At 47.1% G+C, this 121,896-nt stretch overlaps 6 protein-coding genes across 14 annotated transcripts in view; 2 read left to right on the top strand and 4 right to left on the bottom strand.

Moving 5' to 3' along the window:
* Positions 1-293: 293 nt before the first annotated feature.
* AOC3 (amine oxidase copper containing 3) lies at positions 294-20,648 on the bottom strand. The gene is made up of 6 exons (XM_083709334.1): positions 18,550-20,648; positions 12,614-12,899; positions 9,611-9,740; positions 4,608-6,087; positions 774-1,575; positions 294-640 (listed from the first exon to the last, which is right to left on the bottom strand). Exons 1-4 carry the CDS (start codon positions 20,123-20,125, stop codon positions 5,803-5,805), a joined length of 2,277 nt encoding a protein of 758 aa, XP_083565460.1. The 5' UTR covers positions 20,126-20,648; the 3' UTR covers positions 294-640; positions 774-1,575; positions 4,608-5,802.
* Positions 20,649-21,436: 788 nt separating this feature from the next.
* Positions 21,437-49,002, bottom strand: LOC310829984 (amine oxidase [copper-containing] 2-like). 4 transcript variants are annotated; one of them, XM_083709285.1, is made up of 6 exons: positions 46,825-49,002; positions 32,680-32,965; positions 31,135-31,264; positions 22,753-23,459; positions 21,839-22,307; positions 21,437-21,683 (listed from the first exon to the last, which is right to left on the bottom strand). In XM_083709285.1, exons 1-4 carry the CDS (start codon positions 48,596-48,598, stop codon positions 23,175-23,177), a joined length of 2,475 nt encoding a protein of 824 aa, XP_083565411.1. In that variant the 5' UTR covers positions 48,599-49,002; the 3' UTR covers positions 21,437-21,683; positions 21,839-22,307; positions 22,753-23,174. The 4 variants fall into 4 exon arrangements, with proteins under 4 accessions (XP_083565411.1, XP_083565414.1, XP_083565412.1 ...); XM_083709288.1 differs by lacking the exon at positions 46,825-49,002 and adding an exon at positions 34,506-36,700 and having other exon boundaries at positions 21,437-21,695; positions 21,849-22,307; XM_083709286.1 differs by lacking the exon at positions 46,825-49,002 and adding an exon at positions 34,506-36,700 and having other exon boundaries at positions 21,839-23,459.
* A 17,094-nt stretch (positions 49,003-66,096) lies between these two features.
* Positions 66,097-81,844, bottom strand: PSME3 (proteasome activator subunit 3). Its single transcript, XM_083709901.1, has 11 exons — positions 81,555-81,844; positions 76,096-76,128; positions 75,752-75,814; positions 75,396-75,500; positions 74,713-74,761; positions 73,706-73,818; positions 70,806-70,874; positions 69,364-69,431; positions 69,170-69,224; positions 68,701-68,787; positions 66,097-67,602 (listed from the first exon to the last, which is right to left on the bottom strand). The coding sequence occupies exons 1-11, from the start codon at positions 81,594-81,596 to the stop codon at positions 67,522-67,524; spliced, it is 765 nt and encodes a 254-aa protein (XP_083566027.1). The 5' UTR covers positions 81,597-81,844; the 3' UTR covers positions 66,097-67,521.
* A 2,929-nt stretch (positions 81,845-84,773) lies between these two features.
* On the top strand, positions 84,774-109,255 carry BECN1 (beclin 1). Of its 4 annotated transcripts, none has more exons than XM_083709623.1 (12): positions 84,776-85,036; positions 87,225-87,353; positions 88,952-89,019; positions 90,011-90,066; positions 93,805-93,895; positions 96,687-96,823; positions 98,638-98,832; positions 100,012-100,158; positions 104,964-105,113; positions 105,624-105,684; positions 107,262-107,404; positions 108,663-109,255. In XM_083709623.1, exons 2-12 carry the CDS (start codon positions 87,227-87,229, stop codon positions 108,829-108,831), a joined length of 1,344 nt encoding a protein of 447 aa, XP_083565749.1. In that variant the 5' UTR covers positions 84,776-85,036; positions 87,225-87,226; the 3' UTR covers positions 108,832-109,255. The 4 variants fall into 4 exon arrangements, 2 of the variants coding, with proteins under 2 accessions (XP_083565749.1, XP_083565750.1); XR_014557473.1 differs by having other exon boundaries at positions 84,777-85,036; positions 107,246-107,404; positions 108,663-108,800; XM_083709624.1 differs by having other exon boundaries at positions 84,778-85,036; positions 107,284-107,404.
* Positions 108,491-120,140, bottom strand: CNTD1 (cyclin N-terminal domain containing 1). 3 transcript variants are annotated; one of them, XM_083709797.1, is made up of 8 exons: positions 120,076-120,140; positions 117,917-118,098; positions 117,735-117,810; positions 116,819-116,975; positions 115,737-115,899; positions 113,367-113,511; positions 110,376-110,472; positions 108,491-109,748 (listed from the first exon to the last, which is right to left on the bottom strand). In XM_083709797.1, exons 2-8 carry the CDS (start codon positions 118,086-118,088, stop codon positions 109,653-109,655), a joined length of 906 nt encoding a protein of 301 aa, XP_083565923.1. In that variant the 5' UTR covers positions 118,089-118,098; positions 120,076-120,140; the 3' UTR covers positions 108,491-109,652. The 3 variants fall into 3 exon arrangements, with proteins under 3 accessions (XP_083565923.1, XP_083565922.1, XP_083565924.1); XM_083709796.1 differs by having other exon boundaries at positions 119,984-120,136; XM_083709798.1 differs by lacking the exon at positions 120,076-120,140 and adding an exon at positions 119,968-120,050.
* A 50-nt stretch (positions 120,141-120,190) lies between these two features.
* The window catches only part of COA3 (cytochrome c oxidase assembly factor 3), a 2,887-nt gene continuing 1,181 nt past the window's right edge, over positions 120,191-121,896 (top strand). The window contains exon 1 of the mRNA XM_083710003.1: positions 120,191-120,528. Coding sequence (XP_083566129.1) covers positions 120,306-120,528 — 223 coding nt within the window. The 5' untranslated portion in view covers positions 120,191-120,305. The remainder of the gene's footprint in view (positions 120,529-121,896) is intronic.

The following is a 121,896-nucleotide window of genomic DNA, read 5'->3' as shown; positions in this document are numbered from 1 at the left end:
CCCACCAAGCCCAGGCCCTTTCTGCCCTCTTCCAGGTCCAAAATGACCCACCAAGGTTTAGGATCCGAGTTTTCCTTCTCCTAGATGGGCTACTTTCCCAAGTGGACAAGCCTCACCTGCCACTCACTTCCCTCTACAGCACTTGCAGAAACGCTTTCTTAACTTTCTTATCTGCTACTGGTCTCGCCCGCTCAATCTGCCGGACTTGGCACGCAGGGGACAAATTATTAGGCGCAACTCAGGCACGCATCTCGAGCAATTGCACAATAAACGTACACACCCAATGGCCCTACTGAAAACACACAAACCCATTTATTTCACTTAACGCTGAAACAAGCCGCGAACCATCTGCTCACGGCAAAGGGAAATTTACAAGCTTGTACCAGGGCAGCGGATGCTGCAGAAATTCCTGTTGCAAGTGGAGGAGTCGTACAGCAAGGCATTCTGTGGCCAGATTATTATCTCAGTTTCCATTCTGAGCTCCTGTATGATGGTGTCTGCGTCCTCTGTCTCTAGGGTAGGTGACACGACTGCTCTACATCCTAAGGAAACCAGCACATAGTTGCTTTCCTAAATAAGCCATCACAGGGAAAATGGTTGTGTGAAGCACCTCATTGACTATCTGGTAAACCCATAAATTCTCCACTCAGCAGTGGCGTAGCGTGGGGGGTGCAGGGGGGGCCAGCCGCACCGCACTGCACATCTGGGGGTTAGGGTTAGGGGGCGCAAATTACTTGCCTTGCCCCGGGTGCTGACAACCCACGCTATGCCACTGCCACTCAGTCAGCCTAAGAGAGGGTTGGAGAAACCTGTGTTCCTCCAGATGGCATTTATTTATTTGAAGCAGGGGTAAATCACCCCTGCGCCCCCCCCCCATTCAGCGGGTGATATAGTCCACAAACCAATGTTTCTGCTCCCCCTGGACGTCATCAATTTTGGCAGCAGTGGCAAAAAGCGAAGGAAAATGAAAGTAGACATAGTATGCATATTATTGGGTTGGGTGGGGCCCAGTGTAGTCTGATGGAAGGATTATTCAATTCTGTGATTCCTTCCATTTCTAATTTTTCTAACTTTAGCTTCAGCTTTCTCTTTAACTGACTTTCTCTTTCAGCCTCTGCCTTCTGGAATAAGGTACAGGGTTATAAAGACTAGGACTAGCCGCCTGAGAAACAGTTTCTATCCAAATGCAATTTTGGTTTTAAACGCAGTGTAAGGAGTCTCTATGGGAGTATATTGTATTTGAAAATGGGGTATCAGAGTTTTTAGGGGGCTAACCAGGTTGGGATAGCAGGCTTGTTGGTCTTTGAATGTCTTATGTTGATTTTTTCAATTTCGTTGTTCTGCATGGGACAATGACAATAAAGATTATTGTTTTGCTATCGTATCGTAGCTCTCCACCTTTTGAAGCAGTTTGCAAAACATTGCCAGAGTTTTAGTGCAAATTTCTTCTAATAAGCTCAGTTTCGAGTAATGCACACATTTTTGCGAGCCGTTTCCCCTAATAGGATGCATTTCAGTATGTTACTGTCACAAACTTCATTTTTACGCACCCTTTCCTCTAATACATGCATGTGTGTGTGTGTGTGTGTGTATATATATATATATATATATTTGCTTTCGTAGATTTTCACGGGTACAGGAATGCAGGTTTTGGTGTCCTCGGGTGTCTTCCCGTGTAAAAGTTGGGGTGTCTAGGCGACGTTTCGACGAGGTCTCACTCGTCATCTTCAGGCTGGTGCTTTCGGCTTCTTGTTACTGGAACAGAGCGGGATCTCAATGTTTGAGTTCCTATAAATACTGTAGAGGGGGTGTGGTGTCTAGCCTCCAATGTTCTGGGCAGAGAGGAAGTTCCCAGGCTAGTGTGCCTTTTCTTCTTTTGTTCCTTAATTACTTGAGAGATACCTTGAGTGATTTCTTGAGTGATATCCTGAGTACCACTTAGGTGGGTCATTAGGTGTGGATTAGTTGCTAAAGTCTTTGTGTCTTGACCTCTTGAACTTTGTGAAGAGTTTTCCTGAGAAGATGGCTGTATTGCACTTAGTTGTGCTTTGGCTTGGCTTCGTGTATAGGGGCGAGCTGTGGTTTTGTGGCTTGTGTCAGCCAGATCTGTGTAGGGATTGCAGGGGGGTGCAGCATCCGGAGGTGCCACCATGGATTGGCTACTGGATGGTGTCAGTAATTCATCTGTGGAGAGGGTCTGGGTTTGGGTCTGGTGTGGTTGATTGGTGTTGGCGTTCTGTGTGCCTCTGGATCTGGTGTCAGTTTTTGTGGGGAGGGCTAATTTCCAGATGTCTGGCAAGCGGGATGTGTCGTCACGCTTGTTCATGTTGTGAGGGTGTTTCTCTATCTCGATGGCTTCCATGATTATTCTCTTGTGGTGATGTTCCATGTTAAAGAGCAATTTGGAATCTGCAAAATTAATTTCGTGTCCTGTTTCTTTCATGTGTTGGAAAAGAGAGGAAACCTACATCCTAATGACCTACTTGTGAGCTTCGATGTTGTATCTCTCTTCACACAAGTGCCCATTAATGAAGCCTTGACAGCTATTCAAAACAAATACAATCCCCCCGAATACATCTTGGACCTGACCAACCACTGCCTAACCAACACGTACTTCATCCACAATGGACAAAGATACAAACAGATAGAAGGAGCACCTATGGGATCACCCCTCTCACCGGTCATCGCAAACCTGTACATGGAACACTTTGAAACCAATGCTTTAGACAAGTCAGAACACAAACCCAAACTTTGGCTCAGATATGTTGACGACACCTTTGTAATTTGGCCACACGGGAAGGAAAAACTGGATAGCTTCCTCACACATCTCAACAACTTACACCCCAAAATACAATTCACTATGGAAATAGAAGCCAACAACCAACTTCCCTTCCTTGACGTCCTAATCTACAAAAAACCTGATGGCTCCCTAGGACACACTATCTACCAGAAAAAAACACACACCAACCGCTACTTACATGCACAATCACACCACCACCCTGCACAAATAAACTCCGTAGCCAAAACTCTCATCTCCAGAACCAAACGCCTGGCTGACAAAGACCACTTGACAACTGAGTTACAGAATCTCTCAAATGTGTTAATTGCCAATGGATACCAGCAAAACAGGATTACGAAGCTAATCCAAAAGGAAACACCCCCCAAAAACCAAGACACAGAAGAAAACAATGGCATGGCCCTCCTTCCTTATATCAAGGGCACTACAGATAAAATTAGCAAAATCCTCCATAAACACAATATCAAAACAGCCTTTTGCACCAACCAAAAAATAGCCAATATCCTCAGAAACCCCAAGGATAAAATCCAGTTGGAAAACCAAGGGATCTATGAAATACCCTGCAAAGTCTGCCCAGCCACGTACATTGGACAAACAAACAGACGAATAAATGCACGTATCGCAGAACACAAGAATGCCGTCAAAAAAGAAGAAAAAACTTCCTCTCTTTTCCAACACATGAAAGAAACAGGACACGAAATTAATTTTGCAGATTCCAAATTGCTCTTTAACACGGAACATCACCACAAGAGAATAATCATGGAAGCCATCGAGATAGAGAAACACCCTCACAACATGAACAAGCGTGACGACACATCCCGCTTGCCAGACATCTGGAAATTAGCCCTCCCCACAAAAACTGACACCAGATCCAGAGGCACACAGAACGCCAACACCAATCAACCACACCAGACCCAAACCCAGACCCTCTCCACAGATGAATTACTGACACCATCCAGTAGCCAATCCATGGTGGCACCTCCGGATGCTGCACCCCCCTGCAATCCCTACACAGATCTGGCTGACACAAGCCACAAAACCACAGCTCGCCCCTATACACGAAGCCAAGCCAAAGCACAACTAAGTGCAATACAGCCATCTTCTCAGGAAAACTCTTCACAAAGTTCAAGAGGTCAAGACACAAAGACTTTAGCAACTAATCCACACCTAATGACCCACCTAAGTGGTACTCAGGATATCACTCAAGAAATCACTCAAGGTATCTCTCAAGTAATTAAGGAACAAAAGAAGAAAAGGCACACTAGCCTGGGAACTTCCTCTCTGCCCAGAACATTGGAGGCTAGACACCACACCCCCTCTACAGTATTTATAGGAACTCAAACATTGAGATCCCGCTCTGTTCCAGTAACAAGAAGCCGAAAGCACCAGCCTGAAGATGACGAGTGAGACCTCGTCGAAACGTCGCCTAGACACCCCAACTTTTACACGGGAAGACACCCGAGGACACCAAAACCTGCATATATATATATATATATATATATATATATGCTTTCGTAGATTTTCACGGGTACAGGAATGCAGGTTTTGGTGTCCTCGGGTGTCTTCCCGTGTAAAAGTTGGGGTGTCTAGGCGACGTTTCGACGAGGTCTCACTCGTCATCTTCAGGCTGGTGCTTTCGGCTTCTTGTTACTGGAAACTCTGTTCCAGTAACAAGAAGCCGAAAGCACCAGCCTGAAGATGACGAGTGAGACCTCGTCGAAACGTCGCCTAGACACCCCAACTTTTACACGGGAAGACACCCGAGGACACCAAAACCTGCATATATATATATATATATATATATATATATATATATATATATATAAACCACATTGTTTCCTTGGCAGATGGTTTCACAAAATTCAGGAAAGTTGAATTTTGAAAGATAACTGTGTTTCAGTTGGAATATTATTTTGGAAAGTGCACCTTTGCTCGATTTAGTTTTCAGCGCCGACTCTTATCAAATTTTTTCTCCATCCCTGCCTTTTGAGGATGCAGATCACCTTCACCTCAATCATTAGGTCAATCACTGGATGAATGGAAAAGGGCAATAACTCCCATTCACCAAAGTGAGTCAGGTGAGAAGCATGAGGCCAATAGTAGCTGTATGTTTGTGTCCTCTGTGTTTACATGTAAGCATGAGAGACTATGGGGGAGCCACCCCAATTTTGACCACACCTGCCACTGGCATGCACCCAGTGTAAAGGACTGGTCAAGGGTGAATGTACCCCTTGGGTCAAAAAAAATGTTAGCCATCTCGAATTTAAAGATTTATCCCATTCTTAAACCAAATATGCCTCCCAAAGCATATTGCAAATCACTACAAAAAAGAGGGAGTCAATTCATGCCCAAAGGTCCATCTGCAGCAGCAGATCCCAATGTCAATCTTTCTCCTTTCCCCTTATCCCTGATGTAGCTCTTTCCTGACCCTCTTATTCCCTGGCAGGGAGAGGGGCCTTTTTGGGGTCCGCCTCAGGTGCCAAAATGTCGTGGGCCGGCCCTCAGGCTTACAACCTAAAATGGCACAACACAAGAGGAAAACTGATTGGGAGGGAGGAGGAAATAAGCAAACTCAAGTGACACGTTTGCCTAACAACCAGCAGGGGTGGAAAAAAAAGATCGAAAAAGAGGAAATAGCACACCTGCGCCAGCAAAGTGATCCTGCAGGCTGTCTAGTCTCTCAGCTGATCTAGGGGCTGCTGCCAGGTTGCTGGACTCCGACTCCCATCAGCCCCTGTAAGCATGGATGATGGGAGTTGTAGTCTAGCAGCATCTGGAGGAAACCAGGTTCTCCACCCGTGGCCTAAGAGGAAAAATCCTCCCCAACACCAAACTGATAACACGGACAAGGCAGCAACAAGCGAAGGAGTAGACGGAAGGAATATGGAGAGCAGTATTCAGGTCAGACGTTGCCGGGGCTCCACAGTGTCGTTATTCAGCTGAAACAGGCATGTTTGGGCAAATTGAGATGGGGCAGGGTGGGGAATGCAAAGTCTTTCTTCTTGTCAAGGACTTGTAAAGTTCTGGAAGCCACTGAAGGTGAACGGAGGTAGGTTGGGGGAACATGAAGCTCTCTCGGGCAAGCAAGCGACTGGGTTGACGTCGCATTGGCTAGCATCTTGGTCCAATGTGAAGTAGACGCCGTCCGGGGACCTGCTGGAGGGATCGTCGTTGAAGAAGTTGTAAGGCCGGAGGATGAAGCCCACCCCGTTGCCGACCGTCACGGTGTTGGGGATGTCCTCAGCGTGCGGCACATGAAAGAAGCCGGTGGAGATCCAAGCCACAAGGTCCTGGGGGGGGGGGGAGAGCGGCAGGAAACACAACAGGCCTGTTTGTCATGAGTGGAAGATGTTTTCCTCACTAATATGGTCATGGAAGAGAACTTCAATTCTTTTCATGTAACATCTAATTCCTTAAAAATCAGAACTGTCACACCACAGGGATGTGTGCTACGTCCCTACCTGTACTCATTGTATACATACGATTGTGTATCATCTGACCCATCCACGGCAATTATTAAGTTTGCAGATGACACCACCATAATGGGTTTAATAACAAGTGGAGAGGAATCAGCGTATAGAGGGGAGGTCCAAAAAATATCTACATGGTGCCTAGGGAACAACTTGCACCTTAATATCGGCAAGACAAAGGAGATGGTGTTGGACTTTCGGAGGAAGAGAGGAGAACTAGCCCCGCTGTTCATCGGGGAGGGCTGTGTGGAGAGAGTCTCTTCCTTTAAATTCCTAGGAGTTTATCTCAGTGAAGACTTTACTTGGAAAATAAATACAACCCAGGTGGTTAGGAAAGCCCAAAAGAGACTCAGAATATCTCCTCAGAATATTGCGAAAGAATCAATCAATATTTGATGATCTCCTTCTACCGGTCAACAATAGAAAGTGTCCTTTCATACTGCATCAATGTGTGGTACACTGGTTTGACATCAACTGATAGGAAGTGCCTACAGAGGGTAGTTGTCAGAGCCACCCGAGGTCCCAGCTCACAAGAGACCAAAATCCAGTCCAAGTTATATACAAAACGTTTTATTGAAGAACATTGTTGTCGTTACATCCAAGCTCCGTGGCTCAGCATCTGTTACCCTTAGATGTTTGAAGTCCCCTCTGAGTCAGTCCCGCCCCTGCACCAGCTTAAGAGGCTTGTACTGCTCCACCTTTTCCTCTCCTTCCTTTTCCGCAGGGTCTTCCTGCCCCCCTGTGCTCCCTCCCTCCGGGACTCCCCCGAGGCTGAGTCTTCTGACGCCTGCTCCCCCCTCCTTCGTGCTTTGGGACCAGGCTCCTCCTCAGGGCTCTCCTCATTTCCGCGCGCCTCCACATTTGAACTTGGCGCGCGTACGTTGCTTCTGACCTTCCTTTCGACCGTTACGCTACTCTCGGTACTACACTCCTCCCCTTCCGGCAGGACGTTCTGCTCCGAACTCCTTCCCCTCTCTGCTTCCTGTTCTGCTCTTTCTGACACACTGGCCACTCCACCCCCTTCACTCCGTTCCGACGGAGAGGCCGGTCCCGATCTCCAACCCCCACTGGGGATTCCCTCTTCGTTCCCCTGCTTCTGACTGCTTCCCTCTCTACTGCCCCTTGGCCTGACCAGGGGGGCTCCCTTTTGGGAATCCTCGGATTCACTTGACGGACTCACTGACAACCTCGGGTCGTCGTCGTCCTCTTCCTCGTCACCCTGGGACCCCTCCCCCTCACTCTCTGTCCCTGAAACCCTGACAGTAGTGAATACAGCACAAGATATTATGGGCTGTCTCGTGAATCCGCTGGATGAAATAGTGAAGAACGTTGCCTCAGGAGAGTGAGGAAAATTCTCAGGGATGATTCACACCCTGGCCAGCACTTTCTTGATCTCCTGCCCTCGGGCAGAAGATATAGAAGCATGATTAGTTGCGCCAACAGGGTAAAGAACAGCTTCTATCCATGGGCTGTTAGGCTGCTGAATGAAAAGATAACAACCGGGCAACTGACTTTCAGGTTTGGTGGGTGTGCATCAGTAAACGAGGGGAATTAAGACTAAGAGAGCTGAGTGGGGGGTGCTCGTGTAATCTCACTGTATACAAGTTGTACAAGTGACAATAAAGTATTTCAATTTTTTTCAATTTCAATTTTCCCAGTTCTCAGCGTGTTGAAACAGGATTTGTATCCCCTGTAGTTGGTGGGCCAGTCGAGAACAGGCTGCATGTAGATCAGAGATAGAGACTTGGTGGCCCTGCAGAGGTTGCTGGGTTCCTATCAGCCCCAGGTAGTATGGCCAGAGGTCAGGAATGATAGGAGCTGGAATTATGCAATATCTGGGTTCGCCATCCCTGATGTAGATGATGCTCAACCATCCTAGATGGTCTGTGGCCAAATTGTGGGCCCTTTATCTATCAGATGCACAACTGAACTCAGGGGTCAGGAGCAAGCCAGCAATAAATCACACAGGGTAGGTGAAGTTAACTCTTAGAGGAAACAGAATCAGCTCAGAAGTACCAGGCCTAATGAGCACAGCTACTCTTCTTCAACAAGGTCTTGCAGAGTCTGAAGGTCCCTGCCTTCCCACAGCTGCCTAAGTCTCCTCCTCGCCAGAGTTTTCCCCAACCAATCTGAGACTATGCCAGTGTGGCTGCTTTTTGCTCTGCTCTCTTCACGCCTCTCCTGTCCTGTCTGGAAGCCCCCTTAGGCAAGAAGTTCCACAGGAATGAAGTCCCTACCAAAGAGGCTTAGCTTCTTGTAAATAACCCTGCAACATAATAGTACCCTAGGCAGAAAATCACCTAGATCTAAGGCCATATGTCCTTTGGGTATGCCAGACTCACAACATTTAGACCATTATCATTATTACTGGTACATCTCCTTTACCCTTTGTGATGGCCTGGGAATCTGATTCAGAGGCTGAACCTGAGGAATCCCAGCCTGCACAAGAGTTCCTGCCTCCAGAACCAGCTGAGCCAGGGCTGGGGCCTGAGCCTAAAGGATCCTCACCTGTGCTGGATCCTCAGGTGCAGGCATCAGCTGAGTCTGCTCTGGCTCCTGAGGGGATGGAGGACCCATTGCCTGCAGGTGCTCCACTCCCAGCCCCGTCAGGGGAAGCTGAGGTTGCCTCTGGGTCCGGTAACCCTCCAGCCTCTCCAGAGCTGCAGAGGCTCAGGGCAGAGAGGCGAACTAAGTTCCCGCAGGAGGAGTGCTTGCCTCCAGGCCAGGAGAGGTGAGTCACCTGAGGATTGGGGCCGCCCTATGCCTCGGGGCAGATAAAAGACATACAGCCCCAGTCCCAGGTTGTAGGAGCAACATTGTTGGTAACCTGTTCCTGCCTGCACCCTGTCCTGCTCTTCTGCCAGACTTCTTGACCTCACCCGATTCCTTGCCTTGGACCCCGCTTCAGCCTTGACGGACAGCCCCCATATCACACCCTTGACCTCAGGCTGGACTCGCACCACGCCGCACGGTAACCCCCCGGGACCAGCACACCCTTTCTCCTTAAAGGCTTTCTCCATCTCTAACGGACCTCTGCCTCTCTTCCACAGGAAGCAATAATTCAGGATAGCTTAGTCGGTAGACCACGAGACTCTTGATCTTAGGGTCACGTTGGGTGAAAAATTCCTGCACTGCAGGGAGTTGGGCCAGATCAGTGTTTCCTCAAACTTGGGCCCCCAGCTGTTGTTGGACTACAATTCCCATCATCCCTGACCACCGCTCTTGCAAGTTAGGGATGATGGGAGCTGTAGTACAACAACAGTTGGGGGGCCCAAGTTTGAGGAAACACTGGACTAGATGATTCTCACAGTCCCTTGTGCAATTCTAGGATCTCAGCACTCACCTCGTTGACGATGGTCTCGTTGTCTATGAAATCAGCAAAGACCACCAGTGGATCCCAAGGATCATTCTGATTATAAATGCACGTGCTGATCAGCTCCTCCTCTTTCCTCTTGGTAACAGCCACCTTGTACCTGAAGGATGCGGATAACGGGGGAAATGGTTGAGAGGATGAAAGCAGAGGCAAGAGGCAAGTTCTTTGTCTTTATTCCTTGCGTGGTCAGTTCACAGCAAGTCCAAAGAAATGAGAAATTTCATGCAGTATATATATCCTCCAGGCACCCTCTCTTCCCTTCCCCACGAATCTAACCACATCAGCTTATACACAGAAGTTGACATCCATGACCATAAACAGATATTCCTGTTCCGGTACTCTTGACCATAAAAGGTTGTTCCTGTTCCTATACTCTTTTCTTGGGGCAGGAGGTCACCAATTCTAAGAACACTCCTGGCGCCGTTCCGGGTCTCTTGTCAGACCTGAGAAGGTCTGTGCATCTTTGTGGTCAGGATGTAAGATAAGACCCAGACGTGCCATCCCTGCTCCACTTTGGAATGGACAAGGCCATTCATTAGGCGTCATGGACCGATAAAGGAGAGAGCTTTGTTTATACAGCTGTGTTCTTGCTATGCATTTGCTCAAGAGCTCAAGTTAATGGTTTTTAGCTAATGCACCCTTGGAGAAGGAAAAATGGATTTTGGGGCCCATTTCAGACTGATTTTAGATTTGGGAAACCCATTCCTTCACACCAGTGAGCTACAGTCCTCCAGGGGTGCACTTCCAGGGTTGAAGTCAAATTGCTAGAGAATCACAGCACCTGCTGTGGCTGCAGAGACTGGTGACTCATAACTGCTGCCTCCCGAACGGCTTTTGCTGTGTTAGCAGCACTGAAGTGACCCAGGAACGACCCTCAAAAGGAAAACAGGGTGGATAATGAACTCAAAAAGATGTTTAAATTAGTGACTCCCCCCAAAAAAACCCGAAGCCTTTTTTGCTAGGGATAATTGGGACGGAGGTTCCAAAGAAGTTGATTAATCTTTTTATGCATGCAACGATGACAGCCAGAGCTTTTATATGCACAGAAATTGAAGAGGGAGAGATTCCAACCATAGAAGAATGGCTTATAAAAATCAACGGACTATGCTGAAATGACAGAATTGACCGTAAAACCAAGAGATCAGAATGATGAACTGCTTATGGAAAAGTAGAGGCCTTTTTTCTTCTTTTCTTTGGACTGTCAAAGTATTTTAGCGATATGAAGTCGCAAGCAGGACTCTGAGTTATGAATAAGGGGGAGCAAAAAATGAATGATAAGCTGGAATTAGGGGGGATTTAGAAACAAGTATTATGCAGGGACGCGAGTGGCGCTGTGGGTTAAACCACAGAGCCTAGGGCTTGCCGTTCAGAAGGTCGGCGGTTCGAATCCCCGCGACGGGGTGAGCTCCCGCTGCTCGGTCCCTGCTCCTGCCGACCTAGCAGTTCGAAAGCACGTCAAAGTGCAAGTAGATAAATAGGTACCACTCCGGCGGGAAGGTAAACGGCGTTTCCGTGTGCTGCTCTGGTTCGCCAGAAGCGGCTTAGTCATGCTGGCCACATGACCCGGAAGCTGTACGTCGGCTCCCTCGGCCAGTAAAGCGAGATGAGCGCCGCAACCCCAGAGTCGTCTGCAACTGGACCTAATGGTCAGGGGTCCCTTTACCTTTACATTTATTATGCAGCAACCAAGGATAAGAAAAAAAAATCAGTGCAGGAAGGGTGGGAAGTCAACAAGAAAAATATCAGTGAATGATAAATTTGTTTAAAGCTTTGAAAATTTAATAAAAATCAGTATTTTAAAAAATGAAACAGGGTGGCATTTATCTGAAAGACAAACAGGCCATGGTTTGCTGTTTGGGGCAATAGATATTGGTCATAATATAGACATGGAAGCATGGGAACCATTGTGGAATAGGGATATAAAATTTCCAGCATGTTACGGTTTAAGAGAAAATTATATTAAAATGATTTATCGATGCTATCTAACACTGAGTAAACTGGCAAAAATGTATAAAACTAAATCAAATAAGTGTTGGAAAAGTAAAGAGGAAGAAGGTTATTTTTATCATATGTGGTGGTCTTGTTAAGGTTAAGGCTTACTGGGAAATGATATACAATGAAATGAAAAGGATGTTTAAAGTAACGTTTGTAAAAAAAAACACACCAGAAGCCTTTCTCTTGGGAATTATAGGGATAGAACTGCCTAAATTGTATAGAAACTTATTCATGTATGCAACTATAGCGGCAAGGATGTTACTTGCCCCAAAATGGAAAGAAGTAGTCCCAGCAAAGGAAGAACGGATACAAAAACTTACGGAATATGCAGAAATAGCGTAAATTACCAGAAGAATAAGAAATCAAGATAACAAACTTTTTATAAAAGAATGGAAACGGTTTATTGAATATTTACAGATAAATTGTAAACATATAAAAACACTAGCAGGATTACTGTAATAACCTGCAGCTACATAAGAGTATATACTATACTATATTATACTATACTATACTATACAATACTACATAAGCGTATATATTATAAAGAAGATAAATAAATGAGTAAGTTAAGTTGGATAGGCAAAAAATATTAAAAATAAACTTAAGGAACTGCAGAAAGAGGGGGAAGGAAGTCAACTTTAAAAACGTCAAAATGATTGTAAAATTGGTGAAATGTATATACAGCCGTACCTCCGCTTACATATCCCTCCAGTTACGTAAACTTTGGAATACGCAAGCGGCAAACCTGGAAGTATATTTCCAGTTTTTTGCTGTGCGCACATGCGTTGAAGCGGTAGACCCCTTCTGTGCATGCGCAGAAGCGCTCTACCGCCCCGCACGCGTGCAGAAGCGGTCTCTCCGGTTGGGAAAACCTCGGGATCCAGCTGGGTCTCCGGAACAACCGGAAGTACCACTGTACCTGAAAAGTATAAATATTATTAAGAAAAAAAGAGAAAGATCATGGTTCTTGTTGCCTACCTGCCCCAGCTAATGGACCTCTCCATGGTGCTAGCTTCAGGTAAGTGTTCTCCAGCAAAGCTGGTGATCTGGATGCGGTAGCTTCGCTGATGGTTCCACTGGTTCTCCCGGCTGGTGGCAAAGTGCAGGTACCGGGGGACTTTGCCGTCCAGCGGAAAGGCAGCATCTTCTTCCTTGTCCAGGGTTCGGGTTGTGAGAATGGGCCGTTGGATCTGGTGCTCTGGGCTCCAGGGGGCCTTCACAGACTCAAACGCCATATCGAGAGCCACCAGGGAGTTCTTGATCCCTGACAAAAGCAAAGACTAAGAAAGAAGAATTTCCCATTTCGGCCCCTAGAGACAAACCCTCACCAAAACAAGACTGTTAGTAGAGCACCAGACTGTTCACCTCATTTGGGAATTATAGGGACAGAACTACCCGAACTGTACAGAAACTTATTCGTGTATGCGACTGCAGCGGCAAGAATGTTACTTGCCCCAAAATGGAAAGACGAAGAAGTCTCAGCAAAGGAGGAATGGATACAAAAAATTATGGAATATGCAGAAATGGCAAAACTTACCTGGAGAATAAGAAATCAAGATTTTTTATAAAAGAATGGAAATGGTTTATTGATTATTTGCAGACAAATTGTAAACAGATAAGAACATTGGAAGGATTCTTGTAATAACCTGCAGTTTCATAAGAGTTTATATTGAAAGAAGATGAACAAATGAGGAAATTAAGTTAATTTGGATAGGCGGAAGATATTAAAGATAAATTTAAGGAACTGCAGAAAGAGGGGGAAGGAAGTCAAAATGGTTGTAAAATTAGTGAAATGTTTAAACTTGAAAAGCAGAGAGAAAGAGAGAGAGTGTTAACTTCAGCGTCATAACGTCAAGCACCAGTTTGGGCAAAAGATCGCTGCATTGCAGGGGGTTGGACTAGATTACTCTCACGATCCCTTCTGAATCTACAATTCTGTGATTCTTGCAGCCACTGGGATAACAGGCGCACCAACTCCTAGGGGCGGAGGGGTCTTTGGCCCTCTCAATATTTGCTGGCAGGGGGCTGGGCCCCTTCGATGCTGAGGGGGTGGAGAAGGGCGAATGTAGTGCAGTTCAATGGCTGGCTCTTCCTGAGCATGAGAGAGGTAGCCATGCTGGGCTGGGCACTTGGCCTCCTCCTGACAATGCAATCTCACACACGTGAAACGCATGCCAGCCCCTCACAATCTTGGACACAAGATGGCACCTCTGAACACCAGCTTGGGCCTGTGGAGGAAACTTCCACCTTGTATTTGAGAGGTGTTGCCTCAAATTATCTCCCATCGTGTAGGATTACACAGGTCCCCATCTCTCTCAGCACCAGTTATTCACCTGTCCGATGGGGATAATGGTGGTCTACTAACAGGGTGGTCGCAGAGGCAATCTGTCTTATGTTTCATTGCAAACTTTTAAGACCAGCCAAGAACAGCTTGGCACCTTGAGAGCCAGTGTGGTGTAGTGGTTAAGAGCGGTAGACTCGTAATCTGGTGAACCGGGTTCGCGTCTCCGCTCCTCCACATGCAGCTGCTGGGTGACCTTGGGCCAGTCACACTTCTCAGAAGTCTCTCAGCCCCACTCACCTCACAGCGTGTTTGTTGTGGGGGAGGAAGGGAAAGGAGAATGTGAGCCGCTTTGAGACTCCTTTGGGTAGTGATAAAGCGGGATATCAAATCCAAACTCTTCTTCTTCTTCTTGGCAAATTCTAACGGGCAGGGAGCTTCCCTTCGCTGATCAACAGCTATGAAACTCCCTCCTCCCTAACTTCCATTGTGGGAACTGTCCTTATCGTTTGGTTGCATTTCTCTGTGGACTTCCTAATTTGGTTTCCTTACAGCCACCGCATGAAATGATGAATCAGTGCATATTTTATCAGCAGAGTAGGTCTTATTCCTTGTGCACAGATGGAGAACGAAGGGTTTGGGAGAGACAGAGGGACAGAAAAAGAGGAGATGGGGGACTTATCCACACTTTCCTCCGCACTTTCCAGGCACGGCCAGAGCCTTACAGTATCATATCTGAATGCCCCCCCTTTTTTTTTTGCTCCAGAACTTTCCCTATGAAAACCCTCTCTTTAAAGCTTAATCAGAACAGGAAAGAGCAGGTCAAAGGGTGAGTGTGGATAAGCCCTGAGTTGGCCTAATTTGCACAATGAGCCAACAGGAGGCTTGAAAACAAGAGGCCATATTTTCCAGATCTGAGCATTTTTCAGTGGTTCACCATAGCTCTCTCTCTCTTCCAGGAGAAAGTGAGCAATGTACTGTATCACTCTGCCCTTTATATACAGAAACACCCTACAGCGACTATATTTCAATGGCATCACTGCCTTTTTAGGTGGCGTTACAAGACTGGCTCCTTGCCTTTTATCTAAAGGTGGAGTAACAGAGGACTCTGCCTGGTCCATCTGTGGGAATGTTGAGGGTGGCAGGAGAGGATGTATCATTTAATAATATCCCTCCTAACTTGTGCCAGCAAGTTTCTTCTCTTAGCAGAGCGCATTCCCCTTCTTACACAGCAGGAAAACAAGTCCCTGACTTGTCTGAGCCTTTTACAATTATACAATTCAATCTAGCTCAGATTGAATTGTGTGTTCCTGGTAAAGTCTCCTTTGCATCCCCCCTAAAAGGATAAAGACACCACAGGTTTATTCATAAGAAACAAAAAGTAGTTTTACTTATGACCAGGCAGAGCACAGTCTGATCTCTGAAGGCAGGCTTTAGGCTTAAAGTTACAAGCACGTGCAGACAGGTTTACTCCATATGGGAGACGACATGGCAGGCAGCAGTCCAGTCTAGGTGATGCAGGAAGGTCGAAAAGAGAGAGGACTGGACCTTTTGTTAGGTCAGGTAAGGTCAAGCCCACATTTTAGTCACATGCAAAGAAGGATGCTCCAGGCCAGGAGAAACAGAAGAAGAAGAGGAGTTTGGATTTGATATCCCACTTTATCGCTGCCCGAAGGAGTCTCAAAGCGGCTAACATTCTCCTTTCCCTTCTTCCCCCACAACAAACACTCTGTGAGGTGAGTGGGGCTGAGAGATTTCAGAGAAGTGCGACTAGCCCAAGGTCACCCAGCAGCTGCATGTGGAGGAGCGGAGACTCAAACCCGGTTCACCAGATTACGAGTCCACCGCTCTTAACCACTACACCACACTGGCTGGACCAAACATTCCCTTGCATGTTCACTCTAGCAAAACAAGGAATGTTGTATTTGACTGCTCCCAGCGGATTACATCCCACAGTGTCTTGTTCAGGATTGTTGTCTGGCAGGCAGCTCTCTGGGGAACTCCAACAAAAGTCTTTCCCAGCCTGACTTGGAGGAGCCCAAAACGGAGCTCTGTGTACACAAAGCCCGTGATCTTCTGCTGTCCCCACATTCCTTATTGGACCAGAGTTTGAGCAAATGAAGACTCCGAACAACGGCATCTCCCCATTTCCACATGCAAAGAGGAATAGGGTAAGATTACAAGCAAGCGGTAAGCCGTTCCCAACCTTGCCAATAGTTTCCTGCTGCTGTGGAAGTTAATCCCGATCATACAACCCAGGGGGGCAGGGCTTCTCTATTCGACCCTCAATATTCTTCCCAGGCCACACCCACCATCAAGGCCACCCCCCCTCTCTCTAGGCCACTCCTCTCACTGGCTCTACTCTCACACTATCCCCCAAGCCCTTTTCTGTGGCAGGAATGTGCCTCTTGCTTATCCTGATGGAGAAGAGAGGAGGAGATGGGGGTGAGTGGGATGTGGAAACCTCAGACTCCTTTGGGGCTGGACTTCAGTCTTACCGTATGCATTCCTGGTCCCACCCCCTTTTGCTTGTTTCCCCATTCCAACACAACCATTTAAAGAACTCTGCTTCATCGACATCTCTTTCTCTGCAATGCATCTGTAAAGCCCTAAACACTGTTTTATGAAACAGGAGCATCTCCTGCTCATATAATTTACAAGCTGCTACTTCCCCTTGGCCCAGGTTTCTGGTTCGCTTCTGCTCTTTGCTAGTGGAGCCAAGTGAGGATTCCCAGGTAAGATCCTCCCTCTATTGTGTGGGCAGGTAATCCCTCCCCCACCTGGCCTGGTCTCCTTGGCAACGCTTCCCCCAGGTGGGATTGGACAACTGACTGGGGTAGGAGGAGACCACCAGGTATCCAGGTAAAGGGACCCCTGACCATTAGGTCCAGTCGCAGACGACTCTGGGGTTGCGGCGCTCATCTCGCTTTATTGGCTGAGGGAGCCGGCGTACAGCTTTTGGGTCATGTGGCCAGCATGACTAAACCGCTTCTGGCGAACCAGAGCAGTGCATGGAAACACCGTTTACCTTCCCACAGGAGTGGTACCTATTTATCTACTTGCACTTTGACGTGCTCCAGAACTTTCTATTTATCTACTTGCACTTTGACGTGCTCCAGAACTTTCCCTATGAAAACCCTCTCTTTAAAGCTTAATCAGAACAGGAAAGAGCAGGTCAAAGGGTGAGTGTGGATAAGCCCTGAGTTGGCCTAATTTGCACAATGAGCCAACAGGAGGCTTGAAAACAAGAGGCCATATTTTCCAGATCTGAGCATTTTTCAGTGGTTCACCATAGCTTTCCCTCTCTTCCAGGAGAAAGTGAGCAATGTGCTGATCAGCAAGCCCTAGGCTCTGTGGTTTAACCCACAGGGCCACCTGCGTCCCAGATTGCACACTTCTGTTAATAACAGAATTATCTCCTTATGTCAGACATCACAGTTCCCAAGTATCCAATAAGGGGACCCTAAACAGCACATTCGAGTTTGGGAACAGCATTATGCCAGAAATTGTGGCTGACCTTCCCAAGGGTGCTGATCCTTTATTCTCTCTCCCTCACCTTGTGATAGATCCAAGTTTCACAATCCTTGGCTTAGCATTGCAAAGCTTGGAGATTTGCACTGCTTACTGTACAAGGTGGGCATTGCAGCCCCAAAAGTTATTCTCTGGCTCAGATTTTAACCTTTGCCAGTCTTTCCCTTGGTCCCACCCAGCGGTGGAGCATATGCCCACACTGCCCAGGGCGGGTGCGCTCCCAAGGGGGGAGCGTGGTGCGGAGGATGCCCTCCCCGGCACGGAATAGCTGCTCAGGTGCCCAGAGCGGTGCATGCACCCTGCAGTCAGGGTGGACATTCGGCGTGCCGCCCACCCACAACTCCCAAGCCTACCCCAAGCTGTCAAAACCAAAGGGGAAGGGGGGAATGTTGCTGGCAAAGCGGCACAGCTCCCCTCTTACCCCGACGGCTTGGGGTAAGCTTGGGAGTCGCAGGCAGACGGTGCACAGAATGTCACCCCTTCAGTGAGGGCACCCAGGGCGGTCCGCCCCACTGCCCCCCTTCCTACGCCCCTGATCCCACCCACTCTCTTTCTTCCAATCCCTGCCCCAATCAGACCTCATCATACTTCTAGTGACATCACCAAGGGTCCTAAAGGAGCCTCCCTGACTCATAATTTAAGCCAGAATAAACAAAATACAAATACATCACAAATGTCTCACAAGACTCTTACCCATCTGTTGTGGCAAAAAAAGAAAGAAGCAAACATGCCTAATTGTTAGGAAATTGTTAGAAAAAACAACATGCCATTTTCCAAGTTCTAGCAAAAAAATAAAATGTTTAGTTTTCTGAGTGCTAAATAAGGGAAGGTTCACACAGTGTCCCTTTTGTAACCCACTAGTCTAGCTCTGGTACGTCAAACCCTATAAATAGACTGAATAGGAAAAGGAATTTTTAAACAGTCACACAAATCCTTACATTACTTGAAATGCAGAATGTGAGATTCCTGTGAGGGAAGCTAGATTCGTTGTGGGGCACCCGGTGGCAGGGGACCCCCAACTGCAACCCCTCTCAGTATTCAGCTATGGTTTCCACAGTTAGGATGGCAGAACATAACGTTTTGGGAAGTATGGGGCACCTACCTCCAACATCCAAGTCGACTTTGTAGTTCATAAGATGGTTGTGCATGGTCCCAAGTGTGTGCTCCCCGACCCTGTTTCCATACGCAGTGCCACCTTCCATGAGGAACGATGTGCTGATGTATCCCGTGGCATGGACCTTGACTTCTATAGCACCATTTTGGTAGAACACAAAATCCCAGACATAGTCGTAGTTGATGAGAGTGGAGATGGCCCTCAAGACCAAAGCGTAGTTGTTCAACCCCCCGTAATAGAAAGAGCCCATGTCAGAAAAATGTCGCCGGAGAGGCACGCCCGTGTCATGCTCGAAGATGCAGAAAGAGTTCTTGTTCAGTCTTGGGGTGTCAGAGTCTATCAAGTAGTGGCGGTCCACGTAGGTGGCCGTATAGGGGCAGTCCACTCCCCGAACCAATTCGTAAGAAAATTTCCCAATGCCAAGGGTCCCATCCATGTACCTAGTCACCATTCCCCCGGGGCAGTTGGAGCCATAAGTAGCAAGAGCTTCTTGCAGACTCAACTCGTAGACAATCCTTTCCTCGCCAAATCTGATGTTGAAGAGGCGTGGCCCTGTGTTCACGTTCATCCCAAAGGCAAAGCTCCAAGACTGGTAGACAACATGGCTGCCGGCTACGGTGTAGCGCATCCCGAGGGGCCCAAACTGCAAAGGGCCTGGATGAGGAGAAGATTCTGAAGGCTTCCTGGAAGTAAAATCGTTCTTCAGGTGGGCTGCCTTCACTCGGACCTCCTTCACACGCCCATCCATAAATTCCTTCTCCAGGTGGGCCATATTCTCATAATACTGGCCGTTGTAGAACACTTTCTTCACCTTCCACTCGGAGATGTTCAGGCTCCGGTGGTCCACCAACACCTCCAAGCCAATGGGGTGGATGTAGTACCCGCTGCCATTGACATTGTGGAACAGGACAAACCAGGTGGCTCGGTCGCCAGATTCAAACCCTCGGGGAGCTGTGGTCAGAGTAGCCAGGTTATTCCTATTATACTCACAACATTCTCTGAGGAAGTTGTTGGCCGTCTCGAGCTCCTGGAAAATGAAGATGTCAATATCTTTGTACTCCTTCACCGTCACCGGCCTGCTGTGATACGGCACCTTCCTGCCAAATTTCTTCAGCGTGATGTCACGGTGGCCCGTTGGGTTCGGAAGAGGGCCTACCACGAATTCGGTGACATTTGGATCTGGCTGGTTCCCAAAGTACACCACAGCCAAGGCCTCCCGGTGGGGCTGAGCCCTTCCATGGTCCAGGAAGCCCAGAGCCCCTTCTTTAGAGGGGAAGTGCGTATCCAGGTAGTAAATGCAGTTATCGGAGGGCTTTGCCCGAGATGCATCTTCCAGGTGGACGCCAAGATTCTCCTTGAGGTATTTCACCACTTGGGCCATCTCAGCAGCTGACAGGTCAGCAAAGATCTCGCTCGGATCTCTGTTGGTGCCTTCGGGAGAATTCTGGAGCCCCGAGACGCCACACCTAACGACTTTTTCCTTTCTGGTCATCAAGACACAAACTAAAGCAAAAATGGTAGCCAGAGCCAATACCAGGAGAACAACCACGGCTTTCATGTTCATGCCGGTGTCTGCGAAAGGCAGCAGTGGTCGCGACACGCTCAGCTACCCCAGCTGCTATTTCCTTGCAGGAAACGGTTTGGGAGGGAAGGAGGGAGGGAGGGAAGAAAGCTGCTGCTCTGTTCAGAACTAGAGGAGGGTTCAGAGTTAGGAATGCATGGAGGCTCATCAGCGACTATAAAAGGCAGCCTTGCGCTCTCTCTGCCCAGCTATGTATCCACCATAAGCCCAAGCTGCTCTTGGCCCAGGATGATGGGCCAAGAGGTCTTGGATTAGCCCAAGAGGTCTTTGGAGAGAACGCCAGGCGCTAGGCACGGCCCCAGAGAGGCAAAACACCCAGATTAAGCAGAGACCCTCAGAGAGAATGAGGTTGGAGGAGGTTTCTGTCCAAATTGCTGTAACCCGATCCCTCCCAAGCCGAGAAAGTAATGATGCCTGCTCACGGCAGAAACCCTTTTCTGCCCTTTTCTCAGACCGCTCAAAAGCTCATTTCCACCATGTTCACATTGCCCGTCCCCCACCGCCCTGGTCCAGCCCCAGAAGCACAGATTTAGCTTGGCCCTCACCCCATAAGAATACCGGTATGTGTTCAGTTTACTGTTGAGCCAGCTGTGCCATCGTGGTGGGTTGTCTATGTAACTCTCAGTTCCTTGATTTAAAAAAAAACCCACTGGGTTTCTGAGCAAGAGCAACACACTTCAAAACGGGGCTGCAATGAAGGAAACAGGGTAATATAATGTACCTGAAAGCACTTTCCTGTTACTCAGTGGGAAATGAAACGGCTTCTTAGGAAGTGTTCCAAATGTGTGCTGGTGATTTGGGACATTGCAAACCTGGAATTTGTAACACACCCAGTGTAGTTTTCCAGCTGCCACCATAGGTCTAATTCACACAGCCTTGGAAACTTGTCTGCCTAAAACATGATACATCTCTGGCCACTTGCAGAAAGCAAACAGCACCAAAAATAAGGCACACGGTTCTGAAATTTGGAAAAGCCAAACCTGAAGGAACAAGACTTTCTTAGGCTTATCCCCCTCTACAGACCCTCTTGAGGACCAGCTAAACTTTAGCTACTGAAATTCAGTTGTGGGCTTGTTTTAAATTCTGGACTTGAAATGTATTTGTTGTCTTCTGACCTATCTGTGTTTTGCTTTTATAACTTCTGCAAACCACTTGGGGATTTCATTTTATTGCCAAAAATGTTAAGTGGTGTGCAAACGATTAAATAAATAGCAACCTTGAGCTCCCCAAGACTTGGAGCCATGTTCACCCCCTGCCCCCAACACAGTACTTTGGACAAAGGAGGCTTAAGAGTGCGGCTCTTTGTTTGTTTATTTGTTAATTTGCTCAGAGAGATGTACAGTTTAGTTTTTTTCTAGTTCACAGTGTCTGCCAAGAATCTTCACCTTACCCCGCTGAGGTGTCAAAACATACCAGTGGCTGGGTTTCATCAAATCAAGCAAAAACATGAACACAGAAACACCCCTCACCCTCAGGAAGCCATTTTACCGTGAGGGCAGAGCTATGGTTCCACTTAAGGAATTCACAACTGCAAGCAGGGCTTTTTTTCAAGCTGGGACTCAGTGGCGTAGCATGGGGGGTGCAGGGGGGGCCGGCCACACCGGGTGCAACACCTGGGGGTTAGGGTTAGGGGGCACAAATCCACGGGTTAGGGGGCGCAAATTACTTGCCTTGCCCCGGGTGCTGACAACCCACGCTACGCCACTGCTGGGACTCTATGGTGGGTGCCATTGTTGTTCTAAGAGAAAGAGGGGGAGCCATTCGTGGTGAGTTCTGCTACCTCTTTTTCTAGAAAAATAGACTGACTGCAAGTGATCAAAAAAGGAGGTAGAACCTCAAAACGGTGAATAGGAAACTATAACGCAAGGTTTAAAATGCTTGTTGTGTTTCAGGTTACACCTTCAGGGGAAAATGAGGCATTTTTGGGGGGGAGCATCGCAGCAGCAGCAGCAGCAGCAGCAGCATGACTCTGGCTGAAACACACTGGATATTTTACACCTTGCATTAAAGTTTCCTGCGCAAGGCAACATTATTTTGAGGTTATGTCTTCTCCCTCCCCTTCCCCCACTTGTGTCCTGGTGATTTGTAGGGCAGTGGTTCCAGTTTCGAAGTGCTCTCATCTCTTGCAGGTAAATACATGGTTTTCTCTCCCTCTAGGGTTGAGCTAAAAAGAGAGAAGTTTTTGCAAGTTATAGCAAAAGCTGGCTGTCGATAGTGCTGATTACCCAACCCACTGAAGCAATAGTTTCTTAAAAAACAAAACGCTTCCACACACCCCTTCTCTCAATTTCATTTTTTTTTTTAAAAAAGGAAAATATTACTGAAATTACAGAAGACTTGTGCTCTTAATTCTTTTATTTTATCTTAAAGATGGGCATCTCACCCAAATCCACTGGGCTGGATGGGAGAGAATAGCAATTGTGCAAGAATACTGTAAAGCAATTTGTAAAGTCATGACATGAAGTCAGGCTCATATCATGGTTAAAGGAGACACGCCAATTTCTCCCGGAATACTGGGTCTTGGACTACCTTTCGATTCACGGGAATCCCAGATTGCTAGTAAGAAAGCGAATAAGCAGATCTTCACTGCAAACCCACCCCTGATTTACATCAGCGTAACTACAGGAATTTCAGTTTGGTGAAGGTGCTAAGACGCCTTTGTTAAAAATCGCCAATCCAATTTCCAGAATTGCAGCCTACAGAGTTCCTTTTGGAGGGAGAATTGCTGTTAAAAGTCAGCCACTCCAGGAGCTAATTAGGCTTATTGAGATCTCCAGAAGGAAAAAGATATACGAGCGTTTAGGTGACTGGTGAAAAGGGTAAATTTCAGTTGAGCAATGTGCCTGGGAGTGCAAATTTAATTTGTCCAAACTTGTCCAATACACGCAAGCAAGGATTAAGATTTGGATTGAAAGATAATAGACAGGGAGATAATTGCTTAGGAGTAACAGCCCCTGGTTACATACTAATTTCACGCTGAGCTGTCCACACGGACCCCTCTGCCAACCACCCACCCAAAGTCAAGAGCTTCTCAGAGCCTGGTCAGGTTTTGGAAGCCCTCGTAAGTGAAAGGCGGAAGGTTGGGTAAGCATGCCGCTGTTTTCGGCAGGCATGCAAGGTGGTTGACGGCACAGGAAGTCGGGTCCTGTTCGCTGGTGAAGAAAACGCCGTCCGGAGAGTAGATGGAGGGATCGTCATCGAAATAGTTGTAGGGCCTCAGGAGGAAGCCAACTGCATTCCCAAGCGTCACCGTGTTGGGGACGTCCTCCGCGTGTGGTATGTGCAAGAAGCCCGTGGTAATCCAGGCAACCAGGTCCTGGGGAGGGAAAAAACATTGGCTCATGACATCTGCTAAGAGGGTGCAGCAGTGATGCAGGGCAGTCACACATACATGATAATAATACAGTGGTACCTCGGGCGGTGCTGTGGGTTAAAGCACAGAGCCTAGGGCTTGCCGCTCAGAAGGTCGGCGGTTCGAATCTCGGGGTGAGCTCCCGTTGCTGGGTCCTTGCTCTTGCCAACCTAGCAGTTCAAAAGCACGTCAAAGTGCAAGTAGATAAATAGGTACCACTCCTGCGGGAAGGTAAACGGTGTTTCCGTGCGCTGCTCTGGTTCACCAGAAGCGGCGTAGTCGTGCTGGCCACATGACCCGGAAGCTGTACGCCAGCTCCCTCGGCCAATAAAGCGAGATGAGCGTCACAACCCCAGAGTCGGTCACGACTGGACCTAATGGCCAGGGGTCCCTTTACCTTTACCTTTACCTCGGGTTACATACGCTTCAGGTTACAGACTCCGCTAACCCAGAAATAGTACCTCGAGTTAAGAACTTTGCTTCAGGATGAGAACAGAAATCGTGCTCCGGTGGCACGGCGGTAGCGGGAGGATCCATTAGCTAAAGTGGTGCTTCAGGCTAAGAACCGTTTCAGGTTAAGAACGGACCTTGGGAATGAATTAAGTACTTAACCCAAGGTACCACTGTAATAAATCATAATAAATTTTATTTATACCCAACCCTCCCTGGCCAGAGCCGGGCTCAGGGCGGCTAATACCAGTAAAATTACAGTAAAAACATAATGGGGGAAAAAACCAATTTAAAATACAGGTTTAAAATGCAATTTAAAATGCAGCCTCATTTTAAAAGTAGCCCATAGAGCAAAACCATAAGGGGAGGGAAACATAAGGGTCAGACTGAGTCCAAACCAAAGGCCAGGAGGAACAGCTCTGTCTTGCAGGCCCTGCGGAAAGATGTCAAGTCCCGCAGGGCCCTGTGATAGAGCATTCCACCAAGTCGGGGCCAGTACTGAAAAGGCCCTGGCCCTAGTTGAGACCAATCTAACCACCTTGCGACCTGGGACCTCCAAAATGTTGATACAGCTGAGGGCACATTTATGCCACTCCCACTGCAATGGCTTCCCCCAAAGAATGCTGGGAACTGTAGCTTACCCCTCACAGGACTACAGTTCCCAGAATCCTTAGCAAACTACAGTTCCTAGGATTCTTTGGTGGGAGAGCTCTGGCTGTTAAAGTGCTATAAAGAGTGTTTTAAACATGTGAACTCAGTCTACGCTGAAACTCAAAAGAGTTTTTCAACATGCGTTCATGGGTTCAAAGACAGCTATCTGAAGTTTGGGGGCAGACTGGTGGTGGATGGAAAATAGCTGATGTGGATCAATGAGCAATTATTAGCAAAAGCCGGAAAATTCTTTGCTCCAACTGTCTGTCGTGCACCCGTAACCTGGGAGTGGGGTAGACTCTATGTCTGGAGCCAATTTGTGAAAGCAGCTTTTGACAAATGGCTTCTATTTCGTGAGGGAGGAACTGGGATTTTGTGGTGGCTGCTTGCCTGCTTGTACTCCCACAATAATCTGCTCAACGTGTAGATTTGTAAATAAACACAAAAGGGAGGAATTCGATGCAGAGCCTAAGATGAACGTTTCCCCGGCACAATGATTTTTCCATGGGCAACAGAACATTATCTCCCCTCTGCTTGCCCCAAAATCTGTTCTTCCAACAGTCTGGAGGAGATTAGGGGATGGTTCGGGGCATGTGTGGTATGAACGTCCCGTTGTAGAAGCTGGCGTTGGTCTGCTCACGCCATAATTTAATTGAAGGCTCAAGGCACAACCCAAAGTGACCAAGTTAAGCTTGCGGGATCAAATACTTTCAACTCAGGAAGCCGAAGATGGGAAGAGATTGCTGAGAGAGGGACAAAATCTGGAAGGAAATGTCACAAGATTCCTATTGGGAAGATCTCAAAACACAGAAACCGCCGTGGGAAATCCACTCCACTTCCCAGTGGGGAGGGGTTGTGGTGGACCACGTGGCCACCCACTCCCCTACGGGGGCAGGGGACGAAGTCCTGCGTCCCCTGGAGGTTCCCAGCTGTGTCATTCGTCTGCCAGCCAATCCGCTGGCTGGGGGGCGTGGCCGGGCCCCATTTAAACTGAGGCGCGAGTCAGAGAGCTTCCTCTTGGCTCACTTCCTTGATTTCTTGCATACAAATTCCCAGAGCCCTAAAGGTCTCTGACCTGAAGACGCACAGTTGCCCTTTATCCCATAGCCTCCCTCCTGGTGTGCTCTCTGCCCCGATGGGCAGTCAGAGGCTTCAGGAGACTGTACCCATGAGGGTCCAGATTCTGCCTCTGTTGTTGTTGTTGAAATTTGTTGTGGATGGTAAGGTAAAAGGTAAAGGGACCCGTGACCATTAGGTCCAGTTGTGGCCGACTCTGGGATTGCTTTATTGGCCGAGGGAGCTGGTGTACAGCTTCCGGGTCATGTGGCCAGCATGACTAAGCCACTTCTGGTGAACCAGAGCAGCACATAGAAACACCGTTTATCTTCCCACCGGAGTGGTACCTATTTATGTACTTGCACTTTGACGTGCTTTCGAACTGCTAGGTTGGCAGGAGCAGGGTCCGAGCAACAGAAGCTCACCCCGTCGCGGGGATTCGAACCGCCAACCTTCTGATCGGCAAGTCCTAGGCTCAGTGGTTTAACCCACAGCGCCACCCGTGTCCCCTGTAGTGGATGGTAGGAGAGGATATATTGATTACCGTATTTTTCACTTCATAAGACGCACTTTTTTCTTCCTAAAAAGTAACGGGAAATTTCTGTGTGTCTTATGGAGCGAATGCGAGGTCCCTGGCGCCGAATTGCCCAGGGGCAAAAAGCAGGTCATGCTTTTTTTTTTTTTTTTTTTGAAAGAGGGAAGTGGGTGTTGAAACAAAGCTGCTGATCGTTTGCGGAGAGAGAGAAAAGGAATGCTAGAGATAAAGAAGGCTGCCTGGGAGGGGGGAGGTAAAGACAGCAAACTTGCAAAGGGGGAAAACAGGAAGACTAAAGCAATAAGGAGAGAAATTAGAAGAGAAAGAGGAGCAAAAAAACTGCTCCAGCTAAAGAAAAGACACTAAGGCAAACAAGAGGGAAGGGAGTGTTGAAAGGATACAGCTGATCGGTGGGATCAGAAGAGAGAGAAGGGAGGCTAGCGGAGGCTGCCTGGGATGGAGGAGGTAAAAGCCCATGGATCCTCACGATTTTTACATTGGGTCACCCCAAATTCTCCATCAGATCGCATAGCATGTCCATGGCTACACCCTGAACTAAAAAAATCACGCACCCACTGTTTCCTGGGGCTGAAACGGTACAAAAATGTGGTTACAAAGCACGGATCCACATGGATCCTCAGGACTTTTGCATTGGGTCACCCCGAATTCACCATCAGATCACATGTCTGTGGCCACAGCATGAACCACAAAAATCATACATCCACTGTTTCATTCAGAATATTTTCCCCCCTTGTTTTCCTCCTCTAAAAACTAGGTGCGTCTTATGGCACAAAAAATACGGTAAATATTATCCTTCCTCACTCACGCTAGTGAGCTGGTAGCAGAGCACATTCCCTGTATATTTCAGGAAACTAGTTGGTAGAATCTCTTGAGTTAAGCAATCCAGTCTGGCTTGTCCAGATTGGATTTGTTCCTGGTAACCCCCCCCCCTTGTTCCCTCTTAAAAAGAATCAAGGCACAACAGTCTTCTTTTAAAAGTACCGTATTGGCCGGAATATAAGCCGCACCTGCAAATAAGCCACACCTTTAAAATTCAAGGGGGAAAAGGCAATACCCGAATATAAGACGTTCCCTTAAAATTCCGCAGGCACTCACACCCGTAAATGGCAAATGTAGAAGAAGCGATATTGTAAATGCCAATTTTTGAAAGGTTGTGAATTTAAGCCACACTTTACTTTTTATGGTCGGAATTGGGGGGGGGGGGAGTGTGGAGTATTTGGGCCAAACCAGTAATAAGAAGTTTACAGTGGTACCTCGGATTACATACGTTTCAGGTTACATACGCTTCAGGTTACAGACTCCGCTAACCCAGAAATAGTACCTCGGGTTAAAAACTTTGCTTCAGGATGAGAACAGAAATTGTGCTCTGGTGGTGCGGCGGCAGTGGGAGGCCCCATTAGCTAAAGCGGTGCTTCAGGTTAAGAACAGTTTCAGGTTAAGAACGGACCTCCGGAACGAATTACAGTCATACCTCGGGTTAAATATGCTTCGAGTTGAGTGTGTTCAAGTTTCGCTCCTCGGCAACCTGGAAGTAACAGAGTGTGTTACTTCCGGGTTTTGCCGCTTGTGCATGCGCAGACGCTCAAAATGACGTCGCGCGCATGCGCAGAAGCGGTGAAAAGCGACGCGTGCATGCGCAGACATGCCGTCACTAGTTGCGTTTACCTCTCGTTCCTATCTAGAGGTACCACTGTAAGTACTTAACTGGAGGTACCACTGTACTTACATTCAGTTCACAGTATGATCCTGAAGGCAGGCTTTAGCTTGTAGTTACAGAAGATGTGCTGCTGGCTGAGAGCCAGCAGACAGCAAAAGAATATCAAGAGAGCAGCATCAAGAGAAGGGTCCAGAGAAAGATGGCTGCATGACCAGCCATTTTATGGGGTCTGCCAGGGTCATGCCGATTGACCTGGTCATACGCTGGAGGGAGGACGCTCCAGGCCAGGTGTCACAGGAAGTCCTCCTGGCTGGAGCAACATCCCCCTGTGCGTCCACTCTGGGCAAACAGGAAATGTTGTATTGGACTGCTTTCTGTGATGTTACAACCCACAAAACTGGTATACCGCCCTGTACACATAGATCTCCGGTTGGTTCACAATATAGAAAACGCAGAATCTAGAGGTACTGGCGGCTCCCAACAGGCTTCTCTGTCTAGGAGGTTCCCCTATGGAGATTCCTGTCCATCACCCTCAGATGCAGTGGTCTCCCTATCTAGAGCCCCTGCAGCCTCTGACTCTGCCCCACATCACCGCTGGGTTGAAGGGCCACGGACACATGTCAGACCCTCCAAGTGTCTCTATTTTCCAGGGACATTCCCGGATTTACAGAAGCCATCTCAGTTTCTGCTTTGATCCCAGAATGTCCTGCTTTCCCCTGTTTTCATAGGAAAAATGTTGGAGTTGTGTGACCCCTGAGCCCAGGAGATAAGTAACTAAGCAACCTTTAGAAGACATCTGGAGTCAGCCCTGTACATAGAGGGAAGTTTTTAAATGGTTAACGTTTTATTATGTTTTTATGAATGTTGGAAGCCGCACAGAGTGGCTGGGGCAACCCAGTCAGGTGGGCGGGGTAGAAATAATAAATTTGTTGTTGCTGATGTTGAATAAAAAGGTAAAGGGACTCCTGACCATTAGGTCCCGTCGTGGCCAACTCTGGGGTTGCGGTGTTCATCTCGCTTTATTGGCCGAGGGAGCTGGTGTACAGCTTCCGGGTCATGTGGCCAGCATGACTAAGCCGCTTCTGGCGAACCAGAGCAGCGCACGGAAGCGCCGTTTACCTTCCCGCCAGAGCGGTACCTATTTATCTACTTGCACTTTGACGTGCTTTCGAACTGCTAGGTGGGCAGGAGCAGGGACCGAGCTCACCCCGTTGCGGGGATTCGAACCGCCGACCGTCTGATTGGCAAGTCCTAGGCTCTGTGGTTTAACCCACAGCGCCACCCGTGTCCCTTGTTCTTGAATAGGATGTCTCTATTTTCATCGGATAAATGTTGGCACTTACCAGCGCCAAGAAATTTGGTGAGTTAAATGGATTTGGGCCACACAGCCAGCAAATCCGTTCTCCTGCCTTTCCGGGCAGCTTTCAAAATGCAAGAACAACCACAGGAGGGAAAGCGCTTGATGTTTACAGTCATTTCCTTTGACAGAAATGCAACCGAGAATTCCAGGCCAAGAATTCTAGAACATTCAGCTGTTGGGTTGATTTGGTTGGGCTCACGCCTCAAATCCCACAGAAAATGGTCAAGCGGCCTGTTCTTCCATTTATGTGAGAGTTCAATGAACATTAACATCAAGACAACACCCCAAAAACATTATTATTAGCCACACATTAATCATTTCTTTCCTAAGAGATGGCAACTGTGCTTAGGAGGATGTGCGCGACACATGGAAAACATTGCTCCAACTCACAATTTTTTGCATTCCACACAAGACAAAAAGCCTTATGGCGGTTTCTAATCCTGAATTTGCTGGTGCAGTTTTAATGAGGAAGCAATGAGGTATTCATTAGCAGGCAGCATGGGGAGTCGTTAACTCTTCTGAGAACACCAGTTCTCCACCAGTCAATTATTTTACCCAGCCTTGGAATCAGAAAAGGGAAAAAATCCTGCTAATATATTGGGAGGTACTGGCAGTAAGGTAAAGGTAAAAAGGTAAAGGACCCCTGGACAGTTAAGTGAAGTCAAAGGCGACTCTGGGGATCAGAAGGTCGGCAGCTCGAATCCCCACGATGGGGTGAGCTCCCGTTGCTCAGTCCCTGCTCCTGCCAACCTAGCAGTTTGAAAGCACGAAGTACAAGTAGATAAATAGGTACCACTCTGGTGGGAAGGTAAATGGCGTTTCCGTGCGCTGCTCTGGTTCATCAGAAGTGGCTTAGTCATGCTGGCCACATGACCCAGAAGCTGTATGCCGGCTCCCTCAGCCAATAAAGCGAGATGAGCGCTGCAACCCCAAAGTCAGCCACGACTGGACCTAATGGTCAGGGGTCCCTTTACCTTTACATTAACTTTACCCATTCCGTTGTCCATGTTCCTGCCATTCACATTTCCCCCTCTTTATAAGCTACTTATGCTGTGATGCCATGCCAACATATTTTCATTTGTGTACTTTTGTTAACACTCATGCTCATTTGCAGACATCCCGCTTCAGGAATAGCAGTATACAACACCAACAGGAAATGTGGGGTCTGTAAAAAGGGACAAGCTTCTCCCCCTTCTTTTCCCCTAAGTGTAAGTTAGTTGTAAAGGTAAAAAGGTAAAGGACCCCTGGACAGTTAAGTCCAGTCAAAAGCAACTCTGGGGTTGCGGCGCTCATCTTGCTTTCAGGCCAAGGGAGCCAGCGTTTGTCCACAGACAGCTTTCTGGGTCATGTGGCCAGCACGGCTAAACTGCTTGTGGCACAACGGGAAGCCAAAGCGCACGGAAATGCCATTTACCTTCCCGCTACAGTGGTACCTATTTATCTACTTGCACTGGCATGCTTTCAACCTGCTAGGTTTGCAGGAGCTGGGACAGAGCAACGGGAGCTCACCCTCTCGTGGAATTCGAACCGCCGACCTTCCAATCGGCAAGCCCAAGAGGCTCAGTGGTTTGCAGTAGGGTAGGTTCAAGCATACCAGCTGCTGATTCTCTCCTGCAAATGCTGCCTCCAATCCCTCCGTCTATGTGAACTAGCAAACACAGGTTCAGAAACCCCCAGATTTGCTTCAAATGTGTGTTTCCACTTCGAAGACGTGTGAAAGATGCATTGAAACCTATTCCCCTTTATATCCTGCTTGAGAAGCCAATAGAAATCAAGGGTCATATGATAAGGGAAACAGGTGTGTAATAGATTTGTCGAGCATCTAGTTTCTGGTTTGAGTCTGCATCCTGCCCTATTCCATGGAGGTTGTACAGATTACCAGAAGCTGCGGCAGAGAGTGTTAACTCACCTCGTTGACAATCGTCTCATTGTCTATGAAGTCAGCAAAGGCAACTGAAGGAGTCCAGGGGTCATTCTGGTTATAGATGCTGGTGCTATACGGTTCCTCTTCCTTGCGCTTGGTGACAGCCAGTTTATACCTGGAAAGTAGAGTAGCAAAGAAAAAAGCAGCAGCAGCAATAACAACAGAAAACAAAATGAAGCATCGCTGAAGCTGAACAGTATCCCCACTTTCCTACAGATGAGGCCCAGCATCATGCTATGGCGCTCTGTCTTTGCTTGTGGCTGACCGCAGCTGACAAGATAGTGGATGCTCTCCTGAAATTGGGACATGGGACGCTTGCCGACAGGTGAGGTGGCTCCTTACTGCTCTTCCAAAGCAGAAATGCAATTGATTTCCCACACTATCAGGGGTTTTGTGTGCTGTGAGTGGGCCATTTGAAACTTGCAACCACTATAGCCTTAGTGTGACTGGGTGCCCATTTATGACCCTAATTTTTTAAAAAATAATAATCAGAATTTTAATTAGTGCTAAACACTTACCCAGCAAATACGTTTTCAAATGAAATATATACAGTGGTACCTCAGTTTTCGAACATCTCTGGTGACAAACATTTTGGTTTTCGAATGCCGTAAAACTGGAAGTAAATGCTTTGGTTTTTGAATGTGCCTTGGAAGTCAAATATGAAACTCCGCATTGAGTTTTCTGTTTTGAGGCTTCTGTACTGAGTTTTCTGTTTTTGAAAGTTTCGGAACTCGAACGGTCTTCTGGAACGGATTACGTTCGAAAACTGAGGTGCCACTGTAGATACTTCTACAATGCCTTAATGATGTTATAAAGCCTGCCTGTCTGCCTATCTAAAATATATTTCTGGTCGGCACCCTTTTAGCAACATGGTTGACAACAGTGACCAGAAAAAAGTGAGTCATAAAATGGCACAAGTTGCAAAGGGAATAAACAATGTGTGCTGAGCTACGATAGGTTTCTTTTCCCAGTTATGTCACTGCCCATGTCAAAGCCCTAAAACAACAAAAGTAAAGGTAAACGGACCCCTGACCATTAGGTCCAGTCGTGGACGACTCTGGGGTTGAGGTGCTCATCTCGCTTTATTGGCCGAGGGAGCCGGCGTACAGCATGTGGCCAGCATGACTAAGCCGCTTCTGGCGAACCAGAGCAGCACACGGAAACACCGTTTACCTTCCCGCCGGAGTGGTACCTATTTATCTACTTGCACTTTGACGTGCTTTCGAACTGCTAGGTTGGCAGGAGCAGGGACCGAGCAATGGGAGCTCATCCCATTGCGGGGATTCGAACCGCCGACCTTCTGATCGGCAAGTCCTAGGCTCTGTGGTTTAACCCACAGCGCCACCCGCGTCCCTAAAACAACAAAAGAATAGTGCTAAAGGGATCTACATATGTGGAGATTGTGATGCTCTTCCAGAAAAAGTTGGACTTTCTGTGGTCTGAGGAAGAAATGGAGGAACCATGGGGAAAAGACAGGAAGAGAATAACTAGATGATGGGCCTGTGATGTCACATAAGACGCAATCACTACCTGCCCCAACTGATAGCTCTCTCCATTGGATCCGTCTCTGGAAGGTGTTCCCCCAAAAAGCTGATGGGCTGGATCCGATAGCCACGATTATGGCCCCATTTGTTCTTGCTTTCTGATGCAAAATAGATGTATCTTGGCATGTCGTCGTGTAAGCGAAAGGCAGCCTTGTCTTCCGTGTCTAGGACTTTCTTCACCAGTTTCATCCGGTTGATCTCGTGTTCCGGGCTCCAAGGGACCTTCACTTTTTCAAAAGTCATGTCGTTGGCTACCAAGGAATTCTGAACACCTAGAAAGAGGGATGGCGAGGGTAGAACGGTAGTGAAAAATCATATTCTCAAGATCCTTTGTATATGTCCATACTGGTGGAGCCATTCGGCAGAGACCCTACCTGCCCGCAGACTGTCTGGCCAGAGTGGTGCATGCTCTGGTTATCTCCCACTTGGACTACTGCAATGCGCTCTACATGGGGCTACCTTTGAAGGTGACCCGGAAACTACAACTAATCCAGAATACAGCAGCTAGACTGGCGACTGAGAGCAACTTCCAGGACCATATAACACCGATCCTAAAGGATCACTGGCTCCCAGTACATTTCAAAGGACAATTCAAAGTGTTGGTGCTCACCTTTAAAGCTCTAAACAGGCTTCGCCCTGTATATCTGAAGGAGCATTTCCACGCTTATAGTTGAGATCCAGCTCTGAGGGCCTTCTGGAGGTTCCCTCACTGTGAGACATGAAGCTACGGGGAACTAGGCAGAGAGGGCCTTCTTGGTAGTGGCACCCTCCCTGTGGAATGCCCTCTCATCAGATGTCAAGGAGGTAAAGAACCACACAACTTTTAGAAGACATCTGAAGGCAGCCCTGTCTCAGGAAGATTTTAATGTTTGACATCTTTTTTTAAAAAAATATGTGCTGGAAGCTGCCCAGCCAGATGGGAAGGGTTTAAATAATAAAATCATTGTTTATTATTATGATAGGCTTGCAGAAACAGTGGAGAGACAAGCCTAATGTGTTGGATTTATCATCATGTATGGATTACAAGCTCAGCAAGAGCAAAAAAATAAAATAACTAGAATAACTGTAGACTTAAAATCTAAGCTTTACAGTGAGGGAGGGTGAGTGACTGGAACAAGAGGGCATGAGTGGGAGCTTGTAAAATGCCATCGAACCCCTGCAAGGTGCTAATCAAACCCAAGAGTCCCATGGAAACACAGTCAAAAACAATATTTTAGATGGATTCTGCAAATCCAGACACAGGTTGTTCCTATCACAAAGGGCAATGAAGCAGTATATAGATGTGGTTGCTCCAATGGTGCCCTCTCCTGGCAGAAACTTTGCCACTCAGTTCACGGAGATCTAGTAGGAATGTCAGCAAATTCCATCAGAAAGGGGAACAGAAATTCACCCAATTTGCATGTTTGTCCGAGGTCAGTAATGGAAACTGTGCAAGCAAATACAAGTGGCATTTACTATCTTTTTTCCCCCCCCAGCCTGAAAATTTAACACAAGTGGTTATTTCCTGCATGGTTTTGACATTTCCCTCAATGCATCAAGATTAACTGTGCAATTAATTACTTAATTAACTGCATGTGTTTTGGCCATAGCAGATAGCAAGATGAATAGCTAAGGTTTCAGCGGAAGCTGAACTGCAGCAGAATGGAAACAGTGCTTTGTTGCAACAAACCTGACCCAGGGTGGAAATTGCGGCCCCCTGGCACCCCTGGGTTGTGGGGTGGGAAGAGTGAGAAAGCACCCAGTGGCAAGAAGCAGAGCTCTCAACAAGGGCAGAAGACAGAGCAAAAGTGCCGTGATCAAAGTAGACCTTACCTCCCACATCCAAGTCCACTTTGTAGTTGATGAAATGAGTGTGGATCGTTCCAAGTGTGTGCTCTGCCACTCTGTTGCCATAGTCCAGCCCATCACCATAGAGGAAAGATGATGTTATATATCCACTGGCTCTCACTTTGCTTTCAATAGCACCGTTTGGATGGAAAATGAAGTCCCAGACGTAGTCATAGTTCCCCATAGTAGATACAGAACGAAAGACCAGCGCAGAGGCAGGCAACCCCCCATAATAGAGAGACTGGAGGTTGGAGTAATGTCGCCGGAAGGGGGCCTCCACATTCTGCTCAAAAACGCAGATGGAGTTCTTCTGCACCTCTGGAGTCACGGTCTCAATTAAATAAGCGGTGTCAAGGTAAGTGGCAGAGTAAGGGCAATCAACTCCGCGGACGAGGGAATAAGAATACCTCCCCATGGCAAAATTGACATCCATATATCGGGTGGACATCCCACCAGGGCAGTTGGAACCGTAGACAGACATGGCGTCCTGCACACTGAGTTGGTAGACAATCCTTTGGCCCTTAAATCGGACGTCGTAGACACTGGGTCCTCTGTTCACGTCCATCCTGAAGGCAAAACTCCAGGATGGGGAAATGACCTGGTTGTTCCTTATGCTATAGCGCGGTCCGCACGGCTCGTAGTGCAAAGGACCAGATCCCAGAGAGGAGACCCTTCGGTCGATCGAAGCAAACCCCCCGTCGGAGGAGATTCTCTCGACTTTGGCCACTTTCACGCGATTCGCTTTGAATTCCTTTTCCAGCTCCTGCAAACCATCATAATACTGACCGTTATAAAACACTTTTGGCACGCTCCAGTGAGAGATGTTGAGGCTGCTGTGGTTTAGCAACAGCTCAAATCCCACCGGGTGCAGGAAGAAGCCCTTGATGTTCTGGAACAGGGTAAACCAGGTGGCACGATCTCCAGACTGGAACCCCCGAGGGGCTGAGGTGAGGGCCGCAAAGTCGCTCCCGTTGTGACCAAACACCTGTTTGAAGAAAGTGGCAGCCTCCAGCAGCTTCCCTCCCAGTAGGAATTTCCCAATTTGTTCGTATTCATTCCCCATCACAGTTCGGCTGTGGTAAGATAACTTTCCTCTATATTTCTCCGCCGTCACATCCCGATGATATGTTGGCGCCGGGAGTGGGCCCACCACATACTCTGTGATGTTTGGTTCTGCCTGGTTTCCAAAGTACACCACAGCCAGTGCCTGTCGAACAGGCTTTGGCCCTGCATGATCAAGGAATTTCAGCACCTGTTCCTTGCGGGGCACCTCCACTTCCAAGTAGTAAAGACAATTATCAGAAGAGTTGGCGTGATAAGCATCCACCAAGGGTAGCCCCAGGTGAGACTGCAGGTACTTCAGCACCACGGCCATCTCTTCTGTGGACAGGTCAGCAAATACCAGGCTCTGGTCATTGTGCTTTCCGTTCAGGGAATCCTGAGACCCCGCAGGACAGTGAACAAAGGTCTCCCTCCTGGTCAGCAACACGCACACCAAGGCAAAAATAGCAACCAGAGCGAGCAGCAGGAGAACGAGCAGGGCTTTCGGGCTCATCGCGGCAAAGGAATGCTTCAAAGCCCTGTCCAGTTGCTCTCACCAAGTCCGTCCCAGTGACCGCTCATTTGGCTGCTGGGTCAACGCAGCTGGAAAAATGACTCAATCCAGGAAATGCTAGATGATTAGGTAGAGGCCAAAAGGAAGAGGCCTGAAGTACGTGAGTAACAAAAAAACAAGGACCACCCTATCAGAACAGCTGGTTCATCACAGAGTAGATCTATTACGCAGTCGGAGATCTGAACACCAGAGAGCGAGACATCTGGGGACTCTCTGTGGCAGTCAGTCTGCCACTGTTCCACTGGCCTGAGGGCGCCTTCATAGAGAGCATGGCAGATCACCTCGTCGCTCCCATTATGGGAAGTTCCCAGAGCTGACTGTTACGTTGGTTATTCTAGTTCAGAGGTCCTTATTTCTTCCCGCCCAGACATATTAATGGGCTTGATTTTCATACTCTTGGAAACCAGCCTTCGCTTCAGCAGCAGGGAGGGTGTGGTGTATGTGCGTTTGTGTGTCTCATTCAGTTATTAAAAAGGAGACGAGAGCAGCGAAGAATGAAATTCCACCTGGAATTTGAACCCAAGGCTCCTTCCAGATGTCATGAATTGCGGGCACGATGCTATTGGGGGCAGTTAAACATGATTGCACTTTTAATATGATTTGTGCCCGCTAAAAAATTGGGGTGGTTAGTGCAAGAGCACCTTGGCAATGTGCTGAAATGTGTCCTCTACATTCTTCCTCTTGGTGTCAAGACCCTGGCATTCCTGTGGGGTTTTGTGTGGACATAAGGGATAGATTAGCCCAGCAATCTCAGCCTGAACATCAAAACTTACATATGTGTAAAAATGAAAATATAGCGGTATTGTGTCACAACACAACTAGGATGCGGGTGGCGTTGTGGTCTAAACCACTGAGCCTCTTGGGCTTGCCGATTGGAAGGTCGACAGTTCGAATCCCACAACAGGATGAGCTCCCGTTGCTCTGTCCCAGATCCTGCCAACCTAGCAGGTCGAAAGCACGCCAGTGCAAGTGGATAAATAGGTACCACTGCAGCGGGAAGGTAAACGGCATTTCTGTGCGCTCTGGCTTCCATCATGGTGTCCCGTTGTGCCAGAAGCAGTTTAGTCATGCTGGCCAAATGACCCAGAAAGCTGTCTGTGGACAAACGCCAGCTCCCTTGGCCTGAAAGCGAGATGAGCGCCGCAACCCCATAGTCACCTTTGACTGGACTTAACTGTTCAGGAGTCCTTTTTACCTTTACAACTAACGTACACTTAGGGAAAAAGAAGGGGGAGAAGCTTGTCCCTTTTTACAAAGCCCACACTTCCTGTTGGTGCTGTGTACTACTATTCCTGAGGGGGGATGTCTGCAAATGAGCATGAATGTTAACAAAAGTACACAAATGAAAATATGTTGGCATGGCATCATGGCATAAGTAGCTCATAAAGAGGGGGGAAAGAGAATGGCAGGAACATGGACAACGGAATGGGTAAAGTTAATGTAAAGGTAAAGGTAAAGGGACCCCTGACCATTAGCTCCAGTCGTGGCTGACTCTGGGGTTGCGGCGCTCATCTCGCTTTATTGGCCAAGGGAGCCGGCGTACAGCTTCTGGGTCATATGGCCAGCATGACTAAGCCGCTTCTGGCGAACCAGAGCAGCGCCCGGAAACGACGTTTACCTTCCCACTGCAGTGGTACCTATTTATCTACTTGCACTTTGACATGCTTTCCAACTGCTAGGTTGGCAAGAACTGGGACCGAGCAACGGGAGCTCACCCCGTCACGGGGATTCGAACTGCCAACCTTCTGGTCGGCAAGGCCAAGGCCCTGTGGTTTAGACCACAGCGCCACCCGCGTCCCTAAAGTTAATGTAGGGATGCAATAATGTGTGAACATTGGAGAAGCATATCAGAACCAATACAAGTGGATTATGTGTAGACAGCAGACCTTCCAAATGTCCCTATTTTCCAGGGACGTCCCTGATTTAGAGAAGTCGTCCCGGTTTCTGATTTGATCCCGGAATGTCCCACTTCTCCTTAGGATGTCCCTATTTTCATTGGAGAAATGTTGGAGGGTATGGAATTATCTGACCCACCGAGCCGTCAGAAGGCAATCCTATACTGTATAGAGAATTTTTTAAAATAAATGTTTAATGTTTTATTATGTTTTAATATATGTTGGAAGCTGTCCAGAGTGGCTGGGGCCACTCAGTCAGATGTGTAGAGTATAAATAGTAAATCATTATGGAATGGGACGTCCCTATTTTCATTGGAGAAATGTTGGAGGGTATGGGACAGCCCAGTATAAATCAACGCCAAATGCACCCAAAATAACGGCATATTTCTGCATGCATAACACAGCAGTCTGGGTAGGCTGTAGGTCCTGGGCTTTACTTCCATGGAGGAGATGGGTGAGAGCCAGTGTGGTGTAGTGGTTAAGAGCAGTGGACTCATAATCTGGTGAATTGGGTTCGATTCCCCGCTCCTCCACCTGCAGCTGCTGGGTGACCTTGGGCCAGTCACACTTCTCTGAAGTCTCTCAGCCCCACTCACCTCACAGAGTGTTTGTTGTGGGGGAGGAAGGGAAAGGAGAATGTTAGCCGCTTTGAGACTCCTTCAGGTAGTGATAAAGTAGGATATCAAATCCAAATTCTTATTCTTCTTCCTTTGAACCACTTGCCAGTTTTGTTCCCATTTGGATGAAATGGGTGTGCTGATGTGATTGAACAGAGTCCCAGAAAATAGCAGTAGCTCTCCTAACAAAATCAGAACAACACATTGCCAGGTGACAGGAAGCCATGCCGCACAGCACACCAAGAAAGTTCAACCGAACTACAGCTGCCCTTTGCGGAAAACCTTGAGATAAGCCTGGGGGGATGTAGATGACAGATGTGCTGATCAGCAACTGCTATGGGCTGAAGAAGTAAACACAGAAGTCAAGTTGCAGAGCGCCTGGGGAGGTCAACAAGATGGAAGGACAGCTTTTAGGCTGGGACTGGAAGATTTTTGGTGTTGGAGTCAGGCAATTTTAGATTCTGGATGCAATGGTCTTCCAGGAACCCTTCTCTTGAGATGGTAATACATACGGCTTCAGAATGTGGTAAGCCAAACTCATTCTGTTGAGTTGGAATCTGGCCCTGCCCTGAATGGAGCACTAGGAATTTTGCAGTTACTTGCAGAGTCGTGATGCTTTATGTGTCTAGGTGTGTGGGGCAGCAGTATGAAATGGGAAAGGTTAAGGGGCAGGGGCAGTGATGTAGCGTGGTGGTGGTGGGGCATAGGGGTAGTTGCCCCGGGTGCAAAATTGTTAGGGGTGCAAAATTGGCACAACACCTGGTGCTGCCTCTGTTGAAAATGCTTTCTCCATGCGAGCCAGGAAGTGATCTCCCCAAGGGGTCAAGTTCACTGCATGTACAGTGTTAAAAGAAAATATTATGAAGATGATGTATAGATGGTATTTGACTCCTGTAAAATTAGCAAAGATTTACCATAACAGTGATAATTTATGTTGGAAATGTAAAGAAAAGGAGGGTACTTTCTATCATATGTGGTGGACATGCCCCAAGATGAAAGACTTATGGGAGAAGATTTATAATGAATTGAAAAAAATGTTGAAATATCCATTTATTAAGAAACCAGAGGCCTTTCTTCTTGGAATAATAGGTTTGGAATTGCCCAAGAAAGATGTTCAATTGTTTTCGTATGCCACAACTGCAGCAAGAATTTTGTTAGCTAAGAATTGGAAATCACAAGAAGTCCCAACAAAAAAAGAAGGAAGTGATCTCTCCAGACAATGGAATGACTCTTATTTTCTTATCTTTGCAGCTACAATCTCTCCTGGCTGAACATGGATGCTGTTAGGCAGTTGAATGAGCATGTGTACTCTGTTTCCCTCCCGCGGCCCTGGCAACCCAGCTACACCACTGGGCAAGAGGGGAATTCACAGCAGTAGTTGGGGTTTGGGAAAGCACAGTCTATTTTGGAAGTCCAGACTCGGAGATAGAGGAGCCTGTTTTCAGCTTGTTCACACTCTGGGGACCAGTGGAAGAAAAACTGCAGGAGTTAAAGCTGGACCTGTGCACAGACCAGGAGATAACCTGAATTACTGGCAGCTGGTTTAAGTGAGTCAGCCATGCTGGTCTTCAGTGTTGAAACATATCATTAGTTAAAAACATGTTCGGGAGCCTAGATTTGCAGCTTGGATCAAGGCATAAATTAAGGTCGATGCAGGAAACAGTTTGAATGGAAAAAGCAGGAGCCCTTCCTTAAATGTTGGAGGGTATGTAAGTGCTGAATAAAGAGGTCCTGAGAACCACATTTGGCTGTCAGCCCTGAGACAGAAGACAGGCCTCATTCAGTTCAAGACTGAGCAAAATACATCAAAGTCTAACAATAGGTCCAAGAAAGGAACCTTTGGGGGGAAATTAGTTAATATTTTTTTTATTAAAAAAAACCATACACACACACAAAAAAGACAGAAACTGGGAATTTGAGGATAGGGGGGTACAACCACCCACAGTTTCTGAATACTTCAGCTGAGCAATAGCTATTGTGTTCAGATTTGAGGCACCGCAATGTAAGGAGCCGGCGAACAAAACTGGAAACGATTCAGAGATCTGTGATCATAGTTAAAGCCAGCTCTAGATGAAAAAGCGGAATGAACTGCAAAACATGGAAATGCAATTAAGGCAAGGATCCAACAGACTGAAGGACTAGTTTTTTCTTTGTTGTTTTTTTTTTTTTTTGAAGAGGTTCTTGGCTTTCCTTTTCTCAAAGCGCAGCAGGCCCACTCACACCGGGAAAGGAAGATTTCAAAGGAGTTTGTGCTGTGGTGGGTTGAGTGGAGGTCAACTATTTAAAGGATGAAAAGTTTGAAAAACACCAGGCCAGCACAAGGATAAAGGGTGCCGTCACGGGAGCCGATTTTTGGGAGATCTCGCCCTAAATCAGCACCAATTCCAGCGCATGCAAGGAAGCCGCCTCAGGGACTTCTGCCACCTGAGGCGGTTTCCTCACACCGCCTAATGACTGGGCCGGCCCTGGTTTCCCGGATGCATCAGGTGTGCGTTTGGTGTGGGTGTACTCAGCCAATGAAAGCTCAAAGGCTTCTCCTTAAAACTGACGTAGCCTGTTATTTCCTGAGCAAGGGGCCCTCAGCATCTCTCGGGGCCTTTTGTCCTCAGGGCAGCTTTCCAGGAAACAACCAGCAGGAAGGCTGCAATTTGGGAACCTTACCTCATTCCTAGAGCAATGGTACAAGGTTCCCCCCCTCCCAATCGCCCCTGCCCTGGACAAGAACAAAACAATATATCCTCCAGAGTCTAGCCCCCCCAACTTGGTGGGGCCTAGATGTCAACATGTCGCCTTTGAGGAGGGGCGGCTGGCTGGGAGACTGCAGTCAAAGAGCCTCATGATGCTCCCAGCTGCAATGCGAGGCCTTTTTTGAACTCAAACATTGTAAAAACAGTCTCCTGTGCCAAGCTGGTTGAGGTCTATGAGTGGACCGACCCATTGATCTACAATTTCCGGCAATTGCGGGTTGGAAAATATTGGTGGTGCAAGATATTAGCGGCTGAACGATGTTCATCCATGAACCACATCTATGGGGTCACCAATACAGACTCTCCAAGTGCCCCGATTTTCCAGCCCCCGAATTACAGAAGCCGCCCTGGTTTTTTATTTGATCCCGGAATGTCCTAGTTTTCCTTTTTTCCTTCAGAGAGCAATTTAAAGTGGTGCAAAACGCAAGTCCTGTTCGCACTGAAAATAAAATCCCTGCCCCAAATGAAGGAAACGGTGACATACGAAGTCGTTCCTATAACTCCGAAGGAAAAGGTCAACAAGCCACTTTGAATTCTTCAACTGGAATGCTTCAGCAGCCAGCCATTACTTAGGAAACACAGGGAGTGTTATTCATTTATTGTAGAAGGAGCCTTACACTGTCTGCTCAAGAGTAAGCCTCAATGTATTCTGTGGAGCTTACTCCCAGGTAAGGTGTAAACTACAGCCTTACACTGCAATCCTAATTATTTTTACTCAGAACTAAGTCCCACTAATGGGATGCGGGTGGTGCTGTGGTCTAAACCACAGAGCCTAGGGTTTGGCGATCAGAAGGTCGGTGGTTTGAATCCCCACGACGGAGTGAGCTCCCGTTGCTCTGTCCCAGCTCCTGCTAACCTAGCAGTTCGAAAGCACACCAGTGCAAGTAGATAAATAGGTACCACTGCGACGGGAAGGTAAACGGCATTTCCGTGTGCTGCTCTGGTTCGCCAGAAGCTGCTTAGTCATGCTGGCCACATGACCCAGAAGCTGTCTGCGGACAAACGCCGGCTCCCTTGGCCTATAGACTGAGATGAACGCGCAACCCCAGAGTTGTCCGCGGCTGGACTTAATGCTCAGGGGTACCTTTACCTTTTAAGTCCCACTAAGTTCAATAGGATTTACTCTCTATGTTCCTGATCATTCCCAGTTGTTTTTTTTAATTATTATTATTATTCCTGCCTTTTTCCCTGACAGGAACTCAAGGCATCGTACAGTTAACTTTCCCCCCATTCCAATCATGTGTGGAAGGTGCTGCACACATTCCCTTCCCTCACACATTTTTTTCCTTTACAACAACCCTGTGAGGTAGGCTCGGTGGAGAAGTTGTAACAGGCTCAAAGCGACCAATGTAGGTGTGCATATGACGCACATGTGTGCACCAGGATCAAAGGCGGGAGATGCTTCCTGACATAGAACAGAATGCCCTGTTTTCATCAGAGAAATGTTGGAGGGTATGATCTCAGCTTGAGGGGGATGGCAACCACATCTAGAACAGGCTGAAAACTATTATCTCTGAGCCTGTATCTAACTACAGCACCTACCAGGATTGCGTTTGTTTCTTGACCAGCAGCCCATTACTGATTCCAGATACTGGTTCTGCGCTTCCAGAGCCTCACCTAACTGGGATGGAAATGATAAATGGAGCTGGGCGACATCTGACTGGTACTACTAAATTCCAAATCCTTAGATACCTTTGCAGAGAGGCTTCAAGTACAGTGGTACCTCGGGTTACATACGCTTCAGGTTACAGACTCCGCTAACCCAGAAACAGTACCTCGGGTTAAGAACTTTGCTTCAGGATGAGAACAGAAATCGGGCTCTGGCGGCGCGGCGGCAGCGGGAGGCCGCATTAGCTAACGTGGTGCTTCAGGTTAAGAACAGTTTCAGGTTAAGTATGGACCTCCAGAACGAATTAAGTACTTAACCTGAGGTATCACTGTAGTGCAAATCCTGGCTGCTTCACACACATTCTGCAAAAGTATCATAGGAAAAATGGGGGGTGAGGAGGGGGAACAGATCCACTGAACTGCCTTCTACTATATGGACAAGTTAAAATATAATGTTACGAAGTACTGGAAATTAGGCTTAAGTTGAACACTTGGGGGGGGGGGGACACCTTCATTCTTACGAACGCTTCTGCACTGAAAACAAGTTGATTGTGGAGATGGTTGAATGTCCATTGCTGGAAACTTCCCAGGAAAAGCTGGAAAGGAATCTGTTTATCCTTTAAGTACAGGATGTTCTGCTCACAGCATCATTGGACTCCATACTGATCTCTCTTTATCTCAAGTCTATACAGTGGTACCTGGCAAGATGAAATTATTTCGTTCTGCGAGTTTTTTCGTCTTGCGAATTTTTCGTCTTGCGAAGCACAGATTCCCATAGGAATGCATTGAAAATCAAACTTGCAAGACGTTTTCGTCTTGCGAAGCAAGCCCATAGGGAAATACGTCTTGCGAAGCAACTCAAAAAACGAAAAACTCTTTCGTCTTGCAAGTTTTTTGTCTTACGAGGCATTCGTTTTGCGAGGTACTACTGTAGCTCATTCTGAATTCATTTGGAACGATCACTGCATCTTCCCCACAATCCTTTACCCTTCAGCTGAGCTCTGCTTGACTTTTCACGAAGTCCCCATGCTTTTTGCTTTGCAGACATGCTGCCAGGGAAACCTAGGACCTATCCTCACCGCCTCAAAAATCAGCTTTTGGCCTGCCTTTTCCTGCCTTTTCCAGGTACGAACCACATTGACATCTCTGCTGCAATGTTCATATAAGATAGGTAAAGGGACCCCTGACCATTATGTTCAGTCGTGGCCGACTCTGGGGTTGCGGCGCTCATCTCGCTTTATTGGCCGAGGGAGCCGGCGTACAGCTTCTGGGTCATGTGGCCAGCATGACAAAGCCGCTTCTGGCAAACCAGAGCAGCACACGGAAACGCCGTTTACCTTCCCCCCGGAGCGGTACCTATTTATCTACTTGCACTTTGACGTGCTTTCGAACTGCTAGGTTGGCAGGAGCAGGGACCGAGCAACGGGCGGTCACCTTGTCGCAGGGATTCGAACCGCCAACCTTCTGATCAGCAAGTCCTAGGCTCTGTGGTTTAACCCACAGCGCCACCCGCGTCCCATCACATAAGATATCCTGGAGCAAAAATCGCTTTTCTCCTAACCGGGAGTAACGCGAAAAGGTTTTCTGATACAATACCACGAAGCTTTCCCCTGTAAGGTGTGTTTGACATAAAACGTTTATTCATTTGTCTTGGATCCTCTCTGCTTTTCATGCCCCAGCTCCTCAGTGGTACCCGTAACACAAACCCCATTCCTCTCCATCTCAACCTCTTTCTGCTGTTGCCCACTTCCAGCCCCAGCTCACTCATTCGTGGCGCTTATGGCCCAGAGCCCATAGAATCATAGAATCATAGAGTTGGAAGAGACCACAAGGGCCATCGAGTCCAACCCCCTGCCAAGCAGGAAACACCATCAGAGCACTCCTGACATATGGTTGTCAAGCCTCTGCTTAAAGACCTCCAAAGAAGGAGACTCCACCACACTCCTTGGCAGCAAATTCCACTGTCAAACAGCTCTTACTGTCAGGAGGTTCTTCCTAATGTTTAGGTGGAATATTCTTTCTTGTAGTTTGGATCCATTGCTCCGTGTCCGCTTCTCTGGAGCAGAAGAAAACAACCTTTCTCCCTCCTCTATGTGACATCCTTTTATATATTTGAACATGGCTATCATATCACCCCTTAACCTCCTCTTCTCCAGGCTAAACATGCCCAGCTCCCTTAGCCGTTCCTCAGTGCCCAGTGCTCAATGAAGAGCCCAGTGCTCTTCATTCCCAGAGGTGCTGAGGACAGTGGCCCAGCAGGGCAAGGAACTGGGCAGCTGAAAAGAGGGCGCTCCAGGCAGCAGCAAGTGGCCACCCAGGAAGAACACCACTGCCACCCTATTCCTGCCTTCTGGCTTTCAGCTGAGGCCTTTCCCTGCCCCATCCCTACCAGGGATTTCTAAGCACTTACTCTCCCCAGGCATGGGCCAGGCCTCGGGGCAAGTGGACGTGAGCAAGGGGCACAGGCAGGTGAGGAGCACATTTGTATGGGACCCAATCCCTTTGCGCTCACTAGGGCTTACTTCTGAGGAGGCCGAAGCAAGTCATCAAGGCCACTCGGAAGTGTATCTCCTGCCTCAAAAGGAATCCATTCATTTGTAAATCTGCAACAGGAAGCCTTGCACTAGCCACTAGGTGGCACTGCCTACAAAGCAACAAAAGCTGCAGTGTTCCCGTCCTTCATCCATAAGGGAGAGATGATAAGGAAACCTGCTTCAGAAGATGGGAGGGCTGTGCCCCTGGGCAACTGATCTGCAGCACAGCTGATAGTTCAATAGCACAGGCCACCGGGTCTATTATCTTAGCCTCGCAAAATAAACACCAAGAGGCCACCTCTGGAAGTTGAGAGTTGGGGTGGGGCGAGGACAGTGGCGTAGTGTGGGGGGTGCAGGGGGGGCGGCCGCACTGGGCGCAACATCTGGGGGTTAGGGGGCGCAAATCCACGGGTTAGGGGGTGCAAATTACTTGCCTTGCCCCGGGTGCTGACAACCCACGCTATGCCACTGGGCGAGGACTTTGGAAATCTTTCTAGTATATCCACAAGCCAGTATCTTGGCAGAACAGGAAAATATACGAATGACTCTCCCCTCCGCCCTGCATCCCCACTCCTGGCAGATTCACTGCAAGGCACAGAGACATTATTGAGTTCTCCATGGTTCAGAGGACCCACTGATGCATTTGTCAGAAAGGACAGAGAGTCCGCTGACAGGCAAGCACAAGGAAAACTAATACAGTGGTACCTCTGGTTATGTACTTAATTCGTTCCAGAGGTCCGTTCTTAACCTGAAACTGTTCTTTACCTGAAGCACCACTTTAGCTAATGGGGCCTCCTGCTGCTGCCGTGCCGCCGGAGCACGATTTCTGTTCTCATCCTGAAGCAAAGTTTTTAACCCGAGGTACTATTTCTAGGTTAGCGGAGTCTGTAACCTGAAGCGTATGTTACCTGAAGTGTATGTAACCCGAGGTACCACTGTATTAAGACTAAAATTAAGAAAGGGAGGCTGAATTGCTTGGTCCGTGCTCTCCTTTTGAGTAGCAGTCTTGGTCTTCTCCTACTAGGTGCAAACGGCAGTAGGAGTTGGAAGGGACCCCAAGGGACATCTAGTCCAACCCCCTCAATGCAGGGATCTTTTGCCCAATGTGGGCTTTGAACCCACGACTCTGAGATTAAGAGTCTGATGCTCTACCGGCTGAGCTATCCCAGGGTGATCCATTCGAGCCTCCATCATAGACCAAGAACTATCCCACAGCAAGAACGGGACATTGCAGCAAGACACAGAGACTGCTCCAGGAGTGTGAAGGTGAAAAAATGCACACACTTACCACCAACGTCCAGGTCCACCTTGTAGCCGACGAAGTGGGTGTGGATGTTCCCCAGAGTGTGGTCCCCAACCCGGTTCCCGTAATCTAACCCATCGCCGTAGAGGAAAGATGAACTGATATAACCGGAGGCTCGTACTTTGCTTTCAATGGCCCCGTTGGTGTGGAAGACGAAATCCCAGATGTAGTCGTAGTTTCCTATGCTCGAAACCGAGCGGAAGACCAGTGCGGTGGCAGGTAGCCCCCCATAGAAGATGGAACGGAGGTGGGAGTAATGGCGCCGGAGCGGAGCGCCCAGGTCCTGCTCAAACACACACAGGGCGTCGCGGGTGACCAGGGGCCTTTCCGCTTGAGCTAGGGAGCGGACGTCAAGGTAGGTCGCGGAATAAGGACAGTCGACACCTCGAACCAAGGGGAAGGTGAGCCTCCCAATGCCAAAGCTTCCGTCCATGTAGCGGATAGACATCCCCCCAGGGCTGTTGGACCCGTAGACCGACATGGTGTCCTGCACACTGAGCTCGTAGGCGACCCTTTGACCTTTGAACCGGATGTCAAAGAGACGTGGTCCCCTGCTCACATCCATCCTGAAGGCGAAACTCCAGAAGGAGGAAAGGACTTGGTGGCCCTTCACGCTGTAACGTGGCCCCTGAGGCTCGTAATTCACAGGGCCCGGCCCGGCGGGGGAAACCTTAGGCTTCAATGAAGCAAAACCTCCTTCAGCCGGGACCTTCTGCACCTTCTCCACTTGCAGACGTCCTTCGGCAAATTCTCTCTCCAGCTCTGCCAAGTCCCGGAAATAGCGGCCGCCATAAAACACTTTCTTCACGGCCCAGAGGGAGAGGTCCAGGCTGCTGTGATCCAGAAGCACCTCCAGCCCAACTGGGTGTAGGAAGTAGCCGGTGACGTTCTGAAACAGGACGAGCCAAGTTGAGCGATCTCCGGACTTCAGTCCCCGCGGAGAGGTGGTCATGGCGGCGAGGTTGGTCCCGTCGTAGTCCAAGACCTGCTGCATGAAACTCGGAGCTGTGGGGAACGCCACCCCATGCAGAAAGTGGGCCATCTGCTTGTATTCGGCATCCAGCGGGGGCCTGCGATAATAAGGCAGCGGCCCTCCATATTTCTGCACCGTCACATCCCGGTGATAGGTCGGCTCTGGGAGAGGTCCCACCACATACTCGGTAATGTTTGGAGCAGGTTGGTTTCCAAAATACACCACAGCCAGCGCCTGTCTAGGAGGGCGGATTCCTCCGTGATCCAGGAACGCGAGGGACTCGGCTTTGGCTGGCAACTGCAAGTCAATGGAATAAATGCAGTTGTCAGAGGGTCTTGCCTGCGAAGCATCTTCCAAGCTCGCCCCAAGGTTGGACTTCAGGTACAGCGCCACACGGGCCATTTCCTCCTGCGACAGATCTGCAAACACCTGGCTGCAGTCGCTGTGAAGATGCTCCGGGAAGCTCCGCGACTGGTAACTGCACCAGGTGGCATTTTCGCCTCTGGTCAACAAGACGCAAACCAAGGCAAAAATCACAACCAAGGCCAGGAGGAGCATGAAGAGAAGAGCTTTGCCGTTCATCTCTGCAGCAACCGTGGAAGCTGCAAAGCATTGATGGAGCCCGGCAGTGGTGGTCGCAGCTCCAAGCAGCTCCTTTGAACTCTGACCAGCTGGATTAACAGAGCGTGGAGACAGAGGTGAGGCAGAGACAGAGGGAGGGGCTTGCAGAGGGTCAGCAAGAGGCAGATGGCCCCGGGTTTCAACTTGTCTTGCAGAGATGTTCATCCAGAGGCAGAGGTATCCCAGGGATTTACAGCAGACGGTGACTCACTAGACAAATCGCACGCCACTCACTCCTGGCTGCTCGTCGAGTCCAGCCAGCTTCCTGGGAAGTCTGCAAAGCCAGGGTCATCAGATACTTGCAGGTCTGGCAGGTTCGCCATGTTTTGTACACTAAGCAGCTGCCCCCCTCTTCCTCCCCAGTGTAGCCTCTTAATGCTCAGAGTGCAAGTGTGTTTGCTCATCAAAACCCTGATACCCTGCTTCTCACTTATTTACGAGATCCAAGGCAGGTAATGGCATGACCCAAGCGCAAGCTTACGAAAGAGTCCCAGAACGTTTAATAGGCCTTATTCCCCCAAGGGAGTGGGTTTAGGACAGCAGCCTAAAAACCCCGCCAATGCAAATATAAAACTGAGGTTTTAAAAAAAGAAACACCGTCACAAACACTAACACAATAATAAAGCATGCCCTTGATCGGGCCTTTCCTTGCAAGATGCTATAATATGCACCAGGCTTGAATAAAAAACCCGATGCATCTTGAGCCATTAAAGAAAAAGGGTATATTTCTGCCAAGCAAACACGCATGCGAGGAATGCAAGGTCCCTCTCCCTCTCTGCATTCCACAAGGAATATCAGATCATGAGGAGAAAGGATGTCCTGCTTTACAAAAGGAGAAAAGGAGTGAGAAGCAAGCATCACCATGGCGAGGGACCTCTCTCAACCTTCTTGAGGCCTAAGTGTGCACACATAGCCACACACCTGCATTCCCATAGTGTTATGTACTGAGTTGAATAGGATCCAAAAGGCAGCAGTCTGATTGGTCCTAGAACAATAGGGTCCATAATGAAGCAGTCTGATTGGTCCACAGGAGCCACCCAATCCAGCTCCAGGTGGAAGTGAATCCGCAACCTGATTGGCCTACAGGTGAATCCCGGAATTAGCCAATCACGTGGGGCCCATTGTGTAAATAATGTATATAAAGCAGACATTCTGGGGGAACTTCCATTCCTCCTCACCACTAGGAGCTGAATAAAGAGCATGAAATCCACTCTTGACTGTGTATATTTCACAAGGCTTCATCCTTTTCCTCAGGTTGAAAGCCACAGGAATCGGAGTGGCTTTTGTTTGATAGAATTTCCCCCATGTGTGGAGCATCCCACTTCTTTTACCGGCATTTCTGGGAAAAAAAGAGGGAACCCTAAGTGCCCCTAAACTGGAATTTGAAGCTGCAACAGCGAAGAGGCTTCAAACAGTTTGCGCCTCTCTCTGTGCCTGGCCTGGCTGAGGAAAGAAAAACATAAACACACCCAGCCAGGAGAAGCTCTGTGTGGGAATTTCCATGCCCGCTTCCAGCCTGTTCCCAATGTTGGTTTCCTGAAGCCTTGCTCCTGCCGTGAATGTGCCCTTTCTGTCTCCTTCCAGAGGCCGGCCGTCATCCGCACCAGATGGCCCCAGGTGCCCCTGTTCCATCCTTGACCACTGCCACTCCTCTTCCCAGTAAATTGTGTTAAGCGGTGCAGTCAGGCAATTGTAACAACCAGGAGTCGCGTGGCACCTGAAAGACTAGCCCATTTAGGATGGCGTAAGAGTTTGTGGACCACTGCCCACTTCATCACAGAGGCATGAAGCGTTATTCTGAGTGACGCATGGCGGTGGCTGTAAACAGTGAGGTCAGAAAGGAGACTGTGATAATTACATAATTAACAGTGGCGGATCATAAAACAGTTTTGGATTAACTCCTTTGGCGATCACTCGTAGCCGAGTAAGATTGTCTTCCATGAACACTGTCTTAACAGTGAGCCCATAAGTGACTGTGGAGGCCAGTTCTGTATCCACATGTCCTTCCACAGTGGGGACATAGATCTCTGGATGGGTTGATCATGGTGAGGGTTTGCCAAGTGTGCCTTCCTCTTAGCACATTTCTCCCTTTCATCCTGAGTTCGAGCGTCTTCAAAGCCCATGACATCTTTGGCAAAGGCTGTTCTCCAATTGGGGCACTTGCAGGCCAGTGTTTCCCAGTTGTTGGTGTTTATACTACATTTTTTTAGATTTGCCTTCAGAGAGTCTTTAAACCTCTTTTGTTGACCACCGGCATTACACTTTCCATTTTTAAGTTCGGATCCTGGTATCCTGGCCAGGATCCTCGTCTTAATTCAATCCAAAGGTGCTAACATTGAACCTTTTGATGCATTGTTCATTCACCAGTTTCGTATTTCACTCTCCCTATGCACTTACAAAGTGTCCTTGAAAGTTTAAATGTTCGCCCACTGCCTGCCCAATACAGTGGCTGCTCGGGTTGTGAATGTGATCCATGCGGGATGCACATTCGCAACCCACAGTGTCCATAACCTGCAGCAGCGAATCTGCGTATGCGCGGATTGCAATTTGGTGCGTCTGCGCATGTGAAAAGAACGATTTAGTGCATGTGCAACTGCCGAAACCCAGAAGTAACCCGTTCCAGTACTTCCGGGTTTCAGCGGTCCGCAACCCGAAAAAAAGCAACCTGAAGCGTCTAACCCAAGGTATAACTGTATTACAATTTCTGTCCAATTTGTGCCAATTTACTCTCTTGTAAAGGGACATGGGTGGCACTGTGGATTAAACCACAGAGCCTAGGACTTGCCGATCAGAAGGTTGGCGGTTCGAATCCCCACAATGGGGTGAGCTCCCGTTGCTCGGTCCCAGCTCCTGCCAACCTAGCAGTTCGAAAGCACCTCAAAGTGCAAGAAGATAAATAGGTACCGCTCCGGTGGGAAGGTAAACGGCGTTTCTGTGTGCTGCTCTGGTTCACCAGAAGCGGCTTAGTCATGCTGGCCACATGACATGGAAGCTGTACGCCGGCTCCCTCAGCCAATAAAGCGAGATGAGCGGCGCAACTCCAGAGTTGGTCACAACTGGACCTAATGGTCAGGGGTCCCTTTACCTTTACTTACTCTCTTGTAAAGAGACTGGCCTGTTTACCTTACGTAGACTGCAGGAGAGGGCACTGCTGGCAGAAGGCATTGATCATGTTGGAAGTTGTGAGCAGCTGAATAAACCGCTGATGCTGTGGATCGTATTAGGGCTTTTAATAGTGCTGCTAGGGTAGGCATGAGGACAGAGTTGGCACCTGGGTCTCCAAGGCCCAGTCCCAGTGCCCATTACCTCTGGTTATGTAGCCTGTTGATGCTGGTGAGTAACTTATTTTAGTTGGGGGACTGTTTGCATTCAAATACAGGCCTACTACCTAAGATCTCTGAGAGAGAAGTGCCATTGTCTAAGAGGGATTGTAAAATCCATTTATGAAACATCTGAACTGTTTCCTCTAGGGTAAAGGTAAAGGACCCCTGGATGGTTAGGTCCAGTCAAAGGCAACTGTGGGGTTGCGGAGCTCATCTCGCTTTCAGGCCGAGGGAGCTGGCGTTTGTTCACAGATAGGTTTCCAGGTCATGTGGCCAGCAGGACTAAACCACTTCTAGTGCAATGGGACACCATGACAGAAACCAGAGCGCACAGAAACGCCGTTTATCTTCCCGCCGCAGCAGTACCTATTTATCTACTTGCACTGGTGTGCTTTCAAACTGCTAGGTTGGCAGGAGCTGGGACAGGGTAATGGGAGCTCACACCATTGTGTGGATTGGAACCGCCGAACTTCCAATTGACAAGCCCAAGAGGCTTAGTGGTTTAGACCACAGTGCCATTCGCGTCCCTGTTTCTCCTAGGAACAGTAAGCAATAATAGGTTCTTTCATATCTTTGTGTCTTCTGGCTTAGACCTCAATACCACCAATATTCTCTGCCCACATCACTGGGTGGGTATTACAGTTTAAAGACTTCCTGGAAACTGCTGTGCAACTCCATAATGGTCATATAAGCACCACCTTATACAGAAAACCAGCTGTTACACAGATTTTACACGCTTCCAGCCTCTACTCAGAACACACCGTGAACATTCGTTCTCTGCAGCCAAATCCTACGATATTATCACATCTGTTCAGACTCATCTGGCAGACTCATGACTTAAGAATTTACATTACTGCAGTGGAGGTGCTCTTTAGATGGTCCTTTGGGAACCCTGGATTTCTGCCCCAGAAGTCCTGTTCCAATAGCACCGCTGAACATGAGTACTTGGAACCAGGAGAGCTTTGTGTGAACGCTCCCTAGCCTGCTTTGGCATCTGTCGCCTGATGGAGGGCCGTCACTGCTCCCTCCACTACAACATGCTAAATTATTTATTTTAATAATAATAATAATAATAATAATAATAATAATAATAATAATAATTTATTTATACCCTGCCCACCTGGCTAGGTTTCCCCAGCCACTCTGGGCAGCTCCCAAAAGAATATAAAAACAAGATAAAACATCAAACATTAAAAACTTCCCTAAACAGGGCTGCCTTCAGATGTCTTCTAAAAGTCAGAGAGTTGTTTATTTCCTTGACATCTGGTGGGAGGGCATTCCACAGGGCAGGTGCCACCACCGAGAAGGCCCTCTGCCAGGTTCCCTGTAACCTCACTTCTCGCAGTGAAGGAACTGCCAGAAGGCCCTCGGAACTGGACCTCCGTGTCCAGGCTGAACGATGGGGGTGGAGACACTTCTTCAGATATACTGGGCCAAGGCCGATTAGGGCTTCAAAGGTCAGCACCAACACTTTGAATTATGCTCAGAAATGAGCTTCTTCTGACTTCTTTCACACACAGAAAATGTGACCTACTAGGGCAAAAGGTTATAAAACATATATAAAGGAACTTAACATTTACTGTAGGATGCTGTTTTTTCGTTAATAGTATAATGCAAAAATGAGCGCACGTCTGTTCCGCCTCTTAGGGTGCTGGCTCCAGAAAAGTCTTTGACTTTGTTAGCCAGTTCTTCACGTAATTCATGAAAGGCTCAATCTTTTATGCTTGGGGTGTTCATATGGCTTATCGCATTTATCCACACTCATAATCTCTTCCCCTCACCTAGCGTTTTTGGTTTTGAGGCATTTGGTTTTGAGCAAAGGTAGCTGAGTGTTGACGTTCTCCCATAGTTACCACAAAAAGCACCGAGCTGTGCTAAGCCCTATACATCAGAAATAAGGCGCAAAAATGTCAAAGTTTTGCATGTATTTCCATGGATTGAATTTCTTTAAAGTGTAAGTGCCTTAAGGGCTTAGGTTCTTCAAATTAAAATTATACAGGCACGGGAACGCCTCTATAGTTAAGATGGAGTATGTAAAAAAAGCCCTATTATAAATCTTGAACATTATGTTCTTTTGAAAATCAGAAATGATTCGTCCCAACTGTCCGAAATCTGGCACATGGAATGTCTCTGGTGAGCTTTATTCCCTGGCTCAGATATGCCGGGAAAATTGGTTAAGAAATAGCTAAAATGATGTAAAGAAAAGGAAGGAACTTTTTTTCACATGTGGTGGACCTGCCCCAAGGTGAAAGACTTCTGGGAAAAGATTTATAATGAACTGAAAAAAATGTTGAAATATACATTTATAAAGAAACCAGAGGCCTTTCTTCTTGGAATAACAGGTTTGGAATTGCCCAAGAAAGATGTTAAATTATTTTTGTATGCCACAACTGCTGCTCAAATTTTATTAGCTAAAAAGTGGAAAACCCAAAAATTACCAACGGTGAAAGAATGGCAGATGAAGATGATGGATTTTTTGGAGTTGGCCGATCTAACTGGAAGAGTCCACGACCAGAAGGAGGAGGAGTATCAGGAAGCATGGACAAAATTCAATAATTATTTAGCTAAATTTGTTAAGTTAAACTAATTGGAAACAGCTTGCAGGTAACAGATGGGCTTAGGAATTTATGTAAGTTAAGTGATGTTTAACATGTACAATTTTGAATTGAAAAGATATAAGGATGTTAATGGACTAAGGTAAGTATATAAGAATTAGGATTTGGAAAGCCGTTATAAGGATGTGCATGGAAATTCAACCAAGGGGAAGCGAGGAAGTCACTTAACAATGTTAATAAGTGTAATTTTAATAAGGTTATGATTTATGTTTGTTTGATTGTGTGTTTTGTTTGTTTATAATTTTGTGAAAATTAATAAAAAAAATTGAAGAAAAAAAGAAAAAGAAATAGCTAAAATGTTGGAGTTTACAGATTTCCTTCTGAAGCACCATTTCCCCTGCCAAATAATATATATATTATATATATATTCCTTTGATAGTGTCTGTATGGTTTGGTCATGGCCTTTAGCTAGTACAATTAAGCCTCTCTCTCTTTCTCTCTCCTTGTACATCATTTTCTTGTACACCTGTAATATGCACCTGCCTTTTCTTTCGTGGTTCTTGGTTCAGATACTATGGAACAGTTTGCAGGGGTTTCTTTTCCGCAGCAGCAGATGGTGCATTGAGGTTGTGCCACTCACCTGCATTGCTGCATTGCGGGACATGGGGAACAGGTTCGATATTGTGATAGGAATTTTATGGTCTTAGGTATATGGTAATGTTCATAAGTGTACCAACCAAGCACATATATAGATCAGCACAGGAAGACCGACCTTGGAACCATTTTGATTCCCAAACTGAGCAAATGATTTCTCTGCAAGGTCAAAGTGGGAAACCTCCCCATTGTCTCTTTCCTCACAAATCCTGTCTTAAGGGCACATTTAAGATATGAATAGGGTGTGAGCCTGTGACATGGCCCAGGAACTAAGTATTTATCATTACAAAAGACTGGCCAGGCTACCCAGGCAATCCAATCAAGTAACCTGCCAGACAGGAGAAAAACAACGACAGAAGAAAAACAACATTAAAATTTCTGGTTTTGTGCCTTTTTTGTGATGTAGGTATGATGTATATCGGGGGTGGTCTTAGGTTGCACCGCTTCTGTGATATATGTATGATGTTTCTGGGGGTGGTCTTGATCTACAGGGTGGGAATTTCAAAAGTCTTTATAAGGCCTTGCGCGCCATTGTTCTGGGTTCCTCCTCCTCTCCTGTGTGTGAGGGGAGCACCCTGTTGCAACAGATCAATAAAGATCAAGCTTACTAGCTGCTTTGCTTCTCAATATTCTCTGGTTGGCCTCTGTTATTCTCTCCTACCAATAGGGAACCTATGTAAGGACTCTATATGGGCTCTTGGATACCCCATAAGGTGAAAGGGCAATTTTTGTTTACAACAAAAACCCTCCTACCTTGCCTCCATCCCTTCTCCTGTTGCCATGTGCAGCAGTGGCTCAGCTGAAGGCGGCTCAGCTCCACCATGGCATCAGCCTACTGCTTTTCCCGATGGATCAGACCAAAGGGCCCAACTGGTCCAGTTCTCCCAGAAGCCAGCCAGATGCCTCCAAGTAGAACCCAAGTGCACTCAAGCTCCCCTGCAACCACTACCCCAAGGCAGCCTTGCCTCCAGTAGTGAAGGCAGAACACAGCCATTGTGTCTCCAAGTCACTGATAGCCTGATCTTCCACAAACTCATCTAATCTTCTTTCCAAAGCCAACAAAGGTCTGTCAAAAGGGCAACGTAATTTAAATCCTACAGATCAAAGTCCTCCGATCCCAAGCAGTCAACAATCAATTCTGTGTCCAGGGCGGCTGTCTACCAGCTCCATCTGGTACGCAGGCTGAGACCCTACCTGCTCGCGGACTCTCTGGCCAGAGTGGTGCATGCTTTGGTTATCTCTCGCTTGGACAACTGCAATGCGCTCTACGTGGTGCTACCTTTGAAGGTGACCCGGAAACTACAAGTAATGCAGAATGCAGCAGCTAGTCTGGTGACTGGGAGCGGCCACCGAGACCATATAACATCGGTCTTGAAAGACCTACATTGGCTCCCAGTACGTTTCTGAGCACAGTTCAAAGTTTTGGTGCTGACCTTTAAAGCCCTAAATGGCCTCAGCCCAGTGTACCTGAAGGAGCGTCTCCACCTCCATTGTTCAGCCTGGATACTGAGGTCCAGCTCCAAGGGTCTTCTGGTGGTTCCCTCCCTGCGAGAAGTGAGGTTACAGGGAACCAGGAAGAGGACCTTCTCGGTGGTGGCGCCCACCCTGTGGAACGCCCACCCATCAGATGTCAAGGAAATAAACAACGATCTGACTTTTAGAAGACATCTGAAGGCAGCCCTGTATAGGGAAGTTTTTAATGTTTGATGTTTTATCGTATTTTTAATATTCTGTTGGGAGCTGCCCAGAGTGGCTGGGGAAAGCCAGCTAGATGGGTAGGGAATAAATAATAAATTATTACTAATATTATTATATTTTATTTTGTTGTTGTTGTTAATAATAATAATAATAATAATAATAATAATAATAATAATAATATCATCAAAGCTGGAAACATAAAATTTATTTTTCTCTGGAATGTACCTGCATCGGAGCCCCGTCTACGGCCTCTTAGCCGAAACAACCTCACAGGGTTGGCGGGAAGGAAAACCATTTAGGAGGGATACAGGTGCAATGTATTAACAGCAGCAGCAATAATACTGGAAAAAGGCATCATCGGGTCTGTTCATTACTAGCAGATTCGAACCACCCTGATCCCTAAAGCAGGGCTTCCCAAATTTGGGTCTCCGGCTGTTTTTGGACTACAAGTGCCATCACCCCTAGCTAGTAGGACCAGTGGTCAGGGATGATGGGAATTGTAGTCCAAAAACAGCCGGAGACCCAAGTTTGGGAAACCCTCTGCCCTAAAGTCTTGAGGGAGGTAACGTTTAATAATTAACAGACGCGCTTACATATACAGTGGTACTTCGGGTTACATACGCTTCAGTTTACAGACGCTTCAGGTTACAGACTCCACTAATCCAGAAATATTACCTCAGGTTAAGAACTTTGCTTCAGGATGAGAACAGAAATTGCGCAGTGGCAGCAGGAGGCCCCATTAGCTAACGTGGTACCTCAGGTTAAGAACAGTTTCAGGTTAAGAACAGACCTCCGGAACGAATTAAGTACTTAACCTGAGGTACCACAGTACTTGTTTCAATAACAAGACGCTAGAAAGTTACAACACTTTCCCCTCCCAAACAGAGAGCTACGCAAGGTAATTTTGGCGGAGGCTTTACTAGGTCACTTAAGAGCACCGGGGGAGGTGTGCCTTTTTCACCCTGAGGGCCATAATCCTTTCTGTGCAACCTTCCCAGGGCCACATGCCAGCAACGGGCAAAAGCGGGCAGAGTAACTAATTAAAATTTTGCAATTGTACAGCTAGCTACTTTCTACACGTAACCACAAAGCCCTCTCTATCCTCAAGAGAGGCAAACAAGTATTAAGAGTTCAAGGATGTGTTCCAGTAAGACCAAAAGCCCCTTCAAGGAAACGGTGAAGCAGGGCTGGTGGGGAATATAGCCAGGGTTGGGGAGGGAACAGGCCTGAGGCCAAGATGCAGAGGTCTGGAGTTTCCCCTTCCTTGTCTTACAGCCGCAGCTAAAGAGCTGCTACCATGTGTAGCTCTTGTCCCCAAGCTGTAAAAAGGACCTCTGGACGGTTAAGTCCAGTCAAAGGTGGGGTTGTGGTGCTCATCTCGCTTTCAGGCCAAGGGAACAGGTGTTTGTCCACAGACAGCTTTCCAGGTCATGCGGCTAGCATGACTAAACCGCTTCTAGTGCAATGGGACACCATGACAGAAACCAGGGTGCATGGAAACGCCGTTTACCTTCCCGCCACAGCGGTACCTATTTATCTACTTGCACCGGTGTGCTTTCAGACTGCTAGGTTGGCAGAAGCTGGGACAGAGCAATGGGAGCTCACACCATCGTGTGGATTCGAAGTCCAGTTAAAGGCAGGGTTGTGGCGCTCATCTCTCTTTCAGGCCAAGGGAGCCGGCGTTTGTCCACAGACAGGTTTGCGGGTCATGTGGCCAGCATGACTAAACCGCTTCTGGTGCAATGGAACACCATGACGGAAGCCAGAGCACATGGAAACACCATTTACCTTCCCGCCGCAGCGGTACCTATTTATCTACTTGTACTGGCGTGCTTTCGAACTACTAGGTTGGCAGGAGCTGGGACAGAGCAATGGGAGCTCACCTTGTCGTGGGGATTCAAACCACCGACCTTCTGATTGGCAAGTCCTAGGCTCTGTGGTTTAGACCACTGCGCCACCCGTGTCGACAAGCTGTACAGAGGACTCCCTGAGAGACTGCTTGCCCTCCACTGACAGATTGTGATGGGGCACATATTGAGAAGGTATCAGTCGCCTGGTCTGTACGGGATGCAGAGCGTAAACTGAAACCAGCACCTAGAATGCTAGAGGCAGCCCTGTATCGAGACCCAAACTGACAGTGTTTCATGCTCTCGGCGTACCCATCAGTAAACAGAAAGCTTCATTCTACATCAGTTGAAAAGATGAAGGCAGCCTCTTGCGCTGTGCCAGATTACTGACCGAACACGGCTTGCACGAAGCAAGCTCCGTTTGCTCAGCTTTCTGGTCAGCAGCATGAGAACTTAGCAGACTTTGAAGAGGGCAGACCTTGCGTTGCATGACCTGAAGTCATTCCTTCCAGCACCTACCGAGCTTTCAACTGCGCAGCGTCATTTTGTCAATGCGGAATTCAGCATCCTAGCATACTGAGGTTCTGCAGACTCACGCAGAAGAACAACTTTCTATTATCTGTGGCTGCAGGGAAAAAACTAAAACCTAAATAAAGAAAGCAAAGTGGGAAGAGGCTGTAGATTGGTTAGGGTGGCATCCTACGCAGCTTTCTTGTCCCTTTCTTAGGATGCCATAGCCTGACCACTAGAGCTGGGCGATATATTGTCCCAAACCTAAGGTCCAGTGCCGAGGGCCTTCTAGTGGTTCCCTCGATACGAGAAGCCAAGTTACAGGGAACCAGACAAAGGGCCTTCTCGGTAGTGGCACCCGCCCTGTGGAACGCCCTCCCACCAGATGTCAAAGAGAAAAACAACTACCAAACTTTTAGAAGACATCTGAAGGCAGCCCTGTTTAGGGAAGCTTTTAATGTTTAATAGGTTATTGTATTTTAGTGTTCTGTTGGAAGCCGCCCAGAGTGACTGGGGAAACCCCACCAGATGGGCGGGGTATAAATAATAAATTATAAACCAGTTTGAAGTCTGTATTGCGATATCAGTTTCATAACTGTTGACCTGGCAATATACAGTGGTACCTTGGGTTACAGACGCTTCAGGTTACAGACTCCGCTAACCCAGAAATAGTACCTCGGGTTAAGAGCTTTGCTTCAGAATGAGAACAGAAATTGTGCTCTGGCGGTGCAGCGGCAGCAGGAGGCCCCATTAGCTAAAGTGGTACCTCAGGTTAAGAACAGTTTCAGGTTAAGAACGGACCTCCAGAACGAATTAAGTTCTTAAGCCGAGGTACCACTGTACTGTGAATCGTGATTTGCGTGTATATTTGTGCTACACAAAAATCACGATGCTGGAAAAGCCGTTAAGCCAGCCAACGTCTCTACATAGCTGCATCCTTGTTTCTGACGTTGTGGTATATTGTCATATCACAATGTTTAGCTGGCAATATATCACGATGTTGAAAAACAGGTATCGCCCAGCCCTGCTACTGGACGCTCTGAATGTAATTGTTGCAACCGACCCTGGGACCTGCTGGCGAAGGGTGCGTAATACAACTAACAAAAGAACAAATGCTAATAATAATAATAATAATGACCTGTTGGATCGGGCATCTTGTTCTCCTGCAAACAGGACCAGGGCACAGAAATACTCTTTGCAGTTTAAAGCAACTGGTTTTCAGAAGCGTAAAGGTAAAGGGAGCCCGGCCATTAGGTCCAGTCGTGACCGACTCTGGGGTTGCGGCGCTCATCTCGCATTATTGGCCGAGGGAGCTGGTGTACAGCTTCCGGGTCATGTGGCCAGCATGACTAAGCCGCTTCTGGCGAACCAGAGCAGCGCACAGAAACGTCGTTTACCTTCCTGCCGGAGCAGTACCTATTTATCTACTTGCATGTTGACATGCTTTCCAACTGCTAGGAGCAGGGACCGAGCAACGGGAGCTCACCCCGTCGTGGGGATTCGAACTGCTGACCTTCTGATCGGCAAGTCCTAGGCTCTGACGTTTAACCCACAGCGCCACCCGGCCCCAGAAAGTGGAAGAACATAGTCATCATGGTTAGTAGCCATTGATAGCTGTCGCCCCCATGCATTTGCCTAATCCTGTTTTAAAGACAGCTGTGGGATCAAATTCCATTGTTTACCACTGCACTGTGCAAAGCACAGTGATTCTTCCAACATTCAGCTTCAATTCTAGCATTATGAGAAAGGGGGTGGGGAGAACCTCTCTGCTCATTTTCTTCTGGCTATGGACAATTTTATACACCTCTATCATGTCGCCTCTTCCTCGCCTTCCTCTGAACTAAAAAGCCCCAAACACTGCAGTCTTCCGTCATAGGGGAAGTTCTCTGTTGCCTTGATAATTCTGGGTACACTTTTCTGAACCTTTCCCAGCTTGTATTCCAAATACAGCCCACCAGAGATTTGTGTTGTAACAGCAGTTCTGTTTTCATTCCCCCTTCTAATGATCCCTAGAACGGGATTCCCCTTTTCCAATAGCTGTCACACACTAGCCGCCAAAGTTTCGCTCCTGGTCAGTCACTGCCACGAGTGTCTATGTGAAATTAAGAATCTTTTTTGCCCTGACACGCATCGCTCTGCACTTGTTTACACTGAATTGCATTTGCCATTTTGCTGCCCATCCATACTGTTTGGAGAGGTCCTTTGAGAGCTCTTCACAATCCATTTTCGTTTTAAAAACCCTGAACAATCAGCAGACACTTTCTTTCATTCTTTCAACTGCTCCTTGCTTAAATAGGCCAAAAATAGGCTTGAAACTGTACAGGAACATCTTGGTAGACAAAGGGGAGAAAAGAGACAAGAATGAGCCCTCCTTCAGAGCTTTCTCTGAAGATGCAGAATTTAGGCCAAACTTGCAAATGCATGCAAATGTGCTTCAATAAAAGAATTCAGGTAAGACTATCGATTTCAAACTTTTAGGTCAAATTCTCCTGTGTGAAAAAGTACACAGTGCACTTAAAGCATCTCTATGTGCCTCCACAGTGAAAAAGAAACAGAAAAGTACAAGGATTTTTCCAGTTATGGAGCCACATCATACGCTACCAACTGGTCATGCCTTCAACAGCAACAAAAACATTCGCACCGGGTTACCAGACTTCAAGGAAATGGATGACAAGATGAAGTTAAAAACACCATACTACAGGCAGATAGAAAACAATGCCAAAGTGTTTATGGTGAGCCAATAGACCTACTCTTGGTGAACACGTGGAAGGGAAGTTGTCTATACTCTTTTAAATACAAATCCTGGTATCAAAAAGGTCATGAAGGAACTTCTTGGTAAGGAGGATGAAGATTACTATATAACAGAGAAGATGGGCAGGGAAGCCAAAACAAAACAAAACAGAATACAATATCCTACCAGGGAGGAATGCCATCAAAGTACTGGAAGCACTGTTGTGTGCCAAGTTAATGTGAAACAGGACAACTGTATAAATTCTGAGTTTCTGCTATGCAGAATATGAATTTGTTAGAGAGGGAGCAAATAGTAACCTAGGCAGAGAAGAGCTTTAGGAAGAGCCTGGCGTGTTAAGGAAAAGGAGCTCTCAGGAAGTGAAGACTAGGTGAGGAATAAGGAGTAGCAAGCAAGAATGGCTAAGATTTATTATTGCGTTGTTTACTTGCTCGTAATTCTTTTTTCGGGACTTTAGTGGGAAGCTATGGTAGTAGTACCCACGTTATTTGAGCATTGATCACGAACTTAAAAAGGTAAAGGGACCCCTGACCATTAGGTCTAGTCGTTGCCGACTCTGGGGTTGCGGCGCTCATCTCACTTTATTGGCCAAGGCAGCCAGCGTACAGCTTCTGGGTCATGTGGCCAGCATGACTAAACTGCTTCTGGCGAACCAGAGCAGCGCACGGAAACGCTGTTTACCTTTCCGCCGGAGTGGTACCTATTTATCGACTTGCACTTTGACGTGCTTTCAAACTGCTAGGTTGGCAGGAGCAGGGACCGAGCGATGGGAGCTCACCCCGTTGCGGGGATTTGAACCGCCGACCTTTTGATCGGCAAGTCCTAGGCTCTGTGGTTTAACCCACAGTGCCACCCGCGTCCCTATTGCATTGTTTACTTACTCGTAATTCTTTTTTTAGTACATTAGTGGAAAGCTACGGTAGCAGTTCCCAAGTTATATGAGCATTGATCGCGAATTTAGGTTAATCCTAAATCGAACAAACTGACTTTAATGTTGGCCATGTTAAAAATAAAACACTTTATTTGTGAAATGCATACTTGAAAAAGCCAAGCCAAAACACACTATTTTCTGCTGCAAAAGTGCCAGGGTGGAATTCAACCTGCCTTTTGATACGGTACCGAGAAAAGGCCTGTCACCACATTGTGTGCCTGTTAATGTGTAATCTCACCAGCAGCTTGTTGGTAGATCCTTTGACAATAAAGCAAAAAAGTTGAAAGACCAACTTTACAGTTCTAAGAATTCCAGGAGAACGGCAGGCAGGAATTTCGAACAAAAAAGTTACAAAGGGACTTAATGCTGTGGTTTTTCAGCAAAGATCCTACGCAGCAGACCTGAACGTTTTGATTTGCCCCTGGCTCACAGTGTTTTCGAGGTTACCAGCATGAGTTTGACCAAACTGCGGAAGGCAGTGGAGGACAGAGGTGCCTGGCGTTCTCTGGTCCAGGGGGTCACGAAGAGTCGGACACGACTAAACGACTAAACAACAACAACACATGTAAAAACACTGATTTGGAGAATACAACCAATGCCATTGTACAGGTTAACTAAATGCAACTTGAGGGTACCATCTGAAGGAACAGGGGGTTGGTAATCTGAATTATGCACTCAGTAGTTTTGCAGCCATCCAAATTGTTGAGTTTCCATCCATCGCAACCATCAGTGCAAACATTAACCATGCCTTACACTTGCTTACAGAGCAAAGCAAGTTACTTTCTTCCCAAAGGCAGCTGATGTATAATGGATGAGCATACATGTATATCTGTAGCTATGTTAAGTCTTTTGCAGCAAAACAAAACTTTGCAGCACCTTGAAGATTAACAGATCTATTGTAGAATAAGCCGCCATGGACTAGAACAAGGCCTCGTTATCTTTGATGACCTGCCATTCTTCCGCTTGCAAACTGGCCACAATCACTTTGGGTGTCATCAGTAAAGCCAAAGTGGCTTTTGCTCTCACATGCAATCAGTCCAGTTACCTAGAACGATAACCCTAGGTCAGTGTTAAGGGGCTCTCCAGCTTCCTTAGGTCCAGGAAAGGTTTGCAGCAGGGATAAGGAACGTGTGACTTTTTGCATGCTGCTGGGGACTACAAATCCCACCATCTCTGACCACTGGTGATGTTGGCTGGGGCTGAGGGGAATCTGAACTGAGCCTCATCTGAAGACCAGAGGTTCCCATCCCTGGTTGAGAGAGCCATTCACGAAACACACCTCCATGACAAGACCCCAGCCTCCAGTCCTCTTTGTTATTTGCCATTTCCCTCCCCCTTCATTGCGTTCAAAGAAACAAAACAGGAATGATGCTTCTCATTTTCAGTATGGTACATCATCAGAAGCGAATCCTCCTTTCAAAAGCAACGGAGGCCGACCAAGACAAAAGGGCCATGTAAACGTTGCATGTTTGTACTGAGTGGTTTTCACACAGCAGGAGATTCAGGCAAATTTTGTTATTGCTGCTGACGCCACTATGCTTGCTTTTTTATATGGCATTATTTCAAGTATATTGACTTGTTTAATGAGCCCCCCCCCCCCCCACATCCAGAGCATCTATAGATCTGGAATATTTGGACTTCACACTCTCCTATATAGTGGAACGATCTTCACCTTCATCAGCAGGTCCCTTGACAAGAAGGAGGCACTCTCAGGCCTGCAGCTCTAGGGGTGAGTTGGGTATTCACTTCACTTCCAGGGCAGCACAAAGTTATGCTCCTGTTACAGAACAGCAGCTTCAAGCACAGGTACAGTGGTACCTCGGGTTACATACGCTTCAGGTTACAGACGCTTCAGGTTACAGACTTCGCTAACCCAGAAATAGTACCTTGGGTTAAGAACTTTGCTTCATTTTTTATTTTTATTTTAATTGGGTCAAATCAGGCCACAACTTTATTGATGACAGATGTAATGGTCTTTGGAAAAGCATTGGGTACGGCCACATGACCTCCAGCCTGCCTGTTAGGGGTCAACCTGAGGTCAAGGCTTGCTTGGCAAGAATTTTGCTTCAGGATGAGAACAGAAATCGTGCTCCGGTGGCGCGGGAGGCCCCATTAGCTAAAGTGGTGCTTCAGGTTAAGAACAGTTTCAGGTTAAGAACGGAGCTCTGGAATGAATTAAGTACTTAACCCGAGGTACCACTGTACTGAGATTGTTCCTGTGCAACCGAGGCCCCGGAAAGACACAGTCCCCTGACCGATCCTTCACCTTTACTCAAACCACCTCATCCCAGCTGGAACCTTGGGTAGCCACAATGGAATGTGGATCTCACGGCAATATGTGCCGTTGTACTCATTTTGTCATGTTGTGCCAGGTCTCTTATTGATCAGGGAGGTCTAAGAAGATGGTTAACTGTGGACACAGATAAGGTGGTGATTTTGTTTTTAAAAAAGAGAGAGTTAATTATGCAAACTCCAGAGTTCACAGTGCAGTAAATACACTGAATGGTGCGCTTCCAATGGGTTTTGGAGGCACACACATTTGCAACACTGCACAAAAATAGTGAATCCACGAGGGCAGTCTACGTGAAACACAAAAGGCGCAAACACCTTCTATCTAAGCTCTCTGGCTTGTCTGGGCAGAGGGCTAATACACAGTAGGAAGTACTGCAGAATTCTCAGCACAGAGGAAAACTTTCATAATAAGAACTCAGCCCGATTTCTCCCACAAGGTTAAGAGGTAGGAAGCTGTGTTATTACATCGGGGTGAATATAGCAATTCATGGCCTAGAACTCTGGCTCCCAAAAAGGCATGATTCAAACCCTCTGGGCGAACGGGCAACAACTGAAGGGATTGATATTATGGAGACACACTGCTCTCCACAGAATCTGACAGGCAATTCAGAGATGCACAGCTCTGCAACAGCCGTAGCGTATCTGTCACTTTGCTCAGCTCATTTAGGCAAAAGTCAAGTACAGGCGGCTGCTCTGAGCAGAGATCAACCCACGACTCACTTTGAGCTAGTTAATGTTAGTTCAGCCTTGAAGCCAGTTGGACCACAGGTCGATGCTACAATAGGTGCCCTAAGCAGAACGTCACAATGAGCAGATTTCAGCGCCAGGAGCAGCAAAGATAAACTTGGTGATGTAGTACTAAGTATTAATACTGACAGGAGCAGAAGCTGGGGCCTTAACCAATGCCCCTTAGGGCTCCTTAGGCCACCAGTATCCCATATTTCTAGAGGAGAACGTGAGAGTGAATATTCAATTTCAACTCAGCATCATAACAGATTGCTGCTACCGAACAAAGTCCAAACGGGGGAGACCAGATGAGGCAGAAGACCAACTGAGCATCACGCAGAGACCCCGGTTGCTCGTACACACGGTGACTGCCGAGGATGAATTCAAAGTACCTATTACTTTTAATTTGTCAACATAGTAAAAGTTGTACATACGTTCAATGTGGCAAGGAAATATGAACAATCCAACAAAGCAGCCGATACAAAGAAACGCAGGAGAGGACTACTCTCGGGATGCAGCTACAACGGCAGCTGTCGCAAGAGTCTGCCCTCCAGGGAAGACTAAGGTTTGCCCAGCTACAAATGACAATAACAAAGGCATCTGCAAAGGGCACAGGGAAGGTGAGCTTCCTGTGCTCTTAGGAGGCTGGCAGAGATTTCTTAAAAATAAAAACAGCAACCAAGGGAAGGGAGAGGGGCCGATAAACGGCATTCACGCTGCCACTGTTTTAACATATCTAACACCACTCACAATACTACGGCACAAGAGGAATATAAAGACTAAGAGTAGATCTCAAGGGAAACTGAAGCACTCCTATTAGTTGGTGCCCCCTACCTGCTCGCTTGAAGACTAGAAAAGAGCAAAACCAAAGAATCCCAGCGGGATTCATTCGCGCAGCAAAGGGCCAAAACCTAGACACACTTTCCTGGGGTTTCTTGAAGGTCAGAAAGGGCCCCTCCAGGAACAACCGCTAGGCTTGTTATATTCGGGTGGGAGAGAAGAAGAACGAAGACGGGGAAATTCTCCAGTCCTTCGGCACTCGCTCGGCCGTGCCAGTATTAGGCAAGCCGATTCTGCAGGGCCAACTGTTTATGCAGCGCTTCCCCAGCCCGAAATCCAGAAAATACTCGCTGAACTCCAGGGTTCCACTGGGTTTACTTGCCAGGCAAAAGGAGTGCTGTATCGAGAGGAGAGCTGCTTAAGTGCAGTACGTAATCTGGAATAGATTACTGTAGATTCAGAACAACGAATCAACGGGGGGAGGGGGGCAGGAAGGAAAAACTCAACACAGTGGCATCAGAATCTGCATGATTGGACAGTGGGCATGGACAGCCATGTGAGATGAAAAGGGCACTCGATTCCCCCAAATGCATTTTTCAATGGGAAAACTGAACTGGTCCAGCAGAACTTGACGCTGCTCTCGACCAGTTCAAAGATATGCTACCTAGAAGGGAAGAGTTCCTCCCGGCTGCTACAGAACAGGGTCATTCAGGACTGCTGGCACAGGGATGGTTGCCTGGAGCAGGTTGGCCGCTATCCTGTTCCCACCCACACAGGAAGAGAAGCTCTGCCCCATACCTTTTGGGTGTCAAGAGTTGGGGGTGGGTGGGGGGCAAATCCCGAGACCCAAATAAAAACCAACCAGAAAGAGCTAGGAGAGTTTCTTTAGATTTTTTTTTTTTAACTAAAAGTGTGGTGAGGACTGTTTCCAGCCAGATTCCCCATCTTGATAGTCACATAAACTGAGGCAAAAGGGCTGCCTTGAGCCTACTGAACAGTTCATGAGTTCAGATTGTCGACAGCTCAGTAGAGGGTCTCGGCATTGCTGCTCCGGGGTCGCTTGATCTTCTCAATGTTCTTTAGGATCATGTCGTGGAGAGTCACCTGGCGGGAGAGGAGACAGGGGTTGGTTTCTTCTTGGCTCAGGGAGGATACGGCTTGCAAACGATTTTTTTTGCCCACACACCCCAGGCAAAAAAAGGGGCAGAGCTCGCTATTGCCTAGACAAGGGATGCCACCCCACATACTCCAGGAAGAAGGGGTCCATCTACCCTAAGAGGCCTTGGCAATTACTGTATTGTTCGCTCTATAAGACGCACCTGACCATAAGACGCACCTAGTTTTTAGAGGCGGAAAACAAGAAAAGCCAGCAAGAACCACAGACACGCTCGCTTGGCGCAGCTCTTTAAAGATAGAGAGGCTCTGCTCAGCTGTTTCTTGACTGTAATTCAAGTAAAGGGAATGTTTGCGAGCAGCGGGCAGGCTGTTCGCTGAGAGAGGGGAGGAAGAGGACTGAGAGGAAAAAAATGTGGCATTAGCAATGCTTTGGATGGAAACAAAGATGGTATTTTACATGAAGATAGCGAAGAAAGTGATGTCCGTGATTATGAGCAAATGAGCTTCATAAATTCTGACTCTAGCAGTGATGAGTTCTTGGGGTTCACAGAAGACTAGAAGAGTACTCAAATCTTAAAAGTCTCTCTTCATTTGTTAATGACAGTGATGATGGTTCTTAATGCCAATGTTGACTGCTGTTCACTTTACATGGTTGTAAAGTGATTCTGATATACCGGTTGTTTATTAAATACAGTAGTTTATACAACATTTGATTCAGAATATTTTTTTCTTGTTTTCCTCCTCTAAAAACTAGGAGTGTCCTATGGAGTGAAAAATACGGTATTTATCTACTTGCACTTTGATGTGCTTTCGAACTGCCAGGTTGGCAGGAGCAGAGACCGAGCAACAGGAGCTCACCCTGTCGCGGGGATTTGAACTGCCAACCTTCTGATCGGCAAGTTCTAGGCTCTGTGGTTTAACCCACAGCGCCACCTGCGTCCCATCTAGTCTAAGAGGCCTCAGCAATTAATGACTGGTTGAGAGACCAGCCCTCTACAAAACTGGCCCCTGCCCCCCACCCTCAAGCACCTTAATAGGGCTTGGGCACATGGAGGTGTTATGAATCGTCTTCAAGACTGGACTTACATATTGATTTCTGAGCTCCGAAATGATGAGCCGCAGGCTGATGTATTCCTTCTCATCCATCTCAGTCACCGTGCGACGGTAATCCTCCTACAGAGACAGTTATTTAGCCAGAATTGCTTTGCACTAAGTGGACTTGCTGTCTCATTCCATCTCCCAGCCGAGAGTCACCTGCAAAGCTGCCATTTTCTCGGGGTCTTCTCAGTCACTACCATCAGTATACCTAGACTCCAACCCCAACCCAAAAGGATGTTGACAATCAAGAACTGGTCGGAAGAGACAACAGGCCTATGCAAAACCCGCAGAAACAGAAGCAGAGACCGGCGTGCTCCAGAATTTAATTCGAAGCAGACCCTCATGACAACAAGATTCCCCAAGGGTTCGGTCAGGAAGCCTTTTAACCACCTCTCTAATGCTATTATTAAAAGTTTGTAACGTGAAACTCAGCTATCACCTTAATACCTGCACTTACCACATGGGGATATTTAGCTATTTTAGAAACCAGCTTTGCCCGTGTGATGTAGTATCTGAAATGGAAGAAAGAGAGTTGGTTCAACGGTTGGCAAGGGGGTGCCCAAACAGCATACACTAGAGAGGGACAAACCCTTCTGGAACAAAAGCCAGCCTTTGAAAGCACTCTGCACCAAGCCGTGAAAAGGCACCCACCTAGAAATCTGGTCCAAATATGAAGCTGCTTCACTCTCCACAGTTCGGAGCTCCGCCACAGTCTCTTCCTGCAAAGGAAGGAGCCGACAAAGAAACATTTGAGAGAATTTTCAGGTGCACTCATACCTGGACGTATCCAACCAATATCTGAACAGGAGGCAGAAAGAGCCACCCAATCAGCCTTGGCCAAAATGCAGTGTTAGAAACTCAGATATATATACTCAAACGGCTCCTTAAACCAAGGTTACAGTCACCAAAACGAAAATGTCTAGTTCAGGGATTAGCAAACTTTTCCAGCAGGGGGCCGGTCCACTGTCCCTCAGACCTTGTGGGGGGCCGGACTATATTTTGAAAAAGAAAAAGAAAAAAAAGAACGAATTCCTATGCCCCACAAATAACCCAGAGATGCATTTTAAATACAGTGGTACCTCGGGTTACATACGCTTCAGGTTACAGACTCCGCTAACCCAGAAATAGTACTTCGGGTTAAGAACTTTGCTTCAGGATGAGAACAGAAATCGTGCTCCGACAGCAGCTGGAGGCCCCATTAGCTAAAGTGGTGCTTCAGGTTAAGAACAGTTTCAGGTTAAGAAGGGACCTCTGGAACGAATTAAGTTCTTAACCCGAGGTACCACTGTAAAAGGACACATTCTACTCATGTAAAAACACGCTGATTCCTGGACCGTCCGCGGGCCGGATTTAGAAGGCGATTGGGCCAGATCCGGCCCCCGGGCATTAGTTTGCCTACCCGTGGTCTAGCTGCCATTTTTGGGTAAGATGGCTCTAAAGTCTTATTTTTCAAATGATGGACTGACTGTGACTGCTAAACGTATGGCTAGTTCAGATGACAACCTTGAGCTAGATTAAGGATGCTGAGAACCTAAAGAAGGAGAGTGACTTGATCCAGGTAAAGGTAAAGGTACCCCTGCCCGTACGGGCCAGTCTTGACAGACTCTAGGGTTGTGCGCTCATCTCACTCTAGAGGCCGGGAGCCAGCGCTGTCCGCAGACACTTCCGGGTCACGTGGCCAGCGTGACAAGCTGCATCTGGCGAGCCAGCGCAGCACACGGAACGCCGTTTACCTTCCCGCTATAAACCGGTCCCTATTTATCTACTTGCACCCAGAAGTGCTTTCGAATTGCTAGGTTGGCAGGCGCTGGGACCGAGCGACGGGAGCGCACCCCACCGCGGGGATTCGAACCGCCGACCATACGATCAGCAAGTCCTAGGCGCTGAGCTTTTACCCACAGCGCCACCCGTGTCCCTGACTTGATCCAGAGGCAGTCCAAATATATATTGCCCTTTTCTGACCGCTTTTTCTTAATGGTGACAGCTCCTGCTCAGAAAAAGCATTGCAGTTTCTGAAATTCTGATTGTGATCACCACTCCAGAAAGGGGCACTTCTTCAGGATTCTGCCCCCGCCCCCCAACTGCTGACCTACCTGAATAGAAACGCCAAAGTTGTTGCCGTCCTCTATCCTGGGAATCAGCAGCTGCACCCACATTTTGACCTGCCGGGCAGAATATGTCATATTAAATAGGTGCCACTGCTTTACTGTATACAGTGGTGCCCCGCAAGATGAATGCCTCGCAAAACGAAAAACCCGCTAGACGAAAGGGTTTTCGGTTTTTCGATGCGCTTCGCAAGACAAATTTCCCTATGGGCTTGCTTCGCAAGACGAAAACGTCTTGCGAGTCTAGCGATTTTTTTCGCTTTCCCCCCCTTTTTCTAAGCCGCTAAGCCACTAATAGCCTTTTAGCCGCCAAGCCGCTAAGCCATTAATAGCCGCTAAGCCGCTAATAGCGCTAATCGGGTTGCTTTCCAAGACGGAAAAAACCGCTAGACGAAGAGACTTGCGGAACGGATTATTTTCGTCTTGCGAGGCACCACTGTACTTTGAAAACAGCTGGCAGACTGTTCTACATGCAGCATCTGAGCCAGGAAGTTCAGGCCGAGACAGGGAGACATAATAAATAATAATAATAATAATAATAATAATAATAATAATAATAATAATAATAATAATTTATTATTTATACCCCGCCCATCTGGCTGAGTTTCCCGGCCACTCTGGGCGGCTTCCAATCAAGTGTTAAAAACACTTAAAGGTAAAGGTAAAGGGACCCCTGACCATTAGGTCCAGTTGTGGCCGACTCTGGGGTTGCGGCGCTCATCTTGCTTTATTGGCCGAGGAGGCCAGTGTACAGCTTCCAGGTCATGTGGCCAGCATGACCAAGCCACTTCTGGCGAACCAGAGCAGCACATGGAAACACCGTTTACCTTCCCGCCGGAGCGGTACCTATTTATCTACTTGCACTTTGACATGCTTTCAAACTGGTAGGTTGGCAGGAGCTGGGACGAAGCAACGGGAGCTGACCCCATCACGGGGATTCGAACCGCCGACTTTCTGATTGGCAAGTCCTAGGTTCTGTGGTTTATCCCACAGCGCCACCCACATCCCTAAAAACACTTGCTGCAGAACAATTAAAACTCCAAAACCAAACAAGGATTTGAAATCTAGTCTCCTGCATTCAAACCAAACACTGGCCCAGTTTTCACTGAGATGGTAAACCCAAACCTAGGGGCACCTCTTCAGACCACAGAAGGGGGTGTTGTCACATGACTGAACGCACCTCCATACAAACGCAACATTCCCATGCACAAAAAACCAACAGATCACAGAGACATAGAGAATTCTAAGCTAACTTTCTCCCCGATATGCTAGATTTCCACGGCCAAGAAGGCTGTAGCTAAGTTGCTGAGTGGAACACCTCAATGTGTACATATTACACCTGGGCTGGTGGAACTGCACTGGCTCCAGTTGGCTACCAGACCATGTCCAAAATCTTGTTACCAACATAAAGGTAAAGGTAAAGGTAAAGGTACCCCTGCCCGTACGGGCCAGTCTTGACAGACTCTGGGGTTGTGCGCCCATCTCACTCAAGAGGCCAGGGGCCAGCGCTGTCCGGAGACACTTCCGGGTCACGTGGCCAGCGTGACAAAGCTGCATCTGGCGAGCCAGAGCCGCACACGGAAACGCCGTTTACCTTCCCGCTGGTAAGCGGTCCCTATTTATCTACTTGCACCCGGAGGTGCTTTCGAACTGCTAGGTTGGCAGGCGCTGGGACCGAGCAACGGGAGCGCACCCCGCCGCAGGGATTCGAACTGCCGACCTTTCGATCGGGAAGTTCTAGGCGCTGAGGCTTTAACCCACAGCGCCACCTGCGTCCCGTTACCAACATATAGAACCGCTAAACAACCAGGTTACGAGAAAGACCGCCTGCCCCTGTATAGACCTGTAAGATCACCTAACTCTAGGGGGTATTTGAAGTGGCATCACATTCTGCAGACTATCTCAGGACAGCAACCTGAAAAAGGGTGTTTTCTGCCATTTCCACTGCACGGTGGAATGCACTTCCTTTTATCATATGTAAAGAATGGTCTATGAATTGATTCAGACATCTTAGAATCATAAAAGTGTAGAGTTGGAAGGGATCCAGAGGATCATCTACTCCAACCCCCAGCAAGGCTGTGCCATATGAGGATCGAACCTGCAACCTTCGCGTTATCAGCCCCAATCTCTAACCAACTGAGCTATCCAGGCCACGCAAAGATATATCTTTCTGCATGGTCTTTCCTTGATCCATAAGATCTTACGCTGTTATTTCTGCTTTTCATTTGTTATAATGCTGTTCACTGTTTTTACAGTGTTTTTGAATACTATTTAGGTTATTTTTAAAGAAAGAAAAAAGTGGTCTATGAAATGCTTTTAAATCATAAAATAAAAATAAATGCTGGTATGAAGAGGAGTATGGACTTGTTATCCCACCTTTCACTCCCCTTAAGGATTCTCAAAGCGGCTAACATTTTCCTTTCCCTTCCTCCCCCACAACAAACACTCTGTGAGGTGAATGAAGCTGAGAGACTTCAGAGAAGTGTGACTAGCCCAAGGTCACCCAGCAGCTGCATGTGAAGGAGCAGAGACGCGAACCTGGTTCACCAGATTACGAGTCCGCCGCTCTTAGCCACTACACCACACTGGGGGGAATTAGAGAAGGATTCAGTCACACAAGGCACCAGTTTGTCATCTGAAGTCTAGGCACCTCAGCAAGAACTAAGCAAACTTCATAAAGGTTTGCCACAGTAACATGCAAGCAGAGAACGGATCTGTGACCCCACATCCTTGCTGATATGCACAATTGGCCACCTCATTCTCTCTGAGGAGCTAACTGAAAAAAAGCATGTTTGATTGTATCCCTGCTGTTCAGAGCACCGCCATAGGAAACTGATCTGTAAAGCGTCCAAGCCCAAAGAGGAAGGAAAAGGCAGCCCAGCACTCACCGTGTTGCATTTCTCAATGAGCAGCCGGATCTCAGGTTTCACCTTCTCAATGATGTCCACCAGCTGCTGGTTGCTCTTCAGCATCCCATTAGGCATGACAAAGACTTTGGTACCTGGCGCCACGAGAAAAGATTTGCCACTTATTCCATGGAGTGTGAGCATGGGTGCGCATGCATGTGATTGCCGCTCAACAGGTCAGGAAGGGCCATAAGCTCAGTGGTAGAGCAACAGCTTTGCAGGCAGAAGTTCCCAGGTTGAACCCCTGGCCTCTCCAGGTAGGGCTGGGAGAGATGCCTGTCTGAAACCCTGGAGAGCTGCTGCCAGTCAGTGTAGGCCATATTGAGCCAGATGGACCAATGGTCTGGCTCAGTGTAAGGCAGCTTCCTATGTTCCGGGATACCTGTGGGGTTTTATGCAGGCAGAGTGTTTACCCACTCTGGATCAGTCTATTCCTACTTCTAAGCAACCGTTTTAAATACCGTATTTTTCGCTCTATAAGACGCACTTTTCCCCTCCTAAAAAGTAAGGGGAAATGTGTGTGTGTCTTATGGAGCGAGTGCAGGCTCCGTGGCTTCTATAGGAAAGTGTGCCGCAGTTTTGGAATGTTTCGGTTTTGGAATAGACTTCCGGAATGGGTTAATTTTAAGAACCAAAGGTACCACTGTAATATTCAAACAACATAAGGATCCAGCCATCCTGCAGTAAAGTAGCGAAAAGCTGGAGTATTTCAAGGGATCATTTCAAATTCCTAGGAGTCAACTGTGTACTGAGCAGCTGCATCTGGGATAAATTTATGGCCAAGGTGCAGACCACAATTACATCAATGAATTAATACTTCAATTCCTTGGCACCAATATGAAAGTTTAAGGTTTCTGGATTTTCCCAACCCCATATGCTCAGAGTGTTCACTTAATCGGACAAGTTTCGTAAGACAAACACAAGCTCCCAAACCAGCATTGACAGCAATCAGATGCCATGAATTTAGCAGCAGAAGTTTAGGAACTCACCCTGGAAGGTCTCATCACAGTCTTCCAGCTTTCTCTTCTTCATATTGGGCTGAAAAATCCAAAGAGGACATTATTATTATTTTTACAGAAAGCAAGCAAATATGTACAAAATTATTTACAGGGGGAAGATTGTATTGTATCAAATCATATACAAAATAAAATCTAAAGAAGCACGTTTATCGAAATAACTAAAACTGTAGGAAAAGAGAAATAGGTAGAGGAAATTACAAAAGGAGAGTATGGAAAAAGGACTCAAAGAAGGCAAAGAGGAAGAGAAAATAATAGGTGTATTTGGTGTAAGTATATACCATTTGCATCCTTAACTAATTAAATAAGAGTTTAATTGAATGTATAAGAATCACGTCCATGACTTGCCATCTCAGTCAAACAAGAGAAAATGAAACACAAGTCCCTACATTGTCTTGAAATTCCAATGATTTATAAATAAAACTTCAACTTTTGAGAAATTTGTCAGGTGCATGGCTTTCTTTGATTCTTCTATAGGTTAACTCATGCCAAAAGGGCAGGAAATTCTATTCTGCATACACACAATATGGAGAGGAAGACATGGGTCCTGACACAAGCAACTATCTCTCTGTCCAGACCCTCTCAGTAAATGTGAGCATTATGCAGTTTTGATCAACATCTCAAATATTAAGCCCAGGTAAAGTGAACCACCTTACCCCATCCAGTCCATCATGACTGTTTGTGAGCAGGATTGGGTCTGGAACAGGAAGGTTCATATCTGAGTGGATTTGGGTGAGATCGTGAATGTTCAGAATGGGATCCTGGGAAAGGAGAATAGCAGAAGCATAATGTTAAATTGCTTAACACATTCCCAAACAGAACCAACCCAACTTGAATCCAACACCAAACCCGTATTCTGTGAACCGCCCTGAGACCCCCCAGGTATAGGGATGAAAATAATAATAATAATAATAATAATAATAATAATAATAATAATAAAGTCAGCTATAGTCAGAAGCTACTCACTGGACAAGAAAAACCAGGTGAGAGGCAATGGGCTTGCAACTCTTACCTTAAGGAACGCATCGAGTTCTAAAAGCTTCTTTGGGAAAAAACTTGCCACCAGGTCCTCAGCCTAAAGGACAAAGAACAGCCAGCTGTGATGCATGAAATCAGATCAGAAATTAACCCCAAATCAACCCTCTGTATGAACCAGTAGAACCACTTCCAAAGGCAAAAGCCAAGAGCCTTGGATACTGCAGGGGCCAGAACAGAGCTACAGACAAGCTCTCTAACTGACTGGCTGAAGTTCTCTTAAGAGTCATCAAAGGGTCTCTAGCAAGATGTTCCAGCAACAGAAACATCCAGACCCTTAAGCATTGAGGGCAGGTGGTGGGAAGGAATCACGACACTTACTTCACCTGTGATCCGCTCCCTGAAAGAGTCTACCTGCAGGAGGGAAAAGAAGCAGTTTAGAACAGAGTCTGAACTGGGTAAAACAGAGTGAGCCAAGCATACACAGAGCTGTGTTCTGTACAGTAGCACAATATTCTCATAGAATCAAAGAACTGTAGAGTTGGGAATGATGTCCGAGGGTTATCTAGTCCAAACCCTTGCAATGCAGGATTATGCAGGGGGCCCTATGGGGATCAAACCCACTGTGGGCCTCAGGGGTCCAGAATTTGCTTAGAATCAACAACCCAGGGCACAAAAAGTTATGTACCACCTGAAAGCATTTTTCTGAAATTATTTAGCCGTGTTCCAAGTTTTTTACAGACCCCGCTGATTCTGGGGATTACGGGGTTGGAAAAATCTTTACTCCCTGGCCATCTATAAGTTTGGTGCTGCCACTAGAGATTCCACAATCTCTTTTCCTACCCTGCACCAACCCATTCTTTAGCTCCTCTTTCAAACTCAGCACAGTATTGCTGCTAACAGTCACTGCATAAGGCCAGAGTGACAAGTTCCCAAGTGGGTGTTTTTGGCCCATGTGCAGATGAAGCTGGCCATACTAAGTCAGATCATTGGTCCTTGTCACAGCTGGATGGCGTGCCTGGATTTGTTCGAATGGGACATGCCTATGTCTTCGGTCTTCCCCTCTTTCAGCATGTCCTGCCTGGCATGCAGCCCCCACAAGACTATCCAGCCAGTGGCTAAAATTACCTGCCTTCTTCCGTCCGTCCTTGTTTTTATCTGAGTTGTACATACGTAGCGCCTACAGAATATGTCTCACGCCTGAACAACTGACATAGCTAATTCTTGCAAAGATGGCTCCATTAAGCTATGCCAGTACTGAAGCTCTCTTCTACACATATTCCTCTGATGACGATAAATTGCCCATAATTGAAGCCCACACTGCGGTAATGGTTTCTTAACATTTGACACTGCGATATATCACGAAAGCTGTTGAACTTCCGAGCATAGCTGTCAACTTTCCCCTTTTTTTAAAGGGAAATTCCCTTATTCCGAATAGGATTCCTCGCAAGAAAAGGGAAAAGTTGACAGCTATGCTTCCGAGGCGTGTTCGAAAATGGAAGCATTTACTTCCGAGTTTTAGAAGTTCCAAGTTCTGAAATGTTCGTCAACGGAGACGTTTGAGAACTGGGGTACTACTGTATTGTGATGTTTAGCTGGTAATATATCACGATGTTGAAAACCAGAAAAATGCTCAGCCCTACTTCTGATCAACCATTAGATCTGCTGATGTGTCAGTATAAGAAGTTACTAAGATGAGGTGGGCCATCTCCTATGTTCCCTTCAAAACAGCCTCCAAATTATAGCAGTCTACTGTACTTTTTTATGCTAGCATATGGGTCAGTCAACATTATTTTTCCTCCACACACATGCCTTCCCTGGATCTAGGCCTCACCTACGGCACACCAAATATGCATTAAAAACAACAACCACCACTGCCTCAAAGTAGAAGTGGCCCCTCTGTCCAGTGGATGTTACCAGAAATGGATAGATTCAGCCTCAAGGCTGTAGCCCAGTTTTGTTTTTTTCTCCAAAGAATATAAATCCCTTTTACTAAGAAGAGCACATAATGCGTCACGAGAAGCAATACTTTGCCTCCTACATGTGGGTTGCAAAGTCATATATTTGCATAGCAAGGCTTGCATCATATTTCCACCTGGTCTGTTATTTACGACAGAAAGCAGCCCTCGCTCTCAGGATTACTTGGAGCCACCAATTTTGCGGCACTCACTGTTCCCCATCACGTGTCTTTCAGTGGACAAGTTAAGAACGTGTTTTTACTCAAGGCGGCTTTGGGGCAAGTTAGCCATCCTGTTTTAAGACTGTACTGAGTGTAAAGATTTTACTGCTGACTCTTGCTAGTTTCACGATTGCGTTAATGTTTTACCGTTCTGTAGTTGAAGAGCTTTGTATTTGGGTTTTTATGATAATGAAAAATTAAATCTGATTATGTGCTAGGAGATAAATGGGGCAAGAGTTGCTCCCCCTTTCTCCCTCCTCACAGTTCCAAAACTCTCCTACCAATGACCTCTCAGGAGTCTGCCTAAACAGGACAACTCTTCCCCTCATACTTGTCACTCTTCATCCTCTTTAGGAAAAGTATTTGAGGCTCCTTCCTCTGAAACAGCTCAAGGGATGTGACAACCATACTTTCCTCTGCTGATGCAAATATTCCCTGGCAGCAGAGGGAAGTGTGCCACCCTTGGTTCGGGTAGGTTGGGAGGGTAGTGGCGGCCAACAGAAATCCCCCCCAACTACTTTTGTGCAAGAATATAAGGTCTAGCAGAGATGTTCCTACTCTTCCACACTCTTTTTTGCTCATGATCTGTTAGTAATAACAGAGATAAAGTGAAGAGTAGGGGAGAAACAGTTTTGCTTCTCCATTTTCTTCTGTTTCATCTCTTGCTTTTAAAAAATAATACACAACGCTATCTTGATTTCAAATATTAAGAGTAAACGGGGGGGGGGGGGGCAAAGGGACTAAAGAGGGTCCAGGGAAAGACAGATTTCCCATCCCTGCCCCCTCGCATGGATGGCTTTTTATTACTATCCATTGTAGGAGATCAGAGCATGATGATCACTTGCAGGATCAGAAAGCAAAACAGACACACCTCCAAATACTCAGTACAGGTGCCCTCTTCCTGGAAAGCACTGTTTTCAATATCCAGCTGCCATCCTTGAGACCACCAGAAGAAGAGGGGGCAGCACTCTTGATACCTCTCCCCCCCAAAAAAAAATGATGCTTGGCCGCAGCTTTGCCTCAGCACCATCCTGCTCTAACTACCAACTGCCATCACTGATGTCAGCGGGGGAGGAAGCAGCAGTTTCTTCATTATGTTTAGACCCAGTTCCATGACCTCTTGAATTAAAAGCTGTTGAGCTTTATAATTAAGAACTAGTGCATGAGTTTGCTTTTTTACCTTCACCCCTCCCAATCTTGTGTTGTGTTTAAGTTGAAAGCCTGAAGGCAAGGCCTGTCTCCCCCCCCCCCCCAATCTTTGCAAGTTACTCTGGAAGATTTATTGTCAGCTTAAGACCAAGGTATAAATGCATTAAATAAAATAAGCAGTAGACAATTTAACAGCTACCTAGGTGAATGGGCAAACTCATTTTTAAAATGGGAAGCTCTCCCAAACACAAAGAAGCAAAAAAGGACCACGCAAGACTTCTATCCAGACCTATTATAAGAAAGTCTGCACTTTAAGCTGCAAGAAAGTTTGTGCAAAAAAGCCCATTACCGTAACAGAAAATTGACAGGTGAATAGTAATACATATATAAAATGCAACGGAGCCTGCACTATTTCCTACATGCTACCAGTCTGAAACTTAACTTTAAGGCTGGGTAGAAGAGAAAAAAATAGAGACAAATAGAGAAAATTGATAGGCTCTCGATTCAGGACAAGAAATGGCTCTTAATTTTTTTTAAAAAAATATTTTCTTTAAAAAAAACTGTTAAAAATAGCTGGGGTTCAAATGAAATCTAAGTGGAACATAACCATTAAAAATACCCATGAAACTGGATCTAGTACGCTCTATCAAACTAATCTGAGCTAAAGCCTGATTTTCTATTATTATACATGAAAAATGAATCCTGAGGAACACTATGTGACCTCTTAAGTCAAACATTATAAATATTGCACAATACGTCATGCACTGTATATATTTTTGTATATATTATTGTTCAAATGTTGAATAAGCATGCTGTCAAGTGGCACGGCCATCTAATTTCTATCTATTCTGACCAGCTGCTACATGCCAACTCACAGTTCTGAGTATAGTACTGAGCTTCCAAAACATAGCCTTGCTTATCATTCCTTAACTTCACACAGAAATCCTTAATTTGGCAATTACTCTTCTAGGCTGATAAAATCTAGCCAGGGCAAAAGTCATATTGGGTGAATGATCTGAGGTGTATAGCACGTTTCTGGACGATATAATAAATTTAGATGCAAACAGGTGTGCTTTACAAGCCAGAATGCATTGCTTGTTTGGGAAATATACAAGCTACTATAAACTTGGAAGTTTGACTTAAATGGAGACTTTTTCCTCAAATCCCTTTGATCTGAATAAATCCACCCTCTGCAGGGCAGGTAAAAAACAGTAACATCCAAGCAGCCTAAAGAAGCCACCATTGAAGGATGTAGCAACGGCAGGTGCCTGTCAGAATCAAGCAGAGAGCATCCCCTGTGGCCAGAGGCAGTGTAGTTCCAATGATCAGCAGCTTGGGCAGAAAAGATGCACCATCGGTAGAACACGACTCTAATAATAATACAGTGGTACCTCGGGTTAATAACTTTGCTTCAGGATGAGAACAGAAATCGTGCAGCGGCAGCGCAGCGGCAGCAGGAGGCCCCATTAGCTAAAAGTGGTGCTTCAGGTTAAGAACAGTTTTAGGTTAAGAACGGACCTCCGGAACGAATTAATTTCTTAACCTGAGGTACCACTGTAATAATAATTTGATATCATCATCAATCTTTATTACGGTCCAGAGACCCAACAAGTAATAATTTATTTATACCCGTCCATCTGTCAGGGTTTCCCCAGCCACTCTTAATCCCAAGGTCGTGGGTTCGAGGGCCACGTTGGGCGAAATATCCCTGCATTGCAGGGGGGCTGGCCTAGATGACCCCCCCCGGGTCCCTTAAAGGTAAAGGGACCCCTGACCATTAGGTCCAGTCGTGGCCGACTCTGGGGTTGCAGCGCTCATCTCGCTTTATTGGCCGAGGGAGCCGGCATACAGCTTCTGGGTCATGTGGCCAGCAGGACTAAGCCGCTTCTGGCGAACCAGAGCAGTGCACGGAAACGCCGTTTACCTTCCCGCCGGAGCAGTACCTATTTATCTACTTGCACTGGTGTGCTTTCAAACTGCTAGGTTGGCAGGAGCAGGGACCGAACAACGGGAGCTCACCCCGTCGCGGGGATTCAAACCGCCGACCTTCTGATCAGCAAGTCCTAGGCTCTGTGGTTTAACCCACACCTGGTTCCCTTGCAATCGTGCAATAAGACTCGGTGTGATCATGCCAACTTCCCAAGAGGCAGGGATACAATCCGAAAATCTTAAGGCACGCGGCTAAGGGTTCCTACTGCCTCCCTCCATAAATGGCGAGGTGGTGAGCCAGGCCCGTTGTGTCTTGGCTAAGCGGGGTGCGGGGTCTGACGGGCCCGGGACAGACCCCCCCCCCCGGGGTCTGGGCCGGCAGGGCCTCAGCCCTCCATGGCAACCGGCCCGCTCGCCCCGTCAGCGGAGAGGAGCCGCGGCTGAAGCTCCCCGGGGAAAAACCCTCCCTCCTCCTTCCGGAGGCCGGCGCTCTGCACATGCTCCGGGGCACGCCCGCCCCGCGAAGCAACTTAGCCGCTCTCGTCTCCTTCCCGCCCCTCTCAGGCCCCGCTTCCCTCAGTACCTTGATCTTAACTTCCGGATCCACCTTCAGCAGGGAGGCCATGGCAGGGCGGGGGAACCGCTATCCCTCTAGCCGGGTCCGTCTCGTTTTCGTTCCGCGAACGCGCCGCCGCCGCCACCCGAGCAAACCACCACCGGCTTCTTGGCCGCGGCCGGAAATGACGGCATAACGCCTCGCCGACGCCGCTTAGCCAACCGCCGCGCGCGCCTCCTGCTTCCCACGTGATTCGTCCCCCCCCCCCCCCGCAACACGCCGCTCGTGTCTTTTGTCTTCCGCTCTCCCGCCTCATCCGGGGCAATTGACGCACGAGCTGGACAAGCAGCTTCCGGGCGGCCTGACAGGAGTTACCAAAAAAGGGGAATGAGCGCGCGGGGAAACTGATCCCGCGATAAATGGTTCCGGCGTGATTAAAAGCTAACATTAACATTAATAATAATAATAAGTAATATTTTAATATATCAATTTATATTAATATATGAGTATATTATTATTATTATTATTATTATTATTATTATTATTATTATACCCCACCCATCTAGCTGGGTTTCTCCAGCCACTCTGGGCAGCTTTCAACCGAACATTAAAAACAGAATAAAACTTCCCTAAACAGGGCTGCCTTAAGATGTCTTCTAAAAGTCGGATTATTTCCTTGACATCTGATGGGAGGGCGTTCCACAGGGCGGGCGCCACTACCAAGAAGGCCCTCTGCCTGATTACCTGTCATGAATGCAGTAAAAAATAATATATATTTTTTAAAAATGCGTCCATGTTGTTGTTGTTTAGTCGTGTCCAACTCTTCGTGACCCCGTGGACCAGAGCACGCCAGACACTCCTGTCTTCCACTGCCTCCCGCAGTTTGGTCAAACTCATGCTGGTAGCTTCGAGAACACTGTCCAACCATCTTGCCCTCTGTTGTCCCCTTCTCCTTGTGCCCTCCATCTTTCCCAACATCAGGGTCATTCCTTCAGAATGGATAGGTTTGATCTTCTTGCAGTCCACGGGACTCTCAAGAGTCTCCTCCAGCACCATAATTCAAAAGCACCAATCCTTCGGCGATCAGCCTTCTTTATGGTCCAGCTCTCGCTTCTATACATTACTACTAGGAAAACCATAGCTTTAACTATACGGACCTTTGTTGGCAAGGTGATGTCTCCTAGAAATGCAGAGTTGGAAGGGACCCCGAGGGTCATATAGTCCAGCCCCCTATCCCAATGCAGGAATTCAGCTAGAGCATCCATGAATGATGGCCGCCTAACCTTTGCTTAAAAACCTCCAAGGAAGGAGAGTCCACCACCTCTTGTGGGAGTCTTCCACTGTTTAACTGCTCTTACTGCCAGAAAGTTCTTCCTGATGTTTAGTCGGAATCTCCCTTTTTGGAGCTTGAAGCCCTTGATTCGAGTCCTGCCCTCCAGAGGAGGAGAAAACAAGCTTGCTCCATCCTCCATGGGACAGCCCTTGAGATATTTGGAGAGGGCTATCCCATCTCCTCTCACTCTCCTCTTATCGAGGATAAACATACCCAGCTCCTTCAGTTGTTTTTTCTAAGGCTGGGTTTCCAGACCCTTGATCATCTCGGTCGCCCTCTGCACATGTTCTCCTATGCACTTGTACTAGCTTGGTTAGGAAACCCAAACAGCCACCGGCAAAAAGTGTGTGGGTGGCTAATTTCCACTGCAGCATTTTGTATTGATATGTGATCAGCTACCCTGGTTGCTAAATGTAACCCACAGCTTGCATTCAGTGATCTTAAAATATATTTCCCCAGAGTTGGGACATTAGGTGGGAATCTTAATGGAAAGGCATACAATGTATTTTATTTATTTATTTCATAAAAACTGCACACCACTTGATTGTAAAAAGTTTTAAAAAATCCTCAAACTGGTTTATAAAAAGATAAAAACAGCAAAACGGAGAAAAATTTACTGCCCTGCTTTAAAACATACAAAAGTTAAAAGCGTATGAATAAGGGGTTTGCGGCCAAAATCACAAATTTGACTGCAAAATCCCACATAAACCCCCAAGGACACATACACACACACACACACACACACACACATTGCCAGGATGAAATCATTAGAAAAAGAGAGAAAGGGGCTGTTTACTTATTTACTTGGAGCATTTTTTCTGTGAATTTGATGCTGTATTTCCCCAATAAAGACTGAAAAGATGACACTTGTGGCCTTTATTAAAGAGTGATTTGCCAGTCTCACAGTTCAATCCTGTGCTTGTTTACTTGGAAGTAAGCCCCATTATAGTATAAGGTAGCTCAACCTCCCACGATATCTAATGACCACAAAATTATTATTAATTAAATTTACATTCCACCTTTCATCTGAAGATCACAGGGTAGTTTACAGTATAAAAACAAAATACATAACACAGGCACCACCTCCTATAGATATGAAGTTCATAAAAGTGCTGATCATGTTTGCTATGAACCAGAACAGGTAAATATTTTTAATGACAGCTAGAGGAAGACTTAACCCCTCTTCCTTAAATGCAGCTTCAAAAGTGGACATCTCTAGCCAGTTTTTTGAAATCTGCCCTTCATGGTTGGTCAATTAGGTCCCAGAGCCTTCCATTTTACCATAAGATTATTATCAGATTATTATTAAAATTATCAAATTATTAAGATTATCAGATTATTATCATCATATTATCTGAAGGCAGCCCTGTTTAGGGAAGTTTTTAATGTTTAATGCTGTACTGTTTTTTTAATGTTCGGTTGCAAGGCGCCCAGAGTGGCTGAGGAAACCCAGCCAGATGGGCAGGGTATAAATAATAAATTATTATATTATTATCATTTGCATTATTCCTTATTGCTTCACAGCCTTAAAACATGGGAAGAGCAACAGTGGGCCACAGTGCAGGGTTGTTGCAACACACCATTCTTTCTCAGCAACACAGCTCTCTCCCCCAACCCCCAAAATTTGCAATTATTATTATTCCCTATTAAATTTGTATACCGCCCTTCCTCCTAAATTCACAACATAAATATGCGTGGGGTGGAAGAAGCGGGTAATAACTAGCGGGCCGCGTTTGGCCTTTTGGACCAAACTCCACGCGCAATTCAAATTGCGCGCGAGCGGCGCATGGCGCGCAAAGTCACCCCGCAGTGCATCGCGGGCTGCAAGCGCAGCAGGCGCGCGCGCACGAGGCGGCCGGGCCCCGGGGTTGCCGTGGAGACGACGGAGGGGGGCGGCGCTTGCGGTTTTTAATCACTGTCTTTTATATATATATATATATATTTGCCCTGCAATCCTCCCCGTGACGTCGGTCCGGGGCCTCCGCCTTCCCCGGAAGAGAAAGCTTTTTGCAAGGGACCTGGTCCGAAGGGATTCGGGTGGGAAGACGAGCCCCGCCAGAAAGGAAGGAAAGAAGGAGGGAAAGAAGGAAGGAAAGAAAGAAAGAAAGATAGAAAGAAGGGACTCCAGGTCCAAGGAAAGCGGAACTGGTCCAGCAATTCTCGTTGCTCGAGGGAAGTGAGTATCGCTCGCCAACCGGCTGCCCGGGGAAGGGAGCTCCTTTAAAATTAAATGCAAAAAATAAGTAAAAATGCCTTAAAATGAAATACAATTAAGTGCGCCTTGGAAATCCTATGAAACACGATTGAGGGGCACCTGAAATTGGCCCCACAGTTTCACAGTACATAATTCCTTTCGACACAGTTGCTTTTTTAATGGATCTCATTAGGTACCTGTGTAAATATAGCACATTATTATTATTATTATTATTATTATTATTATTATGTTGCTTTCTTCACGAAGGCGACCCAAAGTGACCTACAAAAACAGTATAAAAGCACTGAAATCAGTTATAACAAACACAACCAATAGGATTGCCATACATCCAGAATTTCCTGGATCTTATTAGGTACCTCTGTAAATATAGGAGGTATTAGTATTGCTTTGTTGTTGTTATATTTTGTCCCCATTTGGCTCAGCGCCCCATGCAGGTGAATCGCCTTCAGTGCCCTAATTCCAGCACAGGTATTTAGGAACTGGCTGGGCATTAATTCCTGATCTGCTGGTAGCATTATAAGGGCAGCGCCGCCCCATGGAACTCAACAGGGCTTATCTCCCAAGTAACTGCATTGCAGGGGGTTGGGCTAGATGACCCTCGGGGTCCCTTTCATCTCTACAGTTCTATGATTCTGTGAACAGTGGCCACATCCTATCCACTCCACTATATTTCGCTCTTAAGCAACACCCTGGTCTGTGAGAGAATAGTAAACACAACTTACTGCTGCTCTGTTCCTCTGCATATTTGTTCAGGGAGTAGATTCCCCTTATAAGTAGTAAATATGTTTAGGAGTGCATAGTAAACCTGTCATTTTGGGCTGTTAATAGTGGAGTTTTACTGGTCTGGCTTAGTTTGTTTTTAACCGCAAAAACGGTGACAACTCCAGTTTCCTTAAAGTCAGTGCCGGATTTACGTATAAGCTAAACAAGTTATAGCTTAGGGCCCCACTCTCTTGGGGGCCCCAGAAAAAATTAAAGGGGGAAAAAACCTGGATACTACTTCTTAATTGTATTTCAGTTCAACAATTACTTTGATAAAATACATATTTTGTTATGTGCAAATGGCTTTAGATACCTGTTAGGTCCATAAATTACCATATAGCATATATTCAACACAAAAAACAGCGACAATTTGTTGTTGACAAAGGACAGCCGGACATGTTGTTGTTTAGCCGTGTCCGACTCTTCGTGACTCCATGGACCAGAGCACGCCAGGCACTCCTGTCTTCCACTCCTCCCGCAGTTGGGCCAAACTCATGCTGGTAGCTTCGAGAACACTGTCCAACCATTTTGCCCTCTGGCGTCCCCTTCTCCTTGTGCCCTCCATCTTTCCCAACATCAAGGTCTTTTCCAGGGAGTCTTCTCTTCTCATGAGGTGGCCAAAGTATTGGAGCCTCAGCTTCAGGATCTGTCCTTCCCGTGAGCACTCAGGGCTGATTTCCTTAAGAATGGATAGGTTTGATCTTCTTGCAGTCCATGGGAGCAGGAACCGGCAAGCCACTCCAGTATCCCTGCCAAGAAAACTCCGTGGACAAAAACAACAAGCTGGACTTATGAAGGGCCCCATTACCTTCAGTGGGGACACAGGTGGCGCTGTGGTCTAAATCACTGAGCCTTGGGCTTGTAGATCAGAAGGTCAGCGGTTCAAATCCCTGCGACGGGGTGAGCTCCTGTTGTTCGGTCCCAGCTCCTGCCAACCTAGCAGTTCGAAAGCACGTCGACGTGCAAGTAGATGAATAGGTACCACTCTGGTGGGAGGGTAAATGGCGTTTCTGTGCGCTGCTCTGGTTCGCCAGAAGTGGCTTAGTCCTGCTGGCCACATGACCCGGAAGCTGTACGCCGGCTCCCTCGGCTAATAAAATGAGATGAGCGCCGCAACCCCAGAGTCGCCCGCGACTGGACTTAACAGTCAGGGATTCCTTTACCTTTACCTTCAGTAGCTTAGGGCCTTATCAGACCTAAATCCAGCCCTGCTTAAAGTGATTAATATTGGAGCCTCTACCTTATTCAGAGTCCTGACCGGTGCCTCAGCTGGTTACACCTGAAATGTCTCACCTGAACTATAAGGTATTCGTTTATAAATATGTGCCCACCTAGGCAGTGCTGGAAGCACAATGCACAGCTTCTGAAATTATTGTTCTCCTTGCAGGAATGGATGGGTCAAAGTCACCTGCCTGCACCACACAGGTCAGCTTTGTTTGCCAGCGCTGCAGCCAGCCCCTTAAACTGGACACGTCTTTCAAGGTCCTTGATAAAGTCACCATCCAGGAACTGACAGGTAAGAAAAGGAATCGGGAGGAAAGACAGCGGGGAGTACAGGCCACAGATGCCAACCAGGCTGAGTTTTATTTTAAGACATGGGTAGGCAAGCTAAGGCCTGGGGGCCAATTATGGCCCAATCGCCTTCTCAATCCGGCCCACAGATGGTCCAGGATTCAGCGTGTCTTACATGAGTAGAATGTGTGCTTTTATTTAAAATGCATCTCTGGGTTGTTTGTGGGGCATAGGAATTCGTTCATTCCCCCCCCAAAAAATATAGTCCGCCCTCCACACAAGGTCTGAGGGACCGTGGACCGGCCCCCTGCTGAAAAAATTTGCTGACCCCTGGCTCTAGTTCATGGGTGGGCAAACTAAGGCCCGGGGGCTGGATCTGGCCCAGTCGCCTTCTAAATCCAGCCCGTGGACGGTCCAGGAATCAGCGTGTTTTTACATGAGTAGAATGTGTCCTTTTATTTTAAATGCATCTCTGGGTTATTTGTGGAGCCTGCCTTCTGTTTTTACATGAGTAGAATGTGTGCTTTTATTTAAAATGCATCTCTAGGTTGTTTGTGGGGCATAGGAATTCGTTCATATTTTTTTTCCATCATACAGTCTGGCCCCCCACAAGGTCTGAGGGACAGTGGACCGGCCCCCTGCTGAAAAAGTTTGCTGACCCCTGTTTTAAGGCATGCTTTTGTGCCTGAGCTGCAGGCACTGATGTGGAACGCAACATTTCCCAGGGCTTTATTTCTCTGCAGAAATTTTTCTGTTTCAGAAACTATAGTATAAGGCGAGCTTAGTGCAGGCTTACTAAACACAAGTAAAATAAACCTGCTGAACTGAATCACTCTGTAGGGCATCAAAAAATTTTTTTAATGCAAACTGATTTTTCAAATACTATTTTGCATAAGATTTCCCCCCGGAAAATCCCCATCACTGACTGCAGAACCTGTCATCATTAGTTCTGCCTTGGGTGATTTGGCAGGTGAATGCAGGACTCTGGGCTTGCAGCTACTGGATCACCCTTCCAGTTGGCGTCCATCAGGCTTTCTCTTTGTGAATCTTTTGCCAGAAACGGAAGAAGCTTTGGTTTCATTAGGCTTCTACTACATAGTATCTAGGTTTATTCCTCCTCATTTTAATTCAGAACATTTTTTTACTCTTGCTGTTGCTAGCTTTGTGGTTTGTTTCTTCTAAAGGTTGTCTGCATTTTGCAGACAAAAAACCAGTTTGATATACTTTGAATATTCCAGACACCTTTTTTTTCTTCAATTTTTCCAGAAAAAAAGGCTTTGGGGGGAAATGGGAAAAAACCCCGTTTTCCCCCATTTTCCCATTCCCCCCCCCCCGTCTCTAGTATAGTGTACGCTTCTGTTGCTTCTAAACCCTTACAGCTTGTTCCCATATACCTGGCGTGGGGAACTTTTGTCCCTCCAGGTGTTACTGAACTACAACTCCCATCAGTCTAAGCAGGTTTGGTCAGTGGCCAGGAATGAGGGGAGTTGTAGTTTAGTAACATCTGGGGGGCCAGAGGTTCATTACACCTCACATACACAGGAGCCCCACACATTACGAAAGGTTTACCCTTGGCAATTATTTCATTTGTCTTTTGTCTAGCTCCTCTACTTACTACTGCGCCGGCAAAACTTGGAGACACCCATGAGGAAGAGAGTACACTTACAGAGGTAAGGAATTTGGGTCTGACTCCCTTATAAAGAAGCTAAGGCAGCTACGCAGTTTGCCACCAGCTCCTAATAAATTATCTGCCAAGAAGGAAACATCCCTTATCAGACCTGCTTCTTCTTTCTTTAAAAAAATAATGTTTATTGATTTTCTTTTCTCATAACAAATATTCAATATTTAACATCATTTTCTAGTTTTCTCCTCCCTGTTGACTTCCCTCAACTTCCATTTCTGGTTTATTACACCAAATGTTACATTCTGCTGTGGATACATAATGTTCTGTTATTACTAATTATATTTCTTGTTCTCTGTAAATAAAGTTTTTGTTTGTTTGTTTGTTTGTTTGTTTGTTTTTACCAGGCACGGCAACCTTTATTTGACATAACCACAGAAGTCACATTACAATGATTAGAGCACAATTTTTATTAATTTAAAAAGACTACCAGCTTTTAGTACAGTTCCATGCAGTAGCTTCAATACACCTGTGCAGCAGCAATGTTACAAAGAACGAAGTTTAATCAGTTAAAGGGAAAGATTGCAGGGGAGGGTTGTGGGGTTTTTTTTGCAAGATTAAGAAAGCAAGATGAACTAGGGAATGTATCAAGTCGTTTAAATCAGTTCTCCAGAGCTTTTGCTTTAGTTTAAACAAAATTTATGCAACCATACATTGTGACATTATGTTAGGAAAAATAGGGGGAAACACGATGGAAAACACTTGTTCCAAATTCTGTCTGGAACTCTGTAAATAAAGTCGCAAATGTTTATTTATCAGACCTGCTTCTTAGCTTGCCTTGTGATGCATCCACATCATGTAAGTGGGTGGGCTGATAAAACGGTTGATGGGCTGGTGCAATTCATGCAGCACATTGCAGCGCTTCTGGCCATGGCTGGAAGACTCTGCCAAGGGCATATTGACTAGCTTTCTAGTGGGCACATTTGGGTGTGGATGATGCTCTCTGTTGGGTGTGGACTGATGCTGACTTTCTTTCTCAGGAATTTGTCGAAAACCGCCAGGATGGTGTGTCCCGAAGATTCATCCCCCCAGCCAGGTATTGACTAGGAGTTCTGTTCGTGCCCTGAAAATGCCCTCTTTCAGAGGTTGCAAATGCCCCAACAGTGCAGCAAGCTAGCTTTGTCGGGACTACTGCATTTTCATACCTTCTGGGGTCCTCATGTGTATATATGTATACCGTATTTTTTGCTCTATAAGATTCACTTTTCCCTCCTAAAAAGTAAGGGGAAATGTGTGTAGGCTGCACAGCTATCCCAGAAGCCAGAACAGCAAGAGGGATTGCTGCTTTCACTGCGCAGCGATCCCTCTTGCTGTTCTGGCTTCTGAGATTCAGAATATATTTTTTCTTGTTTTCCTCCTCCAAAAACTAGGTGTGTCTTGTGGTCTGGTGCGTCTTATAGAGCGAAAAATACGGTGTATACACATACAGCTCTGAAGCAGGATGATAATAATAATAATAATAATAATAATAATAATAATAATAATTTTATTTATACCCCACCCTCCCGGGCTCAGGGCAGCTAACACCAGTAAAATTACAATAAAAACATGATGGGGGGGGAACCAATTTAAAATACAGGTTAAAATGCAATTTAAAATGCAGCCTCATTTTAAAAGTAGCCCATAGATCAAGACCATAAGGGGAGGGAAACATAAGGGTCAGACTGAGTCCAAACCAAAAGCCATGCGAAACATCTCTGTCTTGCAGGCCCTGCGGAAAGATGTCAAGTCCCGCAGGGCCCTGGATTCTGTGCCCTGCTTGTAGGCTTTAAAAGCAGGGTTAGAAATTCAGATATATAAGCTAGGCACCAAATGGCTCCTTCAACCAAGGTTTGCAGTTGCCAAAACGGAATGTCTAGTTGCCATTTTGGGGTAAAGTCTTTATTTTTCAAGTGATGGACTGACTGTGATTGATCCTCAGTTAAACATCTAGCTAGTTTAGATGACAACCGTGAGCTAGGTTAAGAGCTCTGAGAACTTAAAGAAGAAAAATCACTTGATCCAGGGACAGTGGATCCTATTCTTTTTTTTTTTCCCCCTCTTTTCCTTCTCCTGCGATGAGGCTACATTTTAATATTTTAATGTTCCATTATTTTAATGTTGTATTTTATTTTTATTTTTAAGTTGTAATCATTCATCTTGTTTTTATTATTGCTTGTAAGCCGCTCTGAGCCCGGCCTTGGCTGGGGAGGGTGGGGTATAAATAAAAATCATTATTATTATTATTATTATTATTATTATTATTATTATTATTATTATTATTATTCTGACCTCTTTTCCTTAATGGTGATTGCTCCTGCTCAGGCTGCACAGAAAACTCATTTTGGTTCCAGAAATTCATTCTGATTGTGCAGGTAAAATACAACCGATAGAATTATGCAGGGTGGGGTATTAGTGTGTGAAAACAGTCCAGATCGAATGATCCCCAGGTGGTGGAGATGACAGGCAGTTTCCTGGTGCCCAGGCATCTTCACTTGGTCGCGAGTGGCTGATAGACAGGGGCACAATGTGCCTGGTGAATTTTGAACACTTGCTGAAAGGAAAGTGCTTTTCAGCCCCCGTTACTTTCTGGCACTTACCGTATTTTTCGCTCTATAGGACGCACTGGACGATAGGACGCATCTTGTTTTAGAGGGGGAGAACAAGGAAAACAAATTCTCCCCCTCTCTGCTCAGCGCCCCCCCCCCTTCAGTGAAGCGGCAGGAGAAACGGAGCCCCTTCCATTTCTCCTGCCACTTCGCTGAAGGGGCGCTGCGCAAAGAGGAGGAGAACTTTTTTTTTCTTGTACTCCCCCTCTAAAACAAGGTGTGTTCTGTGTGTTCAACTGTGCTGCCCCTCAAGCTTGTGGGGCTGGCGGGGGGGGGGGAGGTGCTGCTTTTCCCCACCGCCAGCCTCAAAGATCCCTGAAGCCATCAGAGCTCAGCGCGAATTCTCGCTGTGCTCCGTAGGCTTCGGGTTCCTTTTGCTGAAGCCGGGAGAGCAAGACTCTCCCGGCTTCAGCGAAAGGAACCTGAAGCCTCCAGAACGCACCGACCCCTGTCGCTCTCCAGGCTTCAGCGAAAGCAACACGAAGCCTCCGGAGCGCAGAGGGAGCGCTCCCTCTGCGCTTTGGAGGCTTCATGTTGCTATTGCTGAAGCGAAGGAGCCTGCATTCGCTCCATAGGACGCACACACATTTCCCCTTCATTTTTGGAGGGGAAAAAGTGCGTCCTATAGAGCGAAAAATGCGGTAAATACAGTGGACTCTCGGGTTACGTTACCTTCGCGTAACATAACCCTTGGGTTGCTAACACGGCAAACATGGAAGTGTATACTTCTGGGTTTCTCCGCATGCACAGAAGCGCTCAATCGCACTGTGTGCATGCGCAGAAGGGCGCCTCTGGGTACAAATTTTTCAGGGTGCGCACGGACCCCCGGAACGAATTAAATTTATATCAAGAGGGCCTACTGTACTGGCCGTCATTTTCAGTTGTCTCTCTGTATATGCTCCAATATTTTTATCAGCTTCAAATTGCCCTGTTATAAGCTGAGAAGGAACTCTTGAACTTGAGTTGAGCTTATAAGGTTGGAAGGATTCAAAGAGCAAGTTGACCTCTGGTTGCTTCCCCCTCTGCTCATACTGTGAGCCAGTTCCATCCTACTATCAACTCCTTCCAAGGATGAAGTTCTGACCATGAATTTCCACAAAATGAGAACAAGTACACTGCCAAACTTGCTTACAAAGCATTTACTCCAGGCTTGTGTAAAATGTTCAAGCTGTACACTGATAGAGTAGGAAAACAGTCTCCTAATGAAATAAATAAATAAAATTTAAAAATTGCCCAGTAGCACCTTAGAGACCAACTAAGATTGTTTTGGGTATAAGCTTTCATGTGCATGCAAGAAGTATGCATCTGAAGACATGTGCATGCACACGAAAGCTTATACTTAGAACAATCTTAGATGGTCTCTAAGATGCTACTGGACAATTTTAAAAATTTATTTCGACTGCATCAGACCAACACGGCTACCTACCTGAATCTAGTCTAATGGACAGATTTGGGGTAGAAATCTGCAGTTCCCTCAAGATGATCCCAAGCAGTGTTAGAAACTGAGATATGAAAGCTAGGAGCTTAAACCTAGATTATAGGCACAACAACAGACTGTCTAGGCATGCTTTTTTAATAACAAGAATACAAAGCTGGAAATGAAAGAACTGCAGCTAAAATATTATGTTCATTTTTCACATGGTTTGGTCCTTCCCCTCCCACCCTCCTAATATTCTTAAGAGGGTCTCTCCTCCAGTCTTCAGAGAGTATCTGGAAGTGGGGAGGCAGGAAAACGTCCTCCTTTACTTCCACTCTGCAGTTTTAATCTGAAATCTTAAGCACGGTACTGCGCCCAGAGCTCAGAAACTGCTTGCGCTAATGAAATTTCCTGTCGCAAAATGCATCCAGAACAATGGGAGTTTCAAATGCTGTTCCCAAGGGATTCCTGGGGGTTGGGCAGACCCAAAGACTTGCAGGGTTGAGAGGTGGGGGATAAAATATATATTGGACAGTCTTCTCTCTAGCAGCTTGAGGCCCCAAACTAAAGATTGTTATGTGCTTAAACATTGAGCAAGCAGTTCCTCTGGATTCGCTCACTCATTGAATACAGCAGCAAGACCTGTTTGTTTAAAAATTACAGAAGAACATGGGCTCAAGGGTGAATTACAGTAACTAAGCATCTCTTGAGTTTTGGGTAAACATCTGTGGGAATGCACGTCGTAGCGAAACCACCCTGTTTCTTCCAGGATGATGTCAACAGAAAGTGCCAACAGCTTCACTCTCATTGGGGAGGCCTCTGATGGAGGCACGATGGAAAATCTCAGCAGAAGACTCAAGGCAAGTTGTCCCTTACCCTTGTGTGTGCTTATGCATCTTTAGGGAAACCTTGGAGATATTTGGGCACATTGAAGTACAGTGGTGCCTCGCAAGACAAAATTAATCCGTTCCGCGAGTCTCTTCGTCTTGTGGTTTTTTCGTCTTGCGAAGCACGGCTATTAGCAGCTTAGCGGCTATTAACGGCTTAGCGGCTATTAGTGGCTTTAAGAAAAAGGAAACAAACTCTCAAGAACTCGCAAGACGTTTCGTCTTGCAAAGCAAGCCCATAGGGAAATTCGTCTTGCGGAACGACTCAAAAAACGGAAAACTCTTTCGTCTTGTGCGTTTTTCGTCTTGCAAGGCATTCGTCTTGTGAGGTACCACTGTACATAATTCAGCTACCGCTAATTCAGTTCTCTTTACCAAGCCCAAGCTGTGGTGGATCCTCATTTGCGAATCTTCCTCCCAAGAGATACTGTGGTATCTCGGTTTACGAACTTAATTAGTTCCAGAAGTCTGTTCTTAAACCAAAACCATTCTTAAACCGAGGCGCACTTTCCCTAATGAGGCCTCCCGTCACCGGTGCCCTTCTACCGTTCAGATTCCGTTCTTAAACCGAGGTAAAGTTCTCAAACCAAGACACTATTTCCGGTTTTGCAGAGTTTGTAAACCAAATCGTTCTTAAACTGGACTGTTCTTAAACTGAGGTACCACTGTATATGGCTTCTCCCCGCGAAAGAAAGAGGGGGCTTTGCCCTGCCAGACCTAAAGCTATATTATGAGGCCGCGGCTTTCTGCTGGCTAAAAGACTGGCTACTTCTTGAGGACACTGACGTTCTGGATTTGGAAGGTTTTAACAATGCTTTTGGTTGGCATGCATACCTGTGGTATGACAAGGTTAAGATCAATAAGGCCTTTAAGAACCATATTGTCAGAAAAGCAGTGTTTAATGTCTGGACAAAATATAAAGACTTATTGGAAAATAAAACTCCAAGGTGGCTTTCACCGCTGGAAGCTAAGGCCCGAAAAAGACCCAATATGGAGGCCAAATGGCCAAAATATTGGGAAATATTAGAAAAAGATGGAGACAATTGGAAATTGCAGAGTTTGGAGAAAATGAAGGACAAAGTGCGAGACTGGTTACATTACGCTCAGATTAATGAAGTTTTTAAAAATGACAAAAAGTTAGGGTTCCAGGTGGAGAAATCGAAATTGGAAACAGAACAGTTAGAACCTAAGACTAAGGTACTTTCAAGAATGTATAACTTGCTGCTAAAATGGAATACACAAGATGAAATGGTTAAATCGGCTATGATAAAGTGGGCACAGGACATTGGGCATAATATCATGTTTGAGGACTGGGAAAGGTTGTGGACCAATGGGCTGAACTTCACTGCATGTAATGCTTTGAAGGAAAATGTAATGAAAATGATATATAGATGGTACATGACCCCAGTTAAACTTGCCAAAATATACCATTTGTCTGACAACAAATGTTGGAAATGTAAAGAAAATGATGGAACATTCTTTCACCTCTGGTGGACCTGCCCTAGAGTGAAGGCCTTCTGGGAAATGATATATAATGAGCTGAAAAAGGTATTTAAGTATACCTTTACTAAGAAACCAGAGGCCTTCCTTTTGGGTATTGTTGGCCAGAAGGTGTTAAAGAAGGACCGAACATTTTTTATGTATGCAACAACGGCAGCAAGGATACTCATCGCTAAGCACTGGAAAACTCAAGATCTACCCACACTGGAAGAGTGGCAGATGCAACTGATAGACTATATGGAACTGGCCGAGATGACCGGCAGAATCCGAGACCTGGGAGAAGAGAAGGTTGAAGAAGATTGGAAGAAATTTAAGATTTATTTTTAAAAGTATTGTAATTTGGTTGAATGTTAAGATGGAGGCTAGATCATAAATAATTGACCACCACTAAATTAGATGTAATTAGGATGCTAAGTGAGATTGAGGAAAAATCATAAACCTTTGGGAGAAATATTAGATTATATTTTAAATGAATGGGACATAAGTATGTAAACAAGATGGTAAATTGCGGGCAAGAACTGACAACGATGCAAGTGGGAGCGGGAGACATGAGGAAGTCAAAAGAAGTGAAGGAAATATGATATATGTTATATTGTTCATTATATTTGCATTTATGTTTAAAAAACTTAATAAAAATATTTTAAAATATATATATATGGCTTCTCCCCATTGGTCCTGGCTTCCAGATGGGCTTCGAAGACTCATCTCTTTCAAATTGCTTTCAACTGAGATGCCATTTTTTAGTACATGACCCAACCGTCTTCTTTTGTCAAAAAGTATAAAATGGCTTTTCATCAATTTTTAGCTTTAGGTCTCTCCAGGTTATATTGCTCCTAGTTTTGTGACCAGCTTCTCTCTCTCTCTCTCTCTCTCTCTCTCTCTCTCTCTCTCTCTCTCTCTCTCTCTCTCTGTCTCTCAGTAATGCCATAGTCTAAATGTAATCAAATGTAGCCCAAATACTTGTGTGTCTGACCCTCCTCCACAAAAACAGCAGCTTACTTGGCCGTTTTCGTATGTCGTGAAGGCTGAAATTTCAATTCAGTGGAGTGGGGTCAAGATATTAACTGATATGCATGAAATTTCAGATATAGCTATGTAATCCCTAGTATAGTAAGATAAGACCTTTGGAGCAGGCATTTCTTTTTTTAAAAAATATTTTTTATGAACCACCCTCATCTGTATATATAACACAGCATATCAGCTTTGCTCGATGGGTTCCCCCTCCCCCACATTTTCTTGTTAAAAGTGATCTCCTCTGCTCCAGGTTACAGGGGACCTGTTTGACATCATGTCTGGTCAGACAGATGTGGATCACCCTCTTTGTGAAGAATGCACTGATACCCTCCTGGACCAATTGGACACGCAGCTCAACATCACAGAGAATGAATGTCAGAACTACAAGTGAGTGAGAATGAAAGTTCAGGGACGCTGTAAGATGGCCACTCTAAAATGTTTCCTGCAGCGGAGGAACTTTGCTTCTGTTCCCCCAAGTCATTTCCACCGAAGGAGACAGTACAGTGGTACCTCGGTTCCTGAGTGGCTTGGCTCCCGAACGCCGCAAACCTGGAAGTGAGTGTTCTGGTTTGTGAACGTTTTTCGGAAGCCGAACGTCCAACACGGCTTCCGGTTGAGTGCAGGAAGCTCCTGCAGCCAGTTGGAAACCGTGCCTTGGTTTTGGAACCATTTTGGGAGTCGAACGGACCTGAAGGAGTGTCTCCACCCCCATCATTCAGCCCGGACACTGAGATCCAGTGCTGAGGGCCTTCTGGCGGTTCCCTCATGGCGAGAAGTGAGCTTACAAGGAACCAGACAGAGGGCCTTCTTGGCAGTGGCACCCACCCTGTGGAACACCCTCCCTTCAGATGTGAAGGAAATAAGCAGCTATCCTATCTTTAAAAGACATCTGAAGGCAGCCCTGTTTAAGGAAAATTTTAATATTTAATACTTCTCTTTTTTTTAACATTCGATTGGGAGCCGCGCAGAGTGGCTGGGGAAACTCAGCCAGATGGGTGGGGTATAAATAAATTATTATTATTATTATTATTATTATTATTAATAATAATAATAATAATAATAATATTAATATTAAGTTCGAGAACCAAGGTACCACTGTATGTGCATTTCACAGCCCTGTCTTGCAAGTCTTGGCAGATAAACATCCATGATGACCATGGAGATAACGACACGGAACTGGTTCTGCCTCGGTTTCGTGGGAGTTGAAGAAGGAAGAGGGAGGATACGTCTGCGGGTTGGTTAAGTTGTGTTGTGAGGGAGTGAGAGGAATTGTTAGGTGGAGTCAGATAGATATTTGGAATGATCAGTTTGGACTTGTTAGGAACGCACAGGACAGTTAAGGAACTAAGATTAAGAAACCGCTAAGAAAAATTAGCTGAAACCATAAGCTTGTACATGCCTATAAAATAAACTTGATTATTTGTTATTGTTAACAACTGTCTGGATACCCGTGCGAAAACGGGTTGGTGGCAGCAAAGAAAGCAATCACAGTGGTGGCACAGGGTCAATAGACTGTGAAACGTCCACAAAAGTGTGGCGATCACACAGGGTCCCCAGACGTTTGACGGTCTATTGACCTGTGCCACCACTGTGATTGCTTTCTTCGCTGCCACCAACCCGTTTCTCATGGGTATACACAGAGTCCAGACAGTTGTTAACATTAACAAATAATCAAGTTTGTTTATAGGCATGAACAAGCTTATGGTTTCCGTTAATTTTTCTTGGCAGTTTCTTAATCTTAGTTCCTTAACTGTCCTATACGTTCCTATCGAAGAAGAAGAGGAGTTTGGATTTGATATCCCGCCTTTCACTCCCTTTAAGGAGTCTCAAAGCGGCTCACATTCTCCTTCCCCTTCCTCCCCCACAACAAACACTCTTGTGAGGTGAGTGGGGCTGAGAGACTTCAGAGAAGTGTGACTGGCCCAAGGTCACCCAGCAGCTGCAGGTGGAGGAGCGGAGACGCGAACCTGGTTCCCCAGATTACGAGACTACCGCTCTTAACCACTACACCACTAACAACTTTAAACTGATTATTCCAACCATCTATCTGACTCCACCTAACAATTCCTCTCACTCTCTCACCACACAACTCGACCAACCCACACCTAAACCTCCCTCTTCCTTCTTCAACTCCCCGCTGCAGTTCTCTGCCTAATTCCTTGCCTCCCCCTAAATTGCTTCTTCCTTGGGGTTGTCTGCAGGAGATGCCTGGAAATCCTGGAGCGGATGAACGAAGACGATAAGGAGAAGTTGCAGCTGGAGCTGAAGGAGTTTGCTCTTGAGGAGGAGAGGCTGATAGAGGAGCTGGAAGGCGTGGAGCAGAAGCGGAAAACGATGGCTGAAGACTTTGAGAAGGTCAGGGCCGAGGCGGAGAGGCTGGATCACGAGGAAGCTGAGTGAGTATTCAGCTCTTGCAACCGTTAGCATCGCGAAGGCTTGCCTCTTCCTGGCTAAACCTGTTGTTGAACCCCAAATCTATGTCCACCTCTTTCCATTGCTTCCCATCCCCACTTCTGTCCAGACCACGTATGCAAGAAGTATCTCCCCTCTTCCTGAATATCTTGTGTGGGAGCCCTTTCTCTGCATCAGAGCCAGTGTGGTGTAGTGGTTAAGAGCAGTGGACTCGTAATCTGGTGAACCGGGTTCGATTCCCTGCTCCTCCACATGCAGCTGCTGGGTGACTTTGGGCCAGTCACACTTCTCTGAAGTCTCTCAGCCCCACTCACCTCATAGTGTTTCTTGTGGGGGAAGAAGGGAAAGGAGAATGTTAGCCGCTTTGAGACTCCTTCGGGTAGTGATAAAGCGGGATATCAAGTCCAAACTCTTCTCCTTCTAAACTCCCTTTCCCCCCTTCCTTATCTCTTTACTTCAGGCCTTATGCTGGCTCTATTGCATTCCATATGAGTTTTAGCCTCTTACCCATCAGGCGACTCCATTTTGAGGCTTTGCTATAGTAAGGTTCGGGTCGCGGGTGGCGCCGTGGTCTAAACTGCTGAGCCTCTTGGGCTTGCCGATCAGAAGGTCGGCGGTTCGAATCCCCGCGACGGGGTGAGCTCCCGTTGCTCAGTCCCTGCTCCTGCCCACCTAGCAGTTCAAAAGCACATCAAAGTGCAAGTAGATAAATAGGTACCACTCCGGCGGGAAGGTAAACAGCGTTTCCGTGCGCTGCTCTGGTTCGCCAGAAGCAGCTTAGTCATGCTGGCCACATAACTACACATGCTGTCTACGGATTCCCCCGCAACCCAAATTGAGCCGGGAGTGAGAGCGCCCAGCCACCTGGCCAACTGCCCACAGAAGAGAAGATATTACTTTAACAAACAAACAAACTTTTTTTAATAACATTTTTTTCTCTTTTCAAAAAAAAAAAAAGTGCCCAGATTCTTTGAAAAAACTCTAGTAACCTTATTTTAACCTCATCTTATTCCTATTAAATCTTATTCTCCCCTCCCTCCTGAGAAGAGGTCTTGTTTTCCTGCATGCCGCTGGTCCAGTTTCATTTTTGGGGAGGGGCGCTGTGTCCTGGGTCACAGGTGAGTGTAACCTTGTCTCCCTAATGCCTCTCCATCTCCCCGCAGGTACCAGAAAGAGTACAGCGAATTCAAGCGACAACAACTGGAGCTGGATGACGAACTGAAAAGTGTGGATAATCAAATGCGCTATGCCCAGATGCAGTTGGACAAGCTGAAGAAAACCAACGTGTTTAATGCCACCTTCCATATCTGGTAAGGCCAGGAGGCTGGTTAGACTGGGGGAATGCGATGGAGCAGCCGTAGCAGAATCGGGGTGGGGAGAGAAGGCCTTATTTGGCCAGACAGGTTCCCCTCCATGGCTGAATTCCAGAAGGCTTTCTGGTCAGTGTAAGAGAGAGCGACAGGTCTTAAAACTCCTTGCAGATGATGGGCCAGATGCTTGCATTCATGGTCGCAGTTAACCGGGCTGTCTGTTTTGGGTCTTTTTTTTTTGCTTTCCGAGTAACTGCTGCTGTCAGATAATATTGATAATAATAATAATAATAATAATAATAATAATAATAATAATAATAATAATTTATTTGTACCCCGCCCATCTGGCTGGGTTTCCCCAGCCACTCTGGGTGGCTTCCAACAAAGATGAAAGATACACTAAAATGTCACATATTAAAAACTTCCCTGAAGAGGGCTGCCTTAAGATGTCTTCTGAATGTCAGGTAGATGTTTATCGCTTTGACATCTGATGGGAGGGCGTTCCACAGGGCGGGCGCCACCACCAAGAAGGCCCTCTCTCTGGTTCCCTGTAACTTGGCCTCTCGCAGTGAGGGAACCGCCAGAAGGCCCTCAGAGCTGGACCTCAGTGACCGGGCAGAACAATGGGGGAGGAGACGCTCCTTCAGATATACTGGACCGAGGCCGTTTAGAGCTTTAAAGGTCAGCACCAACACTTTGAATTGTGCTCGGAAACGTACTGGGAGCCAATGTAGGTCTTTCAAGACCGGTGTTATATGGTCTCGGCGGCCGCTCCCGGTCACCAGTCTAGCTGCCGCATTCTGGATTAGTTGTAGTTTCCGGGTCACCTTCAAAGGTAGCCCCACGTAGAGCGCATTGCAGTAGTCCAAGCGGGAGATAACAAGAGCATGCACCACTCTGGCGAGACAGTCCGTGGGCAGATAGGGTCTCAGCCTGCGTACCTGATGGAGCTGGTAGACAGCTGCCCTGGACACAGATTTGACCTGTGCCTCCATGGACAGCTGTGAGTCCAAAATGACTCCCACGCTGCACACCTGGTCCTTCAGGGGCACAGTTACCCCATTCAGGACCAGAGAATCCTCCACACCTGCCCGCCTCCTGTCCCCCAAATACAGTACTTCTGTCTTGTCAGGATTCAACCTCAATCTGTTAGCTGCCAACCATCCTCCAACCGCCTCCAGATATCAATAGCCATAATGAATGAGAGGGGCTTGGCGGAGACTCTTTGTTTCTGGATATATTTATTTACTTTTGGTAAAGTTTTCTTTTATTTCATTTTATAAAACGTATATAAAACGAAGAGGACAGTGATAGCAAAGTTTGTAGAATTTGCACTTAAAACGGAAAGGGCTCAAACCCATCGCAAGAGGTGTTGAAATTTTGGGAGGTTGGATAGTTACAACGGAACGGTCCCGTTGGCGGGATGCACGTTTTTATTCTTATTTATATATGATTGTTACTTTCTCAAAATAAAATATATATATAAAAATATTAAAACAATATATCATAAAAATATAAAACAAGCGACGGAAATTAAGAGGTGAAAAACAAAGCTAGAATAGGCACGTAGAATGGGTACAGTTAGTTGCATATGGGTTAAAACAACAAGGCCCCAATAAAGACTGTCAGCTTTATCAGAAGTAGCAGTACAGTGGTACCTCGGGTTAAGTACTTAATTCGTTCTGGAGGTCCGTTCTTAACCTGAAACTGTTCTTAACCTGAGGTACCACTTTAGCTGATAGGGCCTCCCGCTGCCGCTGCACCGCCGGAGCACGATTTCTGTTCTGATCCTGAAGCAAAGTTCTTACCCCGAGGTACTATTTTTGGGTTAGCGGAGTCTGTAACCTGAAGCGTATGTAACCTGAAGCATATGTAACCCGAGGTACCACTGTAGTTGTTATTATTAATTAAACTTGTATGCAGCCCTATATCAGCAGTCTCAGGGCAGTTCACAACACAAAACGACAATATGAAAACACAGAATACATAACACAAATAAAAACAAGAAAAACCCAATAATCGCCCCCTCCCCAACACATTTTAAAAGGGCATCGGATGTCAATCGGCCAAAGGTCTGGTGAAAGAAGAACATTTTTGCCTGGCGTCTGAAGCTGTATAATAAAGTTGACATCTGAAGGCAGCCCTGCCTAGGGAAGTTTTTTATTGTTTAACGCTGTATTGTGTTTATAATATTCGGTTGGGAGCCGCCCAGAGTGGCTGGGGAAACCCAACCAGATGGTTGGGGTATAAATAATGAATTATTATTATATTATTGTAAGTTGCCAGGTGAACCTCCCTGAGGAGAACATTCCACAACCTTATTTAGTTCCAGATTTGCTAGGCTTGTGACAAAGTTCATCTTGAAAATGATGGTTCTACGGTATATATAAGCAGAGAATTCCAAATGATGTAAAATGTCTGGAGGTTGTGGTCCTTGTCGGAATCTCAAATTATCCATATTTTTATCAATTATATCCATATTCCAGAGTGTGTGGTTCCAAGTGCCAAGTGCAATATTTGGAGCAGTTACTATTTGTGCTGCCAATATCGTGTATACAGTCCTTTGAGGTTGGGCGTCATCAAAAATACTCAGTAACCTTAATTTTGCCCAACTAACAAGAGTTTCTCCAGTACAGTGGTACCTCGAGTTACATACGCTTCAGGTTACAGACTCCGCTAACCCAGAAATGGTACCTCGGGTTAATAACTTTGCTTCAGGATGAGAACAGAAATCGTGCAGCAGCAGCGGGAGGCCCCATTAGCTAAAGTGGTGCTTCAGGTTAAGAACAGTTTCAGGTTAAGAACGGACCTCCGGAACAAATTAAGTACAGTGGTACCTCGGGTTAAGAACTTAATTCGTTCCGGAGGTCTGTTCTGAACCTGAAACTGTTCTTAACCTGAAGCACCACTTTAGCTAATGGGGCCTCCTGCTGCTGCTGCGCTGCCAGAGCATGATTTCTGTTCTCATCCTGAAGCAAAGTTCTAAATCCGAGGTACTATTTCTGGGTTATTTCTGAGTCTGCAACCTGAAGCGTATGTAACCTGAAGCGTATGTAACCCGAGGTACCACTGTAATATTTATTATTTCTGTCAAAATTAAATTCCAAAAATCTTGCACCAGCTTTCCCTCCACAAATAACAATATGATTTCCCATAGCTCACCCTTATTATATTATTATTATTATTATTATTATTATTATTATTATTATTATTATTATTATTATTGTCAGGACTGCCGCTAGGTCCCAGCTCACAGAGGACCAACGCCCAGTGGATATTATATACAAAAGTCTTTATTGAAGTTTAGTTTCCATTTCCAAGCTCTGGGCGCGCAGGCCCACGTCTTAACGCTAGACCGGCTAAGTCCCCTCTGACTCACTGCTCCACCCACACCAGTTTAAGATTCTAGCCCGGCTCCACCTCTTGCGCTGCTCTTTCCTGCGTTGGGTCCTTCTGCCCTCTGGGGTTCCCTCCTTCCTGGACTCCTCTGACGCGGAGCCTCCTGAGTCTTGCCCCTCCCTCCGGCGGGCTTTAGGACCTGGCTCCCTTCCCGGGCTCCCCGCTGTGCCGCGCTCCTGTACATTTGAACTTGGCGCACGCGCCCAGCCGGTGACTTTCCTTCTGACCGTTTCCCCGCTTCCTGATGTGGGTGTTGCCAAACCTGACTCCTCTCCTCCCTCTGGTGGTGAGGACACTGGTCCCGACTCCTGGGACTCCCCCTCCCCACTGCGCTCTGGTGGAGACGCTGGCCCTGATCTCCAGCTGCTGTTCAGAGACTCCCCGCTGGCCCCTCCCTCTTGAGGTTTCTCCCTTGGAATCTCCCTTGCTCTGGCCACCGGCGCTCCCTTCTGTGAGTCCTCCGATTCGCTAGAGAGGCTTGTGGAATAACTCTGGCCACTGTCACTGCCTGCGCCCCCCTCGTACTCCTCCTCCTCACTCTCCATTTGCTCCCCCTCCTGTGTCTCTCCTTCTGAACCCCTGACAATTATTATGTCAGTTCTTGGCATTTTCTCCCCTTTCCATTGCTAAGCCTATAGGAAAGGCTGGAGCCTCTGTTACACAAACACATCTGTCTGCCCTACAGCAGCCCTTCCTTGGAATTTTCCTTTATGGGTTGCAAGCCCTTTGATCACGAGCTTCATTCCTCCAATGAAGAGGAGACTGCAGTCTTTGTGGCTGCATGCCAGAAAGCACCAGGGTTGGTATTCTGAGACATGCAGCATGGGTTGCTGGATGATGGCTGAAGATTACAACAACCAAGTACTGTATTTTTTGCTCTATAAGACGCACTGGACTATTAAGACGCACCTAGTTTTTGGAGGAGGAAAACAAGGAAAAAAAATATTCTGAATCCCAGAAGCCAGAACAGCAAGAGGAATCGCTGTGCAGCGAAAACAATGATCCCTCTTGCTGTTCTGGCTTCTGGGATAGCTGCACAGCCTGCATTCGCACACATATTTCCCCTTTTTAGGAGGGGAAAAGTGTGTCTTATAGAGCGAAAAATACGGTATTCTGCAGGTGGAATAGATTGTTCCACCAAAGTTTAGGGGGACGTTTTAGGTTCTGCTGGGTTCCTAGATAACTGGGTGTGCCTAAAAAGTTGCCTGGGAAATAACTGCACTCACACTAAGCCAGCGATGGCCAAACTTGGCCTTCCAGCTGTTTTGGGACTACAACTCCCATCATCCCTAGCTAACAGGACCAGTGGTCAGGGTTGATGGGAACTGTAGTCCCAAGCTGGAGGCACTAAGCTTTTTCTTGGCCCTCCGAGGGTTTGACTGATGAACTCTCCCTCTTGCCTGTAGGCACAGTGGACAGTTTGGCACCATAAACAACTTCCGCCTCGGCCGGCTTCCGAGTGTCCCCGTGGAGTGGAACGAGATCAACGCAGCCTGGGGGCAGACTGTGCTGCTTCTCCATGCCCTTGCCAACAAGATGGGGCTGACCTTTCAAAGGTGGGAGCAGAAATACTGGCCTCCTCCCCTTCCCATCCCCACACTCTTTTTGGCCATTGAGCCTATAGGAGCAATCAGTCTAATAAACCTATTAAAGGTAAAGGGACCCCTGACCATTAGGTCCAGTCGTGACCGTCTCTGGGGTTGCAGCGCTCATCTCACTTTATTGGCCGAGGGAGCCGGCATACAGCTGCCGGGTCATGCGGCCAGCAGGACTAAGCCGCTTCTGGCGAACCAGAGCAGCGCACGGAAGCGCCGTTTACCTTCCCGCCGGAGCGGTACCTATTTATCTACTTGCACTTTGACGTGCTTTTGAACTGCTAGGTTGGCAGGAGCTGGGACCGAGCAATGGGAGCTCACCGCTGACCTTCTGATCGGCAAGTCCTAGGCTCTGTGGTTTAACCCACAGCACCACCCACGTCCCATCCAATAAACCTGTTACTTAGATAATTAATACCGCACCTTGGAATCAAAAGGATTCTCAGTGCAACTTTCCCTTTTCCCTTGCAGGTACCGCCTTATCCCATACGGGAACCACTCTTATTTAGAGTCTCTCACAGACAAATCCAAGGTAAGAGGTTGGGCTCCATACAATCTCAGTCTTAAAACACATCAGTGTTTGGGTCTTCTAGAGTGTCCTGTCAGTTAAGGCTCAGGATACACCGGTCAGAAACCCAGAGGCCTCTAGAAATCTAGCGAAAGCATTTCAGGGAGCATTGGTGGAAACGAAGTGTTAACAGGAAGAAATTGTACTGAATTTTAAAACCAAGGTTTCCAAATTTTATATCCCGTAGTTTAGCCGTCAGTCGTATGGCAATAAGGTGGATGTTGAAAATTGGGCCAGAATTCTATTTTCACACAAAATTACTTGGTTGATAGGTTTTCCGAGTGCAGTTTGTTTTCGGTTGTTTTATTTTAAATCACATGGAGAAGATTCAAAGGGCTTGAGGAAAGGTAACTGAATAGTGTTGTTTATTGTGTAGGTAAAGGTAAAGGGACCCCTGACCGTTAGGTCCATTTGTGGCCGATTCTGGGGTTGCGGCGCTCATCTCGCTTTATTGGCTGAGGGAGCCGGTGTACAGCTTCCAGGTCATGTGGCTAGCAGGACTAAGCCGCTTCTGGCGAACCAGAGCACTGCACAGAAATGCCGTTTACCTTCCCGCTGGAGTGGTACCTATTTATCTACTTGCACTTTGACATGCTTTCGAACTGCTAGGTTGGCAGGAGCAGGGACCGAGCAATGGGAGCTCACCCCATCGTGGGGATTCGAACTGCTGACCTTCTGATCGACAAGTCCTAGGCTCTGGTTTAACGCCGTTTACCTTCCTGCCGGAGCGGTACCTATTTATATACTTGCACTTTGACGTGCTTTCGTTGGCAGGAGTTTGTAGTGATCTCTAAATCACAAGTTTGTAGACACACAACTATTTCGTGGATGACTCCAATTTTCAGCTTGGGACTACACCTGATTCTGTTTCTTTTACATTTCTTTCTTCTGATTGTTTCTGTGGAGGATTTCTATGCAATTGCATCAAACCTCAGAAGCACAGATTTCAGTTTTCCATTCAATTCTTCATTCTATACAATCAGCTTAATTCAACTCTAGTGAGCTTCTAGGAAAAGGGAGCTTTTTTTGGGGGGGTGCACCTCTATGCACCATAGCACATGGCTGAAATAATGGGCAAGGGTCCCCTAAGCAAAACTTAATGGGACTTTGATATAGGATTGGGTTGAAATAACTGAAAAGTACATCTTATTTTCCCAAATTCAGTGTGTGGCTCCCTTGAGGGAGCAGGCCCTGCTCTTTATCTGCATTTGAGAATGTCACATAAGCTCTTTGTGATTCTGGAATATTTTTCTCTAAAATATTATTACTGAATATGAAATTCGTAATAGGTAACAACTGCTCCCCACTAGAGTAAAGCACTTCTCTCGCTTGTTGGTTCTCGCTGCCCTAGACTTGGCTAAGGAAACAATTGTGGCAGAATGACACTGAGACTGGCTACAGTCCCGTGGGGTATATGGTGGAATTGAATCAAGGATGGCGTGTCCCCAATTTCCTGGAAAAACAAAGCCACCCCCTAAAGGTCTTGGGGCAGCTGCAGAGTAATTCCCTTTGTTTCTGGTGTAAGCGTTTGTGTCTTCAAGGAGCTGCCCCTTTACTGTTCAGGAGGATTGCGGTTTTTCTGGGACAACAAGTTTGACCATGCCATGGTGGCATTCCTGGATTGTGTGCAACAGTTCAAAGAGGAAGTGGAAAAGGGCGAGACCCGCTTCTGTTTGCCTTACAGGTAATAAAAAAATCACTGCATCAGAAAGACATGGGTTTCTCTGGACAATAGTTATCTACTAAAACTGACTAGTGAGATATCTGGGACAAATGAATGTATGTATGCATTCATGCTAGCACAATTAACTTAAGGATTTCACTGACACAGGCTGATTTGTGATTAGCATTTGGCATAGGGCATTAAAAATGGAATGTGGCAACAATTGTCCATGAATGTATTGGTGGACAACAGAGCCACCACGATTAGAGGGCATCAGAGCTGTGAGTTGCCCTAGCTTGGGGATGGAGAACCTCCCAGGGTTGCTGGGCTCCCAACTCCCATCAGCTCCACAGCCAGTAATGGGCAGTGGTCAGGAATTCTTGGAAATGTAGTCCGACAAATATCTGGAGGGCCTTGAGTATTCAATGTAGCCATTGCTAGAAACGGCGCTGGAGCAGATGGTCCTCTAGTGTCCTCTAGTGTGATAATTTGTGTGATCTTAAAAGGATACTGACCCTATTTTTTGCAAGGCAAGATGGGCAAAGCCTAGCAGCAGCCCACCTGGAGCATTTTTTTGCTCTATTAGGTTTGGCTTCTGCTTGTTTTGTTCACAACCTTTCTGGGACTTGCCAGGCCAGTAATTTTGCACAGTCTCAAGTTATGACTGCAGCAGCTTGCAATACAGTAGTAGTAAAACATTTTTGTCTGGTCTCATCAACTTACAATGACTGTTGACTTATGAAGGCCCCTGCAAGGTGTGAGGCTGGGTTCCTGTGTTGTTAAAAAGAGGCGTCATGGCAGGGGCAATGTCTTCTAACCACTGTTGTATGCTGCAAGCATACTCCATTCTGCCTACTTAACCCTGCTTTAGAGCTCCCCACTTTGTTCTCATAACCACTTTCACCACCTGCAACATCATTAGAGTATTGTCTACCAGGCCGTGGGAATCCTCTAAAACCAAATGCATCTCTGTTTAGGTTCACAAGGGCAGGTGTCCCGCCGCGTTGCCCACTTTTTTCATTCTAGCCAAGCCTGCTTGGGTGACCTTTATTTGAAATAAAAAGCAAGGTTTTAAGTGCTGTGGTAAAAAAGGGGAGGGCAGGGCTGTTGTCTCAGCAGGAGCCTTGACATCACCCATGCATTTTACAATCAGTAAATTAACAGTATTGCAGAAAAGCAGGGGGCTTGCTCTGTTGACAAACTCGAGGTTTGTGATGGTGCCAGCTGCCAGGAGTTTCAGCTTTGGAGCCTGACCAGAATTTGTGTTTCTCCACTGCAGAATGGATGTGGAGAAGGGCAAGATTGAAGACACAGGTGGAAGCGGCGGGTCCTACTCCATAAAGACTCAGTTTAACTCGGAGGAGCAGTGGACAAAAGCACTCAAGTTCATGCTGACGAACCTGAAGTGGGGTCTAGCCTGGGTCTCTTCCCAGTTCTACAACAAATGACTCTTGTAAGAGAGGAGGACTCCATCCCATAATGTGTCTGTAGTTTGTTTCAAAGATACCCAAAACAGGACTTGGCCTGTGATATCAGTACATCACCACCTTACAAGACCAAAAAACTGCAAAGCACTTTTGTCTTAAAATGTCATTGTCGGGTAATATGAAGCAAAACGGCTCGACAGCATGGTTGGATTTCTGTCGCGGCACAGCCTGCTGCTGCTTTGGGGGAAAGAAGCGAACCGGGTCCTGGATAGTTAGGGGGGACCCACGTACGGCAGTAAAAAGAGACCTGCTTGAGGAGCTCTTAACAGCTTTCAGACTGGAGGAGTACTAAGCTATAACATTATTAGAATCGCAGTTTGGTTGCTACACTAAGATGCCCTAGGAAATGCAAGAATAAATAAAAGCCGTTTGTATTCCGGAAGAACACAGCATCCTTATTTATCATGAGCTGCCATTTAATGTTTCTTCTTCCCTTGTGAATGAGTTCATCCACTTACACTCAGAAGAAACATTCTTCTCCTGTTGCGGCAGCACGCACATCTCAGGGTCTGCCCTCAGGAGCCATGCTTCTTCTCCAGAGTTGTAACTGTGCAAGGCATCAATGGTCGTAGGCCTAAGGCCCCTTTTAAGTGTCCACTTTAAGTGCCTGCCCCAGGCCTTCTCAAAGGGTACGGTAACAGGACAAAAGCCTCTGAGGTAAGCATTAACATTTAAATATAACTGGTTGCCTTGTTTCTTTGGAGCACAACCATCTCTTTGAGAGCCCCAAATGAAGTGTGGCAGCATGCTGTTTGGAGGGCAGGGGATGAAGGTGGAAGAAACTAGTCGTCGCCCACGCTGTGCTTCAGAATTGCGTAGACTGCCTCAACAATGTCTTGCCGACCAATGCCTGTGGTGTCGCTGAGGTATTCCGCAACCTGTCAAAAGAAATAGGGCAAGGTTAAGACGGTGCATGGATACCTGGTGTTAGAGGTATCGGTTGGTTGCTCGAGAGCAAACAGGCAATATGCTTCAATAGTCTGTTTTAAAACTTTCTTATCGGTGATAAAAACCTTTAGAATGCAGAGCGCCTCTATTCCGTGTCTTGCTCATTCACTGGCAGAATCTGAGTGGGCGGTGCTTAAACCTTCCCCAGCAGAGTAGTTTCTTGACGCCCAGTCTGCGCCTCCCCTCTCTGTGCGGAGGCCTACTGCGCAAGGAAGGCGTGGGTAACGGGGGACCTCTCTCCTCCCCGCTTTGCTCAAGCAAGGTGTCCTGGCACTGCCTCGCCTCCTCCGAGCCCTGCGCCTCCTCTTCACTAGAGGCGTGGCTACCTTCCTCCGCTGAGGAAGTGCTGCTTCCCACGATCTTTGGGGGCTCTCTGTAATCCATCCAGCTTTTCCCCTCTCCCCCCTGAGCCGATGGCAGTTCCCTGACACCTGGCAAGGAAGTTGGCAAGCGTCGGGGGTGTATGGAAAAGAATGGAATCCACTCCATCACCCCTGGGTTCCCACACCTTGTAGCCCCGTGGCAGTTTCGTGGCTAAGCCACAAAAGTGTAAGTACCTGATTCAAGCCCTCGGGATTCAGGAGGAAAGTGCTTGCCCCAATGACTCCGACAGCCAATAGCATGAGATCTTCTTTTACTGGCAGAAACTTCGCCCTGTCCAGTTGAAGCAAGAAGGTAAGACAAGGTGTGGCATTGCACGCCACTAATACTGTAGCAGGAAGACTCATCGGGCTGGAGAAGCTGCGTTCTACTGCCACTCCACCGGACCCAGCCTGAGACCTTTTTTTTGGCGGCCCTCGGTAACATTTGACGCCCCTCCCCGCAGAGGCACTGGGCTTTGGGAAGGAGGTGTGAGGGCTCTTGACAAGAGTCCTAGAGTCCTTCCCCAAACCCAGCATCTCGCCCGGCTTTGGGAGGGCTGGTGAGGGGCATAACATTTTGGACTCGCTCTCCTACCCCGTGTGACAAGGCAGTGTGTGGCCCATGGGTTCCCTGTCAAAGCACTCTTGTGGCCCACTTGGTATGAAAGGTTAGATCACCCTGTTCTAGGGTATTGGGAATTGTCAGAATTCCACACCAAAGTCTAAAAGGAGGAGTTATTTCCTTACAAATAAACATGGCACCAGAGGATTTTTTTTTAGGGGGGGGGGGGGAGCTACCACCATCTAAAAAGGAGAATGTGCGGCTATCCACAAGCTAAAAACACACACAAAGAAGTCACTTTATGGTATCCTTGCATGTGACTGAGCCAGTGGCAATATTACCACATCCTGTCTGCACATAATGGGAGAACAGTAAACCTCTTTGGTGTTTTCTTTCCTTCCTAAAAAAAATACAAAAGTTCACAGACATTCTGCCACTGGAGATAAGTGCACCAGTGTTGGAGGGGGCAGGAGAGAATCTGTTTTTAGATTTTAAGAAGGACATGGTAGGCAATGCTGTGGGAGGTGGGGGGAGAAAGGGCAAATTTCTATTGCTTTTCATACATTTATTTGGTTAACTGAGTACATGAGTTGTCTTTTGCTTGAGTAGCGTAGCAGGGAAGTGCTTATAGAAGTCTAAAACAGAGTTTTTCAAAAGGTCACGGAACGGTATAGGAGAAGGATGTATCGTTTATGTCCTAGGTCAGTGGTTTTCAACCAGTGTGCTGTGGCACCCTGGGGTGCCTTGAATGATGGTCAAGGGTGCCACGGGCAACACTAGCCTCTGTCCTCATTTCCTTCCTCCCTCTTCTGATGCCTTCTCACATCTCTGCTTCCAAAAGGCTTGCAGAGTTGTTTCTTGCAGCAGCCCTGGCTACAATATCCACAGACGAATGGTGCCTCGGGCTGGTCAAGGGGTGCTGGGTGGCAGGAGCTGAGGCAGCCTTGGAGTAAGCAAGCAAGTGGGTTAGGGAGTCCAGCCAGCTAGTCTGCCAGCCCTTGCGATTAGGAATGGACAGACAAGTCCCAGGCCCCTGTGGGGCACCTCTCTTTGGGGCAGCAGGGGCAGCTCAGAGACCAGGGGCGGCAGCCCAGAGGACTCCCCAGGAGAGGAGGCTAAGGGAACACTCCACAAGGGAGGGTATTTGAAAAAGGGTGAGAGGGTGGCAGCTCTGCAGGCAAGGAGTGACATAACTGGGCTCCTGAGAACGTAGTTGGCCAAGGGAGCCATGGATTCAAAAAGGTTGAAAACCACTGTCCTAGGCAATATTCAGTAGATGCCCACAACACTTATGCAGCCACATCCCATAAACCACACCAGCAGAGTGGGTGTATTTTCTCAGCCACAATGTAATGTGTTACAGGTGCTATGAAAATGCATTATCCTTGCAACCAAAGATGTTTCTGTTGAGGAAAAACACATATCCAATGAGACATTTTTAGAACCAATTCTGTAGAAAAGGCCCTAAAAATGCATCTTTGTTATATAAAGGGAGGCAATAAAAGATCCAGAGTACCGTATTTTTTGCTCTATAAGACTCACTTTTTCCCTCCTAAAAAGTAAGAGGAAATTTGTGTGCATCTTATGGAGCGAATGCAGGCTGCGCAGCTATCCCAGAAGCCAGAACAGCAAGAGGGATTGCTGCTTTCACTGCGCAGCGATCCCTCTTGCTGTTCTGGCTTCTGAGATTCAGAATTTTTTTTCTTCTTGTTTTCCTCCTCCAAAAACTAGGTGCGTCTTGTGGTCTGGTGCGTCTTATAGAGTGAAAAATACGGTATATCTTGCAACAGAGGACCATCACATGCCGTTTTCAGACTAATTACTTGTAAGAAGTAGTTTGAAACTCACTCTGGAATAACACTTTTGAAAGGTTTCTGTGAAAAAATATGATACAATTCTCTGGTCATTCTAAGGGACTTGTGTAATGCTGGGGCTCTAGCAGCTATTGCCTGATGGTCCATTTCAACCACGTCGATACTTTTTATTGTGCAAGCCGCCCTTAATGGTGATGCAGATCCCCCCCCCCTTTTTTTAAGCCACAGCTGTACAGAGTGGTGTTCTGTGTTTCCCTTTAACCTTTGTGCGTGTGTGTGTGGCACTTTCACAAGGCTTTTTTTCTACTTCTGGAGCTGTAAGAATAGAACATTGCTCATCCGCTGTCTACAGCTGAACCATGTCTCCTTTCAGCAACTTATCCAAATAGGACATTTTTAGCCTGGGTTAGAAAATACCAGCCTTCCCATCCCTGCTGATTGCCACACTGTATTTAAAGGATACCTTACAGTAGACATCGAGAGCTGTGCATGCTGTGCTGTTGCCAAATTTTGTGAAGTCAGGCTCCATCCCATGTGCATTGCTTACAAACAGGCCTCTGTTAAGGTGTGTTGCCTGGAAAGTGACTCAGATTTTCTTGGTCTGTAAAGAGCTCTCTGCTCTTTGTGCTGCTTCAAGAGACATAGTGGAGTCTGGAAGTGCCTTGGGCCAGTCACCAGCCATTGATGTAGCCAAGGGGGGCAGCTGTCCCCCCCAATCAATAAAAATCTGAGGTTCTGCCCCCCCCCCCACAAAAGCTTCCCCCTTACCAGAATGAATTCATTTCTAGCTTGCCACTTCCCAGAACTTACAACTGGAGCTCATTCGGAGAGGAGTTTTTAATCGAAGTCTTCAGCAAGGTGTCATAAACGCTGCTCCGCAAGAGGTGCGTTAAAGCCAGCAAATGTCTGCACATTTCAAGCAGCTGTTTTGTGGGCAGCATGTAGCCATTGTACCCTAATCATGAGAAATAACAGAAGGCAGCAGAAGCTGCAGTTAGGTTTCTGTCTGGAACCAGAATCTACAAACATATGTCTTGACTACCCCTTTGGACAATTTAGGGCAGTGGCGTAGCGTGGGTTGTCAGCACCCGGGGCAAGGCAAATACCATATTTTTCGTCCCATAGGACGCTCCGTTCCATAGGACGCACCTAGTTTTTTGGGGGGGAAATAAAGGAAAAAATTTTTCCCTTTATTTCCCCCCCAAAAGCAGGTCGGGGAAACCAAACCAGGTCGAGGAAGGGCGCTGCACCTCCCTGAGCTTGTGGGGCTGGCTGATGTCTGCCTCAGGCGGCAGGCTGCTATCCGCAGCGTGGGGAGCCCTGCGGGGAACCCCTGCAGGGCTCCCCACACTGCGGATGTCTGTCCGGCGCGCGGGGCGCTCTGCTTCAGGGCGCCCCACCCGCTGGGAGGCAGGCTGCTATCTGCAGCGTGGGGAACCCTGCGGGGAACCCCTGCAGGGCTCCCCACACTGCGGATGTCTGTCCGGCGCGCGGGGTGCTCTGCTTCAGGGCGCCCCACCCACCGGGAGGCAGGCTGCTATCCGCAGCGTGGGGAACCCTGCGGGGAACCCCTGCAGGGCTCCCCACGCTGCGGATGTCTGTCCGGCGCGCGGGGCGCTCTGCTTCAGGGCGCCCCACCCGCCGGGAGGCAGGCTGCTATCCGCAGCGTGGGGAACCCTGCGGGGAACCCCTGCAGGACTCCCCACGCTGCGGATGTCTGTCCGGCGCGCGGAGCGCTCTGCTTCAGGGCGCCCGACGCTCCGGGAAGCAGGCTGCTATCCGCAGCCTAGACAGCCCTGCCGGACCTCCTGCAGGGCTGCCCGGGCTGCGGATGCGCTCCCGAAGCGCCGGGCGCTCTGCTTTAGGGCGCCCGACGCTCCGGGAAGCAGGCTGCTATCCGCAGCCTAGACATCCCTGCCGGACCTCCTGCAGGGCTGCCCGGGCTGCGGATGCGCTCCCGAAGCGCCGGGCGCTCTGCTTTCAGGGCGCCCGACGCTCCAGGAAGCAGGCTGCTATCCGCAGCCTAGACAGCCCTGCCGGACCTCCTGCAGGGCTGCCCAGGCTGCGGATGCGCTCCCGAAGCGCCGGGCGCTCTGCTTTCAGGGCGCCCGACGCTCCAGGAAGCAGGCTGCTATCCGCAGCCTAGACAGCCCTGCCGGACCTCCTGCAGGGCTGCCCAGGCTGCGGATGCGCTCCCGAAGCGCCGGGCGCTCTGCTTTCAGGGCGCCCGACGCTCCAGGAAGCAGGCTGCTATCCGCAGCCTAGACATCCCTGCCTGACCTCCTGCAGGGCTGCCCAGGCTGCGGATGTCTTCCTGAAGCCTGGAGAGCGAGAGGGGTCGGTGCGCACCCACCCCTCTCGCTCTCCAAGCTTCAGCGAAAGCCTACATTCGCCCCATAGGACGCACCCAGATTTCCCCTTCATTTTTGGAGGGGAAAAAGTGTGTCTTATGGGGTGAAAAATACGGTAATTTGCGCCCCCTAACCCGTGGATTTTAGCACTCGAGTCTCTTCCGCGCGCCCCCCAGATGTTGCGCCTGGTGCGGCGGCCCCCCCTGCACCCCCCACACTACACCACTGATTTAGGGTAGATGCGTGGACCTACAGGAGATGCCTTCTAGTAGTTCACCACACCCTTCTTCCTTATGTGGCCAAACTATTGTAGGATTTGTTGCCTCGGTTTCAGCGCCTTCATTTTTGTAGACTTTCCCCAAAAACCTAAAGCCAAAAAGGTACTGCTCTGTCTGGAATAGCTTACAAGGTAAAGGTAGCAAGGGGAACAAACTGAATGTGTGTTCAGGCTAGATCTAGCAACAAATTCAAAAGATACAGTTATTCTGTTGCGGCAAAAAAATGGCCTTTCCCCCTTCTTCTGATTAACAGCAACTCCTTTAAAGTGGAGCTGTTCAGAATGGGACTTGCTGCAGAATGGGAACACTGCAAGTTGATCCAAGTATTCATTTCCCTGAAACAAGGAGCCCAATATGCCAGAAGAAGCTTAAGCGAATAGATTTCGAGACATACCCTTATTCTTCCACTGCTCTGTACACTAGAAAAAAATGCCCTGTTAAGGGTTCCCTAGAGCTGCTTGCTGCTCAAAGAAGATGAGTGGGGACCGTGACTTATTTTTACCTCCTTAGCTAAAGCTTGCCCAATGTTATGTCTTGTTCTTGACCCTTACCTAAAACCTCCAGCAGCATTTCAACATAAGCAAAAGGGGCTGGAAAATTGATTTTGAAATGCAGAGCCTTCAAAATGGCCAGTTCAGATTCCAGTAGTTCTTCTGTGGTATAGGAGAAGCCCAAAGACTTCAGAAACCTCAGAACCACGTTGTTATTCACTATCTGTACGAAGACAGAAATGTGACCATTACTCTCAAAATGCCAACTTTACTTCTGTCTACCACGACCGGGTGCTAAAGGAGTTCTGTTGTCTATTTATTGCAACACACACTTTGCATTAAAATGACATTTCAAGCTATGGGGGCTGCAAAGGGAGCTGCAGAAGGGCGGGGGAGGCAGGACAGCTTGTTCTATGAGCAGAACTTTGGTAGCAGGTCTTAAAACAAGACCCCGTATTTTAAAAATACATACAAATCTCTATAAACGTGTAAAGAAAACCTTCCCCAAACTCTGTTCATATTGTTTTTTCCAATAATATAAAAGGTGTCCCACCCCCTTCAGCTACAAGTTGATAATTGTGAAAGCCTCATAATGCTATATAGCTATTAGCCATTTTTAATATAGCTACTTGCAGACGCAGGTGGCGCCGTGGGTTAAACCACAGAGCCTAGCACTTGCCGATCAGAAGGTCGGCGGTTCGAATCCCCACGACGGGGTGAGCTCCCGTTGCTCGGTCCCTGCTCCTGCCAACCTAGCAGTTCAAAAGCACGTCTGGCGGGAAGGTAAACGGTGTTTCCGTGCGCTGCTCTGGTTCGCGAGAAGCGGCTTAGTCATGCTGGCCACATGACCCGGAAGCTGTACGCCGGCTCCCTCGGCCAATAAAGTGAGATGAGCACGCAACCCCAGAGTCAGTCACGACTGGACCTAATGGTCAGGGGTCCCTTTACCTTTACTTGCAGAGTACATCTGGTTTTGCAACCAATAACTTCCATTTTCATTTATTGGGCAGACATTACTGTAACATTGCTCTAAAAAAAAATACTGTCTTAACATTCCCTCCCACAGAATGGCTCTGGGATGGTGCATAAAGGGAGCAAAGATTATGTCAAAATATGTAAGGGCACTTCCTGAATCTTCTTACACTATAATGGAAGGAGAGCTTGCTGGCAAGCTGGATGCAAGAGACCAGACGCAGCACATATGTGCTCTCAATCTGCTGTTTCACGGAGGCCCACTTGCTGTCTTCCTCCTTTGCTCTCGTGAGATGAGAAGCCTCTTTAATGAGTGTAAGCATGAACCTAGGAAAGTACAAGGATAAAAAATCTGGTTAAAAGGAAAATGAAGCAAGGCTGGCAGTACCTGTAAACCTTGCTCTCTACAACACCCTAGAATCAAAGGTGCTTGCTTAGATCTGTGTCAGGGAGTTAAAGCAGCTTGAGGAGTCCTGAAAGGGAAATTGCAAGGTGCTTGCTTGCTGCAGATACCTGGCAGTGACGGACTATGTGTGAAACAGTGTGAAAAGCCCTCTACTCTTGCTCTACTGTCCCAGGAGCGGTGAATTGCCCCACAAACACGTCCTTGGGATTCCAGATCCCTCCAGCTTCTTTCTGCTACTGTGTACCTAAACAGAAAGTGTTTGCCCGCCAGGATGGGCCCCTTGGCAGTCACTTCGAGCAGAAAAGAAAACTGCAAATGCCTGGTGGGCCTGATGTGACTAGCCAGCAGCACACCGAGGAAGAAGGTTGTGACATCTTGCAATTGCCTTCCCCTTAAACTCTTGCATTTATGACTAATGGAAGGTGTTTCTTACATTACATTTGCAGGCAGAGTCTGTACAGCTTGGGCCTTCGGCTCCTCACTCCTGCTCTAAATTAATACCTGTGGTAGCCATTTTAAAAAGGATTTTATAAATATATATACATATATATATATATGGAGCATGTAAAGGTCTAGTCATCACTCGGAGATGATAACATGGTTGTCCGAAAGCTACACCTCAAAGGTGTAGAATATATATAATGTTATCTTCTCTCAAGGTGGGCAGAACAAATCAATACCTTTCAAATATTTCTATGGCTTGGTATCTTGCTGATTCAGTCAGGCTCCATTTTTCGGACAGAAGAAACACAAATTCTGTCAAAAAAATAAATAAAGGGTGAGAGGTGGGGGATCCTCAGAATCATAACTGCAGGTTCTTTTGGCATGTCAGCCTACTGAATTTGCCAAGCTCAGTTCTCACCCACGATCTGTGTCTCTTTAAAGCAACCTGCCTCTTCGCACAGTTCGCTCAGGTACTGCTCATTCTCCCTGGCCATGTGGAGCAAAGCATCTTGGATAACTCCGCCGGCCACTGCTCCAAAGATAGGCTCCGAAGAATGGTACCTGGACGCCACCTTTGTGGGTGAGCCCATTGGAAGAGTTCTGCCAAGGAGGAAAGAGCAGTTCAACACCCACCATTTTAATTTGTATAATTTCCTTACTTTCTCTAGAACTGTTGTCTTTCCCCTCTCCCTTCTCTGCCCATGCCTTTTTATTGCCTCTCTCGAAATGAAGGGTTCTGGAACTTCATGTTGCAATCTACTAGTTAAATACTTAGGACTGAAAACAATATAGGGCAAGCAGCTACATTTTGCTATGAAACCAGGAGAGGAAATCTTGAATTGTCTTCCACACTAAAAACACAATCCTATGCATATTTACTCAGATGTTACGGCCCACTGTTCAGTGGGACCCAATGCTATACGCATGTTGGCTGAAGTTTGCCAATGTGGTGCTTATGGGCACAATGGCACCCAGAAGGCCTTCCCCCTGATGCCCACAAAACCTCTGACCCACCCATTGAAGGAAGAAGTTGGAAAAGCAGTGCCTTTCCCCCACTTCCTCTTTCAGCGCTATGTGATTTTCAGCGCTCAGTTTAGGGATACTCTCATTTTGACTCAAGAAAATCACCATTTTATAGTTCATATTGGGGAAAATAAATACAGCAAATGGACAAAAGTACAAAGATTCACAAAATGTTTAGGGGTATGTATTCCCGCCCCCCAAAAAAGCACTGCATTTAGGCATTAAGCGAAAACATCCCTCTATAACCAGGTCTTTAACTATTTGTAGCCACAAAATACATTGGGACATTCGTAATGTATTTTGTTTTCCTCTTGGTTTTAATGTATCAACATGCAGGGTTTTGTTTTGTTTTTTTGTCTGTTTGCAAAACAGGCTTTGGGTCACCTCAGGCAAGACAAAAGCGACTAACAAAATCAACGAACGAACCGAATGGTGTGCAAGTGTGTGTGTGTGTGTGTGTGAGAGAGAGAGAGAGAGAGAGGTGGCTTACGTAAAAACCCCCCGCCAAATCAAGAGTATCTGTTTTAATCCTACTGGCTATTGAGTTCTTCCCAGACCCCAAATGTGTGTGTGCAACAATCTCTATCTGGCTGCCTGGGCCCAGGAAATGGCTGCCACTGACCCAGGAAATGGGAGAGAGAAACACAGCACTCTCTCTCAAAAAACAACAACACACGTCCACTGAGCCACCATCCCAAAAGCCGGCGGGCCCTTGGGGACTCCCTTCCGAATGAACACGCCTAGATATAGGACTGAGGGGTTGGGGTTGCCGCCACGCGCCGCCCATCTGCCATCTCCAGAGACCCAATGTGGCATAGGCGTTAGTGTTGGACTATGGCCTGGGAGACAAGGGTTCGAATCCACACTCACTGGGTGACCTTGAGCCAGTCACCATCCATGGGTGTAACCAGGGGGGACAGAGGGGCAGCTGTCGCCCCCAATCAATAAAAATCTGAGGTTATGCCCCCTCTAACAAAAGCCTGGCCCCCAACAAAGGCATGCCCCACCCCTAACAAAAACCCTGGCCATGCCCATGTCACCCTCTCTTAGCCTAATCTATTATGTTATTGTTCCTTCAATTTAAATTAAATAAATAAATTAAATAACATAAATATTATGTTATTGTTCCTTAAATTTGTATACTGCCCCATACCCGGAAGTCTCAGGGTGGTTTGCAACATAAAATTCACTATGCACACACACACACACACACACAAACTATATATAGTAATATTTTTTTTTTAAAAAAGCCAATCATCCCCCTTTTCTCCTCCTTCTCAAGGTTGTTGTGATGATGAAACGGGCAGGAGGAGAACCATGTACGCCACCTTGAGCTTCCTAGGAAGATAAAAGTGGCATAGAAATGCAATAATAAATAATGGCAGCAATAATAACAACAACAACAACAACAACAACAACAACAACAACAACAACATAGTACTGTACTAATGTAATTATATACATAATCTCTCCTATTTCGTTTCTCAGGAATAGGTTCCCCCCCGCAACACCACACAGTTGCTCCTCCGAAATTAACCGTCCCCAGACACGCACACTCATACACACGCGCGCGCACACGCGTGTCCAAAGCCGCCCTGAGCCCGCGCCCGCCCTCGTCAAAGATGGCGGGAGCGGGACCGCCGCTCAGTTCCCCCCTTAAGATGGCCGCCGCTTTCCTTGCAGCGCGCCGTGGGCCCTCAACAAAGATGGCCGCCCCGCCTCAGCCGTCCCCGTGAGGGCGCGCCCAGCAGGCCCTTCCCACTGATCCGGAGCGGGCAGGGAAGATGTCGTCGCCGTCGCCGTCGCCGTCGCCGTCTTCGTCGGGGCCTGGAGGAGCGGGACCCCCGCGCGGCCCAACCTCGAGCGTCCGGCGGCAGTGGGAGTTGCACCGCGCCGGGGCCCCTGGCGGGTTGGCCTCGAGCCCCGCGGTGGACGTGGCCCGGCGCGGGCTGAGGGCCCGCAACGCCCTCACGGCGCTCGGCATCGGCGCGGTGGTCGTAGGAATTTGTATCCCTCTCTGGACGGAAGGGGAGCGGAGGGTGGGCGGCCTTTCGAGTCTGTTTTTAGAGCGGGGCTGGGGGGGGGGAAGCAACTCTGCACATGCTCAGGTGCGCTCTTTTCATCCCGCGCGTCTTGAGATACGGGTTCCTGTGGCGAGAGAGAAAAGGGGAGTCGCTCGCCTGTCACCTTCATTGCACCTTTTAAATGGGGGTGTTTATTGCCAGTCCCTTTTTTATGGGACACCCCTAAACATTTTGTGAATCTTTGTACTTTTGTCTATTTACTGTATTTATTTTCCCCGATCTGAACTATAAAGTAGTGATTTTCTTGAGTCAAAATGAGAGTACCCCTAAAAAAAAATTTTTTTTGACAAAAAGCACATGAAACTGATTTGTAAAAATGTTACATTGGGGGGGGGGGAATACGAGAGAGAAATTGCACACACTTTGTAAATCAAGAAAATCTTCAATAATAATAAAAAAGAAAAAAAAGCACTGCCCCACCCCCTCCGCGGGGTCCTATTCTGAACATTTACAACTACATATTCTTTCATAGTCTAAATTTGATGTCAATGGACATTGCCCATGTGTTTCTTACATCACATTTTTTAAAAGAAAACACTGGGTATTGCTATGCTTTTGTTATATATTTTGCATTCTCGCTTGTTGTGGTCTTTGGACGAAGGGTGGTATGCAAATTTAATAAGTAAATTAAATAATCTGCCGCCCCTGAGGTCGGTGGGCGCTTGCTCCCAGGTAAGCACGCATGGGAGCTAAACATTAAATGCTGATTTTGTATCACGAAAGACAAGCTGTGAAGCTTTGCCTAGTCAGGAAATATGATGTCCAACACTGAACAGTGATTCCAGATATTGACTACTGTTTCGTAAAATTCTTCGTCGGCGTGGTACTGTTACGTCTACGAAACAGTCATTGTGTTGCCTACACATTGCTCACTTCCAGCCGAGGCTGCCTTATGCACCGGTAACCTTCTGGGTAGCAGAAGCAGATTTTGCTGCATACTGCAAAACTACAGTGGTGCCTCGCAAGACGAAATTAATTCGTTCCGCAAGTCTTTTCGTCTTGCGAGTTTTTCGTCTTGCGAAGCACGGTTTCCCATAGGAATGCATTGAAAATCAATCAATGCGTTCCTATGGAAACCGCCTTCAGACCAGGTCCGGGGACAGTATCCCCCGACCTCTTCTGAAGGCCAGCGGGGGGGGGGGGAGTCTTTGCTTCCCCCCGCCTGCCTTCCCGGGACAGCGGAGACTTCTCCGCTGTCCCGGGGCGATCTTAAAATGCTGGCAGGCGGCAGCGAAGGGTTGCTGCGCACCTTCCCCTCTGTTCCCGGACCTGTCCTGAAGGCTTGCGGTGG

Source organism: Podarcis gaigeae (assembly GCF_964106915.1).
Source record: "Podarcis gaigeae genome assembly, chromosome: 13".
NCBI classification, from domain to species: Eukaryota; Metazoa; Chordata; class Lepidosauria; order Squamata; family Lacertidae; genus Podarcis; species Podarcis gaigeae.
The sequence above is the reverse complement of the archived record's forward strand: the minus strand, read 5'-3'. Positions and strand labels throughout refer to the sequence as shown.

Coding starts and splice junctions, on each gene's coding strand:
- AOC3 (XM_083709334.1), bottom strand. CDS start 20,125: ATGAACATGAAAGCCGTGGTTGTTCTCCTGGTATTGGCTCTGGCTACC. Junction 12,900..18,549: donor AGTCGACTTGGATGTTGGAG/GTAGGTGCCCCA, acceptor TGCTTTTGTCAG/GGATCAAGAACTCCCTGGTG. Junction 9,741..12,613: donor AGGTCCATTAGCTGGGGCAG/GTAGGCAACAAG, acceptor CGCATCCTTCAG/GTACAAGGTGGCTGTTACCA.
- LOC310829984 (XM_083709285.1), bottom strand. CDS start 48,598: ATGAACATCTCTGCAAGACAAGTTGAAACCCGGGGCCATCTGCCTCTT. Junction 31,265..32,679: donor AGAGCTATCAGTTGGGGCAG/GTAGTGATTGCG, acceptor TCTACTTTCCAG/GTATAAACTGGCTGTCACCA. Junction 23,460..31,134: donor ATGAGACGATTGTCAACGAG/GTGAGTTAACAC, acceptor TTCCCTCCCCAG/GACCTGGTTGCCTGGATTAC.
- CNTD1 (XM_083709796.1), bottom strand. CDS start 120,081: ATGAGTGTGCGTGTCTGGGGACGGTTAATTTCGGAGGAGCAACTGTGT. Junction 118,099..119,983: donor AACGAAATAGGAGAGATTAT/GTATATAATTAC, acceptor CCTCCTTGGCAG/AACTCTTCCAATGGGCTCAC. Junction 109,749..110,375: donor ATCCCGAGGGCTTGAATCAG/GTACTTACACTT, acceptor TTCTTTTGACAG/GTTGCGGAATACCTCAGCGA.
- PSME3 (XM_083709901.1), bottom strand. CDS start 81,596: ATGGCCTCCCTGCTGAAGGTGGATCCGGAAGTTAAGATCAAG. Junction 75,815..76,095: donor GGGAGCGGATCACAGGTGAA/GTAAGTGTCGTG, acceptor TTTGTCCTTTAG/GCTGAGGACCTGGTGGCAAG. Junction 75,501..75,751: donor AACTCGATGCGTTCCTTAAG/GTAAGAGTTGCA, acceptor CTCCTTTCCCAG/GATCCCATTCTGAACATTCA.
- BECN1 (XM_083709623.1), top strand. CDS start 87,227: ATGGATGGGTCAAAGTCACCTGCCTGCACCACACAGGTCAGCTTTGTT. Junction 87,354..88,951: donor CACCATCCAGGAACTGACAG/GTAAGAAAAGGA, acceptor TCTTTTGTCTAG/CTCCTCTACTTACTACTGCG. Junction 96,824..98,637: donor AATGAATGTCAGAACTACAA/GTGAGTGAGAAT, acceptor GGTTGTCTGCAG/GAGATGCCTGGAAATCCTGG.